The 144,179-nt window shown below is 37.9% G+C and overlaps 2 protein-coding genes and 3 long non-coding RNA genes across 9 annotated transcripts in view; 2 read left to right on the forward strand and 3 right to left on the reverse strand.

Moving 5' to 3' along the window:
• Positions 1–31,033: 31,033 nt before the first annotated feature.
• On the reverse strand, positions 31,034–40,079 carry LOC130250426 (uncharacterized). Of its 3 annotated transcripts, XR_008839977.1 has the most exons (7): positions 39,770–40,079; positions 38,171–39,559; positions 36,543–36,580; positions 35,535–35,607; positions 33,702–33,834; positions 33,122–33,238; positions 31,034–31,817 (listed from the first exon to the last, which is right to left on the reverse strand). It is a non-coding gene; the product is annotated as an uncharacterized LOC130250426 (long non-coding RNA). The 3 variants fall into 3 exon arrangements; XR_008839975.1 differs by lacking the exon at positions 39,770–40,079 and having other exon boundaries at positions 38,171–39,618; XR_008839976.1 differs by lacking the exons at positions 36,543–36,580; positions 39,770–40,079 and having other exon boundaries at positions 38,171–39,618.
• On the forward strand, positions 39,817–62,249 carry PRPF4B (pre-mRNA processing factor 4B). Of its 2 annotated transcripts, XR_008839973.1 has the most exons (16): positions 39,817–40,229; positions 43,805–44,998; positions 47,843–48,016; positions 48,288–48,443; positions 49,168–49,249; positions 50,582–50,792; positions 53,141–53,214; positions 54,568–54,658; positions 55,038–55,185; positions 56,423–56,560; positions 57,686–57,839; positions 58,741–58,855; positions 59,321–59,472; positions 59,933–60,019; positions 60,707–61,484; positions 61,998–62,249. XR_008839973.1 is itself a non-coding variant. In XM_056486110.1 (15 exons), the coding sequence occupies exons 1-15, from the start codon at positions 39,817–39,819 to the stop codon at positions 60,908–60,910; spliced, it is 3,393 nt and encodes a 1,130-aa protein (XP_056342085.1). In that variant the 3' UTR covers positions 60,911–62,249. The 2 variants fall into 2 exon arrangements, 1 of the variants encoding a protein (XP_056342085.1); XM_056486110.1 differs by having other exon boundaries at positions 60,707–62,249.
• Positions 62,250–62,655: 406 nt separating this feature from the next.
• LOC130250425 (uncharacterized) lies at positions 62,656–64,752 on the forward strand. The gene is made up of 2 exons (XR_008839974.1): positions 62,656–63,518; positions 64,567–64,752. It is a non-coding gene; the product is annotated as an uncharacterized LOC130250425 (long non-coding RNA).
• Positions 64,753–72,433: 7,681 nt separating this feature from the next.
• On the reverse strand, positions 72,434–97,786 carry ECI2 (enoyl-CoA delta isomerase 2). The gene is made up of 10 exons (XM_056484389.1): positions 97,656–97,786; positions 84,110–84,272; positions 82,764–82,862; positions 80,867–81,058; positions 80,020–80,089; positions 78,578–78,680; positions 76,898–77,018; positions 74,721–74,810; positions 73,757–73,900; positions 72,434–72,976 (listed from the first exon to the last, which is right to left on the reverse strand). Exons 1-10 carry the CDS (start codon positions 97,715–97,717, stop codon positions 72,821–72,823), a joined length of 1,200 nt encoding a protein of 399 aa, XP_056340364.1. The 5' UTR covers positions 97,718–97,786; the 3' UTR covers positions 72,434–72,820.
• Positions 97,787–138,749: 40,963 nt separating this feature from the next.
• The window catches only part of LOC130249269 (uncharacterized), a 10,421-nt gene continuing 4,991 nt past the window's right edge, over positions 138,750–144,179 (reverse strand). Inside the window, exons 1-3 of one of the 2 annotated variants that reach the window (XR_008839767.1) lie at positions 143,535–143,605; positions 140,198–140,257; positions 138,750–139,307 (exon numbers count right to left, since the gene is read on the reverse strand). This is a non-coding gene — a long non-coding RNA (uncharacterized LOC130249269). Of the gene's footprint in view, positions 139,308–140,197; positions 140,258–143,534; positions 143,606–144,179 lie in introns of those variants that run through there. The other variant, XR_008839768.1, reaches the window with a different exon arrangement.

Here is a 144,179-nt window from a genome sequence, read left to right on the forward strand (position 1 = left end):
GAATAGTTGAGCTAAAAGCAGAGAAATAATCACACCCGTTGATCTTCCCTCACCCGCTCCCAGCTCTCTAGAGGCAGATAAAACCTTATTTCCTGAGCACTTCAAACCCAAATGGTTTCAAGAATTCCATTTCAGATAGAGGAAACTGCTGTATGGTCATTGCAACTTTGACTTTTAAGGATCAGTTCTGGTCTGGTCAGTCAAGCACTATCTGTCAGCTCATTTATCTGTGTCACTGCCTGGGACTCTATTTGGCAGAGATCAGGATTTACCTGGTCATTTCCCTACAAGAGCAGTGTCTTCATAACAATGGAGCCCATGAGAGGAAATGTGGAGGGTCACCACTTCCTGTTGTATTTACTTTGGGCTCTAAGATTATTCTGTGTCAGCAGGAAAGCTACTGAAAGCCTGCTTCAGAGCAATAATTGAGGATGGAGAAGTAACCATCACGTTCTGCTTGTATTTATCCATGACATATTCTCAAACAATTCCAGCTGGGTTACTGAGCTGTACTTTTTGACAGCCTGGCAGGGCAGATGGTAACCAAAACCTGCCAGATCAGAAGTTAATGTTTCCCCACTGGCTATAGGAAGCACTGCAATTGCCTGAGATGAGGGTTTGCTTTGATAATCATTTGATTAAATAAGCAGATGCCTACTGACTTCAGAAGGCATTAGCACATGCTCCTGCAGAGGAGTCAGCATGACCAGCTTCCCCAGGGGAGAAACAGAAATATCCCACAGCAAAGTGAGATATTGAAGAAAGTTGGGGGAGAATGGAATTGCTGGTCTGCAAGGATGTCTAGAAGAGACTTCAGATTGAACAGTTCAATAAAATGTTTTTCTCTCTTGTTACAGGCATTTAAACTGGAATTTAAAAAAAAGTGTGACTTGAAGAAGGCAGTACTGATCTAATTTTCCACCGATAACACCTCGCTCTATCACACAAACAAGGGAGGTCACCATCACTCCACTGCTCTCTCTAAACTAGAACAGGAGGGATGAATCACTTAGCTCACAGCCAAAGCACATTCAATTCATGGAAAGTTGAACTCTTTTTACTTGGCATCATCTTACTCTGCTGGCTATCTCCATCACTTGTTTCCACCACACTGGCTTTTAATATATGTGCAATCATGTATATATTACGTAGCTTTTAATTACTGGTTCACGCTCCTAAATACCACCTGTGTCCACAAAAATCCACATTAGGAGTCTCAACAGGGTTTTTAATCATGTTTCCTCCAGACTGTACACTGCAGCAGACTTCCTAATGATTTGATCATATGCTGTTTAATACACAAGGACCTGGCCTTGTTCTCTCTGCAGAAAAGATGTCTGCAAGTACAGTAATATTTTAAAATAATTTAATTTCTTTGTTTGGCTGTCACACTAATACCTATTTGCAAACACCATTTGCTGCACAGATCTGTGTCATTTTGTCCCACCTGAGTACTTTTTTCTATAGAATTAAAATGATGGGTCTAAGTGAAAAAGACTGAACATAACACACACATCACAATGGTAGAAAAATTATTTATTTTTGAACAATCTCAGCAGATAATTTTTAGGATAGAAATTCCATGATAAGAAACTTGAGTTTTGGATCTGTGAAGCCAAACCCCCTTGCCCAATGCAGACAAAGAGTGAGACAGGGCTGCTGGCAGCAGGAGACAGGATGAGCCAGGAAGCCTTGCTTGCTTACACAAACATCATCACAGACCACATAACAGCAGCCTCTCTATATTAAACAGCAACATTCTTATGCATGCATGTGCAAACACAATGGAGCACTGAGAGCCTGTCTGCTCAATGGGCACTGCCACACTCTTTATATACGCATGCATGGGCAAAGCTAATGAAATGCAGAGAGAACTTGGCTTATTGTATGACCAGCAACAGTATATGCAAAAGAAACAGATTTTTATGAGACTGTTAATTCAGTCCTCTGAGAACTTGTTCCTTCCTGGCACCAAAATATACCAGTTCAGTAAAAAGCTTCAAGCTTATGCTTAATTTTGTGCTTATGCTAATGTTCTGCCAGTCCAGCTACAACCAAACCAAATTTTCAGATGATACTTGAAGTTTTTCTTAATGAGGATCTTTGTTTCTGCCAAATATGTTTTCACTGTTTCTTGCTGAGGCCAAACATCTCTATAAAAATGCTACAAAAGATTGTTGGGTTTTGTTTTGTTGTTTTTTCTTTTTCTAGTGAAGAAAATAAAATATTTTTATTCTTGAAAAATTGCTGAACTTCCAGAGAGAAAGAGAAAAGATGTTAATGAACTAAAAACAAGTGTAAGAAGTATGCTGGATTAGACTGAGAACCATGAAATAATGCTTAGAAAGCAGCTGAGAACTTGCATCCTCCCAGATGTCATAACAAACTGGCCCAGCATAGAAAATTCATTTTCCACATTTCAGTAAATACCACTTCTACCATTCCTGATTTTTCAAACTCTACATTCCCTTCCACTGCAAGTTTTTAGAAAAGAAGTAACACCAAAGAGCAAAAATATTACAAAAATTTGCTTTAAACCAAGAACAAATATAATTTAATATCCAGCATAACACTAAGGATCTTGAATAATTTGATCTTTTAATATAGTTGTAGCATTCTGCCCAGCAGCAATTAACATTGGCCAAATGTCTGTAAGACAAAGAGCGCTCTGGAGAGGACCAATACATTTTGAGGACACTCTCATTGCTTCAGGGCTTGGAATTTAATACTGTGAGTCTCAGCTCTGACCACTGCAATTTGCAAACCAAGTTTCTTTACAGAAAATATTTTACATGCAATGGGGCTCCCAGAATAAGTTACATGTAGTACTGAAGGGAGACAGGCGCCTTCAAAGTGACAGTCTGACAGTGGAGGCACCATCACCACTCTGCTGCCACTGATACTGTATTTAGCTCACTTGAAAGCTGCTTGCCTTTCACTCTGGAATTGTTTATTATCCAGACATGTTGTAACAACTTCAGCACAAACAAGAAAATAAGGATTGTCTGGAGGTGGACCCCAAAATGCTCAAAACCACCAACTACCTTTTATTGCACCTCCTTGCAACTGTACTCTCAAATTAACATGGACAGGAAACTAAATTGAGAGAGAACACGAGTAGAGCTGCTTCTGCTTCTAATCCCTTTGGGTTTTGCTGTCTGTAAAGGCAGATATGTATCACTCCAAGAGCTTTGGATCAGAAAGCCTGAGCTTGAAACTCAATTACCCTAAATCCCACAATTCCAGAGTGATAATTCATAACGCATTTCATGTCAGGAAGTAAGCTGGTTGATGTATAGTACTTAAAAACAAATTTTAAGATCAGAAGGAGATGCAGTGAAGGGCTATTCATGCAACTGTCTATTCTACTTAAACAAATGTGTGAGCTGGGAAAACCAAGGGCAGGCTGGTGTTGCCTTATGCTGCAGAATCTCCTGCTCTGTTTTACCTTGGTACAAGATTACTTGCTTACATGAGGACAGATGCAGGCCAGCAATGACTCTACCCTGGCTTTTTGTCCATTTCTGTTCTCCCCCAGTGCAGCAGCACCAAAGCAAATGCCCCACAAGTATGTAGTAAAAATTGAAATGGTGAAAATTGGTCTGCTCTGACACAGCCTAACCCACTGTGGTAGCTTAGTGGGGTCAAAGCTTGTCATCCCACTGCACTGACTTTGAGGGCAGGATTTGGAAGCAGGGCTGCTAGGGTGACCCTGAGCAACTGGACGGCTTTGCCAATGCAAACTTAAAAAAAAACTAACAAGAATCCCCAGCATAGGTCTTCCATTTGGCCTGTAAAGCCACAGCAAATGCTCTCAAAGTATTTCAGCTAGTTAAGTGAGCTAGGAACAGTCCCCAAAGGAGAAACCCAGGAGAGCATTTGTAACAGGGTTACTGAACATTGTGAAAGAACCATCAGGGCCTTTCAGAGAGGTGGCTGTATCATGTCCACCTTGCATTATCCATATTTCAAACTAATGAGAACAACAGAGTTCCTCCAGGCAGAGTAATTTAGGACAACACTATACCTTTTAAGAAAATACACATTCTCAAATGCTGCGAAAATAGCTCAAACATCTGGACAGATCTTCATAGTCAGTAAACTGGAGTGGCCTCCTAAACTTTATTTAAGGATGCTTTCCACTTGCAGGTGAGCTGGTCAGGTCATCATATTAGATCAGCACAAGCTTTGGCAGTTCTCTTTAAAAAGCTTTTCCTGCTGTTAGTTTTAAATCCTGTATTTTGTTTTGCTTGGTGCAGTAAAATGTCTCATCCTCACTAAAACTCCCCTGATACAAAAAAAGGTTAATTCAATTTCTACTGCAATTGTGAGCTTTTAGTAGAAAGACACTGTGCCTGCAGACCTTTAGCAGAGAAGCAAGGCATGCAGAAATTGTTCTCCAAGTAAGGATGTTAGAAGAAAAAGAGGAGACATCTGGCTCAGAAATGAAGCTACAGCCAAAACAAGGACCAAGTTTAGGAACTTGGGGAACATGGGAAGGGTTTTTATGGTAATGAACAAATTATAATATGCTTGTAGTGGCTGTACATTAGCAACACACTTGCAGAAATTGGGGGGCATGTTAGGAGGAGTGATCCCCCACGCCTTCCAGGGCTCTAAAAAAATGATACCCTCTTTAACAAGAAAAATTGATGTAAAGAGGTCTTATTCCAGTTTTCAGAGATTTGGTAACAATGACAGGTAGCTGGTTTCTAAGCTAGCTCTCTACTTTACATTTCCAGAATGAGCCTATTTTCAAGTCTCTCCTTCAATAACAAGGCAGGGAGTAAGTATGGTAATAATACAACTTTCTAGGCTGACAGTAAATCAGATTTTAGAGACTTCAACAGCAAATAAAGAGATTTCCAACTTGTACACTTATTTGATTTCATAAAATTCACTCACCCTCTCTGTTGGAGGATTAAATTCCTGAGGTCACTGCCACAATCATAGAATGATTTGTGTTGGGAGGGACCTTACCTAGTTCCAACTCTCCTGCCACAGGCAGGGATACCACTCACTAGAACAGGTTGCTTGGGATCCCTTCAACCTGGCCTGGAACGCTTCCAGTGATGGGCACCCACAACTTCTGTAGACAACCTGTTCCAGTGCCTCACCACACTGAGTAAAGAGCATCTTCCAAATCAGTGGAATCTGGGAGCAAGAGGCTGGCTGTTCAGTTTTTCATGCCAGGAAAGAAGCAAATTCAACCATGTACATTTAGGTGCTTTTGGTTTTTTATGAGTAAGTTCTGAATTAAAGGTGTATTTGTGATGCAGGCAGAATCACATAATAGCCGTCAAAACTAAATTATTTTCTGCAGGGCTTTCTTAATGTAGCATGACAACCACATTGACCAATGGGTAAGATTCAGGTGAAAGTCTCCAGTTTTCAAATAAAAAAGCTCTTTTTCTAATAATTGTGTGAAGTTGTAATATTTACTATAAAGCCCATTCTGACATAATGAGGGCTTGTCTTTTACAAGTTTAAAGACCTCCCCTGCTTTTAGAAGTCTGCTTATTTGTCTCCTGTGATAGGCAAGTAAAACCCTTCAGCAGTGCTAATCTGATCAGAAACACAAGACATGCCAAACCACAGTGGATGGTCCATACTAAACAATTTCAAAATCACTTTCAGCTGGTTCTCACAAGAGACATTGTAACAACAAAAAGAAAACTTGAAGGCTAAAATCAGAATTCATCCCCACAAAATAGCTATTTCCTTTAGAGATGCATGGTAGAAATTCTAGGAAAGACTTTCTTTAAAACACAGCAGAGATTATAATTTTGGATCAGCAAAGGATGCTCATCATCTTGCTACTGCTCATCATTAGCTGGTGTGCTTGCCTATGAAATATTTGGACATACAGTGGATGATCTGTGGGAGTCCATGTGGAAAAAGGTCACTTTTCTTGTCTGCTTTTACTGGATGAATTTGGAGAAGGCTCATCACATCGCTGGTTTGGACCCTTGGATAATTTAATGTGTTACACTAAAACAAACTGCTGAGCCTTATTTTCCATCATTTTGCATTCATGCCATTAAAAAGGCATTTAAGTGTTCCAGATGTGCTGCAGAGCAACACAGCTTCAAGAACCAGATGTTCCACCACAGCCCTTCTCAGCAGTGTTGATGACAGCAGTTTTCCTGGTGGTACCTCACTTATTCTCAGCCTCATTTCAGATCACACACACAGAAACTTCCTTCTCTTGCTCTTTGGCTGTACAGATTTTTTCCTTCTCTTCTAGTATTTTTCTCTGCAATATGTTAATTTGGCAACATATTAAGGGAGATGTCTTAACAAGTCAGTGTGAAGGGGCAGAACTAATTAAACTAACTTTTGCAATCAGAGATATTAAAAATTCAAAGGCTGCTTTATTACTTATTTCAGTAGAAGTGAGTTCCAAATTCTACTGGCAAAAGGCTGAAGTTATCAAATGCATGCCCAGCTGAGTAGTAAGAATCATTATGGCCTACCTAATAAGGATTTATGCTGCACTGACTGGAATGTAACAAATCCCAAACACATGGAGGCCATATACTTGGAGGGGAGGGATGTGAATCCTTCCAGGCCTGTATAAGCCAGGGAATGAATGCCAGTGCTAATGTACACATACAAACACTTTCCCCATTCTGCCATTGGCAACAATGCTTAGATTACCAAAATCACAAACAAAATACAAAGCAGAATTATGACCCTCTAAGAATCAAGGTGTGGAAGCATTACTGCAAGTCATGTTGCTAAAATAAAGAAAATAGCTAGAAAAAGTTAGATTTTCTCTATTTTTCTTCTCTAAGAGAGCAGCTTGCTTATTTAATATTATTATTAGCCCTGTTTATTATTCATTTCTCAAACCCTATTTATTTTTAACTAGGCAAAAGATCACCAGATCAGGAGAAAGGCCCCATAAATAAGAAGAATGGGAGAGAAAAGAGCCCTTTTAGATGTGAAGCATCTGCTGTTCCCAGGGAGGTATGTGGGTTTGGAATCAAGTTCATGGATGGGCTCCAAAAGCCCTGGGAGTTAGGTTGCAGGATAAACACATATATCCAAATCAGATGCTGTCTTGCTTCTCCCTCATCACTCAAACCCAAACATCATGTTACAATTTAAAATCCCTGCAAAACATTTCTATTTCCCTTGGTATTATACCAAGGGAATATTATGTCTTCTGGTATCTCTTCACAAAAATCACCACAAACAAAACAAGAAGAGAAACCCAAATAAAATAACAACAATAAAACCCAAAACAACAAATCTTATGAATAAACCACAAATTTTTCCTAAATGTTGTGCTTGCAAGGGGGGGACTGTAATTACTGCTTCACAGGTGTCATGTAATACAGGCTGGTTTGGGCAGCTTTACCCTGTCTTCCACAGTTTGCCTAAAAACCCAGATCCCCCATTTGCCTAAAGCTTACTAATTATTAACTGCTAAAGGAGGCAGATTTTAAAACATGGGGGGTCTAATCTATACTAACAGGACATTTTGCTGAAGTAACCATTCCAGCCAAAGCATCCAGCAGAGCATCCCTTGTGTGGATGTAATTCAGGAGCAGCAGAACCACTGCATTTGGCAACCCTTCTGAAAGTCACCCTGTAACTGTATAACAGTTACATTGGGGTAATTGCATTTGTATTAGATTTTCCTGGCCTGGCTCCACTAGCCAGAGATGACACCTTTTCATATCCCTGGCTCAAACTGCTTTGTCAACAGAAGTCTGTAACATAGATCCCTTCCTAGAGAAAAGTTCTGATTCTCTAGGAGAGGCCCAGACACTCCAGTGCAGACAATTTTCTTCCCTTACACCAGTGCAGAAACAGTGCAAGCCCACTAATGTCTTTGGATATGATCCAAATTTACACCTGTGCAGAAACAGAAGACACTCAGCTCTAAATCCAATGTTGCTGCAGTGTTTCATACCTGTGATAAAGAATTCTGAATTACTTTCCACTAATGTTGAGTGGTTTGCAGCTGGATCTAAGATACATCTTCATGTGAAGATGTGGTGGGGTTTTTTTGCTTAATTAATCACAGTATTTAGGATTTTTGTTTCATGCTAATGAAAAGAAATTGTTTTGCTGTTGCCATATTATTTCCAAAAAATTGATTAAAGATTACAAGTGAAATTTGCATCAACATTTGTTTTCACTGTAAAGATTTATACCAACTGCAGACCTGACCTCAAAAACTGGCACTGTGCAAGCCAAACTGCACAACACAATGCTATTTCTCACAGTCCTAAACCCTCTCCTAGCAGCACTGTATTTCTCTTACTGTCTTGGGAGACTCATCAGTGAGAAAGTTTGGGGTAGATATTAGTTTCTTCTGGTTCTGTGGGCTTCCTACTACCTCTGCCTCATATATACCGTGCTGGGAGGAAAACTGGGCCCTTTTATTCATTAGCAGCACTAAGCCTTTTCCAGTGACCTACCACACTTTCCAGACTTACGTAGTAGTTCCCAATTTTTTCAGTTATCACTGCATGAAGAGGTATTTAAATTGTTCTTTCCTTTCCTGGATGGCAGCCAGCATAATATACCATTTCAGGCAGGGTCGATGCAGAAACAATGCTCTGCTTAAGAGCATGAAAGCATTTAATGAAAGGAAAATTAAAAAAAAAAAACACCTGAAGAAAATGCCTTATTGCTAATGGCTCAATCCCTTCTGCTTTTTAGTAAATGACATCAATAGCTAAATCCAGCAGTCAGAAGTCAGAAAGCAAAGCCAAAGCAAACCTGTGAGATTTCCCTGCTGACAGGCACACACACTTCATTCCTATACCCAGTATGCAGAGTGCAGCACCAGAACTAACATCACCATGACCTGAAAAGAGAAGAGAAAGATCCAGAGGATGAAAGACAGGGTGTAAGGATCAGGGGTGAGAGTGGGTGTAGAGGGTGTAGAGATACACTTCCCACAGCTTGAGCAATTGGCTTTAGCATATGACTGCATTGCCATTGATTACCCACGCCTGAGTCACAGAAGAGCTTATTTGTTTTTATCCCCGTTCTGATTTAGTTAGAGCACCACATAAAAGACAATGGGATTTGTGAAAACCTCCTATAGAGATCTACCAATTCAGGTATGTTGAGTCACTCATGCTAATTGTAAAGCTAGGGAGAAGCCTGTAGAAGTAGATTTCCTGGAAGGCTCGGGGTTTACCTCCTCTCCTGAGGATGACTTGGCTCACTCATCACTTGCGCACTGGAAAAATTATTATTTCTACTATGCAGCTCTGTCACCAACAGCTAGGTCTTCAACCAGAACTTTTTACTCAAAACACACTTGTCATCTCAAACTCTTCTCCCAGACATAAAACAATTGGGTATTTCTCTCAAAAATCTCAAATGCTGTTAATGGCATCACCACACAAGTATAGAATTTGTGGTGAGAATTAGAAAATAAAGGTTGGAGAGAATCAGAACTCAGGAACAAAAGGGCAGGAGAATGACAAACTCTCAAAATTGAATTTGATAAATTAATCAGCATTCATTTAATTATTGGGAAAAGAGAGGTAAGACAAAATCATCCAAGCGATCCTTTGCAGTCCTGTATTTCAGACTTGATAGATCTGTGGTGATTTTAGCTGATTATTTGAGAACCTAGTTGCATATATAGTTGAAATATATTAATGATGTCCACTACTTTATAAGAGACAAGTTTTCCTAGTACAACTTGTTCTAGCATAAGACAGGCAAAGACACTGGCTTCACTACTAAATGACTTTTAAGGGGTAGAGGAAGGGAATATTTCTTCTATGTAGGACTCCTGCCAGCAGTTCTGAAAGCTGGAGCTATACACATATGCAACACCACTTCATTTCCCTGTAAGGACCATATGGTCTGTCTAGCATGAGGTTGAACCACTGCCATTTCTTTCTAGCCTAGCTGCTTTGTAACAACAGAAGAATCTGATTTTCAACCCGTCCATTTTGTCAGTAGTGTTGTCTTAAACCTATACAACTCATCACCCAGGTAGAGGGGGACAGCTGCAGCCAGTGAAGTTTTTGCTCTGCAGCAGCACAGAAAAATGACCTGCCAGCACTAATCACTGAATGCTTTAGGTTAAAATGTTTCTTGAAAAAGGATACTAGTGCACCCTTTGTAATTAATGTTTAGCCATAAGGTGAAATGTTTAACTTGACTCTTCTGATCACCCTCAGAGAGTGAGGATTAAGCAGTTTACTGTGTCTGCATGAAACTGGCTGTGAGCAAGAGGTTTTCAGCAATCAGTGTGAGATGATGCTCTCATATGTCAGATAGGGGCAAGCAAACAAAACTGGTGCAAATATTTACCCAAGAAAATCACAAGAGGACGACCACACTAGATCAAATTGAGACAGGTTGTAAACTTAATCACATTTGTTTATTATTGTAATTAATAAATAAATAAATTACTCCTTCAGAGGAAATTTATAAAAGAGCAAAATCAGGTCAAACACATGCTCTTTCTGCTTACGGTTTTAAATCTTTTGTGATGCTAGCTTGCCAGGCAATTTAACATAACAGAGCAGCCTTGATGCTATCCCTGTGCAGGGCAAGGAGTTGAATCAATCAGGATCACTAATCACATGAGAAAAAACCACAGCACAACATCGTAGAAAGAAACAGCTGGCAATAATAAATTTAAATTGTTCTTCATAGAGAGAAAAATGGAAACATGTCTTGATAGACCAACATCCTCCTGAATGCACACAGTGCTTGGCTTTGAGCAGGGCATTCGAGGATCTCAAAGGAACAGCACAGTTTGACAAATGCTTGCTAATGAATGCGAGAGTTGTAAAAAGAAAACTAAATATAAGTATAAAAATGAAACTTCAAATTAGCTGGTTCTACAGCTTGTACTGAAGTAGCATCTTCCCAGCCACAGAGAAAAAAAAAGCCACAAAAAACCCCACAACAAATTAGTTGATGCTGCCATCCTTACTTTATCATGCATTTTTATTATGCAAAGCAGATAGGAAACTGGATATTGCTCTCCTTCTGCAGGATCTGTGCCAGCTAGAAAGCATACTATAGTCAGAACCTGACAATTAATTTAGAAACTGTTTCTGACCACACAGATTGCAATTACAGAGTGAGGAGCCAGAATATGATGGCTAGAGAAAATGCCTTATCATAAGCGCCCAAAGAATTCAATGCGCTTCATTTATTAAAAAACAAAATCATGAACGATCCAATTACAGCTCACACACACACCTCAAAAATAAAAAAATATCTAGTAAAAAATAAAAAAATGTAAAAAATAGTTAGTCTCAGAGGGCTGTCTAACTTAGCAGAGAAATGCAGTGTAAGAATCAATAGCAAAAAGTTAAAGCAAAAAATAACACCAATTTAGAAATAAGTAACATTTCAACTGTGACCCATTGCTAAGACTAATTATGAGCTGAAGTAATAAACTTCTTTTTTTTAGGTTTAAATGATACAGTATTTTAATAAAAAAAAGGCCATCCCTTGTCTAGCAGGAATTCTGTGAAATGGACTACAGAGAACAGGCCAGGTGGGAGATTGGACACAGGCACCTTTCTGTGTTTTTTGGGGCCAACCACACTATGAAATCAGTTATTTCTCAATACCCTTACCACATCACCACACCCCTTACTCTAAATTTATTGCCAAGTTTCCTACGAAAAGAAAACTTGGCTTTGTGCTCTACATAGGTGTAGGTCTGTCCAGTGATTCTTAGTCCAGTGGCAAAGTTTAATGAAATTCAACAAAAAGTAGGAAGTTGTTAAATATGAAATGCTTAAATAATTTGTGAAAAGAGCCAAAAGAGAGAGGACCACAGAACCACACAGAGAATCAATCAGGTTGGAAAAGGCCTCTGAGATCACTGAGTCCAAGCTATGAGCAAACACCACTGTGTCAAATAGACCATGGCACAAGGTGCCATATCCAGTCTTTCCTTAAATACCTCCAGGGACGGTGACTCCACCACCTTCCTGTGCATGGGAATGGTGGTCCGTTCCAATTTCTATTCACCCTTTCTGGGAAGAAATTCTTCCTAATGTCCAACCTAAACCTCCCCTGACATGTCTTAAGTCTATGATAAGGTCACCTCTGAGTGTCCTTTTCTCCAGGATAAACAGCCCCAGCTCTCTCAGCTGCTCCTCATCAGACTTGTGATGCTGCCCCTTCACCAGCTTTGTTGTCTTCCTCTGGATTTGCTCCAGCACCTCAATGTCTTTCTTGTAGTGAGGATTTCTAAACTGGATGGAGTACTCCAAGTGTGGCCTCACCAGTGCCAGATGTAGCTCCACATGGGATTTTTGTGGCCAAAGTGTAGGACCTGGGACTTGCCCTTGTTGAACCTCATACTGTTGGTCTCAGCCCATTGATCCAGCCTGTTGGGGTCCCTCTGCAGGGCCCCCCTGCCCTCCAGCAGATCAACATTCCTGCCCAACTTGGTAATGTCCACAAATTTACTACAGGTAGACTCAGTCCCCTCATTGAGATCATCAATAAAGATATCAAACAGCCCAGCCAGTCCTTAATACAGAAGATACCTTCTTAATTCATGGATCTCTTATTCCCCACAAAGGAATGGACCACAGAATTAGACATCAGAGAATCCACATGGGAGGACATGAAACATGCATATACACACTTTGGGAACAAGGTTTCAGTACCTTTGCTGTTCATGAAATTGCTTAAGTGAGACTATTACAAAAGCAACTTTGTGCTGTGGCTACAGATAGCCCATAGGCCATATTTATCTTAAAAGTTATCTAGGAGATGTTACTGTTATGATCTCTTTTAGCCTTAAGATCTATACCATTGGGTTACTTTTTCTTCAAATCTGCCATTAGCAGGACTCCTTCACCAATCTTAGTCTGAGTAGCTCTCTAAAATATAGTAGAGAAAAACACAATGGACAATACTGCTTTCACTTAGCCAAATTCCACATTGAACATGAGACTGCAGGGGCTGGACTTTTAAAAATACCATTACATTTTTCAGATGATTGTAAAAAATAATTTTAACAACGAATTTGTCTATTGACAGCACTTAATTTTTATAAATATACTGAAAAGTATCCCATGGCAGATCCTCCTGCAAGGCTGGGTTTGCAGAGAGCAGAGATGTTAGATCACTTGTTAGAACACTCCCTGCTGTGGCTACACCTAGGAAGCAAACAACTTGCTACCCCATCCCCCCAATCAGAATGGGAATGATTACTTCCAGGAAAAAAAATACTGTCTCTATGTGCTCTAGAAAGTACCCAAGTACCTAAGTTTAGATGGAATACACTACTTCTTAGGCCACTAAAGCTTGCAAAACTCAATCACACACCTGGCTCCAGGAAAGTCTGAAATTAGTACAAGACCAGGTTGGGAAGAATCAGCCACAGCTAGTGTGATCCCTCACAACAGGGTGTGGAAGAAAGCCACTGATTGCAGAAACAGTACCAGCATTTAACCATATCTGTCATCTGCAGGAAGGAAAGTACAATACAAGGAAGGCCATGCTAAGTCCATCCTTAGGAAGCATGTTCTTTTCCTGAAGAGATTTCCTCAAACCTTTAACAGGATATGTTTGCCTCAGTTTAATTAGAGACAGTTTCTATCAAATGATCTGTTTCTGCCTGTTCTGCCTGCAGTGACTAAGGCAGGTTTAATTGCACCCTAGGAAAGGTGTGCTGCATTGCTCACTTTCTGTCAAGGAAACAAATTAAAGCTGCCACCTGAAAATGGAACTGGGGCACCTCCACACAGCAGCTGGCAAGTGAAGAAAGGGCATTCCAGTCACCAAGACATCATTTCCGAAATTCAGACAACAATCAAACGCCTTGAGCCAGTTGCGTGGGCTACCATGGAGGAATAAAGCTTTCTTATTATTAGGTTATAACATTTTATTAGCTTGTTGCTTCCTTGTATTGGCGCACCAAGAAAGAACAAGGACAATGAAACAGTAACACAGCTATTTACCAGTGCACAGCCTTTTCTAGCACTGGACACACCCACTCCTATAAACCGGGAGCCAGAGAGAGACATAGTTTCACAGCAAGTGCGTCAGGAGCAAAAATCTGGGAACGACTCCCTAGGCAATCTGGTTGGGGACAAGGGCTGCTAGTACATGTAACCTCAGTGGCAGGGCCACCCGAGAGACTGAGAGGACGGGGAGACACGCTTTCTTGCCAACCCGTGCTGGCAAGAACATTGAAATTCTGGCCAAAGTATTCTTCATGACACAAAGAAGGAGTGCTACAGATCCTTTTCCTCGGGGATAAGAACTACTAATAAACACAGCAGCACACTCTGTTCTTCAGCAAGACTTGAATCAACATCTATACAGAAGAAAATTTTTCTGCTCCTGCTAACAGCTATTACTCGGTACAATTCAGACCAGAATAAATTAACACCAATTAGATGCAATCAGCGCTTTCAGCAATAGCTTATGGGCATACCTTTAGATATTTCTGGCTGGGAACACAAAAAGAGCTTCCCTCTCCTGGGGCTATGGTGGTTTGTCACTACTGTATGACCATATTACTCAGAGGGTGTGGAGTTACCAGGGCAATGACCCAAAAGAATGCTGAATATACATTTACAACACTGGACTTTCACCTACCCTACCTCTGTTGGTTCATCTTCACATGCCATCTCTTAGCACATGTTTTCTGTGTCTGAGAGTCCACAGGGTGCTTCTTATTTTGCAAACACAGTGTAAACGAGTAAACACAATCCATAAATATTTTCTGCCAACACTGCTGCTCTGTTTGTAGCCAATTTATTTCTGTTAGCCTTTCAGATTTTCCATTATATGTAGAATTACCTTGGAACAGGAATGTGGAGTTAAAAACACGATATAAGTGCAATGTCACCGAAGAGTGTATATCATGTATACCACTAAGTCCTGTATATTTATGACCCAGAAAAGAATAATGTACTTATACAATGCACTGCCTTGCAGAATTCAGAGTCAACTACATATAGTAGCATTAACTATTCATTCTTCAACAAAAGTCAGATTTGAGCAGTTCTATCTGGTTCTCCTTCCTACCTTTTAAGTTTTTATAGCTATCCTGAATTTGTTTTCAAGAAGAATCTTCTAGGGAAAGAAGGGGAGGAAGTTATCTTTCTTCTCTATTTCTACTACTGTCCTAAAGAGGACAGATATATTTGAAAAGATACATGCATGAGACACAACTGTTTTTCCTTGCCTGACTTGTGCCCTAGACTTACTTTGAAGCCTCAATGAAAAAAATTTAAAACTCTTTTTTGCATTATGCTACCTCTGCCACCCTTAAAGGAAGGGATCTGACCATGAAGCTAGAAGAATATCTGAAACCACTGCTAATAGACTAATTCTGTCAGTATTAGCCATTAGAAGAATAAGAAAGTCTATACAACATAACATTTAAGACATGTTACACAGAATGATGTGACATAAATCCTGTTCCACTTAGTATAGAATAATTGAATATTCTCTGAAATAGAAATTGGTCTACTCATGCATAAATAACACTTTCATAGGAGCACTCGATAAACCTCATTTCCAAAAGGGGTTTTAAACCTTCTGCATTCTATTGGGAAATCCAGAATACAAAACACTGTCTTACTGTGCAAAGAAGTCTTCTGAACCATGACACAGTATCTTCACCGAGACAAACAAATTAAAGTAGCAGCACCAGGACCTTCCCAGGTTGTGTCTTGTCAAAGGAAACTCCAGCCATCAAACAAGAGGTAAGAGTTCATGGGTTAATCATGACCAGCTGGAGATACTTCTGTCTGAAGATTTGGGGTAAAAAGCCAATCCTATGTAAAACCTTGCCTCTTAACTTGAAGGCTCCCTACTCAATATCAGCATCTTCTGGATAGCACTTTCAGGCACCTGGCTCACTTGTAACTCAGCACACCTGTGCTGAAACACTGGGTTCCTACAGGGGCTCAGAGGTTGGGGTCTGGTGTTCTTACAGCCTTTTCTGAAATCAGCCTTCGAGCACTTCTGGAAGGATTTCACATCACTCAGGACTTCTACACCTAAATCCTATTATATTCCTAAATTCTACATCTTAGATGCATTGGTGTAAGCTACTCAGGCTTGCCCACAAACAACAGGAGACTAGGGGGCCCAAAGGGGACAGCAATAAAATGAGATTGGCCACCCTAACCTGCTTCTCTTTTTTCTACAATACTGCAAGCTGTGTGGCAGAGGCTCATTTACTATTTTAATACCCATAAATTACTAATATAATTTGCAAAATTCATCTTGACACTGTTAAAAAGTTTAAAACAAGACTGATGAATACATGCAAATAGAAAGGATCCAAATTAATGCAAAAATCAACCCAGCCCAAAGCAAACTACTAGCCTTCACACAGATCTGTACTTACACACTTAGACACCACTTTGGTAACTGTCAGACACCCTTAGTTAAGTCAGTAGGATGTTATGTTTAGAAGAGGCCTTAAGGTGTGGTTTTAAATTAATTTAATTAAAATAGTACCAGAAGTTGTGCCCATCTTTTTGGATGGGCTTAGAGATCCAGGTTCATGAATTAGCCAGGTATCAGCCTAGCCACTGTGGCTGTACATGGAGGCCTAAGCCTGTGGTTAACATCAGGCATAGTGTGATTCAACCCATGAAAATATGTCAAGAAATTATGTTTATTACCTGCTTTTAAAGTATTTCCCTACTAATAATCAAATTCAATAGGTATGGTGTGCCCTCCAATTAATACCAACCAAGGGAAAAGGAAACTAGAATTCTCAACGTCAGTGGGTACTCTGTCTTGTAATGGTGTTTCATGCAACTTTTATAATATACAGTGATAAAAATTCCCAGATGATTATGTAGATATGACATTTGTCTTAATTTACAGGAAGAAGCTCACTTGCAGGTAGCAGTGATGAAGAGAGCAAACCACAAATTTGGGGAATGTGTTGCATGTTCAGGACGTAAGCAGACTGCCCCTAGAGATTATACTGAAATCAATGAGCCTTTAGAGACGGATATTTTCATTTGAAGTTTCCAATTAAAGCATGCATTATTTATAGCAGTGGAACCTTTGCCTGAATATAACACAAGAGTCTTTTGTCAACTCTGCTACAGCCTTTAACCTGTGCTGAGCCTGCACTTCATGGAGCTACTGCTCTATGAAAGGTCTTTCATGACAGCAAAGTAGGAAAGACCGGGAATGCAACGAGCAGTTTGCTCAAGAGGAAGCACAGTTAACACCTTAAGACCTAGCTCAGACTCCCCTCAGACTCACAGAAATCAACATTCAAAAAACCACACACATCCCTATTTGCTGGATTACACAGAGAGAAAACAAAGCATACTAATTCAGGTATTCCTTGAAAAATTTGGCTTGGAGTCAGAAGCAGACCTGGAAGATTTCTACTATACCTGGCAATTGGACTAGAAAATAATTGCTTACTGGTCAAGGTACACTTAAAGTACTTTGTATTATTCAATGATAGTTACTTAGTTCAGTGTTCATTAGTTCAATGAAAGCTGCATCGGACTTCCACTACTAGCTGTTCCCAAAATACCAAAGCGTGTGAACTTCCGATAAAAGGCTGCTGTTCCAAGATGTCTTGCAAAGCAAACCAGAAATAAGTCAGGATTACTAATTTCTGCACCTAAATTTTCTTCCTTTTCTAGAATGCAAAGAAATAATGCTGATAGAACCTGTCATATTCATACTGAAAGATCACCTACAAGGACATACCAAAATCCGTCACTTTACTTCAGAATTAACTATGCTGCCTGGGGTAAAGAACAAATTAGAATTTGGTTCTATAAATTATACCTTGTACATACAAAACCTGTTATCAGCAGTCACTCTTTTCAGTAAACTAATTAATGCTGAATATTTCTGCCTACTTACAACAGGGTAATAAACACATGCACAAAAAAAGAGATAGAGCATTTATTTTGTATTCAAGGTCCCCTTTCTAATTAACTTATCAAGCTTACTATACAGCCTGCTTGAAAAACAGTGGGGAAAAAAAACAGGAAAAAAACCCCCAGCATATTAAAAATTCTAGTGGGCATGCAACTGCAGCATGTTATACCTGCAGCTCTGCTACTCCAAGCTACTTTTGCCTGTTCTCAAATGCTAAGATTGAGCTTGTTGCTTATGTGAAAGATGTAAAAACAGGGCAGGATGCTATCAGAAGTCATCTCTAGTTATTACTTGTAATTTAGTAAGTGGTACAGACCATCCTTCACAACATTACTGAATAAATTCCCTAGAAAATCAGATTGCTTACAACACAATTGTCAAGGTGACACCAAAATGAAAGCTCAGTTCACTTACCAACTATTATAAGTCTCCTTGTGCTTTTTGCAAGATTGGGACTGTTGATCTGAGTTTTGGCTGAATTCCAACTTGTTTAATTAAATTCCACATACCTACATCTCCCTCGCATCCCTTTGGTACTGCTAAATGTTATTAAACAACCAACACATTACATCAGTGTCCTCTGGGCCCAACATCAACAAGGATCAAAACACTTCCCCAGAGCAGTCAGTGAAAAGCCACTGGAACCCTTCAGAATAGAGTACTGCTGTTGTCATAAATGAGTACTTACCACTTAAGCAATTTCAAATTAAAGAACCATCAGATTGTTGTGCAAACAAGTTAATACAATTCACATGGCAGCATTTTAAGGAAAGAAACATTTCCCATTAGTAATATTGTATGTACTCAGTTGCAAATCTCCAACTATTATTCTTCCAGATGAAGAGGGACCAAGCGTTTGTGTTTGGTATGCAACTCCAACCTTTTCTGTGCCAAATGTACAACAGGAAGATGAGACTGGGGACACTTACCAGTTTCTTAGACCATGAGAATTTTCTTATCTTTAATTTTTTTTTTAATTCTTTCATGGAGATTATACTTACAAATTGCCAGTAATTTCTCTCCATATAACTAACTAACATTTGCCTGCAAATCAAGGAATCTACAATTTACCTGAAAGGAAACTTTTATCCTGTTGTAGTAGTACATTCTTTGTAATTGTTTTTCAGACAACAGTGCTTCTGTCTGGTGATACTAGGTTTTTTAAACCATAGTCAAATAATAAATATGGAGTCTTAGAGTAAAACCATTATAAAGTGCAATTTCTATTTGACTAAATAAGATTCAGTTATACTTAGCCACTGAATTTTTAAGTCAAGTTTATTTGATATCATATTTTATTAGTTTATATTTTTATTTCAACATTGGATGAGCTTATGATAATATACTCATTTTGTTATAAAAAATGACCATGAAGAAATTTAGTGAATTTTGTTTAATCCATTGAATGCTATAGCATCAGTATATTTTCTTGAATCATTTACTGTTTTATATAGAGACTGTACTAAAAATTAAAGATGAAAAGAAGAAACCACTTGAAAGGTTCACTGTCAACTTCAGCACATTTCAACTGCTCCTGCCTTGAAATGTCAAACTCTTCATTTGTAAGTAAGCAGAATGTATCAGCAAGAGGTAACCAGAACAGAAATCAGCACATTCACCCTTTGGAGAGGACAAACCCCCAGAATCCTCTCAGCACATTGCAGTTACCACCTGTACCATAGCCCACGCAAAGCACTTTGGAAAGGCCACTCTTAAGTGCTTTTAATTGCCACATAAGAACTATTTCTTTCTTCTTACATATAATCCCTGGCTTTCAGCACAAAAGCCTGACAATGCCAACAACTTCTTTCTTTGCTGGAATGTTTAGGTGGAAGTTTAAAACCTAATGTTCCACAGGGAGTGGTTTGAGGGTAAAGATGACCTGGGAACTGGTTAATGAAATTCCTGAACTCATGATACTTCCTCATGTATTTTCAGAGTTGTTTTCAAGTTGTTTGTCAGGGGAAGAAGAGCAGCAAAAACTACAGCCAAACACCTCATCACCAGTGTGATGTCAGCATGTGAAGGTCCAAGCTCTTCTGAATGCTGTGATAAAACAGAAATGTCACAGTGATGGCTACCATCAGCAGCAGTGAGTGAGCACTGCACAAGCACAGGCTGTCAGTCTCGAGCTGTAGTGCTCACAAATCCAAAATAGCCAAACGGTGGGTCAGGGGATGAGCCATCCCTAGCAGGATCTCCTGGCTCTGCCCAGCAGCAGAGCTGGCCCAGAGCAGCTCTCCCGAGCAATTTCACTGACAGCTTAGCTGTATTCCCAAGGGAGGGATTCTAGACCTAAAGTGCCTTTTACACAGGCAAGGTGATGCCTTTCACCACTTTTCCCCCTACTACTAGAGTAAGTTAGTGGCGTTTGCACCATGTTTTCAGCAGTATTTACATTTCAGTTGTGTGGCTGTGGAAGTGTCCCAATTTACTTTTCAGTTTCAATAGGATCTATATGCATTTAGATCCTTCAGATACAACTGCTCCAGCATGCAACCACCTACACCAGAGCTGCACACATTTGCTTGTGCAGATAATTCCAGCTCAATGTAGTGAAAGCTGCAAGCTGCTCTGAACTTGCATTTGTCATTACCTATTTTGCATTACGACAGAAGGACATAACCTCAGAATAAAGAACTTAACTGTAACACAAATACTCTCAAGAATTCATTCTATATTAAAAAATGAGATTTGCCACACATTTACTACAGGTCAAAATCCTGCCCTGAAACATCTGATCATCTGATATTAATCAAAACCTCAGTTCTTTCAGATTCAGGAAATACCAAATCTAGAACCTAAATCTTTGGGTTCTGGCACTTTCTTCATGCATGACCAGCCAAGAATACAGCTGTACACAGGCTACAAGAGAATCCAGTTTGTGATTTGACTAGTCTTAGCACTTGTGACCTTACATCAAACAGTGAGACTCCAAAACCTATCAATTGGTAACATAAGCTTCTCTGAATTTAAGGTTTCCATTCAGCAAATATTAAGGATCCATTTATTTTGGCAGCACTCTGCAGACCTACAAGGTAAGATACTAAAACAATCACCTACAGGAGAATTCATCCCACACACTGTTAGCAAATAGGTGTATTAACTTCTAGATTTCCCCTGTAAAGTTAACTGCAGGCAGGCAGTAAGAAATCCTAACAGGTGAATTAGCCCACACATTTAAGTGATGTCTTATATGAAATTAGGGTGTCTTGTAGGAATGCCCATCATTCTCCAAGAGCATAGAAGGGGACTCACAGAGAGGTCAGGTTAGACAATTAAGTTGGCTAAACCTAATTTTTTAGACTGATGTATACACCATACTAGTTTAAAAACCTCAAGGCTGGTGATGCCAATATTCCTGGGTTTTCTGGTGGTGTTGTTACATGGATACAAATGGCAAAAACCCCCTAGACTTCCTTACAAGTAAGCTTAATAGGAAAGCATATCTTAACCCTCCTTTTCCTTCACAAAAAATTGAATTGGCTGATCTAGCAAAGGGAAAAAAAAAATCAATTTTCAAGATAAGATTTATACAAAAGATGAAACATTTTCCCATATATTATTATTAAAGCAGCACAGAACCCTCACCATCTCATACTATCATCAGAAACACACAATTTTCAGGAAATCTTCTTGCAGTCTTTGATAGCAAAGCTATGAAAAATGTGAACCTGTCAGATTCTGTGTCATCAGAAGTAGTCATCCACCTCTTCCAAGTCACTAAGTATGGCAAATATCTCAAGCAAATTTATGTCCCATCTTCTACACAGCTCTAAGCTCTTGGTAAGACAAAAGCCTTAAAGCAAAAGACTGTTGTGAACAGTCCAGCTACATACTCACACATATATCCAAGTATCAACACACATAAAAATGCACTCTTTTCTGAGTATCAATAAACAATTTATATTTCTTCATTAACTGTATGAGAACACTATATGGGTTTAGAGATTACACTTTCCAGCATATTTCATCACTGCAGTTATGCCATCCTCAGTCGTGCTTAGACTCAGATCTGTGTGTTATTTCTGCTCTTTACACCTCACTTTTGAATACAGCCCACTGAATCAGTCAATAGGCTCTGTGTGGGTGCAAAGTGTATGCTTGGAGACTGGGTTGGGTTTGTCTATAGTTTTCTCTTTTTTATTTATGTTTTCTTTTTAGTACTCTTAATTTTTATTGTACTTTTGATACCATTCCAGAAGTAGAGGGTGTTACATTCTATTGTGCTTAAAAATCTTAAGACCAACACAGATCTGAAATAATCTATTGAAGAAAAAAAAAAAAAACAAACCCCAACACAACAAAACCCCAGCCTTAGCTCTATTTACCCAATTCAGGCAAACTCTTTCACAAGCGGCCATTTCAAACATCCAAACTATTTAGGTCAGGAACATTATGCAGATAGGAACTAAATATTTTTAAGTACAGATAGAACAAAAGGGTACTTTAGACATTGTTATTGTTTACTCTAATGAACACTAGTTAAATTACTCACTTCCTGATCTCATAGACTGTCATTATATGTTTTTGACTTATTAAAGAAAAATTCTATTAATTTTCCATGGAACTAGTTTCACAGTGCAGCATGCAAGTGCTTATAGTACCATGATGGCTAACATGAATCTAACAAGGCAAAGCAAGCTGGTTGAAGGAGGTACATTGAAAATTTGCAAGCAAATAGCTGCAAATAGTTGGTCCCTGTAAATAGAACTGATTTATTACAAGTAAATCAAAAAGTATATGCTTCTAAAGTAATACTGCAAAAAGAGACAAAATATCATGACAGATATTACAGAACGATTTACTTTTAAAAGGATTTTTAGTAGCATGGGTCTTAAAGAGTATGGCTCCCTGTCATTAAGTTGTATCCAATTACTAAGGAAATTGTAACAAAATCAGTAAATCATCATTCCATTATATGAATTTCTTTAATTTTTTGTTACATTTGCATAATGTTTATAATTCTGCATTTTTGCACACTTGCCACAAAAGCTAGGCAGAAGTGTTTTAGCCTGTTATTCCATTACCAGATATTGAAAAACTCATGGTGAAGAAGGAACTTACTTTAAGCTCAAGGTATTTTATCATTTCTGGTAAATGCATTTCCAGATTTCAGTTCAGGCATCAAAAGACTCTCCAAACAGAGCACTGGTTTTGTAATCAGAACTACCATTATTATGACAGCTAAAGAACCAGATTAGATAAAACTTTTTATTTTTTGTTACGTAAGTAACAAACCCGAGCTAATCAAACCTTCTCTCCACCAACCACTGCATACCTCAGGAAGTGAACCCGTGGACATTAGCTTATTTTAGTTTAAATATTACAGCTTTAAGGAAAAAAAACCAACAAAACAACCTGAAGCAAAGAATACTTTATTTAGCGTAAAGAGGTTAAACAGACATTAATTGAACATTTAAACACCCGCTAAGGCTGCTAAAGTACATACTTGGAACATGTATTTTGGCTTTACTAAGACTAGCTAATGCTCCTACTCATCACATGACACGCCCTGCCAGCACTGCAAAATGAGATGTGTTTAGCACTATCAAGAATGCGATCATTTCCTCAATCCGCGGGGGTGGGGCAATGGAACCAAAACACAACAAGCAAAGCTGCAGACAAAATCTGTGAAAAAGGCTGCGTGGTGAACCTAAACCACCAAATTAAGACATAAAATTAGTGAATGGACACGTTTTTGGTTTTTTATGTAAGTTACTACGACTTGTCCCAGCACCCCTTCACACATGCTCTGATACTGTCACCTACTGGATATTTCTGTATTTATCCCATTAGTGCTCCACACATGTTCCAGCAGGGTCTACGTGGTAGTTAAATATACAGAGAGCTGTAAAGAAGAGCCAGAAAGCAATTTCCTTAAGCAAAAAAGCCTGCACAGAGCCAAGGTCCCAACAGGAATATATGTAAATGCTTGACTTGGGTAGGAGTGTATACCTTAAAGAGTGTGATTTTGTTTTAAAAGCCACCAGATTTACAGAATTTGACTGACTGAGGGATTATTTACACTTACCAACTCTATGAGCAGAGCCTTGTAGGGCCTCTCACTTGCATGTGTTTGCAAGTGCCACCACAGTGGCACAAGAGCAGAGCTCACATCTGAAAAGCTTCTCACCTATCAAGAAATGAAAAGCAAATAGGAAGGATGTTACACCTTCCAGGCAAACATCAAGTGTATGTGGGAAATACAGAAGAGTATCAGGGGGTCAGCATCTTCAGCACGCCCTCCAAGCCACAGCTCATCTTTCACATGATCCTGTTGCTAATGAAACATGATTTTAGAAACTGCTCTGGGCAATTAAAGGTTGCAGTCTGTTTTACCAGACCTACTGTATCTAAATTTGGCTTCAACCATATGTTTAACCAAGATAGCCTGGCCAGAACAATTTCCAAATTCAGTTTTGATCTTTTTCTCTGAATCGAAGTTCAGAGGGGCAAATTCAAGTGTGTTCTATGGCACCAATTAAAACCAAACAAATTCCAGAAAACGGAAATGTAGCAGAACAGGAAATTTTCTAAAAGCAATAGGAAATTACGTTAAGGTTAAATAATTTTAACTTAATGCAGAAAACACACACAGAATTTTCTGTAGGGTCATCAAGGAGAACATTGAAGTCACAAATACAAAGGAAAAGAATGACTTTCAAAACCAAAAATATCGAGAGGTATTAAAGGACAGGCCACCCCTTCCATTTACATTCCCACTGACAAAATCTAATTTACAAACTTACAATGTTTAATTTTATATTTGTATGAAAATTCTGAAATACTAGTCTTACAGTGGAGAACCTGATATAAACCTAATCAGGAAGAAAGCACAGACTGAAAAAATGAAACACAATCACAGAATGGTCAGGGTTGAATAGAGGACAAGTCCCACATAAGCAAACCTATTTTCATTTTTATGTCCAAAAATAAAACATACCAATGAAAATATTTAAGTTTTAGGAAAATAATGAAAAGTGAACATATTTTAAGAATTTAAGCCTAAGACCAACCCTGGTACAGTAACAATTCTCCACAAGACAGCATTTCACTCCAGCATTACTACAAATATTTCTCCTGTACCAGTTCTGCTACTTACCCTTCAAGCATTAATGCATTGCATGACCACTGCATAGCCAACATTTTTTAGGTTTACCTCCAACTGTTGATGGGGAAATGAACAGGAAGAGGCTGACATCATGTTCACGAGCAGCTGTCAAGATAGTAAATTGTATTTTCATAGGTAATAAGTAGCTTCCTAAAACTAGTTACATGTGTTTGCTGTGGCTCACATAGCAGCATGAGGAATAGGACACAGTTCTAGATTTGCAATTGTTCTTCCAGACAATGTCTGCCTTCATTTTTTTGCAAGAGTTTAATTTATTTTGCAGGGGTTTGGACACTTATTTACTTATGCACCTAAGCACCATTAAGAGTGCCTGGCCACACTACCCAGTCAGCCTCTCAGTAGAAGTTGTTTTGCTCATCACTCTCCTTCTCCTGTACCTTTTGAAGCCCTGTCAGCTGGCACCTACATAAGCTAAGAATATTTAATAGAGCAAATGTCTGTCTCTGAAGACACACTTGCTACTACAGAGATTGAGAGCCATCTGTCCCAGTAGCAAGGGATGTCTATCAGCCTTCACACCCAGGTTTCCTGCCAGACATCTGCCTACTCTCCTGTGGCACCGTGTGTGATGCCATGGCTCCAACGCTGCGGGATGCAGCACCACCCACGGCACTTGAGTACTGGAGCGCCACACTCCTGCCAAGTGACTGCTAGAGTATTTCCTTCCTTCAACTCAGTGGAAAGTTAATTTTGCCACTGCAGACAAAGGTGGATATTCCCTATTCACTATGCTGCCAGGTCCTATGGGATGAGTTCTCCACAAGCTGTTTCATTTTAAGTATTATCACAAGAATCGAATTGGCTCCTGCTGTCCTGTCCACCCACTCACTGCACACACCAAGTAGGAGCTTTCAGAAAGGCTTTAACACAACATAGCCCGTTTTCATCCTATGCATTCACTTAACCTTATTTTCTAATCCCGAAAAATGCTCAATTCAGAAGAAAGAAGGAAGGCTTCACTTTTTAAATACTACCAACAAGATGGAGTGGATCCAACAGTTCTAAGTAGACAGTGCTAAAAGGTACTTCTGTGTATTTCAGATTTTCTAATGTAACTGCCTTCCCCCTCGACCCCACTCCAGAATGATGAGTTTACTATAACCATGGCAATGCAAAGTCTATTTAAACAAATCACTTGAGACTGGGCCTTTGACAGAGGCTCGATGAAATTCAAAATAAAAAGCTGACATAGGGAGCTTTCCAGAAAATGAAAGGGAATATAGTCAAGGTGGAAAACCAACTCTGTGGTACTGAAAATCTTCAGCTACGCCTATAGGTGCAAGTTGATATCAGAAGTTTTGAGAAGACATTCCTATTTTTAATGTGTCAATGGAGTACTAGAAGAGAAAAAAAAAGGTGTGGTTAAAGCCCCCATTCCTCTGAACCTAGCAAAGACACCCTTTTCAGCTAACAAGCTAGGAACATAAGCAGTCCTTGTCTTTGCAGTATTTATAACTTTACATAGGTGTCTTCTGAACACAAATTCTAAACCAGGATCAAACATATCCTTAGAGATCAATATCCCTAATAGAAAACTACCAGTAGGGAAAAAATGCCCCTTTTCTCTAGAAATCCTTTTCATGTCACAAAACAATCACTCCAACACAGCACCCAATACTCAGCTGTGGAGTACTTTTTATTTCCTCCCTGAGCAATTTGCATAAGTGGAAACATGAAGAGGACATCCATACAATCCACCTGTATATGTTTGCATCTGCTGGGTCAGAGAGACCTTGTTCCCTACTCCCACAGCTGGCAATGAAGGGCTTTGAATCCAGCTTGCATTCCCATGTGTTTCTGCAGAGCTAACTGTAAGAATGCTTCCTGTCAGAAAGGAAATGAACCTTGTCACAGCTGGAAAATCATCATCTATTCTTCCTGTATAAGTGGTCTGAAGGGATTACATTTCTCAGTTACAGTGTTAATTTAGGCTTTTAATGGCTTTTATCATGAGTATTTAAGGCTATTAGTTAGGAAAGACTGATACCACTATGGGAAAGACAAGAGCACAAAGATTCCTATCAGACCCATTTCCAATTAAATACTTCAGTTATTAGTTTATTATCTTTCAATTGTTTATTTATTTATATTCCCAAAATGACATTGTTTGCTGTGTTGAATTAATTTCCTAGCAGCCAATACTGCATAATACAACATAATCATATTGGGCTGTTCTATTTTGATATTGGAATGGTCCACAAAAAATTTCTAGAAATTGTTGTCTCTGCTATATGACCCGTTAGTCTTTCAGGCCTGCAAGTGGAATTTATTTAAAAGGGGAAAAAACTCCATATGAAAATGACATGTGCTAATATACAAAGAGAAGATTCTGAGGAAGGGAAATAACAAACATTTGAAAAGGCAGACGCAGAATACAGATCTGCTATCCCAAATTCCTTGATTTTCTGGATTATCCCCCTCACCATGCTTAGCATACCTCAGGAACGACAGAGGAAGCACTGGCTCTTCACAAATTCAAACACAAATCTTTAATGCTGTAAAGTCACATCTTTAACACACAATAATTCCAAAGAGACAAATATAAGCATAGAATTTTAAAATCCTTGTCCTATGAAAACTAACTATAGCAGATTTAAAAAGTGCTTACACACCTATCCAGATTATTGACCAGCTTTTCCATGAAAGGAAACAATTTCCTTTTAAAACACAATGTAAATAATTAATAACTGAGTAAATACTATTCCAAAATACATGTAGTACATTCACCTATTAAATGTAATTAATAGGATTGCTCATTCTTTAAACATTCTATAAGGAAATCAGAGCTATTTTCATGACATATTTGTGAAGGCAATTCAAGGCCAGCTATTCTGAAAATGAAGTATTTCAGAATACAATGGAATTTGTTTATACTATACTCAAGACTTCTACTGGTAAAAGTCTTCCTGCTAATTAGTGCAAAAAGAAAAAGTGAATCAGGCAGTTGTTATTTTATGCAAGAGTACTCAAAACAAGAAAGAGGCAAAAGAGAATTTAATCCTCAGTTATTTGTGTGGATCTTTCCTGCACTAGAAAAATAAAGCTGACATTGGTCAAAGAATAAAAGCTCTGAACTTTCATGAGGGAACTTAAATACTCAGGGGAATTGCTGAAGTGTTTGATGCATAGAAGGTACTAAATCAGTGACCTGAGTAGAACCATGGGGCCTATATGGAAAAAATATGTGATTTAAACAGTGGGATTCAAGATGAAAGCCAACTCTGAAGGGCAAGTTGTGTCATTCTGAATAAATCTTTGAAATTTCCTCTTCTGCTCTTAAAGATTTGTAATCTTTAAATAGGAAAATCACCACAAAAAAAAAAAAAAAAAGTCATGTAACTTGATAAGTTTTAGGCTCCATAAAGGTCCCACATACATTACAACACAATTTTAATGAAAATCATCAAGGCAAGCCTACTAGTGTATCAATCCTGTTAGGAATTAGTTTCATTCTTCCCAGTTAGCTTCTGAACTCTGATTTATGGCAGATGATACTCTCAGCAGCTACTATGGTTTTCCCTTTTTTATATAAGTTACTGGCTAAAACTCAGCAGCTAAAAGGGCTGGACTGCCCTCTCTCTGTAGCTTTTTGTTAACTACTTGATCTGTAACTTAAACAGAATTACAGCCACACACTTTCAAGAAATTCACAATGGTAGGTAATGATCACTATTTTCCTAGTTTTAAAGGACTCCAGTATACTTGCAATCAGGAATGTGGTAAACCTCCATAAAGTTTTAATGATAAAACTGCACTTTGTGGCTGAAATAAGGCAATAAATTTTGGTTATATTGTTTAGCACCACTAGCACTGCCTATGAATTAAGGCCTTCAACTCCCATGCTCTGTCAGCAGAACGCACAAGCCATCGTGGTACATGAACACATTAATTACACATGAATGCAAAGCATCACTAGATTTAGTGTATTCTCAGTTTTATTTTATGAACAGAGAAAAATGGCTGTGAGAACATGCCTTTGAACTGTAATATGCAACTTGAAATAGAGAAAATAAGCATTTGAAAGATGTTCAACAAGACTTAGGTGACATTAATTAATAAGTTTATGGGGTTGGGTTGGTTGGTTATTTTATCTTTTAAAATATATATACAGCTAATGCCATAGTCATAAAAATCTTAAGTCTCAATATAAAACTGCCCTTTTTATAAACTTGAGATAGATTTTACTAAAGAAATTCTACTGCTTAATGCTAAAAAGAATGAAGACTTTCAAGTCATACATTCCAGCTATCCTTGTAGCAAACAGGTAGGAATCATAGTTTTAAACTCTCCCACCTGTATGGAGCTCCAGCTGGGATTCTCAGGCAGACAGGAACACTGGAAAAGCGTTTCAAAAGTGAAAAACAGCCCCCGATGTTGTTCATCTGCTGCCCCCTCCTGGAGGAAAACAAAAAAAGCACCACAGGACGCACAGGAAAACAGCTGGATTTCCAGGTCCGGCTTCCAACACTTTGCTGGTAACCCCTGAGAAAGATCTTTCTTAGTTTAGAGGAATTCCTTGAAGTTTTACAGTACCCATAGACTCTAAAATACACAACCTATGTGTGTCTGTTAATCTGGGCATAACGAGAGACAATTATGGGACAAAGAAAAAATGAGACAGGTCGCTCTGGCACTCTGGAGCTCTGTGCAGGGCACAGCCCATGCTCTCAAGAGTCACAGTCAGCACCATCAGCTATTCCATCTGTGCTGCAGGACACACCACTGAGCTGGCTGTGATTCCCAACAGATCCCATTCTGCTGTGGGGATGGGGCCTGTAGTGGAAAGAATTACAAGACAGCTGCAGGCTGGGACTACAGCTAACGCCAGTTTTATGAGTTTGCACCTCAGGGGGCTGCAGAAAAGAAACAGTGTTGACATGAAGTTTGTTTTGCTGTCCAAAAGTCAAGCAAAGCACAAGTCAGAAGTAGGTATAAAAAATTAAAATTATTAATCTTCCCAGTTCCAGGGATATCTCCAGAAACCAGTCCATAAATGCTCATTTTTCTTTCAAAACAGAGCTCTGGTGCATACATCAGGTGTCACATTTCACACATAACCTTAGATAAAATTTGGATTGTCAGACTCCTCTGGTTCACAAGTAACTCTTGTAAATGATGTAACATGCTTAACATTACACTTCTGCCACTTCAAACAGAGACAAGTTTTGTTAACTGACTAGTTGATTTTAAAAAAGCCCAGAAGACAGATGCCTATGTGCAAGGCACGTCATCAGCACATTGATCTGCTCCTTACTTACTAACAAAAATGCAATAGCTCACTGCAAGCAATTAGACCTTTGACTAACCCAACACAAACTACATTTTTGCTTTCTTTTTATTATATTAATTTCAGAGAGCTACTAAAACATGTATTTATTTCCACATGAGTAATAACAAATAAGGAAAGTCAGATTCAGTATAGAAAATTATTTAAGTACTAGAAACCAGTGGGACACAGAAACCTTTGGAGAAACAAACTTTGACAATTTGAAATAATTTATGACACACAACTGTGAAAGTAAGAAAGTGATTTCTCTAGTTACACTATTGTAAAAATGTTTTCTGACAATGCAACAGATGTATACGGCCATAAAAAACTACAAAAAGAGAAAACACCCCAAGCCAAAAGCACATACTTAGACAAAATCTAGAGAAAGAGATGTACCCAAGCTTCTCTACCTAAATATTAGAAAAGTTATCAGAATACTTTGTAGTGTCAACTCATGGACAGGTGGCTGCTAGAGATTATTATCTTCTTTACCAAAGAAAAAGACATCTTTTCTGAGTAACAGGAAAGCATCAAATGCCTTCTCAAAATCTCTTTGGAAAAAAGGATGCACTTGAGGTCAGTCTTGGTGTTAAATCTTACAAGTGCAGACAAGTAGAATTTTACACTAACTGATAAAATTGGTGCTTCAGTTAATATTTTTCTTAAAAATAAGCCATGACTCAAAGGAAGCTGTTTTTTCACCTAGTTAACTTGCAGAATTCCAAGAAGTCTCACAGCATTTCTCTTGGCTCCTGAAAGAGCCTATTTCAGTGGCTGTATTTTGTTATTACCTTTAACAAACTAAAGCAGAAAACTTTAGCTGCATCTTTTGATCAGCACATGCTTAATTGATTGCAAAAACTGGTACTATCACAAATCAAGAAGGTAGCTATTTTAATTTTTGTTCAGGCTATCTAAGAGCAACTTTTGTATAAAAATACATAAGCAAATAAATAAATCTGCCAGATTACCAAATATTCTGCAATTAAGAAACAAAATAGCAAGTTTTGCTATAATACAGATCATACCTACTGTACATACTGCATTTAAACTAGCTTAAATCCTTCTTTCCAAGTTGCTTTTTTGTTGAAACACACAGGATGATCTTCAGGCTTCTTTCTTCTCTTCCTCTCTTTCATTTGTGGGTTTGTTGTTTCTTCATGATGGATTAGTTTTTGATGTCCACTCAACTGATATCTGGTTTTGAATACTTGATCCCAAAATGAGGACAAAAGAGGGTAGCAGTTCTGTAGTTTTCCATATGCTCCTTCAACTCTTCTCTGGATTGCCACATAAGAAATAAGCTAAATAAACTAATTCAAAAAGAAACCCAAAATACACTATACCAATATTTTATAATGTCATCAATGATGGAAAGACTTAAAAATCTGAGATATGAAACTTTCAAGTGACACAAAATTGTAGAGAAAATAAACCTCCTCCTCATTCTGTGCTAAGTTTGTGAAACACACATATAATAGAGCTTCTCAAGAACAGTCATTTGTTTGAGTTGGTTTTTGTTTGTTCATTTGTTGTGTTGCTTGGGGTTTTTTTAACCTGTAGGGCAAAATTAGATGCAAGTTACAGGTAAGTAACTTTGAGGAAAGAACTGCTCTGTTTTATTTTTGTGCATGCTGCAAATACAATGAAGGCAAGTGATTTACAGAAATGTTTAACTGCCATTCACACACATCTTGGCAGTACAGATTACCATTATTAAATGCACACTTAATTATAAAATGCTAAAGTGCTGTTCAGCACACTGGAAGATAAAAACAAAATTAGGTAAGCACAAATTATAATCATAAAAATGACAGCATTTGAAAAGTTACTACTGTTTGACACACTTACCATGACAATAAAAATCCCTTTCTTTTTAAAAGTGACAATGCAGGAAGGAGAAACACGATTAGCAGGTTTCTCATTTGAGAAACCCTTTGTTTCACAGGATTAAAATGTATTTATCATATAAAACCTTTATGCACATTTCTAACATTCCTATCTTTTCTAAGTTTCCTCAGGTAAACTTCCAGTGATTATAATGCATGTAGATAAAGAACAACCAACCCTTTTACATAATACAGCTACTATGCTGCAAGGAATTGATTTACTTTCATTATGCTATGAGTATCCAAAAGTTGTTAAAATAACATAAAATGCTAATTTACTAATACAAAGATCAGTGAAATGTCAAATGAAGACAAAACCTTAAGAAATACAGTGCTGTATACACTTTTAAATATATAGCATACTTTGTAAAATTAGGGGGAAAAAGTTCATTACATGATTGAGATGATACCCAGGGTTTGTTTCATTGTAAGTTAAATACTTTCACCCATGCAAGTATCATTTGGCACAGAAAAACTTAATTTGACTCCATTTTTTTGGTTCTCACATAGTTTGTATATAAGTGCTTTTGTATTAGCAACAAACTCCCAAAATAAAAAAATATTGTCCTTTCATCATCCTCCCAAAAGCTTACAAACAAGATATAAAGGCTGATACTGTTATATAAATAAATCAATCTCAAAACAGTTGTACCAACTCTGAAGCTAATTTGTAAAAAGCAGAACTTGATAATGTGAGACATTTCAGCAGACCACCGTCTAATGAATGAAAAAAAATAAAGACTTCTTTCCTCATCCAGTGTCACTAAGCCTTATTTATCAAATTGTCCATTCCTTTTAATGTGATGACACAGCAAGCATCACATTACAAATACTGCTGGATTCTGGAGTCTGTAGTGATTAAGAGAAAAGGGAGGATAAATTGCCAGTTTTGTGACCATGTACATATTAAAAATATTTAAGAATCTTGTTGTTTTTTTCATTTGCTGTATTCAAGCATAAATAAACACTTACCTAACTCTCCAATGTAGTGTACACCAGCATGGATCAGTCAAGACACCACCAACACATGTAAGGATGTTGTGATGGAGCTGAAGCCAGTAACTCTAAAGGGTCTGTATGTCACAGGACCTAAGGAAGAAATATATGAACTTCTATATAGCCATGTACTGTATGGCACATACATGGTGTATAGCAATGTAGAACCTAGTAACTCAAAATATACAGCAGTACATAGTGCTAAAGAAGACAGCATTTTAGTATATTAAGGTAAATTCCCAACATATCTCCCACAACATAAAATAAAAGCTGTATTAAAAAACTCAAACAAAGCCTCAACTCATTAAGGTTGCTAACACAAGAAATAAAACTAGGTATTGCCAAAATTAAAGTTGAATTGCCAAAATCAAAGTTGCCTTGGTAACCTTAATCTCATTGTTTTTTTGTGTATCTATTCTGCTCTCTAAAGAATAAAGTGAGGCTAATGAAACACTACCCATTCCACACCCTGAATTTCAAATGGATCACTGGGAGTGGAAATTTGTATATAGGCAAATCAGGCAATTAAAGATTTTGATTTTGCAAGTGTACCTACCAACACAGAGGAGTGCTTGGCTTTTTGACCTGTATTGAGAGTCCTCTTAATTTTTATTTTTTTTTTTGGTGGTAGTTTTGCTGTCTTTTCAACATTTGACAAGTTTTAGGATTCATTTTTGGAATCAAAATATCTAAGAAGTTAAAACATTAATGCCAGGTTTCACAATGGGGAATATATATATATATATATATATATATATATACACATATATATACATATATTTACGTATATATACATATACATATAAATATATATACACACACACACATAACATACACCAAAACCCTCTGATGCTTGAACTAATTGTCATTTGAGTAATGGCAGCAATAGCAAATAGAAGTGATTGTGTACCCTGTTATTTTAAAGCTGGTTCCCATGTCTGAGACTAAATCCTTCAGTTCACTTCAGACCAAACTGTGGTCCAAGTTATTCTCATTTTCTGAGACTCTCCATTATTTTACTATTTGCCCACTTTGCCATGACCCATTATCCGTTTTCCTAACATGTCAAATTCTGCTTAAGTTCATCTTCTCATCTCATCTTTATCTCTGGCAACAGCTCACAGGTTTTCCAGCCCCACTGGTCTTCAGTATCCAACATCTTTTATATGCTGTCTACAAAAGAATTAAAAACTTTGCAAGCCAGGCGCCAAAGTAAACTGACAAGTTTTCCTAGTTCTTATTCCTGTCTCCCTGAAACAGTCTGTCACAATTAGCTTCCTGCAGTAAGGTATTGTCATTGTTCACTGCATTTTTCAGAAACACTGAAAAGACCAAATCTCAACAGATTTTTCCATCAGAACTGTGGCCTTCCAGCTGTTCTAACAGAAGACACAAAATGAAAAATGCTTATATATTTCCCTCAAGTCATGGACTATTAGGGCTTTTTAGATAAAAGATATTCACAGTCTTGCAGGTTCCACTTGAAAAAAAAGTTTTCCCCATTCCTGAAAATTGGCTGAATCATTTTGGTTTATTTGCACATCTGACATCATTAAATATCCAAAAAGAAATCAGAAAGAAACTAAACTCTTGGTTCAAAATAGATCTACATTGAATATTGAACCTGCATGGTCATCATGAAGAGTATTACAATTCTGGTGTTACTCCAGTCACATTGACATAAAGTTAAAGCCAGAAAAGCTTCAGATATGAAGCATCCTTCAGCTTTGACATTCTCAGCAGTAACATATCCCCACCCCCACTTTAGTAAGACAACAAACAACAAAATGATAAGGTAATAGTCCTTGCATGAAGCAAGGATTTCCACCTCTTGCAGATGGAGATAAAGCCTCAGTGAGATGAAGCAACATTTGACAAAGGAAGACAGACTTGCTGCTACTAACTTAACAACACAGAATTCCTTTTAAACTAAGAGCTAGTTACCCAACCAAGCATCAATTACCAAAATGAGCCCATCAGAAAATCAAATCAACTTAAGAAGTATTCAAAACCCAAGCATGTCATCATGTCCTGCCATAAGATTTCCTGCACTGAATGTTGCCTTCTTTTCTCCTCTACCTAGGAAAGAGCTGCTCAGCTGCAAGCTCAATGCAGCTGACACATCCCAGCCCACCTACTGCCCTGGAAAGATGGGGATCCTTGTTTAGTGCCTTCAAACTCTAGGAAGTTCCTAATCCTTCCTTCCTGCCCTTCAAACCACCGTTCTAATCTATCTTAATGAGTTTTAAAACTTTCTTCCATCAATTAAAACAAATTTACTTGTACGTACACTTGCATTAAGTGATTATTTAGCACCAAAAGAGGAAAAAAAGAAAAATAACTGCAAAAAAACTTCACATCTTGCATTCAGTACAGTTAGAAACAGTACCTGTGATTGCACAGATGCTTGCAGACCTTGATCTAGTCCTTAGTTGTTTAAAAGCCACAGTTTGTTACAATAGCTAAAACCAGAGCAAATATATTAATTTAAAATAGAAGAAAGACATCTATCTACATTACAGTTACTAAGAAAAATGTTCAGACTTCACACTTACGTAGTTTTATAGTATTTCGTGGTCATATAGGCAATATGAGGCCGAATTTGGCTTTGAGATGGACAGCATTTAAGAAGAAAGAGCAATTATTGATTACGAAAACATAATTTGACCATGGGGACTCTGGCAGCAAATCCAATATTAGCTCAGCTCTAAGAATGCTTAGTTCACTCCCAATGTCAAAACAGAACAAAAACCAAAATAAACCAAAACATGATAACAAGGAGCTCTCAAAGATTTCAAAACACAAGTAAAAATGAGTTAACAAAATATGCACTTGCAGTGGAGTTAGTTTGTTGTGAATTATGGAGCACAGGAAAAATATTGAAGGAACAGAGACTTCAGAATACCCAGGCTTCAAAGGATTATTTTTAGTGGCAGACAATACACTTCACATGTCTGTTTTCTTCTTAGCACATCTGCTGACAGTCTAAATTTAGTCTGGAGAAAGTAGTGGTAGGAGGTTGCAGGTTTTAACAGAGGACTTCTGTTTAAAGGGAAACGCAATGGAGACCACCAGCCCATTCTTGTAAAGATTTTAATATAAAATCAGTCAACTTTGCAGCAATTTCTGAACTTTTTTTTTAAGATTTAAGATTCAACTTGTAGTTTGTTTTTCACTAATCAGGTAGGCTTTCACATAGGTTAAAAGCTACAACAAGCACGTTGTACCGAATAACGTTAGGAAATTACAGTGAAAACTTGACACTAAGTTAAACACAAGATTAATACTACGAAGCTGTGTTTAAAACTATTTCCAAAACCATCCCCATAGCCAGCAGGAAGGCTCTCATTGTATCAGCTCCACAAGCACAATAAATCAGCAGACATCAGTTTCTTACAATTTTACAGTAAAACTTCCTTTCATGGAATTAAACACCTGAAAAACATTAGGAAGTTGAAGATTTCTTAATTTCTTAATTGTTTCTTCTGCACCTCAAAAATGTATAGAAATTAGCATGGTGTTAAATAAATATTTAGAAAGGTTTCCTTTGCTCACATTTATCACAAAAATGTAAGCAAAGTTCAGAAACTATATAAAATATTTACAATTCCACAATACTACCAAAATCTTAAAAAGTGTTAAGTATTTAACCTATTAAATTTTTTAACTAGTAAGCTAAAATTAAGTAAACTTTCTTCATGTTATCATAACAATGAATAGTAAGTTATAATCTTCAAAATTCATCACCCCCAGATGTAATGGAAACTGTCAAAAGAGCATTTCAGAAAACCCAGTCCCAATTTTCTCACTACAGTTGTAAGGATGATGGATTTTTGATCCCCACGCCTCCCACCCAAGAGGAATGAAATTACTCATTCAAGAGACAATTTATAATTTGTTAATAAAAAGCAGTTCTCCTTTCACTTAAAAAACCAATAGTTTGTATAAGCATTCATAAATCTTTTCACTGCTGTAGACATCTCTGTTTTGAAATACTGTAAATTTCAATTGTCTTTCCATGTGCTTTCCTTCCTACCCTCTTAGAGAAAAAGTTATATTGGACTGCAGTGTTGCTCTTGGCTTGCAGTCAGAATTAAGGAGACACTGTAAGTCACTGTGCAGCAAAAAACCTGTTGTGCTTTTAGTTCTAAAAATTACCATTTCCTCAACTACTTTTCCTCCAGGAATTCTGCTATAACCTTTAAAAGAATTCTATCTCCTGCCCTGTCAAGCAGTAAAAGCCTCAGAAGAAGCCCATGTACCCCAAGACAACAAAGGCATCAAAACTAGACAGCATAACACATAATCCAATCTAAACCTTTCAAACAAACCCCTTGATAATCTAATCTAAACTCTACACCACGACACAGATGCCTGGCCACAAACACAGGATGCCCTGTCATTCCACATTTCTTCACATTCCTAACCTTTGAAATTAATAACAGAAGCATTCTTTAAGCAATAAGGAAAAAGTATAATTAGCACAAAAGCAACATTTGTAGTTAATGCAAAGGGGAACAGAAAGAGAATACTGGAACACTGTCCTTTTGTAATTTAGAAGACAGATTATGATAGTCAAGGTCTTCCATTTATAAATGGAGATAACATTTAGCTATTAGAAGTGTAACGAAATGTAGAGATAACAGGCATTTACCTTGATAGAAGTACCTTCACAGTAATGTTAAGAGCCATCAAAAAGCTACTAATATAGAAATTTTTAGAATATGATGGTCAACTACTCATAAAAGTACTCAGAATCTAAAATACGAAATGAGACAGGATTTTGCAGATGAACATCATCAGAATGTCAACATTTACAACGCATTTTTAGAACTTTTACAGTTCTTATATTTTCGTTGCTCAAACCATCATGAAGATGTTTTATAGTAGCTTCTGATAATAGCATTTACAGTTAATACTGAAAGGCTCCAATAAATTTTGCATGTACCACAGAAAGTCACTTGCAGCGATAAATGTAAGCTGAGGAGGCAACTGGATGAGAGGAAAAAATAAAATCTGACTTACTGGTAAAATCACTGTGTGGGCACGTAACCATATCCTGATAATGCCAAGCAAGCGTCGTGAAGATTGCTTATCTGCTCAGTTTCAGACGATGTGCACTGAGATGAAGCTTCCTCTGATGGCTCTTTCTGTTCCAGGCACTTTATAAAGTGATGTAAAAGCACTTTCACAGATGAAGCACTGGTAGGTTTCTTTTATCCACATGTGTGATTTTCAATGATTTTCCATTAAGATCTACTCAGTCATGTGACAATAAACACATTCAAAGCCATGATCCACATTATGACTCTTTAAATTGATTTTCTCAGCATCTTTCAGCTCCAGTGCTACATTCCACACATTCAGAAATGCTGCTTTCTCTCAGAACCCAGCTTAAAGGCACAAGTATCTTCCACAGGGTGAATTGAGCCTTTAGATAAAGCTTTCAACTGATTTTCTTATGATGTTCACATCTTGATTGAGTATTTTAATTTCCCCAGCAAATGTCTGGGTTCTAATGCTGGAAACTTGACAGACACTAAAGAGGCACAGACTGGAGTTATCTGTCCTTTCTCTTGGAACATTGAAGAGAAGTCAGCACTGCAGGGTTCCTGAAGTTAAAAATAAGCTACTTCTGCAAACATGGTGCTCATTTCACAGGAGTGAGACACATGAGGATCAAGTTTGGGCTTACGTCACAACAGCAAGGAGTGTTATTTTAAGGCTGATACACAGGCAACAAGACAGTAATTTTTTTGCAAGATTTTCTTTGATTTCATTTTTTTCATCTCCAATGCTATATAACTCATTTTTACCTTGGTCCATTTCAGGGCAACCTGGAATTTGACATGCCGTATCAGTTTCACGCATTTCAGCCAGTGTATCCCGATCTTACTTTTAATCCTGCTTGTTAAATGGCAGAGTTTGCACCTGTATGACTCCACCAGAAATATTTGCACCAGACCAGGAAATGTGGGCTTCAAAATCCTCAAGCAAAGCAGTATACAGCTGGGATGTTGTGATGTCCTCATGGTGACGTGTGGGTTCATTGAATACATTGGTATTTGTAGTGAAATTTGTTAACGTTCTGCAGTTGCTGTTGGTTAGAACACAGTGCTGATAACACCAAGGTGGTGGGTGCAATCCCCATACGGGCCACTTACTTAAGAGCTGGACTCGAGAATCCTTGTGGATCCCTTCCAACTCAGAATATTATGCGAATCTGTGAAAAGGCAATAAACAAAAGAGTAAAAATCCACTTCATGATTTCAAGTGTCTTATCCAAATTCTGGGGAGCACTGACACCCAGACTCAGATTCCAGCGCTAGGGATGTCTGCAGATTTTACAACTATCTGAAAGAAGTGAGGGTCCGGTGTGAGAAAAATGATGGCATAAACGACTGCTCAAATCACCTGTTGAAATTAAAAATGGAATACACGTTAGCAACGTTACAGCATTTCTGTGTGAAGTTTATAACAGCTCCGGTTAGGAGTCAGGCAGCAGTCACCTTAAATCTAATATTAATTTTAAAAGGCGAGAACGCTGGTGAGAAACCTGCACCCTCCAGCCCAGGAGCCACCGCAGCGCACCCAGACACAGCCCCGGCCCCGAACCCCCCCAACCTGGAAAGGCAAGTTAAGCGGAGCAACGCCTTTCATAGAATTACACAATGGCTTGGGTCGGAAGAGACCTTAAAAATCACCCAGTTCCAATTCCCTGCGCAGGGATACCCTTCCACGGGACCAGGCAGCTCAGAGCACCGGCCAAACCAGACGGGAATGCTGTCAAGGACGGGGCATCCACAGCGTCTGTGGGAAACGTGTTCTGGTGTCTCAGGGCCCTCACGGCGAAGAGTCTCTCCCAGTACCTCACGCAACCCGCTGACTCCCGGCCCCATTCCCGCTCCCGCCGCCGCCTCGCCCCCGAGGGGGCGGAGCCACCGGCGCGCTCCCGGCCCCGCGCGCGGGGTTCACTTCCGGCCCCGCGTCTCCCCCCGCCCCCTCCCAGCGGCGGCGGCGGCAGCGAAGGAGTTCGGAAGTTCAAAATGGCCGCCGCGGCCGAGCCCGAGCAGCGACCGCCCGAGTAAGGACCGGCGGGAGAGGGGGAGGCTCCTCGCCCTGGAGCTTTGGGAAGGGGGAGAAGGGAGGTGGAGGAAGAAGCGCGGGCGAGGGAATTGGGGAGGGGGGGACACACACACGGGACGGGGACGACGAGAAGCGGCCCGGGTGGAAGTGGCGAGGGAGGAGGAGGAAGAAGGGAGTATGGAGAGGAGGATGAGGGAAAGCGGCCGCCCCGGCGGAGAGGCGTTGCTATAGGCGCTGCTAGCCCCGCGGCGAGCGGCCCGGCGGGGCCTGGGGCGCCGGATCCGCCTGTGGATGCGGGAGGGCCGCGCGGGGGGAGGGGAGAAGGGAGAGAAGGGAAGGGAAGGGGAGCGGCGGGCGCGTGTCGCCGGGAGTCCCGCGTGCGCTTCCCGCCCCGCTGGCGCTCCGGCCGCGGGAACCGGGATTGCCGCCGGCGAACGGGACGCAGGACAGAGGGAGGCGGGGGACGGAGGCGCATCCCTCGCGTGGCTGTGAGGCCGCTGCCCGCCCGGGCGCGCAGGGCTCGGGCATCCCTGCGGCCGATCCGGGCCGGCGCTCGCCGGGATCCCCCCGGCACTCGAACGTACGCACAGCCCCGCACACCCTGTCCAGCGGGGCCGGGGGGCTCCGGGCAGCGGCTGCCGTGGGGCTGCCCTGGGGCCGCCGGCCGCTGCCCGCCTTGCGGCGAACCCGCCTTCCCCCGGGCCCCGGCCGCTCTCGCGGTGCGGAAAGTGCCCGTGCTGGTGGAAGCAGAAAGTGATTTGTTGCCGCCAGCCCCTCCTTCCAGCCCTCGAAATGACTGGCAAGTCCCGGCTCCCGTTGGGAAGCGAAGATCGCGCTGCCGCCTCCCCGCCGGAACGGGGCTCCCGGGCGTGCGTTTTCCAGGCAGCCCGGTTAGTGCCGTGGGGTTTGGGTTAGTCCGCGCTCGGGACTCGGGAACACAATCTTCTGGAAATTCCGCTGGGAGTTCACGATCTAATGCTGGGAGTTAAGGATCTAGTGTGATAAAGAGGATCTATCGCTCCTCTTTACTACATGAATATTTTAGCCGTTTAAACTGATTTATATGTGTTTTGGTTTTTTTTCGCCTGAAAGAGTTTTGATTCGAGGTTTGATTTTATTGTTTATCCTGAGAGTATAAAAGAGGTGAGGAAAAGCAGCGGGAGTCCATGTGAACTATGTAAAACACATGCACATGAAGAGTTAGCGTTTAGTATTACAGAGAGAAAGTTAAGTGATAAGGTAGAAGCTGATGATATGAAGGAAAAGATGGGTGAAATCACTGCACATCCTTATGAGCTTCCTGTGATTCTTCTCCTTGAATTCAAAAATAGGAAAAAGTAGGGCTATAACAAGTTCATGTCACAGTTCCTCTCTATTTAAAGCCATTAGAACATAAACGGGTAGACATGCCTCATTACCTTCTAAAACATTCTTAAAAGGTTTTTTCATCCATGTCACGATACCTCTGAAGCATTTAACTGAAATAAAAGTTAATCCACAGTTTAATGAAAGTACTTGAAATAAATGTATCCCTGTACATGAAGAAAACTTGAACTGTTATTTTGCATATTAATGAACCTAATTTTATTGTTGAGTTACAAAGACAGCTGGCAGTTGTAGTGGCCTGAGATAATGCTGGGCTAATGTGTCTCATCTGGCACCTTTGCTACCAGCTGGCTTTTCCAGAATTTAAGATAAGGTTATTACATAACTCCAAAATACATACAATAACAAAATTGATCCAACTAAAAGAAATTTTGAAAGGCACTTATTTCCCTTAAAATTCTCCTGGTCGCATTTCCCTACTTAAATCACAGATAGACTCGCTCAGAATGGCAAATCCAAGTTGAAGAAGTTTTGCATTTAATACTTTTTCTTTTTAAAAAATGTTTTAATACCAAGTGCAAGATAAAATAAGGTCTTTTTAAGTTTTTCCTCTTTTGTTCTGCTATTCTCTCATCATAATGATGTGGGGCATCAGGAGGTAGCAATTAAGAAAAACACCTGTCTGTATGCCTTGAGTAAGCAGAAGTAACAGTGAAAACGTGAAAGACAAGGAGCATTCTGAGTTAAATCTCTGAATATTCTGTATTTTTAACTCAATCAGTTTGTTCCTTTTGGAATATTTCATAGCACTAAAATTCGAATTATTTTAGAAAATAATTTTAGTGTACTTTGCAGAAAAGTCACCTTTATTTACTAGTACAAGAATTTGCCTTAGCTCAAGCAGGAGAGAGTAAATGTGCAGTGTTTGAAGGTCCTTAGTTAGGAAGACAATCAAATTTGTAGTGAGATGCTGTCCTCTAGGTCTGGCTTAGATTATCTCTGATACAATTATTGGGTCAAATTATTGGTCATACTCTTCAGAAACAAGTGTGGTATGAAACCAGTAGAGTTCAGAAGGTAATTTCTGCATTTCTGTGTACGTTCACCCCCTGCTCCTTACTGTTGTGTTTGGGGGATTTCTTTTCACCTAATGAGGCTTACTATGCAGCAAAGAGCTATGTTTATTAAAATAGTAACTAGTGGATTTCAAAACTGTAGTTTAGATGAGGTGAGCTCTGGCACCTGTGATATTATTTCAAAAGGCAAATGTCTGTATTACCACAGACAATAACTTAATTGATGTTCTGAAGGAGTTTGGGAGGTATTTGCTAAACACTGTAAAAACCCCTATTGCTAAGCCAGTTTCAGTGGCTATAGAAGATAATACAAGGGAATGTGTAACATCAGGAGTGAATTTTTTATATTTTTTGAAGTTACAGTTTTGGAGAAATTGTAGTTAATTGACAATATTCTTTTTTAGAAGAAATGCTGTATATTATTATTTTAATAACCTGCTGTAGACTTATTTTCAGCTGTTTTGGTCAATGGCATGGTGTCATTTTTTTTGACACTGCTAATTTGTTGCATACTATCAGAAAACTGGTATGAAATTAGACTTCCTTAAGTTATCCTGTTCCTCAGTAGTGTTCCCTGTATTGCATAAATAATATAAATGTGTAAGAACATTTCATGATTTTCTAAAAGGTGTGTACACTTACAGAAAAAAATTGCGGCTAAGAGACTTAGTCAGCTCTGCATGAGATCTTGCAAGGTTTCCTGAGGTGATCAGCATCATACCTTGAAATAAATTTTGATTTTGGAGCACAGCTGTTTTCTGCCACTTGAAATTACTTGTAAAAAGCTTAGGTCGGGTTGGGCAGTGGAGTGGAGCAGAACGTGACATAGATGTTTATGGACTGGCAAATAAATACTCAGCACTGTTGTATGCTATTAACAGATAGGTCAGAATTGAATGCCAAAGTGTAAGCATTGATTCCATCCACACATTTGGTTTTGTCAGTGCATTTGCTCTCTATTCCTTCCATACTATTTCATTCTGCAGCTATGGCTGTCTGTTCCTGAGGAAGTGTATCTGCTGTTATAACTTACTTAAATTAGTGGTGTATTTCTTATTCTCCCAAAGGTAGGTGAATAAATGCCAGTTAGTTTCTATCATAAAAGGCTGTCTACTTGACAATAGATAAAGGATTACAGTGAGTTTATAGTACTGATCTCTGTTTTTTGCAGGGTTGAGGATGCTGAGGCATCTGAGAAAAGTGTGAATGAAGAAAATGGGGAAGTGTCAGAGGCAGACCAACCTCAGAACAAGCACAGCCGACACAAAAAAAAGAAACACAAACACCGAAGTAAACACAAGAAACATAAACATTCTTCAGAAGATGATAAGGACAAAAAACATAAACACAGACACAAACATAAGAAACATAAATGGAAAGAGGTGGCTGATGCCTCTGACAAAGAAGATGGACCAGCTAAAAGAACTAAAATTGATTTTTTGGCTCCTCTGGAAGACTTAGAGAAACAAAGAGCATTGCTGAAAGCTGAACTTGAAAATGAATTAATGGAAGGGAAAGTCCAGTCTGGGATGGGATTAATATTACAAGGTTATGAGTCAGGATCTGAAGAAGAGGGGGAGATTAATGAAAAAGCACGAAATGGAGCACGACCTACAACGAAGTCAACTACTAAGGGGAAATTAGAACCTGTGGACAATAAAACTAGTTCCAAGAAAGCAAGTAAGAGTGAATCAAAAGAAAGGACTAGGCACAGATCTGACAAAAAGAAAGCCAAGGCAGGAGTTGATGGAGTCAAAGAGAAGACTACTAGAAGCAAGTCAAAAGAAAGGAGGAAATCCAAAAGTCCTTATAAGAGAAGTAAGTCTCAAGATCAGACAAGGAAATCTAGGTCTCCAATACTTAAGAGGAGATCTCAGGAGAAAAACAGGAAGTCTAAGTCTCCTCCAGAGGACAGAAATAAAGCTGATGATAAAAGTAAATCAAGAGACCGCAGAAAGTCTCCAGTTGTAAATGAAAGCAAAAGCAGAGATCGTGGTAGAAAATCTAAATCTCCAGCAGAACTAAGAAGCAAATCCAAAGATAGAAGATCACGATCCAAAGATAGAAAACCTAGGAGATCAGAGACTGACAAAGAAAAAAAGCCAATTAAATCTCCTTCTAAAGATGCCTCTTCAGGGAAAGAGAACAGGTCCCCTAGACGACCTGGCCGTAGCCCAAAAGGGAGAAGCTTGTCTCCCAAACAGCGCGAAAAGTCAAGGAGAAGCAGATCCCCTCTCTTTAACGATCGTAGATCTAAACAGAGTAGATCCCCCTCTCGAACCCGCTCTCCAGTTAGAAGAGTGAGGAGTAGATCTGCAGAAAGAAAAAGGAGAGAATCAGAAAGGAGGCGTCTTTCTTCTCCCAGGTAACTTAAAGGTGCCATGAGCCATCACAAAAATGCTTTATGGGATGAACTGTCTCTAGTTTGGTGTTTATCTCCTCGTTTTATTTGGAAAATAGGTATTAAAAAAGGTAATCAGATTTTACATTATACCATGGGTTTACTTTGTATGTATTCAGTTTTTTCAAAAAACTATTCCTCCCAGCTGTCAGATATGCAAATTCATCTTGTGGTTGGTAAAGTTATTTGCTGCTCACACCCTTACTGGGAACAAGTTTTGTAACTGTGTTCTCCTTTTTATCGCTGGTTGGATTCAGGATTTGGCTTCTGTTTTGTTTCTTTGTCAGTAGTTTTGTTGCTTTCTGAAACTTCTGTGGAGTGAGAATCCTCTCTGGTGTTACCTGTTAGTGTTGGTTGAAAGTGGGTAATTAGCCCCTCTTTCTCCTCAAAAAAAGGCCCTAATGATAGAGTTAGTATGTGTGAATGCAAATTTTTATATCAAGATGTTCTTCTCAGTGGTTTGTTGGTTTGTTTTTTTTTTTAATATTGTAGATTTTCATTTAATCTATTGCTAGAGGGATGGCAGCGTTAGTTTGTTATTGGACTGCTGTATGTAGTTACCATATTTTGCATACACTTAAAGGAGAAGAGTGGATTGGTCTAGTCTTTTTAAAAAGACAGGTTTAGCCTATGGAAGCAATTATCTTGAAATTTGAAAGCTAATAATACCTGGGTGGCAAGTTTCCATGAGGAGAGCAATGTAAGTGTATGCATTTTTGGAAGTTCATTCATTAGCTGTAAGAAGTTTGAGTCTCAAAAATTCAGCGTTGGATAATAAGTAATTTCTAACTTTGTATCAGGGGGTTTAGCTTCACCCAGTCTGAGAACCAAGATCAAAGAAGTATGAATTTAAAACTAATTGGAACCACAAAGCTTAATGAATAGGCACCTAAAAATGTGAAAGTTTCATCCTGAATCACTGAAGGTTACTCTGGTTTCAGGTATAGGGTATCTTTGGGTACTTTGAGAATGGCCCCAGTGATGCTAACCTGATCAAGCAAGTATTGTAAATGCTACCAGTTTATCTGGCTGCTTTCTGGTGAATCAAGAATGTGTCTGCTCAACTACTGAGTTTTTCTGGCATAGTAGTTGACTTTTCCTCTGCAACATTTTGTATCTTTCAGTTTTCATTTTTCTTGACAGCTTGCATTGCAGCCAGCTTGAGTTGGTTGTCTAGACACTTATTTCAAGTGATGCATGTGTCTAGAATTTTGCTGTCAAATTCATACTTCTGTAGCTGCGTGGTGAGGAGCATGTGAGTGGGGGACTACTAAAATACCTTCTGCTGGAGGTGTTTGCAGATCAGCAGGAATAATCTTTCCCTGTAAGACATCTGAATTAATCCCACCTGTGTTCAAGTTTTAACTACTTGTAATTACTCAAACTACCAGAGAATTTCAGGAGCTTTAATGAACAGTTTTAAACAAAAAAATCCCAGTAATTTCATTTTTCAAGCTTGTTTCCAGTGTTCTAATTTTGTAAGACACTTCTCAGGTCTTTGACTGGAGTTACTCATTATGTGATCTTACTATGAATTCTTAATAATCTTCCACTTTTTATCTCATCCCTGTGATCTCGGAACAAATTCATTTTTTGTAACAGATACTTTGATAGGGTTTTGGTAGTTACAACCACTCTGTTAGTCAGGAAGCCTGGAACTCTTCATCCTGTGCCTTTTTATGTAATACTGTTCACAAGATCATAATATAAATTAATTGGGCTGAAGGTATTGGCCTACTCCAGCATTTGAGTACAGTAATTCCTTGTAGAAACTGCCAGTACTCTGCACATGCATACATTTTCCTTTTGCCTCACTGTTTACTATGTCTGTAGCTAAGGTAATTGAAACTGGTGTAGAAGTCTCAAAACAAACAAAAGAAATCACAGACTGGGTGGAATTGGTTTTTCAGACCCAACATATTTTGCTCATTGATGAGATACAACACCTGTAATGAGTCATTCCAACTGGATTTTTTTAAAAAAATTAATAAGGAACAGGAAAAAAAGAGTAGCAACATTTCCTTTGAAATAGTTTTAAACTATTTTCCAATGTCTAGTGCAGCCTCATTAGAATAGTTGTTGAATTTCTAATTTATATTCTTTACAGTTTTTCACTGAACTCTTGCTGACATTCAGTTTTTAATGTAGTAATCCCATCAAGGATTTTTTTCCTTGAATAATTGTGAAACCGCATAGGCAAGAATAAACAAATTTTGAATAGTTTCTTTAGTATCAGACTTTTTTTTTTTTTTTTAATTTGAGAAGGGGTAGTTTAGATTTTAGTTAAGAATTCTGGTTTTCATATGCTCTTTTAGAATGTGTGAAGTGTTGAAGCCATGCAGTTGTAGTGCCCCAAACAAAAAGAGACATTATTGTCACTGCTGTGAAATAGCATGATCCGAAGCTGAAATTTCAATAGCATGGTGGGAAGTTGGTGAAGTAATTCTCTGGATAAGATATTGGGGTTTATGTATTGTTTCTGGTAAACGTGGAAACAGGCTGCTATTTATGCAAGACCTAAACACAAGCTTTGTTTTAAAACCTCTCTTAGCTTCATGGTAGTAATTAACGAGCTGTTTCCAGACTTGTCCTGAACTAGATTTTGTATGGGCACACACTTCCCAGGGTGGGGAGAGACGCAGGAAGGGCAGCCAGCTCTGCAGCCTGCTTATCCATCCCTCCCTCAGAAGCCCATCTGGTGGTCCCTCACCTGCAGTAAGATTTTTCAGTGAGTTTTCAGAGGGAATGGACTTTTTTGTTGCCAGCCTGCTCCTGATTTTTATTACCACTCTCTTCCTGTGTTTTAAGAACACGTACCAGGGATGACATTTTGTCCAGGCGTGAAAGATCAAAGGATGTCAGCCCACCCAGCAGATGGTCCCCATCCAGAAGAAGGTCTCGGTCCCCCATTAGGAGGAGATCTCGAACACCCCTTCGACGTAGCCGATCTCCCAGAAGGCGGAGTAGATCTCCTCGGAGGAGGTAAAGATGCCCTGTGTTTTTAAATGTCTTTTGTAAGATACTACAGGAAGAATAAGGATTGCTATCTTATGTGTAAAAAGACCATGCTATTTTTTTTGTCCGTGTTAATATGTGCTAGCACAGTTAAATTAATTTTGTTCTCCATGAATTAAATTGTTTTATTACTTGGAATCATTGCATCTTTATGTTTTGTGAAAAAGTTTTCCTTCTTTTCTTAAAAACACCAAAACAACCCCCTCCAAAATCCAAATCTCTTGTTCTTTTCAAACAGGGATAGAGGCCGGAGAAGTAGATCTCGCCTTCGAAGGAGGTCCAGGTCACGTGGTGGCCATAGACGTAGGAGCAGAAGCAAAGTTAAGGAAGACAAATTTAAAGGTAGTCTTTCTGAGGGCATGAAAGCTGAACAGGAGTCTTCATCAGATGAAAAGTAAGACTAAACACTGATTATTTATAACCTGCAGTTCCCCTGATACCAAGAATGAACTAACATTTATCTTCATGGTGTAGTTTTGAGTTGTCACCTAAAACTATAATAATTTCTTTGTTCTTGTGATCTTGTTAAATTGGCATTGTGAGAATGTGAAAAACTTCAGAATATGCAGAAAATACCAAGTTCTTTTGGCTAGTGGGCAGACCTGAGGGAAGGATATGTCACTAGGTTTTTAAATTCAACTTGATCAGTGTCTTGTGAAAGCTTTTGGTCTGATTACTAAAGCTTACTCCTTGAGGAAAAGCTTTAATGGCTGAAAGGATTAACTGCTGTCTGCAAATTGTGCTTTTATTTTCTAAAAATCTGCCTATTCCATTGTGCAAGAGTATGCATCCTTAATAAAATTATTAAGGAAAAATGATGCTGCAGTGAAAAGGAACAAGGATTTTTTGTTTGTTTGTTGTCCTTTAGACGAGGGCTGTTAATTGTTTGCAGTTAAAAATGGAATGCAGAAAGTCCCAATGAGATACCAAGAGATAAATTTACTTTGTAAGGAAATGTAAATATATGCAGTGGGATTTAATACACCATTGCTTTCTGAGTCACTTGAACAGCTATTGTTTAATATATTCTGTGCTTTATATGCCAAGCAACTGCTTGGTAAAATTCATAGATAATTGTATGTATATGAAGTTATATAAAAAAAACCATATTTTTATAGTCTTGAAGATTTTGATTTGGAAGAAGAAGATGAAGAAGCAGAGATAAGACAAAGGAGATTACAGCGGCAAGCAATTGTTCAGGTACATGGTTACAGGAACTAATTCTGTGTTTTTAGTGTAAAATGTCAGGATAAAGGAAGGCTCTTTGCCTCTTACTGCATTACAATAGTAATTCCTATTGCTGTATTTTTCCAGTTAGTTCATTGTAAATGTTTTAGTGTCTCTGAAACTCTGCACTTGTTTTGTCACAGCATTGCTTTTAAAACTGAAGTGACTCTTCTGTGAGTCATTTTTTGCTACAGTTAAACACTCTCTGACAGTCTTAAGGCATGTTAAAAATGTTGTCTGTAGCTGTATCATTGATATAATGTCAGTGTAACAGTAAGTTATATATCGATTAACCTAACTGGTCAGTTTGTTTGAATTAGAAGTTGTCCTTGTCAATTTCCAAAATTTTGTAAAGCCACTGTCAAGAGTTCCTCCCTAAAAGCACATGAGTTCCTTGAACTTCTTGCAATCAGGTACAAAATCACTGGCTTTAATGTACTGCTTATTTTAAATAGCACTAAAAATACTGTTCATGGTTTGAGTTTTATGCAAAACCCATTGTAAAATCCCTCAGGACTATGACTGAGCCAAACCATATAAATTCTTTTTAAAGACTGATTACATTGGTGTAGGCTGGAAGCAAATTGCAGAATTCAGCAGAGCTAAATTCCCTAAATGGACAAACCTCTGCTTTTATTATTGAATAGTTCAACCTTGACAACTGAGTGGTAGCAGCATTTCTTCATCTTGATTTTTACCTTTTGGGATAGGAAGTGAGATCTGTGTAATTACATAGTACTTAAGAGTAACAAAAATTGTAAAGATGACATTTAAAGGTTTTTTTATGCTTCTGAAATTTTTCTACATGAATGAATAAATATGATTTCCAGTTCACATAAAAAACTGAATCAAAAAGCTGCTTTTCTGTACCATAACACTAATAAAACTGGGAAATATTCTAAAACATAGGATATAAAAGAATTATTTTTTCCTGAAAGACTGTGTTTTCAGTGTTTGTGTGGCAGGACAGTTTAGTAATAAATTTGTTGTTGATGATATTTTGTTGTGCATAGTCTAATAGCTAATATTCAGTAATAATCTATTTTCACAGAAATGTGAAGACCTAAAGAACACACATGAATGTTTCAATCTTATGGTCTGGGCTGTGGTGCATTTTGACAAATAGAATTATCAGAAGTTGTATCCCATTCTGAAAATAATCTGTTGTCTTTATAGACATAGGTGATTATGAAAACAAATATTAATGTTTCAGCTGAAAGCCCAAACAGTTGAAAGGATGGATATGAAAATATTTAAATTGTGATAAGGTGTAACAGTAAGATTAAAAATTAAATTTCTTTCTAGAAATACAAAGGCCAGACAGAAGACAGTAACATATCTGTACCATCTGAACCAAGCAGCCCTCAAAGCAGTACACGTAGTCGCTCAAATTCTCCTGAGGACATCCTAGAGAGAGTTGCTGCTGATGTTAAGGAGTATGAACGGGAAAATGTGGACACCTTTGAGGCATCAGTGAAAGCCAAGCACAACCTCATGACAGTTGAACAGAACAATGGTAAGATTCTGAAATCTCTTTAATGTAGTTTATGAAAGCTCAGACACTTGGCTTAGTTTACTTACGTACTTCCAGACTAGGCAATAGATTGACTTTTTGAATGGAATTTGCTAATTTTATTGCAAATATTATGGTACTTAAAGCATTAAAATAAAGCTTCCTCATTAGGAAGGATAATATGAGTGGAACATGTTTCTAATAACTCTTAATACAATTCGTGCTTTACATTTGGAAGAGCAAATAATGATGTCTGGCTATATGCTTAAGAATTACCCTTCCAAATTTTTCTTTTCACTTAGGCAAATTGTTTTCTTAGAAGCTTAGTATAGTCCTAGACTTTACTTTGTGAGGGTTGGAAATTATGCTCCTTTTAGACCTTTTTTTGGTCAAAGCCACTATGACAGAAGAATATAGGTGAGTCTGTAGTAATTTAGAATGATTAAAGTTTTTGAGGGCCATTGCTAGTAAGTCTATTTTAGCAGCATAGCTAATTGCTGAAATGGATATTTTCCTCCCCCCTCCATGTACTCTATTGTACATCAGTATGAAATGAAATAAATTTTGATATAAAACCTGCCTTGTGCCAGCTGCAGCAAAAGGAACAGTGCACCCTGTAGTATTGAAAGTCTGCTGCTTTTTTGTCTTTTGAAAGTGGATTACTGTACATCTTCCAGGTAGTCAGAGTTGTGTGCAGTTGCTGTGTGGTTGTACTTGAGCTAGTTTAAGCTGCTTTGGTTTCTCTCTGCAGTTTAATTGCAATAGCAATGTTTAACGAGGGCTGAGGAGCCTGCCCAGCCTCTCTGAGGGAGAGTTGCAGTTAGCTTGTATTTCATGTCCTGTGCCACATGTACCTTTGGGGGCTAAATACACTGTCTCTAGTGGATACTTCTCTTCAAAGTAATAAAGCTGCATCTCTTTGGGACTGCTGTACTGCTCTGTAGTTTATCCTGTTCCCTTGAGCTGTGTGTTTTCAGATTGTTCTCCTGCAACATCAATGAAAAGAACCATTTTAGTGCTTTCTTTGCATACCACAAGCTTAGGCTTATGATGTCTAACAGACCATGTGTTTCTCCTTTTTTGTCAAAGCACGTACTGGTCTCAAATTTTGTCTGTTAAAGCATATGAAAATTTAAGTCTTAACTATGTAGGCATTTTCCACATAGACATGTAAAAAAGTTTTCTAAAATTACATTCGTATCTGAGTGGTAGGATTCTGGGTTGGAGGTGGCTGTAACAACAGCTGACACCAGTGGGTTATCTTCCTCTGCAAGAGTAAATTTTTATTTCTATCCTGACCTCTTACAGGGCCAGAGTAGTAAGTTGCTAAGAAACTAGTCAATGACTCATTGTAGCCCAGTACAGGTAACTGGAACTAAAAGAAGAATTTGAAGAAGTTTCTAGAAGGGTCTGTAGCTCAAAACAGTGGTATAAACGGCCTTCCCACAAGTGTCAGGTCTGTACCTTGAAACAGTGGTATTGGCATGCTGGATGATTTTTTTATGCTGTCAGATTTCAGTCCGGTTATTTAGTATGGAAGGGATTTGTGCATCATGAGACCTGAAGCCTCTGAGCTGAATGAACCATTTATTTTTCTCCATTGTGTAGTGAAGGGAGAGTCTCCTATTTACCATGTTCATGGCTGCCATAATATGTGCATTAATGGAATAGTTTGAAGTTTGCTTACTTTTACTAATGTGTACTTAATTTATATTTCTTTGCTTTTATCTTATCAACCAAGTAAAATGTCTAGGATTTAAAGATGACTAAAAGGTGAGAAAGGGATAATCTTGCCCATAACAAAAATGTTTCTAACACAATAGTAAACATTGTGTTTGATAAAAAGCTGCACACTGTGTCCTTTTTGGCAGGGTTGGAGAAAACTTTTTCCAAATAAATAATTTCTGGGCTTTACAACTTTGGGTTTTAGTAAAATATCTTGTGATTAGCAGAACTTGTGTATTGAAAATGTGACTATTTTTTTTATATATACATGTAGTAATTTTATACTTCTTTTTATACGTATACATACATATATATGTAGTTATTATTTGTAGGGAGCATGTAAGTATGTAGTTTTTTCTTTCTGCTATGCCTACTTGAAAGCTATTACACATAGTTTATCAAGGAGATAAAAATTTTTGAGCTGTTTGAAGAACTAGTCTGCGTTTACTATTCTAGAATGTGAAATATGTGAAATGGTATTTGCAAGAAACATCAGTAGAGCTACCTGTTTGCCAGTATACTGATCTTAGACTATGTTGTAAAGATACCAGCTGCCAAATTACACAGGCAACAGTTATCATTTGACATCTTTTTCATGTTGAGTAATCTGAATTTCATTTTCCAAGGTTCATCTCAGAAGAAGCTGCTAGCTCCCGACATGTTCACAGAATCAGATGATATGTTTGCTGCATACTTTGATGTAGGTAATTCTTGGAGATGAAATGTGTGTTTCTTTTTCTGCTTGATTTTTATTAAAGTCACTGTCACTTGAGGGTTACGAGAACTTTGATTTGTAAAAGCACATGCTGCTAACTGATTTGTATGTTCTTAATCTTTTGCTCAGCCAAAGCAGGCAAAGTGGTTCTTAATTAGTATTTCAGTGAAATAAAACCTGCTGAAATTAGTGGCAATTTTACCAGAGTAAGCAACTGGGGAATTCACCTGCTGTTTGAATACAATGGCACATGGTAAAAACATGAATCTATTTATAATTTCAGCTTTTTATATTATTACTGTACTGCAATGTTCTAAATATGAGCTTTTTTCAGAGGTTCATGTATGGTTAATTAAAAATGTGTCAGATACTGTAACTAGCTAATGATGCTATGGTGAAGTAATCTCGTAGTTTGTTTGGAGATTATTTTGGGATGAAGAGATGTTTTTCTTTAACACTATTTCATTAGCTTTTTTCTAAATATGCTACAGTGACCCTCAGATATTGGCATTCCAGTGACTACTTTTGAGACATTAAGTGTCATTCTCTACAAATTCTTTGCATTGTTGCTGATGCACAGCACTGAGAAAAAAGTAAAGACAAGAACTTTCTTTTTAACTTAAACCAAAATTAACTGGAGAATTTTTATGGCAGGTATAACATAGTTTTACTCTAGTAACACTGGTATTCCTCTGACCTGGAAAAAGGTCAAATACTTGAAGGGTAGTGTTTGTGTGAGTGTGCATATTTAAAAGTTCAGAAGGTAAAAGGGGGGATTTATATGGCTTGTAAGTGAGCAGCCCCCCCTTCCTGAAACTGTTGTTCAGTTGAAGATAAAGTTTACTACTCATATTTTTGAATTTGTGATTAAAATATTGCCCAGTCTGTTAAGAGAGGTCAACAGCAGTTGTAAAAGTGTTATGGTAGTATTTATAACTGTGTGAAACGAGTGGCATGTAATTCAAAGCTTAAACAGTTGTGTTTTCCTTGCAAATTGCTGAGCTTTTTTACTATAAACTTACTGTAAATAAGTATTACTTAGATGGTCCAAAATGTGCATTCTAATGTGACTTATATAAATTCCTTGTGGGTATTAATTGAAACTTTGCCCATTTATGTTTAATAATAATTATTCTGTTGATCTCACCATCTTTCCTTGCATAAGTCTTTAGATACTGGTATGTAAATAACATTAAGTTATTTCTCTCTCCTGCAAGGTAAGTGTGTTTGTATTGTGTAGAGAATAGTTTTTCAGTAGGAAAAAAGGCTTTGGTAAGTAAAGGTTAAAGAAAAATACAGAGCACACAAGCAAAACTGTTTCTTCTCTTTTTATTTCAGAGTGCTCGTCTAAGGGCTGCTGGGTTTGGAAAAGACTTCAAAGAAAACCCCAATCTCAGGGATAACTGGACAGATGCAGAAGGCTATTACCGTAAGTTGTGTTTGTTTATTGGCAAGGACAGATAGAATGAGGGTACTGAGTGGAGAAGGTCCTCATGTATAAAAGTATTGAAATGTTGTTGTTCTAATGTGGAGGTATCCCAGAGCCCTCTCTGAGTGTGTAATGTAATGGGTGAAACAAACATGCAGGTTTTAACCTCAGTTTTGAAAGGACCTCAGACTTAAGAATCACCCTTTGTTCCCCATAATTTCCCCAAAGCTAGATGGTACAAAACATTGTACACCATGAAATTAAAGGATCTTGCAATTTACCCTCATATTTTGTAATGGTAGGGAATGGTTTATTTTTCTTGAGAAGCTCCATTACATTTATCCCTTGTAACTTGAACTTGCTTGCTTTTATCCCTCAGGTGTTAATATAGGTGAAGTTCTAGATAAACGTTACAATGTCTATGGTTACACTGGTCAGGGAGTCTTCAGCAACGTAGTGCGAGCCAGGGACATGGCCAGAGCAAACCAAGAAGTAGCTGTGAAAATCATCAGAAACAATGAACTTATGTAAGTAATAGGATTATTTTGATGGTAATAAAGCATGTGGAATAGTTGGAAGTTTTTCATGATGTGATTTGAATCTCCCTTTGTTTCAAGTGAAGTAACAGATCACAGATGTGATTCCTGCCTTTTCTGCTAATATGAGCCAGATAATGGGAAGCGCTTGAGGACTATGTATCCACATTTCTTTACAGCTATCAGAGGAGGAAGGGTACTTGCATTTTCATCAGGCACTTTCTCATTTGAAAAACTGCAGGCAACAGTGATAGCAAGAAACAAGGTTATAGCTAGTTATGAGCCCTACTTTTCTTTAGATGGGAGTTGTGGACTGTAAAAATTCTGTGTCAATGGACCAGATTTATTTGGTAGGCTGTGGATTGGATCCCAGTCAATCATCTGCAACTTAGAAAAATATCTCCATGCATTTAATTATTTTTGTATATTTTCTGAATATTTGCATGTATATAAGATACATAAAAAGAGATAGGACTCCCACTGTTGAAATCCAAGTCTTACAGAATGGGTGAACATTAACAAGTAGGATCTTCTAAACTGTGTCATTTGAGGACTTGACTTGTCTACAATAGTTGTTTTCGCCATCTGCTGCAGTATTTGTACAGTCATTTCTTGTGTCCACCTCTTCTTAAGTGTCAATGACAAATGAAAATCTTTTCCAGGTATTTTTCCTTGGAAGTTTTAAAAGTTATATATAACTAAAAGTATATATAACTGGATTTGTTTTAGTTACATGAATAAGTATCTAGAAAAGTTTTGAAGGCGAAAGGGAGGGTGATAAGGTGTTTGGTGTGTTGTACAGGTTATAAGCTTGGATGTGTAATTGAATCTATAGTCAGTTGAGTTTAAAACTTTTAATACTGTTTTATGTGGTGAAGCACTTGTTTAAACAAGTAAACTTCTTAAGTGAGTGCTGTTTGAAATCTGTCATGTTACAGGACAAAATCCAAATTTAGCCTTACTACAACTGAGACTGAGGAGGAAAGGATAAGTAGATGCAAAGGTACAGTGAATATCCAGAAATTAAATAAACTTATCTGGTGTGTAGTCACTGACAACAAACCATTGCTGTGATTTTGATTTTTTTTTTTTTGCTGTGGTACATTAAGTAATGACAAGACTCTTCTCATTCCTGGATAATTATAGCCACACAAGTGAATGTTTAGGTTTTTTTAAAAAATTAGAATTTAACTTATTTTGTTTTATAATAACATTTCTCTGTTTTCAGGCAAAAAACTGGCCTAAAAGAACTGGAATTTTTAAAGAAGCTCAATGATGCTGATCCTGATGACAAGTTTCATTGTCTACGGTTGTTCAGGCATTTCTACCACAAACAACATCTCTGTCTGGTCTTTGAGCCACTCAGGTAAGATGACAAATGCGTGGGGTTCTCTGTAAAAGGTTAAGTACTACTGTGTGTTCTTTACCTTTCTGGATTTGGCTGTTTTGATACCTTGTTCTAGTGCCAAGATTCAAGAATGCAAGGAACTTTTCTGTGGGCACAAAATCACAGACTACTGAACTATTTCTGGTTTATTTTATAGCACTGTTGTGAGTTTGCTGCCTGGAAATTATTTGAAACAAAATAATGTGTTAAAGATGGTTCATCTTGCTTGTACTGCTTTTAATGATTTTTTGCCTATGTCAGTGTTTTTATTAGTTTTCATAATTCTTCATTTTAAGACTTTGCATTAAGATGCATTCCTAGAGAGATTCAGGAAATGCTGTACATTCTGTAAAGGGTATACATATAGTGACAGCCTTGGGGAGAAAATTGTTAGAGTGGTTCTTTGCATGCTCACTTTCTGTTCATGTAATTAATTAGATCAGATATATTAATTGCCTTAGTCCCCATTCCTACTTACAGACATCAGTTGTTCAAATCCTAGGTTTTCTCTGTATGTCATATTTCAAGTTTTGCCATATTTGGGGTGAAGATAAGTTATATACTGAAAAAATGCAGATTTTGTGAGATTACTATCATATTTCATTAATAAGCCATAAAACAAATTATTGTCTTCTGCTGCACTATCTCTTGATAACACAGTGGTACATTATGTCCAGTTATGCTTTTGTCCTGGAATGATGGTCTTTTTATCTGCTGCTTAAGTTACAAAAAAACCAAAATCTCCTCAACTTTTATCTTTTGTGTGCTTCCTTTTTCATTTATTTCTGAAGAAAATTACTACAAAGGGTTTATGGTTGTTAAGAAAATGCTGCTTATGTTCAAATAAATCCTCTCATATCAATATTGATTCACATATGCTCTGAACTAAGCAAGTTCCAATGTAGTAAATAATAACACAGCATAAGACAGATCTGATTGACCATACTTTTTATTTCAATTCTGCAGCTCACAGAGTAGAATGTTGAATGCTGCATTTCTCAAAAAATATTTAAAGCTAACTGGTTTGTTTTAGAATTTAGGCGGCCTCTGTCAGCTTTTCTGTAAGCTCTATCCAATTCTTTCTTTCCCCCTTTCCCTTAACAGTATGAATTTACGAGAGGTGTTGAAGAAGTATGGGAAAGATGTTGGACTCCACATTAAAGCTGTGCGTTCCTACAGCCAGCAATTGTTCCTGGCTTTAAAACTTCTTAAAAGATGCAATATCCTACATGCAGATATTAAACCAGATAATATTTTGGTAAGTAACAAATAATTTTTTTTTTTTTTATTTTTTTTTTTTTTGCGTGGTCTGTAGCATAAAATAAAGTATTTGAAATTCATATAGTTCTGTTAATTTAGGTGAAGTCAAATTTACTGAAAATGTTAAGGGTTCACACTTTAATATAAAATTATATTGTGTTACAAGTAGTAAGAAAGAAATACATCCAGAGCATCTCAATAAAATCTTTTTCAAACATGCATCCCCGTCTATCTTTATAGAAAGCAGACTTTCCAAAGTAAGACAGTGACTTACAGGAGAAATATTTGAAATTTTTCCATCAGTAGTTGAGAGATGTTCTTGCTTTCTGCAAAAAGAAAGTAGGTAGTTTGAATCTGAATGGAGATTTTGTTTATGTGAGTGAGATGATGGAGAGAGGTCCTTAATGCCTCTTTTCCACTAGGGCATGAGAGCTACATCAGAGGAATCCAGTGGTTTCCTTTGGTTTTTTTGGACATCACCATGACAAACTGAGATTTTTAATTTATCTATAATGTTCTCTATCTCAGCAGTAAAATCTACTATTGTAAGCATGAGATGTGAATAATATACTGTTTTATAAGTGGTACTCTGGATACTAGAGTTGCAAGTCTAAATCCATAAAATTTCAGTATCTGGAATGAAATCTGGGCTCACTGAAGATATTTTGTAATGGGAAACATGAAACTGACTTTTCTTTGTATTTTGTTGGATCTGACCACATTAACTCTCACTTTGATTTTGAGCAAGTTTTACAATTTTTTAGAATATAGAGAGGAAGGAACTTCCAATTTAAAGGCTGAATGTTTTTCCTGTCTCTGACTTAAATGTGTTGTCACTTTTACAGTTCTGTTATCAATTCTGCCCACAAATAGTGCTAATAGATATGTTTAACTTTCAGGTGAACGAGTCTAAAACGATACTAAAGCTTTGTGATTTTGGCTCAGCTTCACATGTCGCAGATAATGACATCACACCCTATCTAGTTAGTAGGTTTTATCGAGCTCCAGAAATCAGTAAGTATATTTTGGATTAGCTACATCTATCACATACCAGCAAGTGCCAGTACTAGCAGATGAAAATTTGACTTGAATTTATTCTCTAATCTTAACAAAATATGACTCTGGAAGTATGATGGTTGTCAAAAATTCAGAATTGGAAGGCATGCTTGTGTGACTCTTCATGTGTGGTGCTGATCAGCTCAGTGAGAAGTCATTCTGATGGGTTATAGTTATGTTTCAGTTTAGAGGTATTGTTCTGACTGCTTGGTCAGTTTAGGTGTTAGGTAAAAGCCTCCCTTTCTACAATAGGGGGTACATTAAAAGCTAAAAAGTTTACATCCTTCTTTATGGTAGCTTCTTATTCCTAAGAAAGAGCAGCACCAATATATTTTACAAATCAGAATTTTTTCATCTGTCTGCTTTTGTGATATTATATCAAAATCTGCCTTTATGGAATTAACTGGAATTGCTCTGTTTCAGTTATAGGAAAAATCTATGACTATGGTATAGATATGTGGTCTGTAGGCTGCACATTATATGAGCTTTATACAGGAAAAATACTGTTTCCTGGCAAAACCAATAATCATATGTTGAAACTTGCCATGGATCTCAAAGGAAAGATGCCAAACAAGGTAAGAAAAATAAGTACTTAACATATGAAATTGCTCTAATGAACAGTAGAACATACAATCTTTGTTCTCCTGGAATTTTGTTTCTTATCATATATGTCTTTTCTTAAGAAAAGTAAGTAATAGACTTTGCTATGTATGTGTAATTTATACTGATTTAAAAATCTTATGAAGTGAAAGTGTACAGCTTCTTTTTCATAGACTAAGTATAAAGTGAAAGCAGAAACCTTCTAAGCACTGACCTGAAAAAAAATGCGTAAGTCAATTAAAGATACTGTGTCCTTTTCCAAAGGGTTTGAACTGTATCTTTGTATTCAATCTCAACTTCTCTTCCTGTCCTTTTGATTTATTTTTTAGTATTAAATTACTTATGTTGCAGTAAATTAATAGACATTGATGTTAATTGTGAAATGTATAAGACAGAGAACTTGCCTGAAACTCTTGCTTCTCCCTCATTTTCCAGATGATTCGAAAAGGTGTGTTCAAAGATCAGCACTTTGATCAAAATCTCAACTTTATGTATATAGAAGTAGATAAAGTCACGGAAAGGGTAAGTCCTCAATGTGTTGACTAGCCCATCACTTCTTCCAAGCTTTCCTACTATATGGTTTTTCAAATGTACCTTGGCTTCCGAATTGAAAACAAGATTTTCTAGGCTATTAGGAAGTCGTTTTGCAGCAGTATGGGCAGATTGCATAGTTATAAAATGGCAAAAGAATTGGTTTTTTTCCTATGAAGTAGGAACACCATTAAAAAAATCTTAATTTAATCTGGTAGATATACAGGGTATATAAATATCTCCATATAATCTCTCCTTAAATTGCCAATAAAAGAAAATCTGCCTTCATTTTGTAGCAAGATGTTCAATACGATAGGGTTATATTGTATGAGGTCACTATTAATTTTAGTTTCATTTTATATTTTTCATATTATATTTAAGAAGAATCACAAAATAGTGGTCAGCTATGGGAACTTTCCATGTGGACTTCAATATTCTGAGTTAAGTGGGATGTTAGGTTCATGTATCAACCTGTGTTGGTGGCCTACCCCCAACACTGCTTTTTCCACTCTTTTCTCTGTACATGATAATTTTTTGAGGCCCAATGGGAGCAGGGTGCTGCTGCTCAGATATGAGACAAGCCTGCAGAAAAGCTGCTGCTGAAGCTCTGTGAAAGGGATGGATAGGGGGTTTGTGCATTGCTTCTGTTCTACAAGGCTGCCATTTCTGTGTTTGTAGGAGAAAGTTACTGTTATGAGCACCATTAATCCAACCAAGGACCTATTAGCAGACTTGATTGGGTGCCAACGACTCCCTGAAGACCAGCGTAAAAAAGTGCACCAGCTTAAGGACTTGTTGGACCAGATTCTAATGCTAGACCCAGCTAAACGGATTAGCATCAACCAGGCTCTGCAGCATGCCTTCATCCAGGAGAAAATTTAAACCAGATGAAGAAGTTCAAAGGGTTTGATTAATTAAGATACAAAGACTGAAGAAATTTCACAGCAGTTATTAATGTATATAAACATAAATATTTCCCCTGCAAAGTTGAGGAAGAAATGATACATTTGAATTAACATCAAGGCTGATATTTCTTTTAGAAATGTTAGAGTAATTCTGTTTTGTGTCTTATGTGAAAATTTTCACTGTAGAACTGTTTTAATTGCCAAGACTGCACAAAAGTACAATGCTAATGTATATGGTTGCAGTTCGTATATATTATAAAAAGAAAAAAGCATCTGTTATAAAAAAAAAAAAAGAAAGAAAAAAAAAAAAGAGAGCAGTAATACTGGGTGGTTGATTTGTTTTTAGCAGACTTGGCTTCATTTTTGTCTTTACAAAATGGCCAGCATAAATGCTGTTTATATTCACATTTTCCTAGGTGTGTGTGTGCAGGCCACAGCAGCATGCCCTTGGTGTAGTCAGTGCCGAAGGGGGTCTGTTCCTTCTTGAGCCTGCCCGCAGGGATGGTCTCCTCTTTTAAAGCAGGTTGTGTACAACTTTCAGTACACTGAAGGTAAGCTAACCCATCAACATCACCGGTGTTTAAGCTGTTATTTTACTGGAGCAACTGACAAATGAGAGACAATAGCATTGTGGCAGAATTCCCTGCATGTTTGAGAAATGATCTTGTTTTATTTTCTGGCATTGCAACCGTGGCATAGTTACAACTTCTGTTCTGTTCATCACATTTAAAACTGGGAGAGAGCGCACTTGATGGATAGAGCGCCTTCAGTGTACTGTTTCTTATTACTTTAGTTTTTTTAATCAACTTGCTATAGACTTTGTATACATTTTGTTAAATACAGTTCACTATGACATAGAACCAATACTTACAAAAGAGTTTTCATTTAGTAATTACATATGTTGGGATCTCATTCGAAAGACCTTATATCTAAAGGATAGATAGACAACATAATGAAATTTTTAACTATTTGTATGTCATTTTGAAAGTGTACTGCTTTATGCTAAAAGTGTTTCATTTGTTCATTGTTTTCATTATTTGTGATCATGTTGTCTTTCAATACAGGCATAAACCTTCCACTCTTGAACAAAGCAGCTGCTTTTTAAAAGCGGTAATTGCTTCTTTACCTTATATTTCTTTTGTAAATGAAGATTTTCTTTAAGAAATGTGACTTTAAAGTGTTGTCTCTTGCATAAAACAGTTGACACTTACTTATTGTAAAGTGAAGATTGTTCTGCTGCATGTAAAGTGGACCATGCAGATTTCTGTATGTTTTCAGTATGCATCATTAGATAATAAAGTCTTTTGTGAACAAGGCATTTGTAGCCATTTTTAAAAGAATCTGTCTTCAGTGATGGTAAATCAGGTAATTTGTAAGACCCGCCCCTGCATTTCCTATTAATCATTTAATTAAAGGGATTGTTATATGTTATGATCTTTGGGAGAGCTATAGGCTATTTTAATTGGATATATAATTATCACTGCTTAAAAACAAGGCAAAAAACCCTACAGATACTGTCTGTCTGCTTTCATTGTAATGAAATTATTCCTGTAGGACATGGGATTAAATTCAGGCTTTAACTAATGTTTGTGCTGTTTTTCTCACTTTTCCTTTTGATGGTGCTGAAAGAGAAAAAAGGAAAGCGAGTCACAGGCCACTCAACGCCTACTCCATGGGTCTGATTTGCTGAGACACCAACTTCACCTTCCTAACAAGGTTATTTCTGACAGCATGTGTAGATAAACATTTAGCAACAAGTTAAAAGAGCTTGAGACAATTGAGTTGGTTATACAGGGTGAGGAAAACAGAAACAACCTTTTCAGGTCCATACTGCTGGTTTAATGTTCTCTTTGGCGATGTTAAGAAGTTCATCTTTTCATTTTTTATTAATATATTTTGACAGGCTGTGAAAACCCCACTGGTTTCACGTACTCTATAATACTTTGAACTAAGAAAGATTTTTGTATCCATCTAGGTACATAATGGCAAGTCATGCACTCTTAGTGCACTCAAGAATGAGGAAAAATGCCACAGAGCAGGTCATTCTGCTGGTGGGGAGTACCCCACCGAGGAGGTGTAATGAGCTAACTACGAAAACGAGCAGGAGATGGGTGGTTTTGTATACCTATTTGGAACTTTCAACCTGTCTCTTCTCAATTTATATTGTAAAATCCCTAATAAAAACCAGTCTCTCCCTATTTCCACATAGTGAGGTATCTTTTTCATACAGGAAGTTAAAGAAGTTATCTTTCATGTTTAGTGAAACACTAGTTGCTTGCTAGTTAAATATAGCAAATGTAACTTGAGCTTTTACAAGATAGGCAGCACTTCTGAGGGCACTTTTACACAGATGTAGTAATAGCTTATTCTTTCTGTTGCTTTGTACTTTATTCTTAAAATAGGAATATGAAACAGTGAAATGAGTTGGTGATACAGAAACAAAGCAGTAGGAAAGATGCCCCTTAATGCCTACAGAATTGTTTTAAGCTGTTCTGAAGAAGCATAAAGTTGCTCGTTTACTTGTTCTTTGTGTTGTAGGTGCAGCTCAAAAGAAGATGAAGGCTACCAGAAGAACATGAACAAAGGTTTCTGTCCTATAAAAGATATGAAAAATACTCTTCATCTAGTTCTGTCTTAATCTTTAAGTTTCCAGCATTTCAATTTAGAATTGATTAACACTGCTGCATTACTGATAATTCCTGAAACATACTTGCTGTATTAAAATTCATTACATAGATTGTTTCATTTCTGGCTGAAGAGATTTTTTTATTGTAATAAATGTAGGTAAATTAGCATTACTCTTTAAATGGAGTTTTCTTAAAATGATAGAGGGAGCAGTACAAAATCTGTTATTACATTTAGGAAAAAAAAAAGGGCTATTATATTTGGTAAAAAAATGTTTTAACCAATAACATTTAAGCAGGTGATGCACTTTTTTCTTTAACTTCAGTAGGTTCATTGTTTATTTCAATTCTGTCAGACTTAATTATCCATACAGAGAATAGCTGGCAGGGGTTATTTAAACTAAGTGGATTTGAACCCCCCATCCAGCTGATACTTCTTGTTGACAACAGTAGAAAACTCTTTAGTTCTGGCTTCAAAAACCTGGATTTGAGGGTTTTTTGACACTGTTTAAGGCCCCTCTCCACTTTTGGGCAATGCCTGTCCCTGTAGCCTGAGGTCTCTGAGGAGAGTAGCTGTGGCTGCCACTATAGTCAGCTGAATTCTTGTTGTGGCTGGTTGCAAACAGAACAGGTGTGCAACAGAATGAACAATTTCTCAGCTCATCTAATAGGGAAGAGAACTTATCTTTTCCTCCTGTGCACAATTTTTTAATTTATGTCTTTGCTAGAGGTCCTTCATACAGAAGGTTTGGCAAAATCTACTGTTTTGATTTCTGTTTCCTTCTCCCTCATGGTGACAAGGAGCTTCACGTTTAACTTCCTCAGTTTTCCAAGCCTTCAGAAAAAACAAGATTCCAGCCCTGTGGAGTTAGAATGTGTTTTTACTACCTTGGTGTATACTACTCAGTTTAAAAATCAATTACCGTTCAAGAGTTTTGTTCAAGAGTTTTAAATAAAAGATAATTATTCCTTTAAAACCTTTTTAATAATACTTTATCTCCATACATAGGGTAAGTGGCATTAAACCTCTGAAGAACCCTTATGTGTATATTGACCCCCATACAGAAGGCAGACCAGACTGTGATACTGCTGGATATAGAGAGATCTTCTACAGCATGTGTAAAATTGTAATGTGGTTGGAAGATGTTGAGAACTGGCAATTGCTTGAAATTAATAAACTATGCTTAAAACTTGCCTTCATCCTGTCTTCTGTTGTGCCTGCATATCCTACTGTAAAGTACTGTGGAATGTATGAAGAATTTTTAAATGCACTAGAAATTAAGTGTAGTTCTTTGAATAGAGCTTTGAATCAGAGGCATTAGAAAATCTCTGGGAGAAGACTTCCTGAACATGTAAAATGGAGCTTTTGTTAAGTAGTCTCTCCTGTAGTTATGGAAGCCCACTCAGCACCAAAGATTTAATGTGAATTCATTTTTATTTTCACTGTGCCTTTTTTAATCTTTTATAGCAAGTTATTAACCTGTGTTGAGTCAGGGGATGGAAGAATTGCATTGTATTGCAGTGAAGAGAAGCCATATATACTTAGAGATAAATCTTCATTAGGGGGGAAAATAGAGGGGGAGTAGCAGCATGGTGAAGTGGGAGGGAATGTGTGTTTTCATTTATTAATTTATAAATTATGTATCACATTATTAATTTGAGTAAATTTGTGTGTGGGTACAGAATGAGACTACCATGTGTGTTCTACACTTACGTGTCTTAGTTTTGTTCATCAAAGTAAGTAGGTAATTAAAACTTAACTAACTTGTGACAGTACTTACTCTAAAACCTTGGCCTTCCATTGTGCATCTATGGAATTCTTCACTGTCTTAATTATTTCCTCCTAAACTTTGATTTTTATGATTGTGGCCCATATATTTCTATAAAGCAGGTATGAGTTAATTATTTTTATAAATAATGAAAATACATGAATATTTACAAAGATTCAGCGTTTGCCTTAAGTTTACTGTGAAATAATTTAAAGCTTCTAAGGATAGGTATAAATGAACAGGCCATATCTGATAGAGTAACTGTTGATGGTTTAGTCTCAGAAGAGACTTTTTAAGTGAAAGTGCAACAAAAGAAACTAGGAGGGGGTCCCTGAGGATACCTGAAGTACACCCAGTCTGAAGAATGGGACTGATGGTAGCTACCAAGACTAATAAGCAAAGAAAGCCTGTACAGCTTTAAAAAGAAAGGAGTTGATAACAAAGGATACTGGGCACAAGAAGGCAGAGAAGAAAGCACTCTTGATTGCCAGTACATGTTAAAACCCTAATTCTGTATTGTTAGAGGAAATGGACCTTTTCACTGACTCCTGGTGAAACTCTGACATGTTTAAGTCTTTGAGAGCCAATTTAAACTTGCAGCTACACTTGACCTTTCTCTGGAGAGGCAGATCTGCCACAGAATCTAACACAATATCAGGCACAAGCATAGGTTTTTTTAGAGGCTACAGTTGAATTCACTGATGAAAAGACAGGTAACCACCTCAACTGTGTCTTAGCAAGAAAAGGTATTTAATAGTTTGGGTTTGACATTCTGCATATTCGCTTTTCAAACAGCTCTGAATTACTGAGTGCAAAACTTGTGTAAAGGGGACAGTTCAGATATCCTACAAATATTTTTCCTATGTTAAAACAAAACTCACCCTAAAAATCCAGATGAGGTACTCCCACGTAAAACTGTGACATTTGGGCTGCAGCTTTTCCATGGGAAGGAACGAGGATTTGCTCAACTAAAGCTGAGCTGACCTCCATATCATGGTTACTTGTGTATATACTAGACAGCTAGGAAGGCAACACACAGAACTCTGTAAATAATTTCATAAAATTTAGTCTGGATTTAATATCCAGACAGATTAAACTGGGTTAAACTGGTAAAGGTGTGTTCCTTTCAGCCTCTTGAATGAAGATGCAGCATCATGGCTGAACATGAGGCCAGCCTGCAGCCACTATTGCTTTGGGTGATCTTCACCCAAATAATGACAATTTGGTCACTGTGAGTTTTTAATGTAAATCTGAAATGTACAGAATCCCTATCCTTATTCTCCCCCTAGAAGCCTTAAATAAATCTGGCAGGGCAAATTTAGGCAGAGGTTCCTTCCTCTTTTAGAGAGAACATGCAGCACTGACAGGGTAGGAAATGGGTGGTTTCACAAGTTGACCCAAATTGCTCTGTAGCTCATTAAAGCTAATATACCATGCCCATTCTTATTTGCAAGCAATTTGCAATCTATTTATGTTTATAAGGCCTTAATAAAAAACCTGATCTGTGCTTACATGAAAATCCCAAATAATGCCAAGATCAAAATCTTTTTTGTCTTTAGGGTTTTCTTTAAAAATAATCTAGAAATGCTCATTTCCTGTAGTAAATTACATAGTAGCTGAATACATGAAATTGAGAGCAATTTAGGACATCTCACAGATGATCTGCTCCAAAGACTGCAACTAATCCTGTGTAACCGACTTCCAAATTTGTTCCAGAGTCCCACATGGAGATGCACACCCACTTTACCTTCTCATGCTGCTAGGGCCAGTGGGAGACTGAGGAACTTTTCTGTAATGTTCCTGCTGGATTCACATGTTTTTGATTTTCTAGTACACTGATTACAGAACAGAACAAACACATAAACCAAGACATCAAAACACAAGTAACATCTGGGCAAAATTTATGCATCCCTCCTGTTTCCCAGCTGGCCCTCAGTGACAGAAATTTGACTGTGGCAAAGCAGAGTCTTGTTCAGAGTATGTGCTCCAATGTTATGAATTAAAAGCTATCCAAACATCCATAATACAGCTAGATGCCAGGCAAAATAAACAAATAAATAAACCAAAAATCACAAACTGCAGTCTGGTTTTGGTCTAAAAAGTGTTCTAGCTCCAGTCTCATTTTTCCCATAACCATGAGCAGTCCAGTGCCCTGTGATGAATACCCTGTGATATTACACAAAAGAAAGTGTTATCAGGGTCTTTATCTGCAATAGAAATTATAAAAGGAAATTAAGCTTGAAAGGCACAAAGGAAACTGTGGTTTCGTTTAAGCTGATTTTGAATGCAAGGGACAGGAGTTTAAAAATTTTTAGTGGTTACTTGGTTTAATACCCATCACAGAGATAAAATATTATCTGCCTTTGCTAAGCACTCCTTAAGCCACTGGACTTCCACAGGCCTTTATGGAGTAGGGAAGGAGAGTGGCAGAAGCCCCCATCATGGTGCTCCCAGTTTCTAGTTGACTGAGGAGAGACAATCACACATAAATCCACTGCTTTCATGATTTACTATACAAGAAGGCACAACTGTCACCAGATTGTCCTGTAACAGGAAATGTAATATCACAAACCTTCTTCCTAAATCTTTTGAAATATAGAGTTTGCATAAACCTTGCAAAAGCATATTAGAAAGAAAAAACCTTCCAAAACCTGGCCATGTGCTCTCTGCTAGCTACAGCACATAGTTGCAAAACCTGGGACAATTCTTCTCTCCACTCCATTAGTATCACCTTTCTCTATGTTTTCCAGCAAGGGCAAAGGGTAAGCACATTCTCAGAGATGAGAATGAAAGGGGAAAGGAAATGTTTAATAGAAGAGGTTTTTGGGTTCTTACTTCATATTGCAGAATTTGTTTGTCTTTGATGGGTAAATTAGCAAGAATTTAATTTGAAACAAACCTATATTTAAGGTTTGCTAAAAAGTTAATAATTATTGAAATTGTTCTAGGGACCAATTTTAGAGCAATTATGTCCATTCTTGGGGTATCTAATTGCAGCATTACTAGACAATAATTTAATTGTCAGTAGAATCATCAGAAGAAAATACAACAGTAGTAGTATGAGTGGAAATGGACTTCTCTTCATTGAAATTCAGCCTTTTGATTATGAACAATCCAGTTCATGCTTGTTAAAACTTGGTGTTAGCCACATATTTTATAAAATAATGTTTTCTTCTGACATCCAACTTATTTACAAACATAATCAGCAAAAGCAGCAGCAAGAAATTCTGTGTGCTTTTCCAGGAAAAAGTACATGTGAAGATACATGGCACTACCACACTTGGATTTTTTAGCAGAACCTGTTGTGATGCAGGGGGTAATGGTTTTAAACTGAAGGGGAGAGCAGGTTTAGATTGGGTATTAAGAACAAACTTTTACAATCAAGGTGGTGAAACACTGGAACACGTTGCCCAGAGATGTGTGGGATGCCCTGTGTCTGGAAAATTCAGGAGGATGTTAAATGGGGCTCTGAGCAACCTGATCTAGTCAAAGGTGTCCCTGCTCACTGCAGGGAAGTTGGAACTAGATGATCTTTAAAGGCCTCTTCCAGCCTAAACTGTTCTGTAATTCCTGCAGATCCCAGTCTATGCTCTCTCACTTGGATAACCTGGTGACTGCTGTTCAGCTGCATGTTTCAGCCAATTCTACAACCCTACAACTGTGATTTAATTTAGATCCCATTTCCTGGAATTGTTTATTGCAGCTGCATAGCAGAACACCACAAAGTCCTTACTAAACTTAAATGACATTCACTGCTGTCCACTTACACACCAAGCAGGTCACACTAATGACGGAAATTAGATCAATTTGATAATGTTTGTCCTTGACAAAATGTTTTGTTCTTTTACTGTGGATTCTATGACTACTTGGAGATTTCCAAGAAATTCTCTTCACTAACTTTGTGTACTTACCTGTACCTTCTTTTACAATGGCAGACCTTGATAAAAAATGCCATTCTGTACTTGTATCACAAAATAACTCTAAAGTCACACATTTTCAAAAGATCCAGACAATATGGTCAGAAGTTGGGTTTTGTTGCTCAGATGCTTTAAAAAAAAAGTTTTAAAATTTTCCACAGTCATCACTTTAAATGTCAAAATGAAATAGAACAACATTCAGCAGAGCTGTGAGACAGCAAAAATATTCCTTCAATGCGAATTGCAACAACTTAGAAATTGTTTTTGTTATCTTCAGGAATGTTGTTACAAACTCCATAGCATTTCTGTAAGTATTTTAATTCCTGTTTTTTTAAGCCACGCAAATATTTTACAGATTTTAAAATTAACATTCATATCAATACATAAAGAATTCCTTATTTCATATCTGTAAATTAGTTACATTACTTTTATCTAAAAGACAAGGTAAAAAATGCACTTGCAATAGATATTTTACTGGCTGAAAACCATGAAATTGTACACATCACTAAATGTTAATTAAGGTGAACATTTCATATCCCTCATTATCATGAAGGGTACAAATTGGAGATACCATTTTTTGTATATACATTCAGGGAAAACAAGGTGATTATTCAAATTTCAGGTTGGAGTTCTCAATTTGCATAAACATTTCCTATGAATTAGAATACATGGTGCACAAGAAATTTTGTTTGAAATTGAAGGTACTGACATGGTTCTTGCAGTTCTAGGATCCTAACTAGGAAATGGGAAAAGAAAGCTCAGTACCAATAAGAAACAAACAGCCAAACAAAACTTCCCTTCCTGCTGTATCCTACCTCACCAGTAACTAAAACCACTATCAGACAGAGAATAAAGATTATCTACTGAAGAAATTATACTAATAATAGGGTTAATGAATTGTATATTCAGATGTCTACAAGCATCTTCAGGGTGCTTGAGACAAGACTCAAGGTTTTACTGGAACATACCGATTTTTACCCCCTAAATGCCCTTCCTTATCTTTAATGACAAAATATGACATCAATTAATAAAAACATGTTGAATGCTCTAATTAGAAAGTACATAAACATAATTATATGTTGATATTTAATTCCAGAGTGCTAACATATCTTGACATGTATTGCTCTCCCTTGTTTTGGCCTGAGTGGTTGCCTATGACAAGAACTACTCAATTTAACTTGATATAATTATTAAAACATTATCATACCTGCTCAGAACAATTTTAACTTCATTGTCTTCTTCCAGGCATAAAACATTCATGCTTTTTGATATTTTTAGCTAGCTAAAGTAAGGGAAATTCTGTTCAAATAGCAGACATTTGTTTCACAATAAGCACAAGAAATATGAAATAAAACAGGATACCTAATTTATTTGGCCACATTCACCTGTTATGCTACACTGATGTTCAGATAACCTCAAATTCAGCAAAAGTTCCACAAGAGTCCTGCAAAAAAAGAAAACCAATTAGAAATACAGTGCCTGTGAAAACACTTCTCAGAAATTATTGACTTGCCTTTTTCCTTTGATCTTTTAGAAGAAAATTTTAACCTGTCACAAGCATATAACTTAGTTGCAGTGAGCTGAACTTGGCTTTTACCATACCTCAGATATTGGGTCTGCATGAACTAGATGGGGATTTTAGGAAGGAACAAAGATCCTTCCCAGGTTTTACACGTTGCATTCTAAACTTACTCCACCTAATTATAATTAAAATGTACTCTTACCAATTGACATTACATATATGTTATAAGCAATACAGAGTATATTTCAATGTTTGCTCATTTGCAAACCAAAGAAAAATAATCTTCAAAGAAAATCTTGCAAATGGAAACATTTTTCTTGATTTCTGCAAGATTATATAACGTGCATAATTGTCTGTAAGTACCTAGGAAAGTTTCTAGGTGCAGGAAGCCTTTTAACAATGACCATGGTTTAGTTTTTCATCATAAACTCTAAGCTGTTTGAGAACTTTTTATGTCCTTGTTCAGCTCAGATCTATTACATTACCTTCATGGAAGTGTTCACATCCAGCTGGAACAAGACAGAGGCACTTCAACACAGCACAGTTGTTATGGATATTCACTGTGAATTTAATATTAGAAACACAAAAGCTAGCTTCATAATGCAGCCTGAAAATACTGAGTATATCACTTACAGGCAGAGTTTTGTAGATTCTGACAGACTTTGGATTTCTAATTGGTTGGTCTCAAATGTGCTTTTAGCCAAACAAGTGTTGCATTAGCAGTAACTATAATGAATATAATCAATGAATGCTGCAAGTCTGATCAGTGTAAGCTTGGAACACCTTATTTTCTGAAATTTGGTGTAGCTATCTTGCCTCTGGTATTTATGTGGTCCATTTGATTATTTGCCTGTGATTCCATACAAACACAGAGGCAGATAGTGGGTGTGTGTATAACTGTGCCAAGCAGGATCTGAATCCTATTGTGCATTGCACCCCATTAGGAAAGCGAGCACCATCCAACATTGATACCTTGGAAGGGAACATTCAGGAACACTCATTTAATTATCACAATCTAATTATAAAAGATATAATTAATAAATGACTGTATTCCAGAAGAAATTATCCAAAGTTGCTGCTTTGTTGTATGGACTAAGTAAGAGATTCATCAGACTTAATTGTTCTTAACCAGACACCTATACAAAATGTGTATAAATTACTAAAGACGCTAATTCAAAACAAATATTTTGTGAACATAAAAGTTATGAATGTTCTAAGTGATCTGAGACAGTGATTTAACTTTTCCAAAAGTTAACCAAAACCACACAAGAGTTCCATTCCCTAGAGGTATTGTTGATTTATTCTCATTATTCAGAGAGCAGTAGTTGATCTCCCATTGCTGCAAGAGGAATGCTGGCACCTACTGATCAAGGCATCCCTGTTTCTGCTATTTCATCCATCAACAAGCTATGATGGGCTGCACTTCCCCATCAGGAAGGCAAACACATCACACTTTTCCACAAAAAAGGAGTCATATGGAGCAATTAATGGAAAAATACATTGGAGATTAGACCCACAAAGCTCAAAACAAACATCTTTTGTTTTGTCAAGTAAATACTTTTTTGTAGGATAATACATATGTGAATTCTGTGAATTAATAGGGCTCCCAGGAACTACTTGCACTCTCACTCAGGATGTATCACAGAAAGAATAAGAATCACCACAACAGTAATTAAATATTTCTATTTATTTTTTTTTATTAATACAGTATTTCCTTCCCCACAGACAAATAAAAAGTATTATTCATATGACATTTATTTCAGAGCTATCAAAATAGAGTGCTACAGAATCTCTTGCTACTTTTGGAAGAATCTGCTTTAGTATTATTCATAAACATCACTGACACCTACAGAATAATCAACCTTTTTCCCCAACCTAAATATTCACAATGGATCCAAGGCACATAACAGTTTTGGGAACCAGGTTTAACCTAGTATTCAGAACAGAGATACGGCACATGAAAAGGTATAAGAATTACTATTTGAAGAGAAAGTTTATTAATGATGAGAGCAGATTAGGCTACTGCCAGATGGCAAATTACTCTCCTGGAGAAGATCAGAGTTTTGATTTCTTCTGGAAGAAGCTGGCAATAGCATTTACACATTCATCAGACAACCACCTCTCTGTTAGCACTTCACACTCTCTACTGTTGACTGCATGGAGCTTCTCCTTTTCCATGCTTCGTAACAGCTGCTTGGACACTGCCAAGGACTAGAGGAGAAAGAGAGGAACATTAGGAAGGTAAGTTTTCTATGCTTTAATGCTTCAGAAAATAATACAAAACCCATGCTGGAATCCTAACCCTACTGCATTAACATCAGATCTCAGCTTTCACTTGAAGTATTTATTGCATTTAATTCCCCATACTGCTAATAAGGTAGAGAAGGCTCCTGGGAAGCAAACCAGGAGTCCCCTAAGTGCTCATAATCAGAGTAGATGGGCAAAATAAACTGTCTGCAGTGTCAAATGCCACCCACATTATCAGCAGCTGGCACAGCTGTCTCCTCCTGTCCAAGGTAACACAAGATCACCATGACTTCAGCAGGGAGCAGGAACACTTAGTTCAGCAAAAATTAAAGCCACACAGTGTCATCTTGAGTACCTAGGGTGCACACACTATAATAATACTGCAGAACCAGTGATAAGATTCTTAAATAAAAACTACTGCCAAAATAAAAACCTAAGAGAAGCTACCCAAGGCACGCAGACACACTGCATCCACACACCACTGCAGGTGGATTAATCAGTTAATTTGTAAGGCTTTTCAGCCACTGAATCTCCTTGGACAGTGTACTCTCTTAGATGCAGACAGAGTAGAAAAGAAGGATCTGTTTCCTAGCAGCAAAGGGACAGATCTGTGCTTGAAGGAAAATATATTGAACCTCATTATTTTGATTAAGGATGAAGTGAAACCAAGTGACAGGATAGATTTGGCAGAAGAATTGAGAATGCTACAGGCTTACAAGGTGGAGAAAAATTTAAAATACTGACATTTTTGGGGAGGCTTGCATAAGCTTCTAATCTTGCCCAAACTTCCTTCTGAAAACTCATGTCAGGGAAGACTTCAGTCACAAGTCCCTGGGCACAGGCTTCTGCTGCAGTCAGCTTTTTATTGAAAAGCAACATCTCACTTGCCTATATTAAAAAAAAAAACAAAGTGTGATTCAACAAGACACAAGACTTGAGTTATCTGACAGGGAAGCTGCATGCTTCCACATCACATTCATTTTACCCTCTTGCTTGTTAATATCTGCCCTCTGAAAAGAACACAGAATAGATGACTATTATTACTATTATTGTTATTAAGAAACTTTCAGATACTGTCTACTTCAAAGGCCCTGCTCGAGCAGGGTACTCAGTCCCATCATCCAGGCTACAATAAAGAGGTTAAGCAAGTTTCACACCCAGAATCTACCCCTGGTGTTCATCACTAGGGACTGGCCTACAGTTCCCACTCTTCACTAGGACATGTCTTTTTGAGCAGAGCTTCAAGGTTGCAATCTGAAATTACCTCATCATAAATGAGCTTGTTCACTTTTGCAGTGACAGAACATGTACTGGTTAGGCTGAGTCTCACTGAACAGACTACTCTTGGTACTTGGATGTCTATGAAGCACTTGCTCTGCTCTTTATAGATTGAAACCCTGCTCAAAAAAATACTTTATATTAACGCACAATATTATATTAATTACATTATATTAATGAAATATCAGGTAAGTATTTAAAACTACCCAGATTTTTTCTGTGGCATATCAAAAGAAGCAAAAAGGATTTAAGCTGTTATGAGAAAAAAAAAAACTTGATTCTGTTGTCTCTTTTACTGTTTATTTAGTTTCCTCATTTCTGGAATAGACAGAAATTAAGAGATGGACAGAAGACCACACTTGCTCTCATGGTCAGAGGATACCAATACACAGAGGTCAGATGATCCTACAGGCAATGCAGACATTCTTACCTTGGCTAAACCCATAATTTTTGGAAACAGGTAAGAGGAACATCCTTCTGGGCTCTGCCCAAGTTGACTAAATGGGCTGTGAAATGTAGCCTGGGGAATAAAAAAAAAAAGCCAAAAACAAAATAAAGGGAATGTTACATCAGAGCATGGAATTGAAGTACCAGGATTTAATTTTCATTTTAAATCTTCCACTGAGACAGAGTTCACCAAACACATCTAAACTATTACCATAACAGCCTTCAAATACTCTCTGGTAACATTGCTTCATCCTCTCAATGCACCCCAGAGCCAACTGTATCATTCCATGCCCACATCCAACAATCCTATTGATGAAGCCATATTAATTGAATACAGCACTTAGAGAAATTAATGTGTATGAGCAAAATCTTTACAGAAAAGATGTTCATGCACATTTCCCTTAAAAGTTATTAAATACATATTCCAAATTACTTAGGAGGCAAAAAGCATTTTTGTCTTTCTGAAGGCACACCAAGTCTGTTCTTCTCCTGAAAAATTCAAGTCACTGAATCTCCTTTCACCAATTTTTAAGCAAATCTAAAAAGAGCCTGTGCCAGAAATTCAGCAAGGAGTCATACAAAATAATACCATAATAGGAAATTAGAACTGAACAGTGAACAATCTGTTAGAACAGAGAAAAATCAACTTTGAGGAGGCTTCAATAAACTTGAAGATAATAGGAAAACTGTCACGAAGGATAATCTAAGTGAAAGGCTAGGTTAGATCCTATAGAAATCCTCCAAGAACTGTTACCAAGGGTTCCAAGCAAAAGCTGTCCTAGTACAGGTAGGAAGGTACTAGCAGACTCTAAATAATGAGCTTGTCATGGACTTTAAACACAAATATACAGAAAGTGAAAACTATGTCAGACAATAAGTATGCAACTAATATAAGCATGCAGAAATTTAAAGAAAACACAAGGCAAAAATAAGATGCATTTATCAATGATTATGTATACAATCAGTAAAAGGAAGTTCAAGCATGAATTTCAAGCCATTTAAGAAAGAAGGATAATGTTAACAAGACAAAACATTTCATGTGTATTTGGATTAAACTTCAACTAAATCTATACTAACTCATGCCTATAAGAAGATGATATGCTGAGGGCAAGTGACTAGACTTCCAAATAGTCATAATAAAATTGAGAGGTATGAGTAAGAAGATACTATTGATGGACAAGTTAAAGTTTGTCAGGAACAACTTGGTATGTAGCATGTGATATACAATAGAGAAAGCTGCTTTACTGGCAACTTTGCAGTAAAGGATCCAGGTGATAGATCAGATCACAAGAATGTAAAACAAGTAACACAGTGGTCTGTCAAACTGGAAATACAGCCCCAGAATGTGGAGAAGTTCTTCTGCTCCATTTCACATCAGTAAGACATGAGCTGGAGTGATGTGTCCAGCGTGTACTACTATGCTTAAAAAGACCCAGAGCAAATGGAAGGAGGAATGTGACTGCAGGATGCATGAGGAAAAGCTGTTCAGCTCAAAAAAAAGGAAAAGACTGAGAAGAGAAGGTAAACCTGAGATATATCTAATAGGCTAAGTACACTGATGGCTAAGGTTATTCCAAGGGAGGATGAATATAGACTGTCCTTTAAACTAAGGAATGAAAAAAATAAGTTCACCCTGTAGCAAAAAAAAGATCAGATGAGAGGGGTGAAAGAGGCAGAAGCCAATATTTTTCTAGTAAAAGAAGAGATCTATGGGCCATAATTGACTGAATAAATCACGCACATTATACAAGCATGTGTCAGGAGTGACACAGTCATCAGTGATCTGTAATGAATTACTTCAGCCGTTACTGAACTTCCATTCCATAATAAACTTTTGCTCTCCCTTTCAGACCTAAAAGGGACCTTAAAAACATCATTTCACACCAGCTTAGAAGAGGGACTCCTAGAAAAGAGCATCTAAGCTGGAATCAGTAACTTTACAAGCATAACTACAGCACAGGAAATTCCATGCACGTTAACCACCAGCAGATGCATCCCTGTGCTGGTTATTAATATAGGCAGGTGCTCCTTGATGTGATATACAAAGCCTTTAGACTTTTCTGAAATGTTCTTTTCTTTCAGATTACCCCAAACCAAATAATATTTAATACACAGAGAGGCTTTAAGACTGTCTTGGGATAGGCCATGTAATGTACTTACCCTGTCAGAAGCATAGACAAGGTCACACAAAGCAAGGACTGTTACACAGATTCCAATAGCTGGGCCATTTACCACTGCAATCAGTGGTTTGGGAAAATCAATAAAATGACCCACAAACTCTCTAGAGAGAAGGGAAAACAGAAGATGCAAGATGTAAGAGACATCTCAAGTGTTTTCATCCAATATAAACAAATTGCAAAACACACGATTAGACACTACATAACAAAACCCATGAGCTAGATAGAAACGATGTAATGTATCGTTTTTTAGCCTTTCAGAAATGAATTCTGACAAAATAAGAACTATTTGAAACAGCTGCATTTCTTTGGCAACTAAGAATCAAACATGTTCATGTCAGCAGAGCTTTCCTAGTTCCTGTGATCAAGTTATGGAAGTGTTTTCCTCTTCAGCTACAGTTGCTGAATACATCTCACTGACAAGAGGCATCTGCCTAATTATCCATCCCAACTCCACCCATGGGATAGTAATTCCCTTCACAGATTGTTCTGCAGTCAACCCCAATGGGCACCACCACTGTGATGTTACCACAACACAGAGTTACCTAGCGCTCTTTTGTACAGGTTTGAGAAACAGCATTTTGTTTCATCTGACAGCTGCTTCTCCATCCAAGAGGTGCAAAATGCATTCTCAAAATAAAACATTTTCTAAAAGAGAAGAGTGTTGTTAGAACTCCATTTCTCTGGCATCTCTTTGCACTGGTTGTAGTGAAGCACTGTGCCTGTATAATAGCAACAGCCCAGCAAACACAGGTTCCTCAAAGGAGCAAGGTTCAAGACCATAAAGCACATGAGACCCTGCACTGTGCCAAACACCCTACAAAACACTACAGGCTGGAACACTTTCCCAGTACCACTGAGCAACATCTTCACTACAGGCTCACACTGCATCATTATCACTTTGAGGGGCAACTGTGATCCACAGACAGCTCACCTAAGTAAAAGCTGCAAAACTGAATACTTCACTTGCAGTTCATCTTTAAAACATAGACCAAAACCACTGATTTTATGTGTATTGTAGCTTTTCCACCAGTCACAAGTGCCTTAGGAAACAATCCAATTTGCAAGCATCTCTCAGATGCAATTATCACATACAGAAGTAAAAGAGAAGACAAAATCTGCTGAAGTAAGGGAAAAAAAGAAACAGACCCTTATGTGAGATGATATCCCTGATCTACTTGGCCTTAGAAAACAAATTAATTTAAGAGGTAAATTAAAACTTAAAGACAGAATCAAGATCCCAGAATTACTAGGCAATTTTGAACAAGCTCATTACATCTGTCTCTGTTCAAAGAAGTCTGCCAGTGAAGGTATTTTGGCATTTCCTGCTAGTGGAGACATTGCTGGATATCAAAAACCCCACAATTTTTTCATACACAGTTAAAACAATGTTTTTGTCATTAAACCTGTATGTACTTTGGGGACTAAACAAGGAAATCAAGTCCTTAGCATAACTGTACTTAAAGAGACTTCTAATATTAATCTATTTATTTCATACAATTAATACCACTTCCTCCCACACAATCTTTGTGTTTATGCACATGGTGAGCCCTTAGACACAGTGTTGTGTTTTCTAACAATGCCTAATTGTAATTTCTAACAAATGCAAATTATATTTTCCCATTACAGTAACTCATGCATATATAAAACCAAGATATTCTACTTGAGTAATACTGCTCCATCTTTTGCCATCTTCTCCACTTCACCAGGCTGGATATTAGTGAAATTATTCAGATCATTTCCACTACTATAGTAGTCTCCATTTCCTGCAGAGAACACATAGGAGTAAATGCACCAATGGTTTCTGAGTAGGAAAGAGAAGCTTTCATTTATTACATTTACAAAAGAATTTCATCCTGAATATCTAATATCATTAAGTAATTAGAGGGATTTTCTCAAAGTATACATAATACCTTAAAGGATACCCAGGATTTAAAAGTAAGTTCTGATTGTCAATTTGTTGGAAAAAACAATCAGTAAAAAGCTAAAGAATGTTAGCTGTGAACTGTTTGATGGGGAAAATGAATTTTCTTTTTTTTCTGTAACTGGTAGATGGAAAAAATATTTTACTTCTTTCCCTGCATACTTCCTTCCTCAGTTTTTTTTCTGTCAATTTGCAATCATTCAAACAATTAGATGCAAGAAACTTCTTTTTAAACAGGACAATGGAAATGTAAGTTGATGCATCTCCCTTCACCCACCTTCAAACTGATGAAGAAATCAAAAGTAGAAAGAATGCCTATTTAGTATGTGATAGATTTTCATGTTTTTTGTGATCTATTTAGAAAAAGGCATAGCAGTCTAAGAATAAGACTGACAGCACTGCATTGACATCACTGTACTGGAAGATAGATTCTCCAGTAAGAAACAGATAAGCTGGTATTCAATGTGTAAGTCAGTTTGAGGCACCACAAAAAAGCAAGAAGCATTTAAAAGCTGACTATGACTCAATTGCCTAAATCATCCTGTGTTCCACGAGGGCATTCACAGGATGGGACCTAATTTACACTGCACTGCTCTTATTCACTGTGTGAAAAGGAACAGAAAGGTTTTGCAGAGGTGTTTGCTGTTGACTCACAGCTATATAATGTGTTAGACTTTCCAGCTTCAGTGTGAATCGTGTTTTTTATCTTGTAAGGGCTGTGGTGCACAGTCATTGCTACAGAAAGGAAATCCAGCAACCTGGGAATGGGAACCAGGTGCTGGCAAAGCAGACAGTGGAGAAGAATTTGCAAGCAATTACCTCAGAGGAAGCCCAAATTCACCTTAAATTCACACTACCTAGCTGCCAGCCAAAACTCAAGTTTTGGCTAACTTCCTAAAAAGACACTTTTCTGCAATGAGGACAGACCAGACAGGCAGCTACTCATAAGTAGTCCCTTAGGAGTATTCCATCTCCCTCTTCTCAGCTGAGAAAGATGTTTTAATGTAACAAAAGCTTGCTTAAGAATTTAAAACACCAGCTTGAAGAAAATTTGCCATAACACTTCGGAAAATATTTGGTCTATAATAGAGAAAAGAATTTCCTCACTCAATTTTACCTTAGTCTAGACACAGGTAGGTATTTCATGTCAGTACTAAACCTTGGTATAATATAAAACATACCAGTAATAACTGCTATGGTAGAATCATTTTTTCCAGCTTCTTCAAGAGCTTTGATAATTTCTCTGTACATCTGCATAAAAGGAAAATCAACTAAGTAAAAATGTGATGCTGCAAAAGAACATAAAATGAGAATGGCACTGACAACAAAGAACTCAAAGAGATAGATTAGCTATGATCCTTTTAAGTACTGAAAAATTTGTCATGCATAGAAAGTTTGGTATTACATGTGAAGTGCTTCTGACCATAAAGACACATGCTTGCAATACTCAAAACTTGCAGCGCAAATCTAAAGGACAAAATAAGGTCCTTTGGAAAAACAAGCACTGATATAGTAGTTTAAGTGGACAAAATAACATACTAAAGAACTAGCAGCAGTGGGATGAAGACCCTGTTCTGATATCTCTGCAGTTGTGGTGCTTCCAGTGGGATGGACTTACTCATGAAGATAACTGTGGGAAACAGAATATCACCTACATCACCTCAGCAGTACTGAGCCAAAGGCTGCACAAATGCTTTGTTATGCTCAACATGGCAGTCAAATCTTGCATCCAAAACACAGGCCAGTCTTCCTGCAGTTTGCCATTTTAATTTAGTGTAGACCATAATCCTATATATTAATTTTGAAAGAAATCAAGAGACACAGAAAAGCCTCATCTGTAAAATTTTAGCTGAATTATTTCATTTTGTACTGGGTATTTATTCCTTAGGTTGTTGTTGGATCCTTCACAAAGTTCAGACCACCATACTTTAGTCAGTTCTGTTGAACTCATAGTAAGGACTCTAAAGATTAAAGTAGCTTGTCCAGACAGAAAAAAATTCATTAATTCTCCCAAATTAATTTATTTACCTGATGGTTGATGGCATTTTTCCTATCAGGTCGGTTAAACATTATCTTTGTGATATTGTTTTTGGTAGTAACTATTATTGTTTCGTAGCCATCATGTCTGCCCTCTTCTGGGGAAGCCTCTTTCTTCTGGCTAGCAGATTCTGCAGAGACCAGACTTGAGACAAGTTCTGCATATTTCTGTCTGGCATCATCCTGCAATAAAAGAAAAGATACTAAAAAACAGGGAAGAAAATAAAAAAGGGAAAAAAAAAAATACCTTAAAAAAAGTAGGAAGAAAATAACACACACAAGATTATGAAAAGCTAAAATTGAAATCAGTTACAGTACTAATAAAATGGGTACCTGGGTGGAGCGGGAGGGGAAGGTGACTGCTTCAGGACAAAAGAAAATTAATTATAATATTATAATTATAATATATTCCAGTTAGGGAGGAGAGGAGGGGAACATGTATTAAAGCACTGCAGAACATACTTCAAGTCACCTTAAAGGCAGCAGCAATAGATTCACAAAATAAAAGTGCATGGATGCTGGTATGATTTATTTTGCTGGAAGAGTGCCCCCATCCATGATTAAGATTACCAGAGAGACCTCTGTCATATTCCCAACATTTACACATTTCTATGGATTCTGTTTCTGCTTTCCAGTCAGACATTCCTCCAACAAAAATTTTTACTTTAGAATATGAGTTGCTGAAATTAAGAGCACTGAAATGGATCTTATGGCACTTTAAAATTGCTTGAAGACAATAATTTTCATTTAGAACTAACACAACACAAAGAAGCCTCAAAAATCTTGTCTCCGTATTTCTGAAGTAAGCAGCAATTTAAAAGAATTTCAAGTACTTGATTGTTATAACTTATTGGCTTGAAAGGATAGTATACTTTGAACAATTCTATAATCCATAATGAGTAGCACATGAAATTGTCTATCCACTCTCCACTCTAACCTGAGGAGCCAATTCTTTTCTTTAAGTATTTCTTGACTACTCCTAAAAGATGCAGGGCCATCTCAAAAACAACCTTAAAACCCCAAACTAAACAAAAGATCAAAATGCACCCCAAAAACCCAAAGCAGAACAATATCTTATATTCCTGAAATCATGCAACCATGTTTTCTTTAAAAAAAAAAAAAAAAAAAAAAAAAAAAAAAAAAAAAAAAAAAAAAAAAAAAAAAAAAAAAAAAAATGCAAACCCCCTCCCCTATATTAAAGAATCTTTTTGATTGAGCTCAGCAACTACTACTGAGCATCAGGCCTAATGCAGCATTGACACAGCTGATTTGAAAAGCTTGTTTCCTTCATTTAATAGCAGCTGAGGAAACCCTGGCAGCTCTATGCAGACTTACTAAAGCCTGCATGAAAAAGGAATGCTTATGTATCTCTGCATCTTTATTCTCCCTGCTTGCTTCACTTGACTTCTCTAAAGGTTATGAAAGATACTAAAAATATCAAGATACATTGAGAAAGAAAGAATGAAGAGAGGCTCTCAATACACCATTTTTTTCTAGTCTTTTAGTCAACAGCATAAGAGACAGACTTTTTAAAATGTCAAAGGTATAAATATGCTGAATTCAGAGATTTGTGTTTTGTTGTAAGAACTGAGAAGCTCAATCCATCTTTTGCACTATAATGCAAAAATTCACTATTTTCACATAAGATCTCTTACACAGACACAAGCTGGCAGTAATAATCTAGAACTAGGCTTACACACTAAAAAAAACTCCAAACACTGAAGCAGTGAATTGATTGAGGAACACAGCAGGAAACATTCTGATGGCTGAAACAGAGATGTTCCACTAGCATGTAATATTTTTAGTCATCAGCCACTCACTTAAAGACCAGGCATTTCAAGGTAGAGTAATCTACAAAGCACTTAAGTGAAATTATGGATTTTTTCACCTGAGACATATTGCCAAGAGAGTTCCATGCATCCCACTTGACTTTCTTGACAAAGTCCAGCATACCTGGTTTTGGTGCATTGCAGGGACCTTCAGTAGCCTTAAAAGAGAGAAAAAGAGACTTATTGAAACCTTTGTTTAAAGTCCAAATGATTTGGTAGAAAAAATGATGACTGTTCTGAATACTTATCTGATCAGGTACAGAATTTAATTCTGAGAGAGAAGGAATACTGGTTGGACAACATTCTGACAATTCACATACCATGAGGTTTTCAGTGTCTGCTATTTCTAATATTGTATAGGGCTTCCAGAAGCATCTAACCAGTATGAGAGACTGGTTTCCAAAATACTCATCCATGTTAAGCTCTCCTGCCTCAAAAACTGTGGAAATTTTATACTTATAAAGAATGTTAAAGACTTGTTAGCTGTGTGAAGGGAATAGGATCTATTTATTTGGATCTTACTTCAAAGCTGGGCCTGCTATGAGCAAGGGCATTGGACCAGCAGACTGCAAGAGTCTGAGCTATCCTGAAGTATTCCATGATCAGTCTTCCTGAAGAAAAATAAACTATTGGAAAGAAATATTTCAAGTGGGACACAGGAAAGAAAGAAAGAACACATTTATGAGGCACTATTAATAATCAATAAAGCTACCTGGAACCATCAGCTGTCTTTAAAGTTTTCGTAAATGAGTTACCAATTGCCTTCCTCAACATTACAAGCCACAGCCTGTACTGACCCTGCAATCAATCCTGATCCATAAATGCTTCCCAAAATACCAATACAAGCTCTGCTATGGACATAAAGCTATTTCTGCAAAGATTGTGCTGTGGTAAAGAATAACTTTCATTCAAACTGTGGAGGAACAGTTCCTTAAATTCAAAATAAAAAAAACCCAAACAAAACCTACAATGACTGTACTAAAGAGGAAAAAGCCCCAGAAATCAATTTTCAAATGTCAACACCATTATATTATAGGCCCAGATGAGTGTAGATACAAGAAATTTAAGAGGAAGCATTCAGGCTATTCTTTTTTTCCTAGGCATAAGCCATTTTCCAAAGCTGAATCAGTATTATTATATGGAAGGCACAACACAATGGATGCAATTTTGCTCCATTTCTTTGAATACAGGTTTCTACTCAAAGCATGAAAAAACAGGTTCAGCTTCCCTCAGAATTTAGACATTTTAAGGGGCTGACATTTCAAGAACACAATTTGAGCACATAAAAGGAAAAGCCTGTTAACATACAATACATTTGAACAGCCTGCATTTTAAATAAATTTTATAGGCCCATCCCCTCAGGTTATAAATGCTCCTTCCCAAGCAAAAGTCAAGTCAAGCCTACCTGTTTAAACAGGCCATAGAGTTTCAACTTAGTTTCATTCCCAGGATCCTTTTTCAAAAGTTTCAGCTGTTCTTGAGCCTTTTGGAAGTCCTTCTGGCTGACCTGCATGGTGGCTGCAGTCATGTGCAGGTGAATGGCTGGAACACAAACAGCTTGTGTTGGCCTGGGAATAAGTGGGGAAAAAAATCTCAGTACTTGATTTTTGTGAAAGACTAGAGGAGAAATAAATACACTCCTTTTTAAGACATTTAAAGCAAACGTGAAACATTACATGCAACTCTAATCAAAACAACAACAAGAAAGATACTAAAAAAATCACAAGAAAGTTGCTTTAGAAATTCCTTTTAACCTTTGGAAGTTATTAATTTTTATTAATTATTTAAATCTCATCCCCTTGTACTCAGCACCTTGAATAATGCATTCAGTTCTGGGCCCCTCACTACAAGATAGACATTTTGGTGCTGGAATGTGTCCAAAGAAGGTGATAAAGCTAGTGCAGGGTCTGGAGTACAAATCCTTGGAGCAGTAGCTGAGGGAGCTGGGGTTTTTTTAGCCTGGAGAAAAGGATGTTCAGAGGGACCTTGTCAGTCTCTACAACTGCCTGAAGGGAGGCTGTAGCCACATGGGGATCATTCTCTTCTCACAAGTAACAACTGATGGATGAGAGGGAACAGCACCAGTGGAAGTTCAGACTGGCAAAGAAAATCTTCCTAATAGGCAGACGGGTGGTCAGGCATTGGAAGAGGGTGGAGTTGCCATGCCAGGAGGTATTTCAAAGATGTGTCTGTGTGGCATCTGGGAACATGGTTTAGTGATGGGAGTTAGGAGTATTGGGTTAATGGTTGGACTTGATGATCTCAAAGGCTCTTTCCAACCTAAATGGTTCTATGATTAGCAGCTTTATGCATCCATGAATTAAGATGAGTATGCAGCCTGTCTGCTCTTCAGGATCTTTTCAAGTGTGTGTGCTTCTAGCTAGAAGCATTTAAATTTGAAAGTCTGGTTCTCGTTTTAGGGCAACACAAGTGAAGACTAATTTCAAAATGTACTTTGGAATAGGACTGTCAGTAAACCAGCTTGTAGACACTTGAGAAAAAAAAAAAAAATAAAAGGCAGTCAAAATATTCTGGGAGAAAAACTTCCCACCAGAAAAAGGCAGTTCCATCAAAACCTCCCCCAAAAGTAGCAAACCTAACCCAATTCTATAATACTTCATAAAAGCAGGTTTACATTAGTAAAGTTTGGAATCAAAAGCTAAGAAGTCTTACAATTTTGATTTATGAGGGCAAAAGCGTGGGGTTTTTTTGTTAAATTGCAATACATGTTAAGCATTTTTATTATTTTTAAAATGTTTGCGGTTTATGTATAAACCTTCTTTCTCTATTCTAGTAAAAAGAAAAAAGGTCTAACTTTCCCTCTTCTAACTTACAGACACACCTGTCATGTTAGAACATCATATATATGACAGATTTTATAATCAGTCTCACTGGAAAAATTAATGAGTATTTCAAATGGAGACGGACAGAATGCTTAATCAATTTAATGCTAATATTTCAGTTACAGGACAATTTAAAAATCATGGAAATTCTGCCTTTTTATACATGCTAATGAGAATTTAAAAGATGTTCTACAGCCTACCTCAAAAATATCCTCATTGCTCTTATTTCTTAAAGAAAATAAATTTTCTGATGAAAACCTAAAAGTTGCAGGCAGAAAGTGTGAAGAATGTGAACTGTTCCACATAAATTTTATTTCTCTTTCATTTTATGTAGATAGATATTTAAAAATATTTGTAATATTTATGTCCTATTACAGCCCTCCTTTCTTAATAAATTTTAAGTTCTGAAATTTTGGAGATACCAAGTTTGAATGACAGATATGGAAAGAATAGTTTTTGTTATACACAGAATTTCTTTTGAACTGAAAGGATTTCAAAATTTGCTTCAAAATCTTATGCCAGTAGCAAGAAACCCATCTAAACAATTAAAAAATGGAACAGGCTATCAGAAAAGGTTGCAGGAACAGAAAGTCCTTTTACTTAAGCTCATCACCTGCAAGCCTTTTTTAAGATAGCAGTGCACCCAGACAAACATGGGGTAAACATCTCTCACTGTAACCAACATTCAAGTTAGTGTGTTCAGAAGACTCTGTCAGAGTTTAATGAGTTCATCCCTTAAATAGTCAGGAGGTTATTTAGCCAACTTGTGCACTCCACTTCCAGCATCAAAAAATACAAAATACCTTCAACAGCAAAAAGTGCACCTAAATGGAAACAGACACAAGATTTTTAACATTGCATCTCTTTCATTAGCCTGCCCCTGAGTCCCAGAACATGACACTTTCAGTTCCTACTCCCAAATGTGTTTTTAAAGTCACATTTACAGGAAGAAGAAATGAGAGTGCAGAAAGAGTAGTTATTAGTTTTGGTTTGGCTTTTTTTCGCCCCTCCAATTTTGCTAGCTATTTTTTGGAATTACTGTAATGCTACTGTCCCCAGGATTATTTGTTTAAATGCTACAAATTTTCTTGTCAGTTTAGGCACTGACTGAGGTAGATCCCACATTTAAAAATGGAGATTTGGGTTTACACCACATTTGACAATATGGATTTCACTCCAGGCTGTGGTCAGTATCATAAAAAGGCTTTAAGAATCTTTTATATACAATTTGATAATGATTATAAATTAACAAAAGTTGAGGATGAGCAGCTTGGGGAGAGGAGGATGCCATGGCAGCTGGTCTGCAGGTATGTACACACATTTATGGTTAAGGTTGGTTTGGTTTGAGTTTCTTTGCTTTTAGCAGGTCCCAGTTCTCTTCCTTATTATGAATGCAAAGTGGACAAGTTAGAAGAGGATGAGAAAACAATTAGGTGAATCAAAATAACTTGGCTGGGGAAAAAGTAGAATGATCTTTCAGTAAGTCCTGGCTCAGAGCAACTCTGCTGTTTGGTTATATTCAGTTTTTGCTTCTTAGCAAAATGTTAGGTTAAAATGGTTGTCTATCCACTTAAAATACTTTATCTTTCATTCTTCTTTTCCTCCTTACCTACTGATTTGTAATAAGAAATTATGCAACCTCAATATTTATTAAAGTCTGTTTATAAGAAAAGGCCTTTTATCTTTCATTCTTTCTTGCTGCTTGTAGCTCAATTCTCTGCAGGACATTGATGATTCACCCCATTCCTTCTGCCTTCTGATCTCTACAGACATTTCCTACACATCAGAGATGCTCATCGATTCTCGACAAATTAAGGCTAAGCTGATTACTATGATTTCTCTATTAAAATAACAACAAAAGATGAAAACACAAAGGAAAAATTAAATTATTTCACAATTAATTCATCTTGGGCAGGACTTCCTTCTTCAGAGGCACACATGAACAGCAGTAAGGAAGCTCCTCCATCCCAAGTAGATTACAGAGTGAGGAGATGACACCTCTCAGCACACACAGCAGCACTGCCACCTCTGGCACTGCACAGGGGTGCCACGCCACAGTCCCAAGGACACAGGAACAGGAGAGGCTGCTGCAGTACAGTGTGCAACAATTTGCTCCCTCCATCTGCTGCTCCCTTGCTGTGACACTACGTCCTTCTTAGTCACTCCCTGAGCAAATCCATGCCCCACTTTAGCGGCCATACAAGACTTTGAGGAAACCATGCAAGGCAGGCAGAGAGTCTGGAACTTGACACACAGGTTTTAATCCAAGCAGAAAAAGAAGCCTAGGAAAGGCAATCAAAAATCCCTCTGTATTTCTCTTCCTCATCTACTCACTGCAACAATGCAAAATCATTTCCTTCACAAAGCTTCCTGTTTATTGCTTTGCACCCTGTGGCCAATTATCTGCTTCTGCCCCACTGCTACAAATTACCTTTGCTGTAGTGGCACCCACAGAGGAGTGGCGAGGGCTGGGCAACCTCCCCCAGCTGGGTAAAAAGCCAGCTCCCACCAGAGAGACAGAAGCAAGAGGAGTCACAACTTGGCAGTGCAGTCTGAGTCCGTGACAAATGCCTGTGCTCTCCTGCAAGACCAGTCACTGGGGACTCCGCAAGGTGTACACTCTGAAACAAGAAATAAATCCGGGGCATCACTGTCTGAACCTGGAACACCCAGGCTGACAATCATTTCATATTTATTGCCTTGGTTCAGACATTTCTTTGCTGCCATTCAGTCGTTCAGGATATCTTCGAGGCTCATCACTCATACTATTCACTCTGTCTGTTCACTTAAATGTCTCTTATCCCAATAAACATTCAAATGCCTCTTAAATTTAGGACTACAATTACACTGCAAGTAATTTATCACTATTTATATTATTCACAAAAAGACTGCAAAGCTGCTAAAGGTAGGCCTCTCTGGTGTAGTTCTGTCACTCGCATAAGGACTTTAAAAGAGCTAAAAATTCCAACATTTTGTAAAATACTAACTGCTTACTTTCTAACTTTTAAAGCAACATAGCAGTTGCCTCAAAGATTCAACAGAATTCAAAAGATCTCTTTGCACAGCAAACATCAGTCAGACTCAGCAAAAGAAAGGGATGGATATACCTGAAATCCATCCTCCATTTACTTAGTACAAGTTTCCTTTAAAACATTAGTAGATCCCGAGGAAATAAAGCACATAGAAAAGCAGTTAAAAATCCTATTAGGATTAAAAGCAGAGGGTGGTGCTAGATACACATGGGTTTAAAACTTTTGACAGAAATGGAAAACGCTCATTTTACATTATTTTAAGTAGCTTTAGGGAGACAAGCAAGAAAAAGAGCAGGAAGTGTTGTTAGACAGAAGCAAGAAGCACATGAAACTGTCACTTGGATGAATCCCACATCATCTTTTGTCCATTACGTGTAATATTTCCGATCATGTGTACAACATCCTTTCTTTGCCATTATCACTGTCTCAAGGTGCTGTATTTTTTTCCATTGCTCTTTCCACACATTCCTCATGCAGAACAGCAAAGGGCATGGTAACCACCCCTTACCATTTCCCACACACAAAGTTTTACAGTATCATAAAGTGGAACTATTTCTGCTCACATTCTTTCCATCTTAAGAGGGAATGAAATACTGGCTTGCTGCTGCTGCTGTTAAAAGAGTTGTATGGGTTGGTTTTTGTTGGTTTTTTTTAGCTATGACACAAAGCAATCAATTCCCACAAACTTCAAGGTGCTTTGGTTATAACCTAAAACAAACTTCTGAGTGCACACCTCTCCTGAATCCCTGCAAAGAAGACACAGCACACATTTCCCAGCCCAGCCCACATCTGATTTGCAGGTGCCAGCCAGACCTCCAACTTTTCTAGGAGGTTCAGAAGCCTAAAACCTATCCCAAAAGCTTCAACTGCCCCAGTGCCAGCAAGTGCTGCTCTTAGAGGCTGCTGTGAAGTCACACAGGAGAAGAGCAACCAAATGAGACCTCCTTGCTCCCTGTCCTCCTGCTGTGGGGACACATCCATCCACAGCGAGGAGCCACACGTGCCCCCTGCCAAGGTCACTGGAGCAGTCCTTGCCTGCTGGTGCCTGGACAGCACCACTCCAACCAGCTTCAGGCTTCATTCCCCTGCTTTCAGCAGCACTTCTCTGCTTTGATCCTCCCTTAAAACTATCCTGATTTTTCTCCCTGGAGGGGAAAAGGGATCTGGAGAAGGAATAGCAACTTTGGATCATTAGTTCAGCTACATCAAGGGGCACAGGAGCAGAGCTGGTACGAAAGCTTGTCACCACTGGCAATTGTAGCAACTGTTAGGAAATTATGAGTATGAGGGGAAGAGAAACCTGTATTTAAACTGTAAGCATGAGAAAACTGAGTGAAAAAGAAAATTCAACCTGACATATCAACTTCTCTCATCGCCCCCAAGCCTTCACATCAGAATCTCTAACAAGATTTAAAAAAAGGAAGTTTAATTATCAAATAATGACAATGAGCAAAATATTAGCAGTACCACACTTCCTTGGTAACCAGGAAAATAATATTTATCATTTTCCATATCACTTGTATTGTTTTCTGCATGCAATAAATTTAAAGTTGCACTTCACTTTATTTTGCTGACAAGAGGAAGCTATTGTCTATGCTGTTAACATAAAAATGATTAGAAAATTTTAATCTCCAGGTTCCCCAAATAATCATTCATCACACCATTGGTTATAGTCTACTGCAACCAAAAAGATAATAATGTAACATTAAGAACTCATAAATTTTCTATATAGCCCAGGCACTTATGCAGCAATAGAAAAGCTTTCCCCATACTGCTTAAAGCGGGGAAATACCAAGTTTTATTAACCATGGCAACACCATGAAGAAGTTGATGATTCAGCAGACAGAACTCCAGCCTTCCTAAAAAAAATCCCCAAGATGTAAGGAAACAACTATCTCTTCCTGTTCCAATAGCACAGTCCCTGGCAATACCCCCCTATACCACAGCACTGAGTACCTAAAATTTATTGCTATTAGGCAATAAGAATGTTCCTAGTGTTCTCATATTTCCAAGGTATCTAATTGGTTGAAAACATCAGTTCAAATACTCTATAATTTACTTCCTTCTCCTTTAACAAACAGAAAGAAATTAAAGTAAAATTATTTTCCCCTTTACATTAGAATGTTTCAAGAGTTGCTCTAAACACAAGTTTGGTGTATAAATCCTTATCAGCTTTTACTATTTTACGCTTCTACATTGTTTTGACATATAAAAACTAGAGGATAATTATGTGTCTGTTGGCAAATTGAAGTGCTGAATCACTGTTGTTTAGTGCACTTGGCTCAGCTGTGCTCAATAGTTTCTTTTTCAACATTAAAGAATAGCTAAGAATGAAAGCTCTAGATTACCATTCACTGAGATACGAAATGGTCTGATCTTTGTGCACTCTACATGCACAGTTTTATTAATGCTCTCATCACAGCTGCTAGGAGGGACACTAGAATCATCTCCTGAAATCTCCACAAGAACTCTCTCTTTCCAGCAAACTTAAGTTGACTGGACATGGTGAATGGCTAAAGCATGAGAGAACCTCCTGTGTATGCTCAGTCCATGCAAGACATCTCTAAAAGCAGGAAGGTTTACAAACAGTTATCCTCTGAAACACATTTCAATGTTAAAAATGGGAACATTAGCAGAAAAAACAGAGCTGCAATACTCATATATGTGACATTTGCTGAAAATCACTGAGTTTATTGCAGCATTTGGAGAGCAGCAAACTCAAATACATTTCTTACACATCCTTATCCAAGGTGACTTAACAAAAAGTTATGAATAAATACTCAAAATCATTTTGCTGCTAATGGAGAATGGAAAAAGCCATTTTGATTTGGCTTGCAGGGACAAATCTTGTTGGCTCTATGGAGAGCAAGAAAACATATATTTTAATATTAATGGCTTATGGCCAACATAGGTAGGTTTCTTGACAAGGATACAGCCAGCTCCTGCAGCTCCCCACTCACATCAGAACACCCACTGACACTCCTACTAGCACAGCTGCATCAGTGAAAGGAAATGAAAATTTTGTCCAAGGCTTACTTTCTCTCCTGAATCCATCACACCTAGATACAAAAGGGGTGGACAAAAAGAATACTGAACAAAACTGTAACAAAGCAGTATTTGCCAAGGGCTTATCCTGCCCAAATCTAGATCTCTTTCAGACAGCTTAGAATCAAACACTTTAGGTCTAAACACGAAGTAGCACACTGCTCATGGTTTTGTCAGTATTTCCAGCATCCACAATCAGAGCAATACGTTGTCTTTAAAGAGCTGGGACAATTTACTCAACAAAAATCTGATAATCTGAAGTGGAAATTACACACATACCTAGAGACTTCACATCAAGTCTTACTAAGACAGTGTAAAAAGCCTAAATTATAGCATTTAGAAGGCTGTGCCTAAAGCAGCACCTCCCAAGACAGAGGTCAGAAGATTGTGTTGACTTGTGCCAGTTATAAGTGGGGATGCAACACAGGCAGAGTCAAACTGGCTTCTGCTACTGTTGTAGAGATCATAAAGAATTATTGATCTGTGAAAGAGGCAGACAAGCTATGTAACTTGCAAGTTCTTCCTCTGAATAAAAGTGCGTTTCATCTGGCATCCTCTTGGCAATTAAGCAAATCAACACAAACCCAAACAGTTTCTTTTGTTTCAGAAACAGGCTGACTATACTGACATGTTTGAAGCAGTAAGCAAGCATGTATATCATGGTATGAAATTACAGCATATTTGAAATTAAAAAATTTACCCTGTTTAATGGTTAGCTTCTAAGGACCAAATTATTCAAGAATTATTGGCCATTCTACAAGCTACGCATCTCTTACACCAGACCTTATACCAGAAAAAATATTATCAGAACCCCTTTCCAGAAAAACATTAGCCACTCTTTTGAAGGGCCAAACAATCAGCAAAGAACCCATGCAATATTTCTAATTCTCAATAAAGAATTTTTATTCATAATTAGGAATTAAATCTTTTCCACTCAACACTGATGAAGTCACACCTGGATCACTGCATCCAGTCCTGAGTTCCACAGAACAAGAGATATGGTCATACTGGAAAGAAACCAGAAAAGAACCACGAAGCATCTCACATATGAAGAGAGTCCTAGAGAACTGGGATTGTTCAGAAAGCTGTGTGCCACAATAATCCATCCTCATGACTTCTATACACCTTGGCTTGATATTAGCTAGGAACTGTGAAATCCAGCTCAATTACATAGAGCTTGCTGCTGTGGATTACATTTTGTTGATTTTCACTGCTGTATGTATTTCCACTCAAAACAGTTTAAGAATGTGCTTAAATAAGGATGTAAGTTTACCAAGACACTTTTCAGGAAAACTATCCAATCATCTCAACCCTACCTTTTGCCTTTTAAGTTGTACTGGTAAACCAGCATAAGCAAACAAGATTTAGTAACCCCTGCAATTAACATGAGTATTTGCAGAGAAAGCCTCCCATTAAGAGATTTAGTTGTTCATTTTGTTGTTCATTCCTTTGACTAGTTAAGCCAAATATTCAAAACACAGTGGATTGTTTTTTTCCAATGGCTATGTTTCAGAATCCTGGTCCTTAAAGAAAAATAGATTCAAGATCCATTGGTGGTATGAAGAACCTTTCTGAAAGACAGAAAGTTACCTTACAAATGCTAAGGGAATCTGATTTTATCAGATTTATTTTGGAAAAACTTACTGGAAAAGTCAAATGGCACAAGGTTTCCAGAAAGGAAAGAAGGTGGTTTCTTTAATATATAAAACAAAACAAAAAAAATATTACTACTTAAAAGGTAAAAAAAGTATGATGAGCTCTCTAAACTTCCTAAACTGACTTGCACCAAGATGGAAAAGCTTAGGGAGAAAATAGGTTTAAAATCAAGGCAGATACATGCTCTGCTTGCTTTTCTGCTGGCCAGACAAGGGTCTGTGACCCACAGACTTAGATCACAAACACCAACTAGAACTACAGATCTGACCTACCACAGAGAAGTTTGCAAAGATAATCAAGGTTATCTTGAGCAGCAGGAGCAGAGCAGAATACCTGAGCATTACAGAATCCAGCACAAGGCAAGGAGAGCTGATAAATGGAAATCTGTCACATAAAAATGATGTTGGTTGATAAGGAATAGCAAAGAGCTGAGCAAGGCACACTACTGCAGCCTGAAATTCAGCACTAAGAGGCACAACTTTCAAAGAGTCAGAAACCAAAATGCAAGAGCCTGTTCCCTGGTGTAGGATCAGGGTCTGTGTTTTGTACTGTGAGTAAGACACAACCCTTGTATGTGGACACATTTCCCATGTCAGTGAGACGTGATGCATTCCCATTCAACTGCTAGTGAGTGGGGAAGTTGGCAAGCAGATGTTCCAGAAGCTGCAGGACATCTGCTGCCTACACTTCACTGAGACCAGGAGAGAAACAAGACCCAACTCTCTGACATCAGGGAAAAAGTTTCAGGCATAAAAGCAGCTTCTACTGCCAGCACCAGAGGTTTTGGTACAGACCCCAAAGAGACTCAGGAGTGTTTGCAAACAGGGCGTTTAACAACATACTCTGATCTACTACTGGAGAGCAGCACTACAAAAATCCAGTCTTTCTCCTTGTAAAGGGAATGGGATTAGAGATGACACCAGACAGTAGGAAAGAAAAGGAAAGCTGCTACAATACAGAAATAGAGCCTGGTGGGGGGAAAGTGGGTGAAGAAGCAATAGTGCCCTTTTTGCTCAGCCAGCATGAAAACATCAGAACAAAACTCCTAAAATTTGTATGTCCATCCATAGCCAACCACAACTATCTGAATAGGATTGACAGAAAGGACTAGACACTTCCCACCACAGGGATACAAGGCAGACGCTCTTTGAGGCCAATTAGATACTCATTGCCGAACCTGGAAAAACGAGAATGGAAAAGGGGATACCACCAGACTTACCGGTCACCTCCAGGATGGCAGTAGGCTTACACATCTCTGGGTGTGCTGGCATCCAGAGTTCTCCTCAAATGCAAGAAACTTTATTGAATGTCTGTAGCAGTGGAAAAGCATATTTATGTGCTCCTCACATATTAAAAAGAAGCAAACAAAAACCTGTGATGCAGGTGAAACGTCATTAACAGCAATCAAGAAGTCTTTTCAGGGAATGACCTGGAATACTGAACTGCTTCTAATCAAAGGAGGCCCCTGAGCACAGTCACTTGATGAAGCAAGAAATAATCTCTCAGCTGCAAGAGACCAGTTCTTCCTCTGCTCTCCGTGGAACAACTTCTTCATAAAAGCACAGCTTCACGGCAAAGCAAAGCCTCTGGACCCTAAAGACCCAGGACTTTACATCTGACTGGCTTAGTAGGAGGCAAAGCAGAAAACAGCCATAGCCTTTTTCTGTGGATATATAGGTCTGTAGTCAGAGAGAGGTAAAGACGGAAGGGTTATAATGTCCTGCTTTGCAATAAATCTATTAAAGGGTGCTTGATATAACAACCAACAAATACAACTGCACTACCCAGTAAAGATTAAGCAATTAACTCCTAGGCAGAATTACAAAAAGGCTGAGAAACTGAATAGGGACTGTTGTGTATTGTGCTGGAACACCTGAGCTCCTGTTTTGTGGGGGGGCTGTAAATATCCAGATGTTTTGTCATGAGATGATGAGGGGATGCCAAGAAGAGATTTAGAATGCTGCTCAAGAGACAGATGGAATTGAACTTGAACTCAAGAGTGCTGCCTCCCAAGCTGAAAAACAGATGCTGCAGAGCAGCAAGTATTCCAGGCACAGGGAGAGACCAACAAGGCTACAGAAGCAAAGAGAAGCCAACAGTGTAAGAGAAAATTAACTGGCTTTCAACTCACTTCACTTAAAGACCAGCACTTAATAGTGCTCCTACAAAAGTTCTGATTGCAAAGATCTGATTGCAAAGGGACCTCCAACCTCAAAGATCTGTATGCAAAGACTGTCAAATGCATACAGCCCCACTAAGACTCTTCTGAATGTGCATTTATGTTAGCATCCCCTCTCCTCAGACAAACTTAAACTCAAAATATATATTGCAACAGGACAGGACAAGAAGAGCCTGTGGAACTTACAATTCTATGTCTGAAAGAATTATTAATATCTTGCTTAGAAAAAGTAACAAACCAAAACAAAGTAAGAGCAAATGTTGCATTTTGCCTTTATATTTGTACAAGTCTTTCTCTTTCAGTGTTCCAAGGATATGACTCCTTTTTCCAAGATTAGACTGCAAAAAAAGCTTGTGAAATTCACTGGCACAGCAATATTGCCAGTGTCTTTGATAAAATTCTGCTTGCATACTGCTAATACATAAAATAAAGCTCAACTTTCTAGTGCTCCAGCATCAGAAAAATTGCAGTTTTTCTTTATTATATCTGATTAAATACTAAAAACATGCAACCATTATTAATACTGATTGATGAAGTGCTCTCTCATACAGAATCATGCCATTCCAAATATATCTGGCTCCACCAACCTAACGATGATCAGCAGGCGAGTGCATTTTCTCAATTTAAAACTGCTTTCCCTTAGTCTCATTGTAACAACTTAGCTACATTGAATTAACATTATTTAGCTGAGAAAACTTGCCTAGAGAGTTCTTCGTTTGAAATGCGGGCGGAAGTCACATTTGTTTTTTCCCTCTGTCTTAGGATATTCATGTACTTACTTCAAATAACTTCTTACAAAGCTTTGGGTAAAAAATATTACAATTTAATGCATAAATGCCTCACAGTCTTCTGGTTAAGATGCGCTCATGCCTAACAGACATATTTGGATACTTGAGTAAAAGCATTTCACTTATGAAAGTGTGCACTGTAGCAGTCAAATCTGAATGTTGTTACAAATCAGAGTATCACACGCCCTTAAATCCATTAGTATGATGATGTCTGCTCCATTATTCTATTTAGGAACATGTTTACCAAGCATATTTAACACACCTTGCTTTTTCTTAAGTATTAAGCTATTTTGGATCAGAAGAGGAAATTCTCTGAATTGACATACTTTGTGATTCTTATTCTTATACAAGCAACTTTACAAGCAACATGTACAAGCAACTTTATAGTGGAATTTCCAATTTAGCCATTAACAATAAAAATGTATATCACACAATTCCAAGTGCACTTGCAACTCAAGCCATCCCTTCTGCTTCCCACTGCCCAGCTAACCCTGAAGGTGCACAGCTGCTGCACCGCACACTCCTGCACATGACACTTTACTTAGAAACAGCTTAAAGGCAATATGCAATAAATAAAAGTGTAGAAGATACTGTTTGATTATTTGGAAAGCCAGAACAGTCTTAGCTGGACACACTGTAAAGCTTGGTTTTGCCAAGGCCAGGCTGGCTCTGAGTAACCTGGTCCAGTGGAAGGTGTCCCTGCCCCTGGCAGGAGAGTTGGAATTCGATGAACTTTAACGTCCCTTCTAATTCAAACTATTTCTGATTATGTGATCTATGGGACTGATAAAATAAAACACAGAAAACAAGAAAAGGTCCAAACACAGACACTCTTTTACACACTTCAGTACAGTTTTGGATACCTCACCCCCAGCCTAACCAACAACTTTTCTGCCGGTGAAACATTCACCTCAGGAAGGCATCAAACACAGCTTCTCCACGCTGTGTTCAAGCGCATAGAAGTGGTAGGTACGGCCAGAGGGGTCTCCAACTTTAGCAGAAAGCGACCTCCCCCTTTTTGGGGCCCGGCCCGGTGCACTAAAGCCGGGGCGATCCTGGGAACGCCAGCCCGGCTCATCCAGCGGCGTGGGCAGGGAAGCACCTGGGGCTGCCCAGCCCCCGGGCACGGACAGACCGACACCCCCCGGGCACGGACAGACCGACACCCCCCGGGCACGGACAGACCGACACCCCCCGGGCACGGACAGAACGACACCCCCCGGGCACGGACAGAACGACACCCCCCGGGCACGGACAGAACGACACCCCCCGGGCACGGACAGAACGACACCCCCCGGGCACGGACAGACCGACACCCCCCGGGCACGGACGGGCACCCCCGGCCCCGCCGCAGCCGGCCCGCCCCGTGAGGGCCCCGCCGGGCAGCCCTGAAGCGATCGGCGCTCACCTTGTTCCGCAGGGCGACCGCCAGCACAGCCTCCGGACGAAGGTCAGGGCCGGGGACGCCATAACTAGGGGAAAAGCAGGCGGGAGGGAGGAGCAGACGGCAAACCCCGCCCTGCCGGGGCCGGACCGGTGTCAGCCGCCCGCCCCCGCCCCGGGGCTGGGTCGCCGCCTCCATGGCCGCGGAGAGGGCGGCCTGAGGGCGGGGCCGGCCGGGCAGGGCTCGGCCCCGCTGGTGGTAGCGGGGAGGCGCTGCTATGTCCGGGAATCACCGGAAAATAGGTCGGAAAATACCTTTGAGATTACCGAGTCCTACCTGTGACCCAAGACCAGCTAAACCGTGGCACCACCTAAGCTGAACTCTGTGCAGTTGTTTCTTGAAGGCCTCCAGGGATGGTGGCGCCGCCACCTCCCTGGACAGCCCATTCCAATGTCTTCACGTTTCCCCTGAAAAACTTCTTCATAATGTTGAACCTGAAGCTTTCGTGGTGCAGCTTGAGGCTATGTCTTCTCATTCTGTCTCTGCTTGCCTGGGCGAAAGGCCAATCCCACCTGGATTCAACCTCCTTTAAGGCAGTTGTAGAGAGTGATAGATAAGATCACCCTTGGGTCTGCTCCTCTCCAGGCCAATCACCCAAAAAGTACTCAGAGAATACTGATAATAAGTGATGAAGAGCAGCTTAATGAGCCATCTCCCTCAGTACCCTTGGATAAAACCCCATCTGGTTCCTTAAACTTTTGTCTAAAGGTGCTTCAGGAGCTGCTCAGGACCCTGAACTTACTCACAGCAAGGGTAACAAAAGACCAGACAGTTCCACAAGCTGCAAATTCTGCAGGGTCAGAAATGGAACCAGCTGTTGTGCAAACCTGGTGGTCAGCTAAGATCACCAGAGCCATCAATGGAAAATGAATTGATATGAAACAGGAGTCCTTTCATGGGCAAAAGTCAACAACTTGTCTCAGTCCCCCCAAAAGCAGCTTGTAGTGAGCATTGCATCGTTAATTACAGCCACTTATTGTCCTAACTTTCTGTTTAGGAAACTCCTAAAATGTTTGCATTCTTGTTTGTACACACAAACCACCTGTCAGGCTGCTGGTTGGCTTGGTGTCTGTGCCTCAGTGGCACTGGCACTGTGTAAGGGCAGAATAAACACTAGTGTTTGCCCCATCTAACTTAAAAAATATCACTATTTATTGCTCAGCTTTTGCTCTTTCATCTTCAGTTCCTGAAGGTATATTTAATTTTCCCTTGCCAGTGTTACCTACTCTGTGAAAGATGTTTCTGTGTTTGCTTAGGTGGTCTGAAGATCCTCACAATTCAGGTACTCAGCTCCATCAGTTTCCTTTCAAAAGTTATCTAATAAAATCACCTTTTAGTCCTGGGGCTTTACCCGTCCTCCCCAAAAGTAAATGCATTTAAGACTTTCCTCAAGGATAAATGATTTGAAGCTGCTGATGACCTGCAGGATTCTCCTTTCTGAAGTGTTTGATTACAATTTTCCAAATAGTATGTAACTGTTAGAAACTAACAATCAGGATGGCACATTTTCACCCTCATACTGGGAAGGTCATGGTGTGTGACTGGGTCAAATCACATGTAGCTGAATTTTTCTAACATGGCTTTGGGTTTCAAGTATGGATGTTCTTCTTTGAACTTGGTACACAACTTTTACTCATGATTACAGATGCAAAAGTCTAGTATTTCTCAATTTCGGAAACAACCTTCACTGGTTTACAGTTCTAGCAGACCTGCTTAAAGCAGGTATTTATTTGTGTTTTTAGCATCTCAGTAGCAATTTCCCTCTCTGCTATACTAGACTGTGATGTGAAATTATTTCACATTTGCAGAAGGCTTTAAAAGCACTCTCCTGGAGGTGTTGTAGTAAATGTTTCTGTTGATCTATATCCTTATTTTCCCCTAACCAAGCAAAACTCATAGTTTAAAAGTATGTGACTTGTTAGAGACAGTATTCTGAACATAAAAAGACAAACTGTGGGCTAAGTTTTGCTCTGAGGTATAGGATCAAGGCTTATTCTGTGAATAAGAGGAGAATTTGGCTCTAAAATGCTAGCATTTGTTTTGCTGTAGGAACACATTTTTTTAAAACAAAACCTTATGAACACAACAATTTTAGTCTTGTTATTTGTAAAGGCCAGAAAAATCACTACAGAAATGTAATGTAATGAATATAAATTGAAAGTTTACTGTAGTAGTATTGCTAGCACTAAAGTAATGAATCTAGAGAGGGCTCCCTAGAGGACTCATTTAGTAAGTTGCTTTAGATTTATTGTTTGACAAACAAGTCCCTCATGGCAATGCCCTCTCTAGCATTTTATTATTAATGGTAAGATGAAGATTTTTTCCTAGCTGCACTTTTTATCCTTTGGTAAAATTCTCATGCTCTCTCCTTTAGTTCATGTTCACATTTTCTGCTGCTGCCTATAAGTTTAATTTTGTTTAATTTCTTTATACTCAATGTATGTCAGATTAAATAGGCCAGGCTTTTTAATAAAGTCACACTGGAAGTTCTGAAAATGCATGAACATTTTTCAGTTTTGCCTGAAGACTACAAAAAGGCATCTTTGCATTCAAAGATGGATTGCATACTATAGGATTAAATACAGACACCAGCAGTATTCTGTGCTTACAGAGAGGGGCATAGAGAAATTGTAACCTCAGCAACTTCTTTTCCTCATCACCTCTCTAAGATACAGATCACAATCCATGTATTGTGTCTACAAAAGTGCAATTTGCTGCATGTGTCTGTCTCTAGAAACCTATATCTCCATGTGTCCTACTTCCTTTTTTCTTTTCTCTTTTTTCTTCTCTAGTTTTTCTCTCAACTTCCTCATGTTCATCTCACTGCTCAGGTGAGCTAAAACATAACCACTCCCCCATTTTATGAATATCTCATCACATCTCTTTTTGTCCTGTGGGTGGTGTTATCTTTTCCTTACATATGAGATATGTTTTATTTTCTTAGCATGTTTTTAACTGTTTCTTCTTTGTGATGCATTCTTATTCCTGGAATCATGATCTTGGGGGAGCAAGGTCACAAACATTAAAGCTTTCAGTGTGGCTCAATGTTGTGCACTTTTGTTCTATCTCTTTATATATAGGCACATATATATGCACTAGAGAAAACACTGGGCCCTTCTTATGAAACACCAAATCATGCAATAAGTTTCCAGACCACGAGATCCTGATGTTTTGTTTGCAGAATGATTGTCTGTTGTAATCTATACTTATGTGCTGTGTGTTTCAGCATAATTGCAGGCTCTCTGATGTGTTGATACAAGCCTGAACAAGAAATGTTTTGCGTAACTTTGTGGTGGAAGGGAGGAACAGTGTTGACACAATCAAAGCTGATTTTGATACACTGAGGTGATCACTTTATCATATGTATCCAGTTTCTTCAGGAAATTTGCATTAGTTTTTTCTTCTTCAATTGTGCAGTATCCTACAGTCTGACCAGCATGATCATCTTTTTTTTTTCTTTTTCTGTGATGATAATTATTGCATCTTTGCAACAATTTCTTTAATCTTTGTGTTGGATGTTTGATTGTTTTTCCTGTAAATTTTCTAAAATAAGCTTTTTGTAATGTTGCTGGACTGAACTCAGTGTTAAGGAATTGAATATTTGCAATTCTTCACCATGACAAGGCAGCTATTCTCTCTTTGATGGAAGTGTTTATCTAGAAAACAGATGTGTTGTGTACTTTATTATTCAGAACTTGATTTCCATGACAAATGGTTTTCCCCTTGAAAACCAGTCCAATAAATCCTTATTTAGGACTTACTTTGTGATGATATTAGCATGATTTTTGCATTGATGATGGCAACCTGTATCAGACATGCAGGAGAAAGGGTTTTCATAGTTTTGCTGCTACAATGTAGAAAACTACAATATTAGCAAAGGGTATTAATCACTGGTGTCTTTGTAAGCCTGGCTTTAGAACCTCCTGTTTATGTGGGCCCTGCATTTTCCTCAGCATGAAAGGTATGCTCCGTTCCTGACACTCAAGAAGGAATTAGACTTGGACCTATTTAGTTAAGTAGAGGTTTTTACCAACAGAGAAATATAAATATGAGACTTCATCAGGAGCTAACAATTTATACTCCACTTTTCTTGGCTGGATTGATGGTTCATTCTCATGCAATCATTAATTCTGGAAGAACAGCCTTTGTGCTAACTTTGGATCTAAAATACCAAGTTCTTGGTCCACAATTCTCAGTAGTCACCTCCACTGGCCACCAGGTACATGACTTGAGCTGTCTCTGTCTTCTCACACTTTGCCCTAATGTTCTGTACAAAAGCATCCCTTTTACTCGAAACCATTGCAGTTCTTTTACTATGAATGTATGAAATTAATTAATGAAATTAATGTATGCCATCTAGCTGCAGGTTATCCTCATCTAATAAAAATATAACCTCTTCTATCTTGAATTATGAATGTTTCCAAAACTCTCAGCATTCAGTAAGGCTGGGCAATACATATAATTTTTATTAAGATCCTGTGTACTGGACTATAAGTTTAGGCCTATCTCACTGAAATATTTTCTCTAAAGAGTATCTGAGGCCTCCTGTATCTTAAGCCTCCTGTCTGCAAACAACTGTAATTAGTTAGGCACTGTAATGCTGTAATGTATCTCAATATTTTCTTCCAGAATTTCACTGTAGTGTCTTTCTGATCCCTTTACAATACAGTTGCAGGAGGTGCCTGTTGTGCAGGATCTAGTACAATTTTCTGTAGGTAGAATGTGGGCAGATTCTTATTTACTTTAATAATCTACTATTTACTTTCAGCATTCAGACACTGGAGAAGGCTGTTTATTCTGTAGTCATCATCATAATAACTTTTATGCTTCTTATCACCAGCACTTAGCTACTCTTACAAGTCACAGGTTCAGGTTTAAACAAACTTGGCAATCTTGTTTTGAGGCCTCTTCTCTCTAGCCAGTGTATTGCTGTTCAGAAATTGCTATGCTTTCCTCATCATCTTGCTTGGTTTATTGAATGAACATTTAAGCTATGTAGGAATATTATTCTAAAGATGTTTAAGCAGAACAGAAACAAAAGTGCAATTGCATTTTTTTTGTTTTTTAATTTTAGGAAATAACATGGAAAGCAATCTCAAAGATATTTTGTGAAGCTTTACATGGTAACCAGCAAATCCAAAAGTCTTTAGCTCTTGAAAGACTTGTGTGTTTTCAAATATGTTGGAGATTTGCAACCCCTATTCACAATCTGTGGAATGTATACATTCTCATCCTCCTGTTATGAAGTGCTACTACTATTGGTGCAAGGTTACATGTCATATCTCATTTGTCAGTATTTTGGAAAGTTAGCCATCAAAATTAATCTGCAAATGCAGGAAATGAGAAAATCCTGTTTGAATGCATCTACAATGATATGTTGGGTTCCAGTGGTTTTTCACACTAAAAGCACCTGGTAAGGAAACATTATTGCCTGGAATTCAATCAGGAGATGTAGTTACAGAAGTCTTATTTTTTTGTATGAATCAGGAAATGGCAGAATTGTTGTTAATTAAAGGAATTAAAATCTTCTTAAGATGGAGTCCCTTTTAGTTTCCTGAACCCTTAAGTGATGCAGGTGTTGGCTGTGGGCTCATTAGACCATTTTGCCAAAGAACTGGCACCCCTATTTTTGTGCTGTCACTTGAAATTAAAAAAAAAAAAAAAAAGTACTTTGTGCCATCATTTCACAGTTTAAACTTTAAACCAGTATAAGCAAACACACTACTGAAAGGAGCAGTTTTTCTACTTTCCCCAGTCCCTCCCAGTTCACTCCCATGCCTTGTTTTCTGCTGACAGGGCTGTTTTCATGGCCGCACATTGACCCGGCTCAGGGAATTGATCTGAGTTACAATTAACCAGGCAAAACCCAGTAAGTAAATGAATAATGGTTAATTGTGACCCAGATCAAACAACTTATCCTTTTTGTCACACACATGAATGCATGCTTATGCTGATGCCAAGGAGGGAGATGTGAGGGGGCCTGACAGACAGCAGGATTGCTTCTTTCAGTAGCAGTTGCATCAGCTTATGATATTAAGGCATTAATGCACTGCCTCTGGGGGATTTGTTTTGGTTTCTGTCATAGCCTTGAGGGATTTGGTATGCTTTCTGTCTTGGACTGTTTATATTCCTAAAATGTTCTATTTTGCAGGAAGCTGTATGCCTATAAGCAGGTACAAATGGGGCTGTTACCTGGCTCCTCTATGAAGCATATTATAAAGTGACAGTGATCTGCATCAATTAGCATGTTAAAATAAAACTTGACAGAGAGCTAGGGGAAGATATTAAATCCCTACACATTTTTTTTTTTGTTGACAGAAGAAAGTGAAATTATTAATATTTCCAGTAGCAAAAGACTGCATCACAAGTTTTGTACTCTATTAAACAATTCTTGTAGTGAACATTTTCTCATGTGTTGGATTCTCTGGGCCTTGATGTATTGTAAGCAGCAGCATTCTCTGCTTCTGCTTGTTTGTGATCACCCTTGCACAGCCCAGTGTGCAGTGCTGACACCAGTATTTGTGTGGGTATTCAGTGAACCAAATCAGAGAACTGATGCAGTTAAAAAATAACCCATGCAAAAATCTCATTAGCTGGACCAGTTTCCCATTTTTATTTACTCTCTCCACAAAAATAATGGAGCTGACACAGCTCAGAGCACAGTCACTTTTTGAGATGGCATGATTGCTGAAGTATTTACTTTTGGACTGCATCACTATGTTTAGTGATATTTAGTTCCTTCATTGCTTCACCTTTCCACATGGTGACCAGTGTCAGCAAAGGAGTTTTAGCATTAATCCCAGCTGGGTTGGAGTTAAGTGCAGCAGAGAATTCTGCTTGTACCCAATGTAATTTGGAGACTGGGTCGTGCTAATTCATTTCCTCCCACAGCCCAGGGCTTGAATGTCCTAGCAGACTCCAGGCCACTATAAATCTGTTGACAAGGGTATGGTGTAGGTCTATCTCAGAGCTTTGCTTGAACTGCTTGAACAACTCAGGTGTGAGAGGCTGGTGATTCCTCCTTAAATTTGAGCTAGTGATTTTATGGGGTGTTGATGATGTTCTTGGAAGCTACCCTAACACATAGGATTTTCCCTTTGTAATTCTTATTTGCATTTTTTCTGCTTTTAGGCAAGTTTAGTTTTGAAATTGTGGTCTGTTTTAGTCAGTATGTATGTCTTGGTTTAACCCCAACTGGCAACAAGGTAACACAAAGTCTCTTACTCAGCATACACACAGAGAAACTGATGGGATGGTAAGGAGAATTGGAAGAAAAGTAAAACTATTGGGTTGAGGTAAAAACAGCTTAATAGCTGAAGCTAATAATAATGATGATGATGATAAGGGAGAAAACAAAAAGAGAGGTAAAACCAGAGCAGAATACATTTGCTCATGCCCCACTGACCAACATCCAGCCCCAAGCAGCAATTGTCTCCCAGACGATTTTCCCCAGTTTATATACTCAGCATGATGTCTGTGTTATGGAGTATCTTGTTGGTCACCTCAGGTCAGCTGTCCTGGCCATGCTTCATCCCAGCTTCTTGTGCACCTCCTCCCTAGCAGAGCATGGGAAACTGAGAAATCCTTAACTTAGAGTAAGCACAACTTAGCAACAAACATCAGTGTGTTATAAAAATTTGTCTCAACCTCAGTCCAAACCACAGCACTGTTCCAGTTCCAAGGAGGAAAATAAATTCTATCCCACTTGAAACCAGGGCAATATATTTCATGCACTGCTCTTTCCTCTTCCACTGCCCTAACAACTCTTGATGGAATAGGAACAGTAGGTACACAGAAGGAATGACACATGCCAATTGCAAAGATGTGCATAAGGATATCATGATATTGAGTGACTGGATGATAAAAAGTCAGATGAATTCAGTCTAGAAAATTTTATATTATATGCATTCTATTTTTAATAGATATGCCAAAGTATTCAGCTGTAATAATTCTGTGATAACATCAGCTTTGTGCTCAATAGCAATTAAAACAGAGCTGACTCTTTGCATCTTTGTCCATGTCTGTATGAATTGGATCAAAATGCCTCTATATCATATAAATCTTATGAGGTTAAGGAAGTAAACCTGCTACCTAGATGCTTTGATACTAGAGGTATATTACTTTGAAATGATGTGAACTAACCTGACTGTTTATTTAATTTGTTTTAAAGTTATGATTTTTGTTTTAAGTTGGATCGATAAGCAGGTCATATAAAGCAATCTATTAATCATTAGAATAATAGGAGTACTTTCCCAAGGGAAATCACCCCTACATATATCCCCACAAACCCCTTAAGGAGTCCTGTAACTTGAGAGTCAATTTAAGTAAAAAATTATTTACTATACTTGGACAAAATTTTGAAATCCTGATACTTAAAATCTAGTGTTCCTTGTTTTTTCTTAAGTAAAATATCTCTTTTCTTCCTGTAAGATTTTCTTATCTACCTCTTGTTTCCTTTTCACAAATTATTCCCTCAGTCTCTATTCTCCTGCCTCTCCCCTGCTCCCCACCAATCTAGCCTCAGACTTGCTCCTGTGTTGCTAGTTGCTTTAAATAATTTCATTCAATATTTATCTAAGGCAGATTAATCCTTATAATCCACATAGCTGAGATGCATCTCTTAGAAGATAGTGTTTATAGAAATGCCTTTTCCCAATTATATTTTAGAATGTTTTTGTTTTCATGCAAGTCCCTAGTTGTTAAACTCACAGAGAAAACCTTTGAATTATGTCTCTGTAATGGAGACCATGGCATTATCCAATTCTGTTGCATAGAATCACCACTAAGGAAGTGAAGTCAGGAATCTTATGACTATGAATGAAGTGAAAACTTGGGCTCTGGCTTGATTGCAGAATGAACTGGAGCAGTCCTGAGGCCCTGTATTTCACATGGAGAAAACCTGAGCATAACCTTGGCCTTGAGTTATAGCTAAAATGAAAATCAAGACTGTTTCTGTTCAAAAAAGAAACCCAAGCTGCTTAAAATGGATTTCACATAGCCAAGAGTAGAAGTTGTTATCATCTTTTAGTTTAATGGCACCCATTTTGTATCAATAAGTAAAATTGTTTCCTGAACAACAAGGTAAAGTTTGTTTAAAAACATGATGCCTCCTTCCTTCACATATGCTCTTAATCTGTGCACCCCAACAATGCTGTAAATCCTGTGAGCCACAAGTGTAGCCTCGTTCTTAGAGGAAAACGGTGCCTGACAAAGAATTTTGCGTTTCTGCAGTAAGTTGATAGAAGTTTATTCTCTCTATTGTGGTGGAAACACACAAGGTCGAGGGGAGGATAATGGTCCTCTTCCTCCAGTATGCAATGAATACCCTTTAATTGTTCAGTGCTTTTAGTCATGTGTAGAGAGTGCTTTGCAAGTATTTCCCTTAACATTAAAATATTTAATACTTGGGAGGTGCAGAGCTGTAGTTTGCCTCTCAGAGGATTTGAAATGATTTATCTTTGAAGACTCTAAATATGTCTGTTGATGATTTTGGATCTGTTTTGGCAGTACACAAAGAGAATAGAGTGTTATTTTATGGAGAGAGTACCTGATGTAAGCAGTTATGGCCATGACAGCAGCTTTTTTATGGCTCCAATTCCTATGATGGCTTAGAGACCCTCAGCAATGACAGTGATTCATAGCTTTCAGTGATGAAAGCTATCAGTAGAACACCTCAATGCTCCAAATTATCCTGTTTATTAAGCAAAATTGTAAAATTCTTGCAATTAAAATAAAATTTTTCCTTTGACTGAATATGCTGAGATGATATTTTTTAACATGTTAAATTGGGAAATAGCAATTTCTTTTGCAAAGTTAAATGCAATCCCAAGGAGGCATGCAATGAATTTGTGCCAAGCTATTTTCTAATTCCTAGCAGGTAGGTGTCCAGATCATACCAGTCACTGGCAGCAGTTGTTATGCTGGTAGACAGCAGAAGCAAAAGAATGAACAGACATGAAGAGTGAGATGATTTCTACTGCTCATAAACTGGAAAAAAAGAGAATGATAGAAAAGGCAGGGGGAGAATATATATATATATATATATATATATATATATATATATATATATATATATATATATATGTCCTGTTAACAGGTGAAAAAACTGTGGAAATTTTATGCTTCATAAAGAAATAAGCCATTAATCTGGATTAAGAATAAAAGTTAAAACATTTCAGAGCATGGTTGGCTTGTAAAATATTTGTCATGACTATTGCTTTGAAGAGCATGTTCACAGTATGCTGTTGGTGTTTTACATCTCTATAATTAAATAGTAAAGCTGCTATAAAACTGAGTGGGAAATGACATAAAATTCTATAAGCTTCAAATGAAATTCTTTACTAATTTCCCCCTTGGGGTTTATAAATAATGTGTACACTAAATTTTTAGAAGACACTAGTGTGTAATATATGCTAATTCATTTTTTCCTTCTTCTCTGGAGAGAACTCAGCCAGTTCAAATATAGATTTCAGCTTCTGGTAGACTTTCCTGCTTGTAAAAAAATCCCACCTCCCATACAGAAGGGACCTTTGCATGCACACACATGTGGCTATGCATGAATCCTTGCACTAATGGTTAGTTTCATTCGTCCTGCATTTGGGAGAAAGAGTAAAAGCAGGGAAAAATAACTAAGTCTATTTATTAGTGACCTAAAGTTGTTGGGTTTTTTAAAAATAGAAATCATGTTGGATAATCTCAGAGGATAAGAGTCTACTGCAGACTTTTTCCTGATCATAAGAGTTGTTGTGAGCAGTTGTCTGCAATGCTTGTACCAGCAGTGGCCAAGTGTGGAGCAATTGCTTGCTGTGGGTTTGTTCAAAGATAAATTTTTCAGTTTTCTATCTCGTTACAAGGCTCCCTACAGCTCCTCCTCGTGGTAAAGCACTGGAAAACGAGGACGAGGAAGACGTTAAGGTGGCATCCTTTGTACTAGAGCAGTACAGATATCAAATACAATATAAAACCCAAATGAAACAAACCTAATCAAAGGGTTCATGCTCTGTCAAGTAATTAAGCTGAGTACAGATAAACGAGGGTGTTGTAGATGCTTGCTTTCCTATGGGACAGTTTTCAGATTGCAAGGTGCAGTGCAATCCCAACTAGTAAATGATATAAGATCAGAAATGTTAGCAATCGGTCACATTTGAAGCATAAATTCTAATGGTGCTTAACTCTACAACCAGGATTTAGTAGTCTTTGGCAACCTGGAACACAGCAGCATCAAGGTGTATTTGTAATATCATTACCTTATCCCTACTGACAACCGCGAGCTGTAATGCTTAAGCCACACTTCTTTAGTAACTAAAGATTCTTAAAACAATTTAAGAAATATAACACGCACTCGTTGTTTTATAAATAAACACAGTAGCTGTCTTTTTGGAATAAGGCCATTAGGTGTACTCTAAGTTAATTATAAAGAATTAAATGTAAACTTGAGACAAGCTACTAATTTTCTTTACACCAGTCAACCTTAAAATGATTTTTAGAACCCTTTGCTTCACTGTTTATTTAAAAAGTGTCAGTTTATAGCTAATGTAGCTGTATGTTCTAGGTAGTTTACTGCAACCCAGCCAGTTGCCTGACACTGTTACCATGGGTAAATACTGCAGAAATTACACAAGTCCAGCTTTACTTTTGCATAGGGTGCAAGCTGATTTAGATGGCTTTTGCAGAGCAGGATCTGTCTGGATTGAACTGGAAGATTTCTGGAGCATAGGAACTGCTAATGGTTTCACTTACATCTGTTAGTACACTTGTAGTGAAATGGGTTCAGACTGAAAAAGGCTGCATGGAGATTACATATTAGGAAGAAATCTTTACTATGAGGGTGCGAGGCACCGGAACGTTGCTCAGAGAGCTTGTGGATGCCTCATCCCTGAAAGTATTCAAGGCCAGGTTGGAGGGTCTCTGAGCAACCTGGCATAGTAGGAGGTGTCCCTGCCCATGGTAGGGAGGTTGGAACTGAATGATTTAACCTCAACTATTCTATGACCCAACAATATAGATGCCATGAGAATTTCTGCACATTCTGAGGCGAAACTGAAGAAATTACAGATTTCCTTAAGCCCAGAAGAAGTCTGCTGAAGAATTCACATTCTTGCCAAGGCTAGAGTATTTTCATTTTTCCCTTGCACTGCTGATGCAATTTGTAAACAAGAATGCTGCAAAGGCTGGTCACTGCTTTGCAAGTATTGATTACAAGCAAGCACACTTTTTTATTAAACTTTGGTTTCGTTTTTCCCTAGCTCCATTTTTTCTGGTATTCTATATGGGATTTCATTCCTATACTCCTCTTGATGGAGTGTCTTCAGAAGTTTTTATACCTACTGAGAGCAAATTAACAGGCATGTGTCTCTCCTCCACAGATAATTTGAGGAAATAGGCTTCTCATGGTGTTCTTTGGCTACCCTAAAGCACAGGAGCTGCTTTAAGTATTATAGAAGTGTTACAGATACCTTTGTCATGTTTATGCTTATCATATATTTTTAATTGTCCTTTTTGGTCAAGCATTTAACAAAATGCAGTTTATTGATTAAGCTCTGCAAAAAAGTATTTATCTATCATGTTGTGATCTGCCGATGTGTTCTTAAAACCAGCACTTTCGTAAGTCTCTGTTCTACCTGTCAGCACTTTTTATTGCTGTGCCCCAACATGTATGGATTACCACATCAATTCTAGGTTTTTGCACTGTTTTGATTTGCCCATGACCTCCCCACAAACTCTGCAATTTGCCTATTAACAATATTTATTCTTTAGCTCAAACTTAGACCAGCAATAATATCATCCTGGGCAGGGACTGGTTTTAGCACTACTTGCATTCTTTGCTGCTCGCTTTCCTGAGGCTGCTTCATTCTGAGTCTTTAATCACAGTCTGTAGAAATTGAAACTGCTATGGGAGGAGAGCAGTTCTTGAAGCAATAAAAGACATTAGAGAAACGCTTAACATGGTCCAAATAAAACTGTCTTGTTTGATGATAACATTTCCTGACAGTCCTGCACACTTTTCTTTCAGATAAAGTCCAAACCCTTGTAAAGTTCTAGTAGGTGTTTTACTACAACATATTTCTATTCTTTTCTTTCTAGGCAGATCTGGAAAGCTGTCTTCACCTTGCTCCAAATAAAAATGGCAGGGCTATTTTCACAGGCTGACAACTGCCTGATCACTGCTTGCTGTATCTATCCAGTTGTTCTTGAGTATTTTGAACAAGATCCAAATATCCTTTTGATCTCTTTGAATCCCAAACCTCTGTCATCTGCATGAATTCAAAATAATTATCCAGTTGCCTTGTGTTTGTCCAAATGTCTATGTACAAGTACTCTGTTGTCAGCAATTCTGTGATGCTTATTCTCTTATTAAACTAAACCCTTTAAAAACCCCTAAAGTCTGAGAAACATTATTTGCCACCTGGACTAAGAGAATACTTTCTAAAGGGCTTTGAAATATGGTCTGAGCCAAAATCTTTTATTTCAATGCACACAGGCAACTGGATGTCTAGCTGATAAAGTTATTGTATGAATATTGCAGACAAACAGATATCCTGGATAGTTCAGCTTGTCTGGCCCTCTCAGTAATTACACTTGTAGCTGGTACCCAGTTCCTTTTATTGGATGCCTCTATTCATATAGTCATGATGGGCATTATAGCAAGAAGAAACATCAAAAATATTAGGTTCCCTAGCTGCAATCTCCAATCTCACGAGTAAACAAAGAATGCTTCAGTAAACATGGCCTGTGAAAATGAATAATTCTGAAAGGTGGTATTACATTTTTCTTGGTAGATGTCATCATAACTACTGCTGGTTCACTGAAGTGCCCACTTTGGGAAGACAGTATCAGTGAAGTAATTAATCCTCCATGTTTCCTTTGTGCCTTGAAGCTTTCGTTTCTTGTCTGAGAAAAGAAACATTCTGTCTCTGTGCTGTTGTTTCACATGAAGTTTGTCACTTCCTAGAAATTTATTCTTAGCTGGAATTGTAGCTGCATTGGCCTTTCAACACATAGATATTTGAATATCTTTTCTCTAAGAACAGGGGTGCAGCACTTTATTGAATCTGTTTTGTTTAAGTCTAGTTCAGATGTTCAGGCTGCACGTGAATTTGAAATGTGATTAAAGCTCTGTGAGCTGTTTGGAGAGCGTCCCATAAATTAATGCTTTGGAGGAACACTAGGTGGACACCAGGATCTTCTGAAGCTGTGTGAATTTTATGTTACATGTTCTCATTTAGAATGGCATGCACTAGGTGTTCCTTTGTTTCTATTTCCATACCTTTGACACTTACCCTACAAACCTGCATTCAGTACTATTGTAAACAGCATCAATTACTTGTTAGTATTGTGGAAATAATTGCAGTACCGGTAGGTGCAGGAAAAGCACCGACTTTACTAATTTAGGTGACCATCTCAGACAATCTGCTCATATGGAAAAGCCATTCTGTACAGCATAAGCCTCTGATCATCCTTGTAAATAGACTTGCCACCACAGGTGATTTTTATCACTCTAAGGAACTTGATCTTGGCTATGAAAAGGACATCACAGTCTTCTGTCTCACATGATGTCCTAGTACAGCCAGGATTGATGGGGTGAGGTGGAAAATTGTTGGTCCATTAGTCTCTTTCCTCTTGTGAGTCCTCAGCTGAAATAGCTGGAATAGTACAATAGTAGAGATGTGAGGGACTCTATTCTCAGTGCAAAACAAACATGAAAAGCCAGCCTTGATAGATAATGCACAAGAATCCTTTGCTGTCTGCAAAATCCTCTAAAAATGAACTCAAATTATCTAGCTATTTCTTTTTCACATGCATTAAAAAGAAATAATGTAAATAAACACAAGTGTTTTCTATGAGCACGTCAGAAAAGCTATCAGACTTGGAGCAAAATATTAAATTATGAAAATAAATTCTGAGAGGCACACCTTAAAAGTTTTGCATGTGCAAGGTGCAAGAGCTTTACAGCTGCTTTGCAGATATAATACTTATTTCTTAGTTCTTAGATCTTTTATAGGATGTCATGGTGTAAGGTGAATGTGGTGAATTTTCTTTAGGAGTTTATTACAGACATATTTAATACAGGACAAAATTGTTTAAATTTTTGACAGAGTCATGTAGAATACATTCAGGTTTCAGAGCATTAGAGATTCTCTCAAGAAAAATGCACATGTACAAAATATTATGCAAGTCAGACCTCATGAAAGGTCATTTTTCTTATTTATTTGAAGATGCTTAAAAGTGTTGGCAAATTTATTCACATTGGTGAAAGGAAAGACTAATTTATTCAAATCGTTCTCAGAATAGTTACTGCTGGAACAAAAAGATGTTCCATTCAAAACAGGTGTGACATATAGACACAGATGAGGACATAGAGTTATTCATCAGTGTTCTTATAATCCTGGGCTGTTTTGTTTATGCTTGAATAGATTACATAGTTGTAGACCATTTTCTTAAACACTGAAGCATTTGGGATGAGAAGCATTGTCATTACTGCTGGACCACCTCTCTGGTGACCTGAGTAGTCTCATCTCCAGAGGCAAGAATTGTTGCTTCTCTTCTAAAATACCACTACATGTAATGACATTTTAGGTAGCACTTGTTAAGCTTTGGAAGAAGCTCAACTTACCAAATAATTGTAGAAGAAACAATTTGTGAAAACCTGTGAAAAGAGGATCTGAGGTCTTTGGAGACAAACTATTTTTACTTTCTTCATCATCCATGAAATTGTGCACCTACACTTGTGGAGAGTATAATTTTTTTAAGGGTGAGCTTTGTTCTACATGACTATGTATCACTGAAGGCATGAGGAAACACTGGTGGTCTGCTGTTCCAAAGTTTTCAAAAATTAAAAGTAACCTTTTGCTGCATCCAAGCACCTACTGTAAAAACTGAAGTACAAGTAAGTCAGTTCTTCTAGTAAGGGCCATCTTCCTCTATCATGAAGAATGACATCATGTTCTTTCTCATGTTTTTCTGTTATTTTTGAACAAACCACTCAATGTAACAAAGATCAGTTTGCTTTCTCTGGCAAAAGCAGCCTGTAACATGGTCATCTTTTTGTGCCTCTGTCTCTCTTCAGAAAGCTGATTATATCTGTAGAAGACATGTTGTGCAGAACTTATGTTACATATATTTGAAGCAGGTTATTTGGATCAATCTTCTGCTTACTGTGGCTGAAACCACTATCTTTGTGAAGATGTGAATGGAGCAGCTTCTGGAGTCTAGCTGAACTGGTTAAAAAGGGTCTAAAATGTCATCTATAAAGACATAAAAATAGGGAAAAAATGAACATATATTGCTCAGTATTATGGTAAGGCTTAGGAACCTCATTCCTTGTTGTTCTGAGTGCTGTCCAGAAAAACCACCACAAAACAATGAACAAAGACCTTTCCTGCCACAAAGAGCTTACAATTTAAGAGACAACGGGGTAGAGAAAGACCGTGAGGCATAAAGAAATAAACAGCTGCCAGTGAATTCATAGGAGACTGGTACAATTGTCATTGCTGGGTATTTAAAGGGAAGTGGATAAGAACATGGCTTCAAATTCTCCAGTGCCTTTTCTATCAAGAATAAATATATTTATGTGACATGCCAGAATTGATAAGTCTATCTTGCAAGAGCTGATATAAGTTCCTCTAAATAATGAAATCCATAAAAACACACTGTACAGCCTTTGCTTTTTCTTCCATTTTTTAGGAAGGAAAAGAAATGAACACATTTTCTGCTTCAGAGTGAACCTTCCTCTGCAAGCATTCTGAGCCCTGGGACTTCAGCCTTACAGGAGTGATCTTTACTACTGGTGTTGTAGGACAGAGTATCTCAGTCCTTTGAATACTGTGTTCTGAGATTATGTCATTTCTGGTTGGGGTCAGTGGTAGCCTTGTCCCCAGTGACCATAGAGGCAGCAATGTTTAGGATTCTGAGTGGGGTGAGTTGGCAAAGAACAAGGGAGAGAGAGAGACTCAACTGCTGTAGAGAGGACTTTGGCTTATTCATGGGGAGCTGGTGGGTGAGATCCTGTAGAAAGTATCACTGAAGAACAAAAGAGCTCAAGTTATTACTCATAAGGAGCAAAATATTTTCCATGCCAGGACTTGGCAAAATGAATGTACATATCATGACTTGGCAAAATAGGGAACATGTGGCTCAATTCCAAGGCAAAAATAATTTATGTAAGAAGCAGAAGCAGACTACATAGAAAGAATAAAGAGGCTGCCCACAGTGGCATGGGTGGCAGTTAGGAAGCAAAAGTTCAGCTAGAGCTGAAACAGACAATAAACATCAAGACCATGCTTACTGCTAGTTTAGCAGAAAAAAGAACAAATGATGAAAATGGCCCATGGCTGAAATTTCTGGGTAAATTAGTGGCAGAAGATTTAAAAATGCCTCTGTCTTTATCAGTATTTCCCAAGCCTTGTGCCAAGAGATGTGTTCAAATAGGAGAGATAGTTTTGGACAGCCAAGTGAGAGTTCACCTGAGAAATCTCAACCCATAAAAATGGGACTAGATGGGCCAACCTTGCTTATATCTTTTGGTAATTATGGGTCAAGTCCACTTGGAAGCCAATCCTCACCACATGAAGGAACAGAAGGCCACTGAGAGCAGACAGTCTTGCACAGCACTTTTCTGTCCAGATCACAGTGTTATAGTCTAGGTGGTAGAAAAACTGAAAATTCTAATGGTTTCAATTAAATCTTCACTCAATTTTTGGGTTTTTTCCAGTAATACACCTTCTGAAAATGGCCTTTATCCTGTCCTGTACTCCAGTTACTCCTACCTCTACAATTAACATTAGGAATTTATTTTTTTTCTCTAAATATTCTGTTTCAGATATAAAGATACAAAGTAGCTTACTCTGCCCTGGCAAACAAGTCATTGCTCCTCACTCCTTGTCTCCCTTTCTATAGATAGCTATGAAGTTTTGTTGTTTTTTTACCCCTGCTGCCTTCTTTCTGAATTAAATGTCATTATTATATACTCTGGTTCTACTCAGTGTTGATTCGTACAACACATTGGCAGCATGCTCTTCTGTGAACTGCTGTGCTACTTAAGAAGTAATTAAGCTCTTACCCCCTGGGGTTAATTTTTCCCTACATCAGTTTTTCTACTGAGGTAGACACCTTGATCTTGTTGAATGCAAGTTTGTGTCATCTGTATTGACAGGAAGAAGAACTATTAGAAAAGAAGCTGCAGTTTCTCAAAGCCCTCTCTGCAAAGAAGTACTGACCAAATGTTTTGGAGTATGTAACATTCATAGCACAGAAAGATGATTCCATGTCCAAGTCAGCTTGGAGGGGAGCCCCAAGGGCGTGGGTCTTAGAGGCTGGCCATGGGTGTCTCCAGTTTTTAACACAGTGCTTCGAATACCTATAAGAGCTTAAACTTAGGTTTGTATTTCTTAGTGCAATTCTTTGCATATTCAAGATTTGGTGCAATGGTAAATCTTTTTCCTTTTATCTACTTAATAAGTGCATCTAAAAATTCTTTAAGTTCACAATTTTCCTTGATTTTAGTTCACACAGAATAAAGGAACAGAGTATTCATTAATATCTTATTAAAGATTATTATAAATTAAGATTAACTTACTTAAATTGTAGTGTACTGTGGACCCTTATAATCATTTATGCTTTAGGTTACAGGATTGTTTTTTGAAGAAAGCAGCTCTCTTCTGATGGCCCTTCACTGTAGAGAAAACACAGTATTCATATATTCAGAAATGCCTCTTTAGATGCTTCACCTTTAAAGGGTGAAGCACATTTCACATTTCATTTTCAGTCTGAACTGTAGCAGCATACACATTTATAAATGTCAGCACAAATTTGTCACCTAAATTAATTTAATTATCTAAATATCAAAAGTAATTTCACACCTGCAACTCTTACTTAATTCACAAAAGGCAACATAACTATCCTGGCCACAGTCTTCCAAACAAACTGTGGCTCTTGGATCCAGCTACAAGTACTATGTGTCCTAGAGTCTTAGTTTTCCTTTTCTTGTCTTAGCAGATTTGGTGGCTATGTAGTAATGTTACTTTAATATCTCAGAAATGTCTTTAAAAAATACCCATATCACAACATCTAAAGGAAAGAATGCTTTAGCATCTCAAAGAATATAAATACTCTATTTGAAAAACTGGTAGACAGACAGAACAAAAATTGCACTATTTCTTTTCCTGCTTCCTAAAAGACCAAATGAAGAGATGTATCACATCACTGTCACAATGGATCATTTTAATTGTGGTGCTTAACAGTGATGTGGTACTGTTATGATTGCACTATAAAAGGCTTTTCTGATACCTTTCTATTTTTGACTTTCAGTGACATTTGAAGGAAATTATATATTTTTTTTTCAAATAAACATTTTTAACAAAATGAAAGTGAAAAGAAGGTCTTGACTATGATGGTTTTATCTAAAGATTTTTGGGGTGGAAGGAAGGAAAGCACATGTACTAGATTTAATTAGATAAAAAGGTTGCTTAAATAAGAATGAAACACACCTTTTTCAAGCAATCACTGAGTTTTAAATAAGGATGAGGCAATGCATCTTCGCAGTCTTGCCCAATGAACAAATGATCATAAATTGGCCATCGATAGAATAATCTTGAGGTTAGCAAAAATGCCTTAGCAGGGCAATTGAACACATTAACTTAGGATGTTCCATCTGGTCCTGTGTTTCTCTGCTAAAGGAGATGAGAGTTTTTTATCCTCCCCCCATCTCAAAAAACAGTGCTCCTCCCTCTTAATTTCCTTCCTTCCCTCCCTCCCTTCATATGTGCCCTGAAGCCTCTCTGCTGCCCTAATTGGTGCAATAAAAACTTGCCCTTCCTGTCTAAACCATTGCACAAAGGAATAAATCACAGCAGATGCTGACTACCTCTGATCTCATTGTGGGTGGTTCAACATTTTATTTAAATAAAATATGCAGGACTTTAGGTACTTCTAAAATCTTACTTCATTTAGGAAGGTCCTTGTGAGCAGACCAAAACCTTATTTTTCCTGAAAGCTGTTTTTAGAATTATGAAAGTTAAGAAGATGCAAAAGACTTTATAGGAATCTGAGATGCAGTAAAATGAGACTGGATACATGAATAAGTAAGATCTATAGTGGGAGGAGATGCTAAAAAAGCTGTGGAACATGTGTTGCAAATAGATCAATGTAAGGATAGTCCTATTTTCTCCTGAATTCTCTTAAAGTTTCCTGGAAAAAAACTGCTGTTGTCAACAGACTACCACTGTGGTAGAAAAATGCTGTTTCAAAATCCATCTGTATCTGTAGCTTGCTGATATCACAGATAACAGTGCAGCAATCTCCAAATTATTCCCTTGAGCCACACTTGTCTGCAGGCTGTATCTAGAGTACAGACATTAGCTGTGTAGATGCACCAGCAGAGGTTCTGCACCAGGTTTTCCTGCTGTCTTGGGTGGGTTTTGGCTCAGTTTTTTACAGACCAAAGTTAAAAATGTCCTTTCTTAATTTATTCACTCTCCTCTGACATTTTCTGTAAAATTGTTAAGGCTGTTCTCATGAGAGTAGTCATTGCTACTTCCTGGAATGACAAGGAGGTCTCCTTAACCCCCGCAATGCAAACTGATGCTGTTCTTAAATATGGGGTACATACACTTTTACATCAGGCACCATTTGATGATGGAGCTGTGTCTGACAGGCACAAAGGAATCAATGGGGTAAGGGATCCAATCCAGCTTTCTGAGTGGTGATGAGGCAAAAAGACTGGGCTCAGACCGTTTCTCCAGACACTCATGTTTACTTTACCAGTCAGTAATGCAGCATTACTCTGTGATGTAATAGATGTCACAGGCATTTCCCTGTTTCCTTTTTGTTACTGATCATGGCTCTCTGGTGTGCCTGTCTGGAATCCCAGCAGCCTGGCCTCTAATATATTCTTGTGTTCTTTGCAGGCCTACTGATCCCTGGGGGCTCTTGTGCTACTCTACAGCCTATACATGAGAAGGGAGCAGGAAGAAACAAGGAGTCAGTCTTATATGTAGTAACCCATTCAGCTCAAGTTTGGAAGTAAATCCTACAGAATCACTGAATGGTTAAGGTTGGAAGGGACACCACTCACAGAGAGATTCAGGAGGAGCAAAAGATGTAAGTATTCAGTCCCTGTCTTGTTTTCTAAGATTTGAAACTCTTTCTGGGGGTTTTTGGTAAGATTCAAAGCTGAAATATTTCCCAGAAAGTAAACTCTCTGCATCCATACCAGCTTCCTCCTGGTGTAGCTTTGACATGGTATATTGGCATGTCCTTCATTTGCACATAGCAAATCATTTTGATCATTCCTGCAGTACATCAAGGCTCGTTAAGAAATGCATGAAATATGATGCTTGTTATGACACTTAGAGCTGAACTGTCCTTGGCAGCTTCTTCATGTGCTATGTAATTTCCATGTACTTCTGAAGCAAAAAAAGTAAAAGAGAAAGAAAGAGAGACTGATTTTCTGCCAGGATACCTAGGAAGAAAAGTGTAATATGAATAAAGAGGAATAAACTTTTGTTTCAAATAAAAATGTGGAGAGGTTGATTCTGGACTCAAAAGGCACGATTGTAGTCTGACCTGTCATTTTATACTGCCTCTAGTTGAATTACACATCACTGCTGCTGGGAGAAGTGCAATCAAGGCCAAGACTGTGAGAGCCAGAAGACTTGATTGTAGATTGTCCCATGGTTGCAATCAAATTATTGTTTAGCTTTCCAGGAGTATTAATATTTTTGAAGCCAGTTTAAGGCAGAATTCTTTGGCTTGCCCAGGTCTTTGACTTGCCCTCCAGAAAGATTATATAAATGCAGCTAAATAGAACAGCTTGTACTCAGCTCAGCTATTGAAACCTCTAATAACTGTATTTTGTATGAATAGTTTTATGAACAAACCAATTTGTGCCCTTGCATCCTTTCTGAGAAAGTAAGAAATGGAATATTGCAGATGTTAGTATTTGTACCTTCCCTTAAGTCAACTGCAACATGTTTAAAGTATGGTAAACTTCAAAATGCATGTTATTTTGTCTCCCCAATCACTAGTTGGCAGTGAATGCCTTTTAGAATAGAATGGTGAACTTAAGTCACTAGAAGTCAAGTGTACTAATGTTTCATAAACTGCAGGACTAATTTGAGAGGGTGCTGTTTTGAAAACAAACTTCAGAGGCTGAAAGAAATCTCCCACCTATAGTTGCAAAGCCTGATGTTCATTAATAAGAAGGGAACTTTGGTCAGTCTATTGAGTATTTTGTAAAGATAAATCCACAGCCTTGTACAGGATCCAAAATTTGATACTCCTCAATTTTGTTGGAAATTTTTCTCTGCCAGCTGAAATCCAGGTGTTCCTTTTGAAGGAACCTCACTTCATAAGTTTTGTCATAAGACATTCTTTACATGGATAAAAATGTATAGTTATAATTTATGGGGAACTCTCAAAAACTGTTATATTAGTATATGTTATTGTGTATATTGTTGTTTAACCATTTGTATTTCTTAATATTTATTTAATAAAGAGCAAAACAGGAACAAATTATACTTTCTTTGGAGTAGAAGTTCAGTGCATTGTTTTTGGTTTAGATGCACTCATGCTCTTAAAAGACAATGTACACTTGCTTAGATGTGCTTCTTTTTGCCCTGATTACACTTCTTCTGAAGTCAATGGATGTTAGTGGTATTATCAACAGTTTTTGACAGTCCTTAGGAGGGATCTGGAAATTCATTGCACAAGCTTGGTAATATGTAGTTTACAGTATATGTATTACTCAGCACATCACAAGGGTGGTATAATTGCTTTTTCTGGGCAGTTTACTTTTGCTTTGGCTTTTTGCTGTTAGTGGTAAGTTGCAGGAGTCTTTTATCTGCATTAACAAAGATCAGACTCAATTCCTTCCTGAAATAATGAATTCAAATATAAACATGATAGGAAAATTAGGGGCATTGTTATTTTATAGTTTAAGGGAAATCCATTCCAATAGAGTCCAGCTGCAGACTCTTTATAGTTTGTGTCCAAGCTTTTTCTCATCAATAAGGACATTAGTGCATACAAGTGATAAAAAGTGAGCAAGCAGACCTAAAACTGGATATGAATGCCATACTTCTCATCCACAGTGCTGTCCATAGTAGTCTCCCAACAGTTCAAAAGATGTTTATTGTAAGTGTTATTGTAGATGATGGTATTTGACATGAGGAAGGTCTTTAGGATGAGTTGCATACACCTCAAAACTGCCTGGATACTTGTGGCATAGAGAAGCTGTTAATCTAATGCTCACAATGCGTTTTTTGTGAAGGCTTAGGGCAGATACAAAGAGAACAAACAAAACCTGCAGTGGTCCTGCACCACCAAACAGAACTAGACAAATAGGCTACAAGCCCTTATAAGTCTCTTACAGTAGTCAGAGGCTGAAGAGGTATGTGTCAAGAGGGATGCCCAACACCATCTGTCATGCAGGAATGTCTCATACAACTTTTATTCAGTCATGCCAGAGACTAGCAGGAGGCATGAAGTCTCTTTTTGGGGTTGTTTGATTTTTTTAGAAATGCTTCATTCTTTCCTAAGAGTAATAATGATTAGTATTCCCAATTGTTTTCTAGTTCTTAAAAAAAGAACTTAGCTAAAGAGATTTTCTTTCCAATGCTGCCATTAACATTTATAGGATATCTTAGGATACTGTTCACGTATTTAAATAAATGGAAAAATGGCAATAAATCATTCATATTTTCATATGTATTTTCATATGTACAGTATGCATTCTTAGTCAAATGTGTGTGGTCACTTGAGAATAGAGAAGTTACAAAAACTAAATATGATGAGTGCCAACTCATATTTAGAAAATGTTCAGGACACCTATAGTTATCCAAAAGACTAGAACAGAGAAAGGAATATAAAGGAAAAGTGATGATTTTCATCTAGCTTATTCAGGATTTACTTATGCAGTAGAAACTTGTCAAAGCAGTGCATTAAATCCATGAAAATTAAATGGCACGTTATAAATTTGAGAGATCTGAAACATTTTTGATAAGCCTGCCTAGCCATAAAAAAATCCCATCCTGGATTTCTAGTCTTAAGGAGGCTATTTTATGAAAATGAGAAAAAATTCCTAATTTGTGGCTGTAAGTACTTCAACATGCTGATACTTCCCCAAGATCTCACTCACAACAGATATTGCTGGTTTTCAAAAAACTAAAAAGTAGATTTGTTCCCTGCTGTGACGTGCAGACGAAAACAAAACAGAGGTCAGTATGAAGTAAGCTTTTACATATTGGATGTGTGTTTTTATATTTCTTTATGCAATTACTGTATATGCCTTCTAGTGGCATTAGTCAACAGCATTATACTCAGATGGTGTCCATCTCCAGGAAGCCTTGAGGCTCTGTGGCCAAGACTATTCCTACTGTCAGCCATGTGTTGGTAGCAGACAGTGACTGGTTGTGCCGTTTCTTAAGGCAGATGTTAAGCAATACCAGTACCAAGATCAACACTTAGAAGCATTGCTAGTAACTGACTACCCTTTGATTTTGAGCTCTTTGAGGCTGGCAGTCCAACTAGTTTTCCATGTACATAAGCCATGCCTTTCCAGATAGGATGAAAAGGTTCTCTGGGAGACCGTGTCAAGAGCCTAACTAAAGGCAAGGTAAATTGTATCCACTCTCGTACCCTTATTTACTGAACAAGTAGTCTCATCACCTTTGTCTCCTTCATTTGTTCAAAAATTATGTTCAGGAAGATTTGCTGCATTTTGTTCTCAGGAACTGAGACAAGACTAACCAGCCTATAGCTTTGCAAATCTTTCTTCATCAAAGGGGAGTGACATTTGCCAAAACAGCCCCCTGCCATGCCTACTGAGCTTAATGCACATTGGAAAGGACTGCTGTGTATGTTTTCAGCTTGCCCTGGGAGGTCAGCTGTTCTTCTGTTCTCTGTCTTGTTAAAAGACATATGAGGTACTATTGAAATCAATAACACTCTTCACCTGTTTAACAATGGACGAGATATTAAACATATGTTCAGTTGAGATGTTGAAGCACTTCCATTTTAAATGGCAACACAATATGTAGTAGCAGGAAGATATCATATTAAAAAATGTTGTATCTCATTTTTAGAAAACAAATCAGAAAAACAAACTGAAATGTTTGCCATGTTTTGAGGAAAATTGGTCTTTGGAGCCTGGCTTTGTTCCTTAGATCTGTCTCTAGTCAAAGCTGGGAATACTTCATTTCTGAAAGTCATTCCAGAGGAAAAATTTGTTTTAGGCAGTTCAGACAATCCACCAAGCTTTCCCTAACTGGATTATTCATATCAATGGGAACCAGGCCTTCTTGAAATCATGCAGCTGATATTTCAACACGAGAAATTTCAGAGGGAATGGTATAAAGTTTTTTCTAATTCCACATTTAATGCATTCTTCCAATTGTTGATGATGCTTCCTAAAGTTGCTAATTGCTTAAAGAACAAATGTTTGTAGCTACTAGAATCTCTCAAATGTTCTTTAAAAATACCGGCAATACTGGTTAGCAAAGAAGAATAAATTTATTTAATTTTATAAAATCCCATCCTTTCAACACTTCAGAGAATCAAAAGATAATGGGAATGAAGGAGTTCCTAACTGATAAGGGAAGCAGGTATACTATTAAGGATGAACACAGCATATTTTGCATGCAATTTATTTAAAGTATATACAGTTATTGGTCTTTTTCCCTGGGAGCTGTCTAATGCATGTGGAATTAAAATGCCACCAGGAATTTTTGTTTGTGTCTGGTTAGCTTTTTCCTTCTGCTTCCTATATTGATCACAGATTTCACACTTGGCTGCCTTTTAACTTCAAAGGCAACATTCCCTGAACCATATGTAAGGTATCACTGTTTTGGAGGTTTGCCATTTGCAAAATTGTTTCCATCTTTCCTGGATTTGGTCAAAAACGGTTTGGCAACGGGTATTTGATTTATGTACTTATCCCATTTATTTCAGCTTAGTAGGTCTTTCTCCTCTTTTTGTCATCCTTCTTGGTGTATTGCACAAGTTTCTGTTGCAATCCCCTGTGATTGCTGTGATGGAGGCTGGCTGTGTGCTGCCTGAGAAGTCTTTCATAGTCTTACAGCCTCCTGATCCTGTTGCATGAGAAGTCATGTCTGGGGACTTAACTGCAAAACAAGATAGCTTAAATGCATAATTTTCAATATATGGGCTGAAGATGCAGAGTTTTATACATTCTATATAGGGTCAAACCTCCAGAAATTGTAGTTTTCATCCAAACCCAGACCTATTTGAAGTTTATCTGATTATCTGGAATGCTGTCATGGATGGCAATAAATTTTATCAGCTAGATTGAAGTCATTGCTCCACATTGCGATTATGTTCAAATTTAAAGTAGAGAAACAATTTTCTACCTAAGCATGCTGCATTTCTTTATTATGACTATCATTTAGAAATCACAGTTCTTGATAAGTCTTGCAAAAAGTTGGTTCTCCTTGAAAATTTGTGTCTAGTTTCCTCAATACTATTGCTTTGACCAATTAGAGTACAAAAACCTTGCTCCCAAATATGTACTTTCAGCTTTTATAGTTTTATTTTATTTTCAGATATCTGTAATAGAATAGGAAATAGTCTTGTGAAGTAGATGATTCCTAGTGAAGAAAGACAATTTTCTGTGAGAAAATTTTAACAGGAACATTATATTTTAAATTTCTGTCTATTTTTGTCTTGCTGTATTATTCATGCTTCTGCAGTAATATTTTGTGGATTCTCTAATATCTAGTTACCACTTCAACTTTAGCCCGCAATCCTTCTTTCTTTCAAAGATATTTGGAAGAATGGGAACCATTTTCCTACACCATATTCCAGAAGGTTCAGGTGACTTCTGTCACCAAAAAAACCACTGGATTTTTTTGTTAAAATTAATGAGAAGTTCTCTAGTAGTCCAGTTGTTTCCCTGCAGAAAACACCAATTCTGTGACTCCAAACATTTCATTTGGTAGAGACTGGTTTCATCTACAGTGTTTTTAATGTTGCCCAAGTGTCCTGGCATGGGAACAAAGCAGAAAGGTTCATGTGGAAGTCTACATGAATGGCAGACTGTGTAGACCTCCCAAAGACCATTCAGTGGCACAAAGTTTGTTCTTCCCTACATGCATTGGTAGGAATCTGTGTGGTGATGATCCAAGCAAGAGGCCCCTCCAGCAGCAGATGGAGCTCTATGTTATACTTTCTGTGCATGGCCCAAAGCGGGTGTATGTCAACATCAGCAAGTCATTGCAGGCACATGCTGAAGTGATTGGGAGCTTAGTTTTTGACCCACAAATATGTATGTAAATACAGATGACCCTTTTGAAAATCAGGAAGATATTTGTGGGGTCCTGATGAAGAAATTGTCTCTACAAGAATGCTTAGAGGAAATGATGTTAGAAATTTGGCTGAAAGAAGAAACAGAAAGGAGTAATGAAATTAGTTAGATGAAACTGAGAAAAACTAAGAAAAATACTAACACTTATATCTATATATCTATATCTATATCTCAACACAGTTGCCAATATAATAGCTTGGTTAGCATGAAGCTGCATAATTCTGTGGCACTGGGGGAAGATTTTCATACTTCTCCCTCTGCACTGTTTGTATCCTTCTTCTTCAGAGGATTTGTATATTTTTCCTTCCCATAAAACAGTGCCACATTGAGTGCAGACAGATCTCTGCCATCCAAACCCACCTGCTGATCAAACAGTTGTCTAATATTCCTTTATTACTCCAAAAAGTAGCTGCTGTCAAACACACATAACCCATCCCAACCATCTCTTTCCTGTTCAGAAATACTTTCCAGAGGTATTTCGCATATTCCTTTCTTTTCTGGATCATCTGGAAACGTTGTTTACAGTGTCTAAAGTACTTTTCAATGAAGAAGTTCTTATTTTGTTTTGGTTTGTTTGTTTTAATTTCAGTTCTCATTCTCCCTCCAAACTTATTTTATGCCCTTTTCTTCTTCCCAGACACACTAAGATGCATTTTACAGCAAAGAAAACCCCAGTATGGTACTGCCTCATTACACATCATACTCTGCAACAATATGATTTTCTTCATGGTTGTGTGTAAAGAAAAGAGGCCAAAAAACTAATAAGGAAGAAAGTTTTGATGTTAAGAATGCAAATCCCATTCTGAGAGGGGTGAATCTGTGCAACTCCTCAGAAGTTAGTGGACATTCACTGTCCATTTATTTTTGAATGAAGTCTGTTCCCTTTAGCAGTGAGTGTTACAGATTGAATGTCTTCGCTATGTTATCAAGTTGTCTTCTTGATAAATTAATAATGTGGTTTTTAAAGAGCTAATTGATATTACTGTAAAAGACTCACAATTTAATTAGGGATACTATAATTGATTCAAGAAAGATACTAGTTCATGTAATTAAAACATGAACTTAGGAACTATTGTTCTTATAGTATTTAAATTTCAGTGTTATATATTTTTAATTAGATTTGAACAGTGTTTTGTTGTTTGCTTTTTTCTTAAATACACTACTTCTTTTTCTGAAAAATCCATAACCCTATGGTTCTTTCTTCTTGCTCCTAATCTTTTCCTTGGAGTATTTTTGGTTTTATACTGAGGCTTCCTCAAGTGGGCCATAAGATGAAGGCTGATATTTTTACCCTTCCATTTCTTAGTATCTTTAAAAGACAGAAGGGTTTTGACATTACAGCCTATCAAAAGATTCATTTTTTATTTTAAAGTCTTGACTGCATAAATGTGTTGACTAACATATTGTAGAAGTTTGGTATAGGTGAACTCATGCTTGCATGCATTTAATTGCCCAAACTGGTCTCTCAGGATTTCACCCTTGTCTTGTGAGTCCTCCAGATAAAGACCTCTGTCTCTGCTTCCTAATTGCAACTTCCCCTGGTAACATACAAGGTATTCCCTGATCTAATTGCAGAGCAGAGAGCTCTTAAAATAGCTTAGAATAATGTGCAGTAGGAATAATTTACTACAGTCACTTACTGTGTGTCAAGGGAGAGGGGAAACATCTTTTCTTTAATTTTGCATTGACATCCATGGTGGCTGCACTAAGGAACCACAGCCCACTGTAGACTCCCCATCCATATCTGACTGCAGTCCTTTTGGGCATAACAATGGATTATAACAGAGCTGCTCAGCAGGCTTGACTGTCTGATTAAAATGTTACTGCTGTTGTCTGTGTTATAACATAAATTGGGGAACTCCCCCCTGGCCAGAGTGCCAGGGGCCTTTGCAAATTGTGCTTGACAACTGGCCCGTTGGAATCGTTCAGCCCGAATAATCAGAAATGCCAACTTCTGTGCAACTTTGGAGTGCTTCCTAACTGACCTATTTTGGTTGGACAAAATATAGAATCAGTAGCTGGGCTCTGCATGTACTGCAACTGCAAACTGCAGTTTATTTGCAACCAAAATGTGCAAAGCCTTTTCTTTTTTTTTTTTTTTTTTTTTTTTTTTTTTAAGGAGGGACAGGATGATGAGCTTTGGTTTTCACTTGTTAGGAACAATGCTCACTAGACACAATCAGAATTTCAATGTACCAGAACAATGCAACATACACCCAGATCTATTCTTGGCTTCAACAGTTGTGACAAGACCAGGGTACTGAAACCGACTGCCTCAATATCACCACATGTAAAATGAACTTGCTTGAAACTCTGCTTTCAATAAGATAGTAGAATTAAAGTAACTAAATATTAATTTCCTTATTGTTGGAATGCTTCATGGATTACTGCATTTTGGAGTTTGGGGAAAAGGTCTTCTTTTTCAAATAAAAATGTAAGGAACCCAGAAGAATAAAAGAGTTTTGGATGTCAGATGGCCTATGACTAATTAGAACTGTGATGTAGTTAAACCAGCATTACCCAACATCATTTGTGTCATCTTTACTAGTAGTTTCAGATGAGAGGAAAGAAAAAGAAAAAGAAAAAGAAAAAGAAAAAGAAAAAGAAAAAGAAAAAGAAAAAGAAAAAGAAAAAGAAAAAGAAAAAGAAAAAGAAAAAGAAAAAGAAAAAGAAAAAGAAAAAGAAAAAGAAAAAGAAAAAGAAAAAGAAAAAGAAAAAGAAAAAGAAAAAGAAAAAAAAAAGAAGAAAAAGCTGGCATGGGCAATGAACTGTGTTCTTATCCCTATAAAGAAGGAAGAGACAATTTCTCAAAGAAGGGAAAGAAGGGGTAAGATGTTGAATGACAGACTTTAAAGGACCAGCTGCTAGGTTGACATTAATGTGTTGAAGGAAGTAGGAAGAGGATGAGGAGGAAATAAACAATAATAAAGGTATCAGTTAAATCACATTTCACGTTCTGAAACTAAGCAAGTTCTAGGACTGACAGAAGGATAGTCCTGATTTTTCATGTTAGTTGTCTGTAAACCCCTTATGGGCTGTCACAGAAAACAGTCATTTTTTTCCTGATCATGAATTGCAGATTGTTATGGGTGCAGCCTTGACCTGTCAAGGTCAAAAGCAGTTCAGGTTTGCTATAGGCAAAAGTCCATTTTCCTGGTCCTTGCTCAGATTGCCAGTAAAGTATTCCTGTAAGAAGCTGTCATTACAGGGAGGTGTGTTAACCACTGCAAAATGTAGACATAGCACTGCCAATCTGTGTTTGCTCTGGACTGCAAAAGTATTGCAGTCAGAGGTGTGATTGCCATTAACTAGGAGGGACCATAATGATACCCTTTAGTATCCTTTAGCTTGGGAGGGCAACCTGGAATAGTGACATGGTTGTGGTGCAGAAGTCTCCAGACTACTCACACTCTCAAAGATCTATTTTGAGGTTATTCTTCATCTCTGGGGGTGTCAGTTCAACACTTTTCTTGGACACTACTTTTTTTTTTTTTTTCAACACAGCAACCACTAGCTTGTGAAGTTTCCTCAGCAATCAAGCACAGTACACTTGAATATTTTGTATCTGCTGACTTGGTCTAAATGGCATTGCCCAGAACATGCCCACTTTACTTCTCTGTGTGGATGCACAAATAATTTATGCTAACTCTCCTCCTGAAGCGAAAACCCTTCAAGTCACTGCTGGTGTCTCCTCACAATGTCTTGGCACGACCTGCTCATGTGTTTTCTTTCCATTTGCAACATTTTGGAAGACAGTCTTCTGTTTTGTTACCATTTTAAGGCAGGTAGAGCAGGTGCCACACCATCAATAGGTACTGTACAATTGTGTTTCTATTCAAGGTCCTGTCTCTGGAGAGACGCCTTGCCTTTGGGTGCTGGGTGTCGTCGATGTTTGTCACCTGCCGTAGTCCGGCTGGCTGTGAGCTCCAAAGGGTTAACAGCCAGCCAGCAGTGATGCTGTAATCCTCCAGGGCTGCCAGCACGCTGCACTGTTGTTGTGTCGGATCAGGGGTGTTTGAAGGAGGCTGCGCTGGCTCCAGCAGCTGCCTCAGTCACGTCTGTCATTTTGGGTCTCTGTTCCTGAACAACATGGATGGCGTAGCAGGTGAAAAGAGTGACTGAAACCCACACTGGGAATGAATCTGTGTCCTTCCCCTGCCCACCGCATCCAGAAAATGCACGGCCTCTGAGAAAGAGCCCTCACCTCCTCACAAAACTAACACAGCGTGTCAGAAACGTGTGCCCTTGGGGCATGGGGGGGAACAAAATCCCGTTTGACAAACAATCCTCGTCCTGACTGTAACAGTGAAAACAATGCAGGTAAACCCAACTGCCCTCTGCCCTACTTCTCTTCTGCTGTAAGCAAATAATTCTCCAGCAAAATAACCAGAGGGAGCACTTTTTCCACAGCATTGCTGTTTTCTAAAATCTGCATTGACTTTGTCCTTACATTGACATTGCAACCATCTGGTACGAACGGTTTGCTATGAAGTGGGGCAAATCCACCCTCTAGCTTCTAAAGAAGTACTCTTAGTGAACCATGCTAGATTTCACTTTTATTTTTAAAAAGGCTATGTGCATTAAACTGGGGAGCTCAAAAGCCATTTGGAAATGTCAGAGCTGGACTTCAGATCCATTTGTAGACATGTAGTGTAAGATCAGGTATTTTTATGGTTTTGTTATCAAAGCATCTGACATATTTGGCCACATAAGACCTTTGCAGGATTAAAAAGAGAAAGGAAAGAAAAGAAAACAATAACAAAAACACCTGCCCCAAAATTGTTGTTATCTTCTAGGCTGAAATCCTAGGCAGAGAAGTGAGTTAAACCAAAGTAAAAAAAATATCTGTGTCCAGGTTATCAGCCTAAATCGCTGTATTAGTCTTCTACTGGGAATCTCCCAAGATACTGGCACCCATGATAGGAAATCCCTATTTTCTTAGTTACATAGATGTGTTTTTTCTTTTGTAAATCTCTTTTACACAGAATATGGCAAGCTTTGGGGTAGTCACTGGGTGACGCATGCAGCTGGCCAAGGGCAAAGCTGAGACAGTGACCTTTATATTCTGGGTTTCATCTCTCACGTATCATGAGCCAGAGTGTTTGTTAGCATCTCAGCAAGTGCTCTGCTCCAAAGTGTCTCACTGGTGTGCCCTCCTCTCAGAAGCTCATGGAAGGAAGGAAGGAAGGAAGGAAGGAAGGAAGGAAGGAAGGAAGGAAGGAAGGAAGGAAAAGAAAGAAAGAAAGAAAGAAAGAAAGAAAGAAAGAAAGAAAGAAAGAAAGAAAGAAAGAAAGAAAGAAAGAAAGAAAGAAAGAAAGAAAGAAAGAAAGAAAGAAAGAAAGAAAGAAAGAAAGAAAGAAAGAAAGAAAGAAAGAAAGAAACTCACAAACGTGGGCCAATCAGATAGGGCTGAAAGGTCATCTTCAGCCTATAAGAAGGTCTGCTAATGAATGTTTAGGGAAACATAATAAACAAGGTGAATATGCTCTTCCTGTGGTCTTCCTTCTATCTTCTAACAACAGTTGATGAGAGATTTTTAGATTTGTGTCTTACATTCATCCCATCACATTTAGCGGGACTCAGTAAACCTTTCTATGCAGTGAACTAGTCCTTTTTAACCATTTTTCTTTCAACCTTCATTGCATGCTGTGTTAGTGAGTCCCACTGCTTCGTTCTGTAGCCCATGGAAAACACTTCCCTTTGTGATTTCTGAATCCTGAGGCTTGGTAATTTTCACTGGGAGCCTCTTGCTTTCTTCTTTTTCTGAGAAACAGTGAATAGCTCCTCTGCTTGCCACTCAAGATATTTTAGTTATCTACAAACTCCTTGGATTGTACTTTTTTCTGGATTGAAGGGCCTCAGCCCCTGCCTGAGCAAAGCCTTTCAATGTTTTTATCATCTTTTCTGTCATCTACTATTCCTTGTCTAATGCTTCTATAATATTTATGGGTTAGAATGACCAGAATTACGTTCACTATTTAGGCAATGAGTGCACTGTGGATTCATACAGCAGCATAAAACTGCTTTCATTACATTCTTTACAACCTTTCTGGAAATTCTCAAACTTCTGTATATCTTTTCTACCAATGCTGGGATTCATATGACATTTTCCAAGAAATATTCTCAGAGGAAAGAGGAAGAAGGCTGCTTATGATCTCTACTTCCTAAAGGCAAACAAACATGGGAAGAAAACACCAGTTTGTTTTTCATGGTTTTAGCCCTTCCCTGCTGAATAAAGCACCCCCCCCACACACCCCCCCTTATATCAGGATTTGGAAGGGTATCATGTAGTGAGGAATACTGCAGATCAAGAAGGATGCACATGGGAAAAGCAGGCAGAATTAATGGCATTGAAGCCCATAAATTTCACTTGAAAGCTGGGAATAGGAAGAAAATGTAGACTTATGTGGAGTAGGGAAAAGAGGAGCAGAAGAGCTGTTGGTTCTTTGTTTCACTTGGAAGGAAAATCAGCTAGTCTAGATCACAACATTTTATGTGGTTAGATTGGGCAGAGATTGAATAGATTACAAAGCAGTGTAATGCAAAAGCAAAGGTAGGTGTAAAATGGTTTATCTAACACTGTGAACAAGAATTGGGACATTTTCCAGTGGCAAACAAAAAGCTTGCATACTTTACAGCTGACTGGAAGCTTAACTTATTAACCATACTATAAAGATAAGATTTAAATGCTGGATAAGATTCTGATTATTTGAATTTATCAATATTGTTGGGATTTGTGAGTTAATCTGGTGTCCCTATCCAAGTGTAATTTAATAGTGGGGCTTTCTTCCAGCTATTTCTTGAGCTAAAAGCAGCATGAGAATCATTTGTGGCTGTACAGATGATTGACCTTGCTGTCAGACCGGGATGAGGAAGCAGGATGTCCTCCGTTGCTGTGTAGGTCACACTATTACCTCTCTTCTAGCCTCCTTGGAAGAACCCCAGCATTAGGGGACCACACTTGGAAGAACATGACAAACTGTGCTGTCCTGTGCACAGAGCACTATGCTGTGCTCCAGAGATGGCAGGTGTAGGGCAGATCATACTTTATGTTTGCCTCAGAACAAAGCAGACCCTAGCCAGCCCACAGCAATACAAGCAGGAAGGCAATGTAAAGCCAACTTAATTTTTACCTTCTGCCTTCCTGATTTCTGGTTTGGGAGAGGATAGGGCTGTGTCAGAGAAAGACCAGAGGTTTCCTCCAGCAGTTTGTCAATGACCTCTTATTTTCTTTAGCAAGGAGTGCAGAGATGAGCATTCCCTGCATACAGCAGCTTCTCCTGTCTGCCTTACAATTGAGACACATAACACTGCCGCCTGAGCTTCCTTCTAAGGTGTGGTGGCATTGTCACCAGTACACACTGATGCTTTCTGTATCTCTCTTGTAATTTATGTGTCAAACTTGCAGTAAATTCTTTTTACCATTAATAACTGTCTTGGGTGGAAAGGCCATTAAATAAGAAGTCATTATTACTCATCTGTATATGCTTGAAGCTTTCAACAGGGATATGTGCTCAGGCAAGGAACATTTGAAGTGCAAGAGGCGAGCACTCCCGGACAGACGGCATTTTTCATACTAGCTGTAACGCTGCCACACCATTTCCATCTCATCAATTGGGGTAAGAGGGCAGAATCTAGCCCTTAAAATAGCACATTATCACCCTTTCTATGAAGGTGATTAGTGCAGGAGATATGGCAGCAACCATTGCGAAGGAAATGTTGAGATGCAGTTTGTGAGCTGCAGCAGCTCCTGCTGACTTGAAATGCTGTCAACCAGAAGGTTTTATCAGCAGTGCCTGGAGCAGGAGGGACCCGAAAAGAAAGTGGCTGGTAGGTAAGGTTCTGTCACATTTGTAAAGAAATGTATCCTTGGAAAGAAATTAACATGTGTCTCTATTCTGAAAGTACAAAAAGGGGTAGTGGCCCAGCAGCAGCAAACTTCTTGTTCCCTCTTTACTGCAACAGATCACGTAGCTCCTTGGCCTGACCTGCAGTTGTAGCTGCAGCAAAGCTGAAGAATTGAGATGAATTAACACTGGTCTCCAGTTCAGGAACAGCATTAACTTCCCCAGACACTCTTGGCCAAATCCATCCCTGACGTGACATCATTTGAGTTACATCAGGCTTAATTTTGTCCCAGATATCTGTACTGGCTTTCACAGCAACAAAACTTTCCCCTTACTTTCAATGTAAGGGTGATGAAATGAATTAGGTCGAAGGAGACTAAACACTGGATTAAAACCTTCATCCCAGTTAGAAGTTTTGCCTGCTTGGGGACAGGGTTTGGCTGGCTATGGTAATCATGGGGTGGTTCCAATATACTCCAGACATTGCATAACTGCTGCTTTAATTTACTGCGAATGTTATTCAAAGCTGAGGATTTAATTCTTCTGAACATTAAAGCTTACAGCTGGGTTAAACTCCTCCTCATAAGTCACTGTATATTATATTCAGAGAAGTAAGGAATTTTTCTTTCTGTTCACAAGTTTAATAGTTCTTTTTCTCTCTTAGCTGGCTTTTCATAGATTTTTCAACACCCATGTTATGTGCACGTACTTCCTCCATCACTCTAAAATTTTCCTATTCTATCATTGGCTTCTCTGAAATCTCCAGATATCTGGTAAATTTCTGGATTTGTTCTTAGATGGAGTACTAGTTTTTCATCCCATGCCAAAACTCAGCATACAACCACCCCATTAGAGCAAGAACAGTTAATTTACATTCAGACATTCTTATATCCTGTTACACTGCACATGCTTCAGTGTGTTCCAGGTTGAAATTTATGACAATTCAGCCCTGTAGTAAAATTGACGATCACAAATTTTGCTCCAAATTAATTTAATTAATTACTTATCATAGTTAAAAACTGCTTTAAAAATTACTTTTGAAAAAGGTTCTCTTCTTTAAAAGATTTTTTTTCAAACTCTCTCTGCACTTTTCAAAATGTTATTTTCTTGTGTGCTCTGCAAGAACAAACTCTTTACTTTGACAGTTCTTTCAGCTGAATTCAGGTCACTGGACCAAGAAGTGTAGAGATACATAGCTGCAGTACTGATTTTTTGTTTTTCCATTGCATTTACCTATTTTCCCTTTGCCTCTTTGCTCTTGACTTGCAGAGAAACCTCAGAGATTCTACCTCAAAGAATATCAGGGGGCACCAGGAAGCAAACTGCCTTTTCTTTAAAATATACATATGGCTTTTAGGAGTGCCCCTTGTGAAGGTCAAATGATGTTGCTTCTTACATCTGCTGACCTATTCCATCTCTTGACAGCTTTAAAAAATCATATTGATTGTTCACAAGAAGGAAAACTCAACTGCAGAATCTTAACTATTAGTAGCAGAGAAAATTTTCTTGTCATTAAATGGATTCTGAACACAAGGAGGCAGAAAATCTGTTGAGAAAAAGTAGTTGTGTAGAGCTTACTAAGAAAGATAGTTTGGCATAATTTTAAAAGAAAAGGATCAACAAGACAAGTTCAGAAATAGCAATATAACCTACTTTAGTTATATTGAAGGATCTGATTTGGCTTTGTCATGATTTTTTAACAGTAGATAATGTGACCATAGTTTTCTCGGTACAAGTGTTCTGTTAAGATTTTCAGGATATATTAAGATCTCTTTTTTAAAAAATTTCACGGGTATTTATGTTTCTTAAACATCTTGTAAAGAAATTTTTAAAATTGCACAATATTATTGTATTTACATTTGTCTCCTTTTGGCAAAAAATTACAACATTGTAAACTGTATTACTTTAAAGACTCCTCAGGAGAACTGGGTGCATTGCTAAAATTTCCTTCAGAGTACACTGTAGGAGTTACACCAACATGTTTCACAAATTTGCCAAACTGTTAATTGAAAGTAAGGAAATGTTTTATTTCAACATCCTTAAGACATGGTATCATAATTTTTGTCTTGAAATTTTACTGAATTTTTTGAAGTTTCATTCTTGTTTAAAAAAAAAATGCTTAATGCTGATACAGAATTTGATTTGCCTAAAAGGAATGCTCCTTTTTGACAGAATGAAGCACTCTTTTTAGTCTTTTTGTGCTAATGTACAATTAAATTTCTATAGATTTTTCTGTTTTTCTTTTGCAAAAGCACAAGTACCATGAGGAAGTAAGCTATAGCAAAATTCTACTCTGTTTTGCCAATATAATCTAAAATGGACTCTTCAAAAATAGAAGTGTCTGTCTTGTATAAATCAGTGATTTTTTTCCTCCCAGATATCAGGGGCGTTCAGTGCTTCGCACTTACCCATCTTTCATCTTCACATGCATTGTCTGATCATACAAATGGAACCATTTAAAATCCTTTGCACAATCACAGCTGTAGTATGTGAGACTGTGCTAATGGAAAGGAGGAGGGAATGGGCCCACAGCACTGTTACTTCTCCCAGTAAAACCAAACCTACAACTTTTGTATGAAGTCTAAAATCTGTTAATGAAGGTACTGACTCATCTGTTCTCAAATCAAGCCTTCACATGAGTTTTAGTGCTCTACAAGAGTCAAGAAAAGATCTTTGCCTGTTCCAAAGCAATGCCCAAACCTTGTTTCTTCCAGAATTCAAACAAACTGAAAAGCATTTCTCTGAAACAGCCAACTGAGAACTCTGGGTAATGATGGATGAATAAAGATGCTCAGCATCCTCCTTTCCTTCAGAATTCCTGTGTACAGTACACTGTAGTGAATATTTACATTTCAATGCACAGATTGCTCTTTCAAAGCTGTGTTTTTTGAGCCCTGGAGCTGCCCAAAGAGGGTTTGGGCTTTATTGGGGATGCAAGTATGATTTAAAAGAGGGAAGTTTGTTTTATTCCCCTGTCCCAAAACTGTCAGGAATATCACAGTGTGACTGCTTTGCTAAGTGAATAGTCAAAGATGCCTCTTTCTTGACAAATCTTCTGAAAGTCATAGCATAATAACACTACTTGAAGTTATTTAATTTATTAAAAAGAGATATGAATTTGTGTGACAGATATGAGTTGATGCTTTAATAATACATGCTACTGGATGGAAAACAGTGAAGTATCTCTACTGCCACTTTTTCCATTCTGTTGGAAAAATATCGCTTTATGTTAGAGTGGTCTCTTGTTTACCACAGTATCAGTCAATTAACTGAATAGAAAGAGAAGAGACAGCTAAGGCTAGATATTATCTTAGATTGGATTTCCTTACAGAGGTTTCTAAATTTGCATGAAGAATGTCACGGTTACTCTAAAATCTATGCTAGTGGTGATGAACAAATTTATTGTAAAAGTCTCTCAAACAGCTTGACTAACTTGTATGTCTTCAAATAGTCTGTAGCACAAGGTGTGTGGATATACATTTTTTACTGATTGGGCTGATCAAGTCTTGCCAACCTTTCTGCATCAGAGAAGCAATATTACCACTTGCTGGCCTAGGACAACCATATATATACAGGAGTGAACTTCTCTGGGGGAAAAAACATGTGTGCCCTGAAAAATTTATGAACTGAGAAGCCAAACTAAAAAGTATAAAAAAAGAAGAAGAAAAAAAGAGCGTGAAGATGCTGTCAGACCAAGACAACAGAGAAAAACAAACATGCAAATGCATCAACTCTATTTAGTGTTTCAAAGATGCTTTAATTAAACAAAAAAGCAATCAACCAACCAACAAACCGAAACCAAAATCTCCGGTTCCTCATCCACAAGGACTCCAAAACCACTGGTCCTTGTAACAGCACAGACATGTCAGAACTGGTGCAGAACTCCAAGCAGAAGGCCAGGTTGCATGAAGTAATAACCTGGGAGAAGCACCACAGAGATAATTTTATGCATGTGGATGAAATGTGCACAAAATAAATACCGAGGTAATGGCTCTATTTATAGTTCTTCTATTAAAGAACTGGTGTGCTGGTTTTAGCTGGGGTAGAGGTAATTTTCTTCACAGTGACCAGTGTGAGGCTGTGTTTTGGATTTGTGCTGAATGAACACAGGGTTGATAATAATAGAGATGTTTTTGTTACTGCACATAGACAAGGCCTTTTCTGCTTTTCATACTGCCACACTGGCAAGGGGGCTGGGGATGCACAGGAGGCTGGGAGAAGACACAGCCAGAACAAATGACCCCAGCTGAGCAAGGGATATTCCAGACCATATGGCATCCTGCTCAGTATAGAATGTGGGTGGAAGAAGGAGGAAGGGACAGATGTTTGGGGTGATGGTGTTTGTCTTCCCAAGTAACCGTTATATGTGATGGGGCACTTCTCTCCTGGAGAGGGCTGAACATGGGAAGAGGTGAATTAATTTCTTGTTTTGCTTTGCTTGTGTGTATGGCTTTTGGTGTCCCTGTGAAACTGCCTTTATCTCAACCCATGAGTTTTCTGGCTTTTAATCTTCTGATTTTCTCCCTGATCCCACTGGTGTTGGACTGAGTGAGCGGCTGCCTGGGGCTTGGCTGCTGGTTGGGATTAAACCACAACTGCTTTAGTTTAATAAATGTGGAACCCTATGGAAATTATTAGTATAGGCAATATTAAAGAGGATGTACCTCTCCTACATCCAGTAGTCATAGTGCCCTATGTGAAACATAGATAACTGTGAAAACTAATCTGAGACTGCAGACTTATGGAGATACAACATTTTAGCTTGGAAATAAAATGGGAAACCAATCTGAGCATTTTACAAAGTTCTAAATTACCAGAAAATTTCTAGCTTGAAGTGAGCAGGCATGCTTGGTGTTGGGGTTGAATCCAGAGCACTTTCAAGTGAATTGAAAGATTCTCATTGTCTTCACTGGTGACAGGATTAAGATTTTAAGAAAGTGTAAGGACCAGGAGACAAATAAGCTTTGCATTATATTAATTAGATTTCCATTATCAGCTACTGCAATATTTTAAATCTCTGTGCATCGGATACACTTTTTAAAAATGGCTATGAGAACCTAAGACATCCCTTTCTGTTCTCTGCTCCTATCTGTTTCATCTATTAGTATTCCAGAACAGTTTATTATTATAGATGCATCCACTATAAAACTCAGAAGGACTTTTATGCTGGCCATGGCTTAGCAACATAGCTAACATGCTGCTATTCTACTCTGTACAGAGATTTAATGCTTGATAAAAATAAGGCAGGCAACATTTCTGTGGTCCCATACAAGAAAGTGAGAAATAGGGACATGCTACATTCTTCCCTTTGGAGGAGATTAACCTTTAATGTTGGGGGTGAATGATTAATTTCACTGATATAGTTTGCGTGCTGAATTAAAATCCTTTGGAAATTTTTGGAGAATAAGATATCCTCTTGTGTCTGAGCATGTGTTTTCAAATTTTAATTGCATGGTTTACAATTACTTACTTATGTAATTCTGACCATAGTCCAGTGTTGTGCAAAACTAAAAGAAATACCAAGTCTCCATGTCAAATCCTTATTCCTAATATTTTTGAGAACTTCGGTTTTTACACTTTTAACACTGGCAGAGAAAATCCATTTCATAAATTAGACATACCACATTTTATTTCAAATGGTAAAGAAAAAAAAATTCTGAAAAAACAAGGTAAAATTATCTTTGTGGTGTTTAGACTTGTTAGGAATAAAAATAGATGATTGTCAAATATTCATCAGTGTTCAGTGGTTTCCATGGAACCTTTTTCTGTTAGAAGCAAAATTTGTGGTGTCCTGAACACAGTAGCACTACTCCACTTACTGACAAAAGGTATCGCATTTCTTCTTCACAGTAAAATCGGGGAAAATCAAGTATGTTGCATGAAGAACAGTGTTTTTAAAAAACTTGTGCTATATCTTTCTCTGATAGTCAAAATCAATAGAGTGGTGTGTTCTAAATTTAATTATCAGCTACGTGGAACTTCTTTCCAGCTGATATGCTTTTTAATAGGTAGCAAAATTTCTTTAGTCTTGTTTCATGTACAAACATCTTGATAACAGCATGAAAGAATTCAGTGCTTGTAAAATCGAGTTGGCCCCATCATTATGAAAATTATTTATAAATATTTATAAAATGTTGCAGCAGAAGTTGCAAACTTCTTCTTGCAGCTGAAGCCTTCCCTGCTGCAATTTCTTCTTTGTGTTTCAGAAATGCTAAAAGAATCATCTTCTAGAAATGCATGTTTACATTTGATTTGAAAATTAAATGAAATTAAATTATATTGGAGATTTTTTTTTTTCCCCCTGAAAAAGTATGAAAGTAATTTCATTAACTTCAGCAAATGGAATCCTGCTTTGTATCACTGTGCAAAAGGGCACAATTCAGCTCTGGTTAGAAATACTCTGTATGCGCTGGATGGATCTGTTCTGCTGCAGGAACAATGTTTCTTTTTATCCTAAAGAAAATAAGGTGGCAAACATAAAGGAGTAGGTTAATACCTTATAATGACAGGGTGTGCTTCTCAGAGATGGTGACTATGTTCATTTCTAATTGACATCATTTAGCTCTTCTGAAAATGGGTCATTATCTTCAACCATCTAAACACCCAGGACTGATTTACAGACCTATGAAATTAAGTATCTGGAGTTTCTATTGATTTCATGTCTGAAAATGTGACCTTTTTTATTTAGCTGCTAATTGAAGCTAAGCCACCAACTTAAAGATCTCCAGTTCGAGAATTTCGCTTGGAGTCTTGAATACAAATGCTTTTTGGAAATGTGAAGATTGGAAAAACTGGGATATCCTCAGTTATTTTGCTAGATGTCTCAAATATTTGTTTTTCATTACTTTCCATCACATTCTGTGTTTTAAACTGGTGCATGTGTTTTAAACAGTCACATGTGACTTATGTGAAACATAGCCAAAAAAAATCAGGCATACTTTCAAAGCCACAAAAATTGCACATAAATTTGAAAAGGACCAACAGATTTGATAATGCATTTAAAAACTCCCCAGATTTATGATACAGCTCTGAAGGCATGTTAATATAGCATTAATGTCCCAAGGTGCTCTTCACCCTAATTTGGTGTTGTTCTTCACTCTAATTTACAAACAAGCTTTAAAAAATATTTGTACCTGCTTCCTATATATTGAAGAGGCAAGACAAATGTTCAAATGTCTTCATAAATTTCCATCTTTACATGTATGATTCTGTAAAATCAATCCTATTTAGTAGGGATATGCTATTATTCTTGTAGTCAAGGATAATCTTACAGTTGAAAACCCAAGAAACAGAGAATCTTTAGGAGGGGAAGAGAGAGAAATCCTCTTGCATCTGAAAATTACCTGTCTCTGTGTACTTGTCATCTGGACTTGTACCATGCTTCAGTAGCTTAGGCATTCATCCTGTGGCAGGCAGGAATAAATGTTATGGAGGTGCTGGTCTTTCCCAAGTTTAAAGAAGCATATAGATGATTTCTATATACTAGACACCAGGATTTTCAAGGTGTTGAGGAGAGCCCTTGGGAAAGCACTAATTTAAGGCTCCAGAGAAAATTCTGTGGTGCTTGATCTTTTCTGTTAGAAATTCATGTTCTCCCCTTTATATGTTCTGATCTGTCTTAAGGGTGTCCACCTTAAGTGATGCTCCTGTCACTGATATTTAGCATTTCCTGAGACTGCTTGTGGTTGTAACTATGCAAATTTCATTGAGGATTTAATAATAGACTAGTGTGTGTGGGAGAAGTGCATGTAGATTTGGGAGTTTTTTTCCTTAATGTTGGATATTTGAGTAATGATTTATCCAGAAGTTCTTCAGCTTGAAGAACTTGCTGGTCTGGTTCTTTCTCTTTTACAGAGAATCTGAAAGTTTAATAGCTATTCAGCTAATAAGTGCTATACTTCTGGTACAAATGTGGGCTAAGGAAAAGGCTTTTTCCAAAAGTATTAGTTATTAGTCTTGCCCTTCTCCTACTGTTAATGAATGCCCAGTAACTTCAATGAGAGAAATATTATTTCACTATAAATATGGATTTTCAGCTGTTCTGTGCTTCTAAGTTGAGCATATAATTTGTGTACTAATACAACTTTTAGTTTAAAATACTGTGGGTTTGGGAAATAAATTTTTGTGCATTTTCCTTTTTCTGATAGATATAGACTGATTTGACATTTACTGCTGTAAATAATAACATTCCATGTCTAGACAAGTTTTTTTGCAAATGACATATCCAGGTTTAGCAAACAAAAGGCTTGCCATAGTTTTCTCCTTTAGGTCAGCATGTCTCTGACCCAAACCACAGCATTATTCTTAAAATGAACGAGGAGAACTCTGTTAAATACAAGTGAACCTGATCTAAAGCTAACTGCAGTTATTGTGGCTATTTCCATTAATTCCTACAGGCTTTGGATTAGGCTGTAGGTTCTGAAAGTGTCAGAAGTGAGCAGCTAAGCACAAATATGTTATGTTACAGCTTCCTTTTTTCACACGTTTGAGCACTCCCTCGTAATTCTTCTCTATAAAGACAGACCACCATCAGGCAGAAACTAAGAATAAGAAGTTTCATTTCAAGAAGTGAGTGTTTCCAGAAAGCTGTGAATACATTAAGGTTGTGTATAACATGGAAACTATCTTGCAATCTGAACCACTGTGGTCAATGATGTTACCAGCTATAATTAACTTTGCAAAGTGGCTTAAAATGCTTACTCACTTGGACACTTCACACAAACTGGTTTAAGCATCAGATTAGGTAGACGAAATATCCTCACATTTTGTCTTCATTATGATCTCAATATCACAAAACAGATGCACTGCAGCAAGTTTTAAATTCCCTTTTGCATCTGCAAAGCCTTATCCTTTCATAAAGACTAATCACTTGCCAATTTGATTTGAAGAACATACCAGAACAAACGAGCATGTGTAAAGAAAATGCATAAATGTTGACTTTGAAACAGATTAATCAAATAAACCCAAAATGATTGAGGCATTATTTATGAAAAGTATTCATATTCTGAGATCATTCATGTCAGAATTGAATGATTTTCATAATTCTGGGGGAAAAAAAATCTTAAGAAACCATCAAGGTACACTTGTAGTTATCATGTGCTCTCACATCGTAATTTCAGTGTGTGTCTTTCAACATATGTCTAGAACTTCTGTAATAGTGATAGGGAAACCATACCAACTGGAAGATTTTTGAGACTATTCATCACTCAGATTTAGTGAAAATTCCTAAGACTGTAATGTGGTCATTGCTAGTTCAAGTAGATTTCTTTCAGATGTATTCTCCATTGAATTAGCTGAAGCCTTAGTATTTTTCCATAACGTAGAGAAAAGATCATTGAAAGTCATTTGAACTAAACACACAAAAGATCATGATGGCAAAGCAGAGAGAAGCAGCAGAGGAAGCAGCAGTTAACATTTTGCTCACCGAGCTGCTCAGCTTAGTGGAGGCTGAATGGCAGAGATCGCCTGTAATAGCACCCGTGTGTGATGTACATTGGTATTGTTGAGCAGTTTAGCTACCAGGCTATTTCAAAGAAAGCGAGCAGAGTTCTCTCTTAGCAACCAAGGGTGCAGTTTCACATTACACCTAATACACTGTGACTGCAGGCTGCTGAGAATATGAGCAGTCCCCATCCATTACCCGCAGCTGCAGCTTCCCACACTCTTCCTTCCTCTCAGTGTAGTGATTGTGTGGCCACAGGGCAAAATGCTTCAGCTTTCTGATCTGAGGGAAGACAAATCTTTATCTTTCTTTCTCTTTTCTTTTTTCCCCCTCTATCTTGTGAAGGATGAATATTTCTCAGGGCAGCAAACCAAGCCAATTCCACTTGCAGCTGTGTGACTACAGGAACCAGGGTAAATGTAGGGTTGGCAACCCACAGCTGGGCCAGGAGGGCTGTTTGAAGTGGTCCCAGATAAAATACCAGACCTGCCAGTTAGGGAGGAATCAAGTTCAGTCCTAGCTTGCAGCTATACCACAATCAGTACCTATCATTACATGACATCAGATAAAGGCGTGTTATACTCAAGCTTAAGGTCAATTTTATACTCTCTTCAGCACATTTCCACATCAGGCTACTACACGCTGCTTCAACTTCAGAGAACATTCTCACATGAGAGGGCTTGTTATCATATTCTGTATCCCAAAAGGTGGACTGAATCACACATCTAAATGTTTTCTTAAATGAGGGTTTAGAATCAAATTTTGCAGTAGCAGGATTAATTACTGTTCCAGAAATATGGTTTAGCTGGCTTCTCTGATACATCCACAATGAGTCAGAATGAGTTTAAGAAGCAGATAAATTTTTAAACCTCCAAATTTCCTAGTTTCTAAAATGCAAAATGATTGAGATCATTGAAAAAATTTGTATCCCTCCAAAGAGGGCTAGCTCAGAAGATCTCCTGTATGTATTATACTGTGCAATGCTTCTATTCCAATATGAAGTCTGAAATGTGGCCTGAGCATATTTCTTCTTACTACTATCTAAAATTCCTTAAGGTCTCAGCATGCTTCTAAGAAAGGATAGAAGATTTGTTCAAATTCAGAACTCTTTAAGAAAGACTCCATAACAGAAATACAGTAAGAAGTGAGCAGGCAAAGATGCAAATTGGATATCTAGTAGTATAAAGGAAATGTTCCTGTTTTTTTCAGCTAGAAGAAAGCAAGATAACAGAATTTACATAGGAAGCCCCAGGAGAAGCAGGAATTGAATCCAGGCATTCTGAATGGCAGCCAAGAAGTTCATCCTTTCTTCGTATTCAAGAAAAAAATGAAGAGAAAAGAAAAAATCTGTGTTAATCTTCTGAGATTTCAAAATATTCCCCATTCCATAAAAGCCAAAAACTTTTGAAATTTTTAAAGTAAATACCTAAAGAATCTCCACTGCCATATTGGATTTTTAATGTACAAAGTGAAAGGAGTTTCACCTAGGAAGTCTGACCTCTGATTTCCTCATTCTGTTGTTTTTCTGCAATCCTCAGGGCCTTTTATGGCGTGTTCCTACAATACTCACCAGGTTGGAGGCAGCCTTTAGCAGCATCATATGGCACAGACAGTTAAGCAGTACACTCTTGGTAGATATTGTCCTGATGTAAATGAACTGTGGCAGCAAATCCCAACTTTTCTCTCTCACATCCCATGATGGCAGTCCTCTGGACTGGACTGGACCATATGCTATCCTAGAGCAAATGAATCAGGGCTTCTCATCTCTATCAGAGATGTCATCCTGTCAAAAGTAGGAGCACAGTCTCAGTTGTCACAGTGGGAACAGGTGTAAATGATTTCAGATACTCTTTTAAAACTAAAAACTGAAGTCAGAAGATGCC

Source organism: Oenanthe melanoleuca, chromosome 2, assembly GCF_029582105.1.
Source record: "Oenanthe melanoleuca isolate GR-GAL-2019-014 chromosome 2, OMel1.0, whole genome shotgun sequence".
NCBI lineage: Eukaryota > Metazoa > Chordata > Aves > Passeriformes > Muscicapidae > Oenanthe > Oenanthe melanoleuca.

Excerpts from the sequence above, each read along its gene's own strand:
- PRPF4B (XM_056486110.1), top strand. The coding sequence starts at position 39,817 with ATGGCTTGGGTCGGAAGAGACCTTAAAAATCACCCAGTTCCAATTCCC. Across the intron at positions 56,561-57,685 it reads CTGGTCTTTGAGCCACTCAG|TATGAATTTACGAGAGGTGT; the intron begins GTAAGATGACAA and ends TTCCCTTAACAG. Across the intron at positions 58,856-59,320 it reads TTATCGAGCTCCAGAAATCA|TTATAGGAAAAATCTATGAC; the intron begins GTAAGTATATTT and ends GCTCTGTTTCAG.
- ECI2 (XM_056484389.1), bottom strand. The coding sequence starts at position 97,717 with ATGGCGTCCCCGGCCCTGACCTTCGTCCGGAGGCTGTGCTGGCGGTCG. Across the intron at positions 80,090-80,866 it reads AAAATGCCATCAACCATCAG|ATGTACAGAGAAATTATCAA; the intron begins GTAAATAAATTA and ends CCTTTTATGCAG. Across the intron at positions 77,019-78,577 it reads GATGGAGCAGTATTACTCAA|AGAGTTTGTGGGTCATTTTA; the intron begins GTAGAATATCTT and ends CCTTCTCTCTAG.